Here is a 118,728-nt window from a genome sequence, read left to right as displayed (position 1 = left end):
TCCCCTGTTGTGAAACATGTCAATGACACCCCCACCAACCTAACTACCCAGTTACTAATGAACATGTGAGAAGCCATCAGTGGAAGAAGATAAAGACAAGAAGGAGAGAAGCAACGGGAACTTTCTCGCAGACGGATTGAGGTTCCATGCTCTATGTGTGTGGCCTTTCACACAGGCCTGTCGATGTGTCGACAGATAGTTCATCTGAACCGGCTGTTTTTGACTTCTTCCCATCCCCCCTTACATCACATTCCCATAGTGATTCTACAGCTTGCTTTTACATGACATCTCTGTCAGGTTTGGGGTCAATTCCATTTCAATTCAGTTTATTTAGTTAGGAAGTAAACTGAACATTTCAATTTCAGTTCCGAGCAACGAGGGAAATTGGAATAGGAATTTCAATGTGCTTCCTGAATTGACTGAATTGAAATGGAATTGACACCAACTCTGATCTGTATCCTGTCACAACCATTTCCCCCTAATGTTTAAGAGATGAAGCTGCTCAGCCATGTGTTCTCTGACTAATGATTACATGTGTAGATTAACTGTTTTTTCAGACTCTTTAGCTTCAAATCACTATACCTGGAGTTCTTTAGCCTGTAATAACTTGTGTAAATATTTGAGCAGACTCCTTTTTAAACCATACTTTTTTAATGTCAGACAGACTGGATGAATGTTAGCCTATATCTGCAGTGGTGCAGCAGTGCTCAGTGATTTAAACTTTATCCCTGCACCAGGCTACTCTCTAGTTTTCATTCAGTTAAGTGAATGATGACAGAGGTGAAAGTCATTGATTTACTGTATATTTGGTTGTTAGGACCGAGTGATTATTACAGTATACATTCTTCTTATCTGCTGTAGTAACTGGGGTCCTCTTGTGGACTTAAAACATTGGCATTATATTGAAATGCATGCTCATATTAATATAATGTATTTCCTTTTCTCTGTTTTTTTTATTTATCCTGGTGACAGAAAATGGTGATTGGCCAGGCTGGTCAGATGGTTGCCAGGATAGCCAGAGAGGCTGGAGAGGACCTTAGCACTGTGTTCCTCAGGGAGGTCAAGCTGAGGCTCTCAGTAAAGGTGAAGAATTGAAGAGGATTATGGGAAACAGAGTATTATGATCATCTGGGGCAAACACAGTATTATGGTGGCCTAGTGTGTTGGAAATTAACATGGTTGAACTCTATGGATTCCTTGGTCACTATATTCAGTGAAAGATATGACTGGTTTCTATTGCTTGACTGTGGACAGACCTACAGCTAAACTGTGCTGCTGAGAGCTTGTGAGTGCTCATCGTGAGTCAGCTATTGAGAGTTAATGGGAACACAGTGACAGCTCTCTCCCCTTGAACTTGTTCCCAGCCTTTTCTACAGTCACTTCTCTCAAGGGTCATCATACTGTATTCTTGCATAAGCATTGCTCTTGAGTAAAGGATGACTTGCGTATATTTTTGCATATATTCTTCACTGGTTTGTCTTTCAGAGCTTCTGTAACATATTATCTTGTAATTATAATTTTTACCTCTCCACCTCTGTTATTTAAATGGCTATATTTTGGTGTGTGTGTGGTGAGGCGAACTGTGAAAAGGTTCATGTTTTATTTTAGGCTTCCAGAACCTTCCCCTTGGCAGTAGACCTCTGCCTCACCTGGCCCTGTGATGATTGAACAGGGAGTAGCACAGTCACGTTCTGTCTGTCGAATGTCCCTGTTGTGCTATCCACCCCCTGTCTCTCTCCTCTCACTCTTTCTCTTTCTCTCTCTGTCAGCTGACAATAGCATTGCTGTCCCCTCAAGCCTTGATTTCTATCTTTTTCTCGCTCTCTTTCTATCTATCCTAATAATTCTTTCTCTCTAAGCAAAACCCCTGAGGACTGAATTGTTTCTCTTTAATGGAATTCAAAATTGAGTGCTAACCTGCTGGTAAAATAGAGCGCTAACCTGCTGGTAAAATAGAGTGCTAACCTGCTGGTAAAATGGAGCGCTAACCTGCTGGTAAAATAGAGCGCTAACCTGCTGGTAAAATAGAGCGCTAACCTGTGGGTAAAATAGAGTGCTAACCTGCTGGTAAAATGGAGCGCTAACCTGCTGGTAAAATAGAGCGCTAACCTGCTGGTAAAATAGAGCGCTAACCTGTGGGTAAAATAGAGTGCTAACCTGCTGGTAAAATAGAGCGCTAACCTGCTGGTAAAATAGAGCGCTAACCTGTGGGTAAAATAGAGTGCTAACCTGCTGGTAAAATGGAGCGCTAACCTGCTGGTAAAATAGAGCGCTAACCTGCTGGTAAAATGGAGCGCTAACCTGCTGGTAAAATGGAGCGCTAACCTGCTGGTAAAATAGAGTGCTAACCTGCTGGTAAAATGGAGCGCTAACCTGCTGGTAAAATGGAGCGCTAACCTGCTGGTAAAATAGAGTGCTAGTAAAAATCGGTCAGATAATGGTAATTAGGTTAATTTCTCCCCCTCCCTGTAAGTTTGCTCTATGCGCTGTCACTATCCAGGCTATCTTGATGAAAAACAAGTGTGTGCCCTGTGGCCTAAAGCAAGGCCAAAGAGAGAGAGTGATAAAGAGAGGGAGGGCTGGGGTGTCTCAATGAAGAGAGTGAGACGGTGAGAAGAAGAGGGGGGAGAGAGAGGGCTGTAATGTCTCAGTTCACTCTGTCTACAGAAACAGCTGCTCTCCATTGATTACACTGGCAGTTACACTCCTAACAACCGTATGTTTAGTGCAGAATACTAGAGGTAATCTTCAATTAGACAAACCAACTGCTTTTAAAAAGATGTACACTGCAAGGAGTATATGAAATGATAAATAAAAAACAAATAATAATATGTATGCTTTCATACAATTTCATATGTGTAACCTGTCAATGCATTGAGGTGGTAACCTTGGTACAGTATTTAACATTCAGAGTGAGATGTACACCAAGACATTGATAGTCATTCTTTGGTTTTTAATTTGAAACATTATTTCACAAGTCAACAAACATCTTACAATATCAAAATCAGCTCTTAAACACAACTTTGGCTCTTGGTATCACTAAGGTGTTGTAATCAAATGTGACTTCTTGCAAGGAAGACGAGACCAGTCCACCAGTTTTTAGTTTCCTTTAATGCAACTCCAGTGACATTGAGAAGCAGCATTAGAACCCTTACCATTACTAAAACTCAGTAATGGTAACGGTTTGAGCGCCACCCTCTAGCTTCCAACCGCCAGCAGCATCCGTCCATGTGTGTACTATTGTAGCTATGACATTGAGAGGCGTCAATAGAACCCTTACCATTGCTAAAACTCAGTAATGGTAACGGTTAGATTGCCACCCTCTAGCTTCCAACCGTCAACAGCTTGTGTGTGTGTGCTGATAGTATCCGGAGGGGGAATGAGACCCTGGATAGTACATCATCTATACTGTAGTGTCACCATAACGAACTTACAGTATATGATGATATCCTGTCCAGGGTACAAGACTAACGAACAATATCCCATGATGACATTGCCTAAATGAATAAACCTGTTGGGGATAAAATTATGGATATTACATATTAAATAAATACACAAACAAATATGTACAGAAACAGGGTTGAGTCAATATGTTATCAATGTGTTATAACATATTCTGAGAAGTCAACCACCCAAGGTGTGAATACAATATGCATGCTATATTACAGAATGATATTTTCTCAGACAACAAATTCATGCATGATCCACATCAATTTCTTAATTAAATCTATTGAAGTCCTATTGTAAGACTAACCAAGTTCAGGTCCGACATTGCATTATATACCGATACCATGTACATGAGTTTTCTTAATGTAATTGCTTGTAGTTAACTAAATGAAACCACTTGCAGAGCATCTTAATAGAGGACTTTCTCTAAACCACTAAACATCAGCTCTCTCCCCTAATTATCCCCTTCAAATGAAGCCCAATTGACAGCTTCAGAGGTTTAGCATGACTGAGTTAAGTGATCAAAACGTCTGTAAATTTCACATAGTGGGCCTTTAAATGTTCAGCTCACCTCCATGTCTGGTCTGTCTGCGTTGTCCTCTCTCTTGAAGAAAAAAGTGTTAATTAAGGGCGTTGGTTGTTTTCTATTACCACGCTGCTCTGGTTTACAACAGCCAGCACGTCTCCAACACCACCACATTGTTCACAGACTCATGACAGCTCGCAAAGGTCTCCTTTAAGGCCACCAGTTAATTTGCATATGGTGATGACATCAGAGCTGTGGCCCCCTTATCTATCATGCTCTGGGTCTTGTCCTGTTTGCCTCCGCACCCCTTCTAATCAGACCCCAAACAGTTTTGCAACATCAGGTGTTTGACATCTCGTCTGACACCCCTCCATGCCCCCGTACACACCCATTCCAAAGCAAGTATTTCTTAAGAAATGTTTTTCTCCAGTTTTTTTGGCCTTATTTTGGGAGATTTATTTCCAGCTTGCATTTTAAAAGGTGTTTTGTTTAACAAATTGTCTGTCTCTTTTGTCAACATTCAAAATCACCCAAGCAAACATTACCTATTGTTCAAATGTAACAGTATAACTTTAAGACCGTCCCCTCGCCCTGACCCGGGAGCAAACCAGGGACCCTCTGCACACATCAACAACTGACACCCACGAAGCGTCGTTACCCATCGCTCCACAAAAGCCGCGGCCCTTGCAGAGCAAGGGGAAACACTACTTCTAGGTTTCAGAGCAAGTGACGTAACTGATTGAAACGCTATTAGCGCGTACCCGCTAACTAGCTAGCCATTTCACATCCGTTACACTCACCCCCCTTTCAACCTCCTCCTTTTCCGCAGCAACCAGTGATCCGGGTCAACAGCATCAATGTAACAGTATAACTTTAGACCGTCCCCTCGCCCCGACACGGGCGCGAACCAGGGACCTTCTGCACACATCAACAACGGTCGCCCACGAAGCATCGTTACCCATCGCTCCACGATGCTTCGTGGGCGACCGTTGTTGATGTGTGCAGAAGGTCCCTGGTTCGCGCCCGTGTCGGGGCAAGGGGACGGTCTAAAGTTATACTGTTACACAAACATGACCTCCACTGAGCTGGTTATTGAAGTCACTGAATAATTAAACATTATGACCTTAAGTGTACATCTTAAGAAACAGCCAACTGAAATAATTTCTGTCTTAAAACTTTCAAAAATGTGTTTGGACACACCTACTCATTACAGGGTTTTTCATTATTTTTACTATTTTCTACATTGTAGAATAATAGTGAAGACATCAAAACTATGAAATAACACATATGGAATCATGTAGTAACAAAACAGTGCTAAACAAATCAAAATATATTGTATATTTGAGATTCTTCAAAGTAGCCACCCTTTGCCTTGATGACAGCTTTGCACACTCTCTCAACCATTCTCTCAACCAGCTTTTAATGTTTTATTTTATGTAACCTTTATTTAACTAGGCAAATCAGTTAAGAACAAATTCTTATTTACAATGACAGCTTTATGAGGAATGCTTTTCCAACAGTCTTGAAGGAGTTCACACATATGCTGGGCACTTGTTGGCTGCTTTTTCTTCACTCTGCTGTCCAACTCATCCCAAACCATCTCAATTGGGTTGAGGTCGGATGACTGTGGAGGCCAGGTCATCTGATGCAGTACTCCATCACTCTCCTTGGTCAAATAGCAATTATACAGCCTGGGGGTGTATTTTGGATCATTGTCCTGTTGAAAAACAAATGATAGTTCCACCAAACTCAAACTAGACGGGATGGCGTATCTCTGCAGAATGCTGTGGTAGCCATGCTGGTTAAGTGTGCCTTGAATTCGAAATAAATCACTGACAGTGTCATCAGCAAAGCACCCCCACACCATCACACCTCCTCCTCCATGCTTCACGGTGGGAACCCCACATGCGGAGATCATCCATTCACCTACTTTCCGTCTCACAAAGACACAGCAGTTGGAACCAAAAATTAAAACTTTGGACTCATCAGACCAAAGGACAGATATCCACCGGTCTAATGTCCATGACTCGTGTTTCATGGCCCAAGTAAGTCTCTTCTTCGTATTGGTGTCCTTTAGTAGTGGTTTCTTTGCAGCAATTCGACCATGAAGGCCTGATTCACGCAGCCTTCTCTGAACAGTTGATGTTGAGATGTGTCTGTTACTTGAACTCTGTGAAGCATTTATTTGGGCTGCAATTTCTGAGATGCAGTTAACTCTAATGAACATATCCTCTGCAGCAGAGGTAACTGTGGGTTTTCCTTTCCTGTGGTGGTCCTCATGAGAGCCAGTTTCATTATAGTTGTAATATTCATATGTGTAAACATACTGAATTGTAATTGGATGCATTTTACCGCCATATCATACTGTGCTATGATTGGTTAAGACCACCCAAATGGTTAGGTCATGGTCAGTTTGATCCTGGTTGGCGATACGTGAACATGCCAGTTATAGCTAACTAATAAAGAGCTATGTTAAGAAATATCCTGTAGTACTGCATTTTATTATTTTGTACAAAGTGTGCAAAACAAGACAATAGTGTTTGATGGTGTTTGCGACTGCACTTGAAGAAACTTTCAAAGTTCTTGAAATTTTCCGGATTTACTGACCTTCATGTCTTAAAGTAATGATTGACTGTTGTTTCTCTGTTTAGTTAAGCTGTTCTTGTCATAATATGGACTTGGTCTTTTACCAAATAGGGCTATCTTCTGTATAGCACCCCTACCTTGTCACAATTAAGAAGGAAAGAAATTCCACAAATGAACTTTTAACAAGGCACACCTATTAATTGAAAAGTAATCCAGCTGAAGCTGGTTGAGAAAATGTCAAGAGTGTGCAAACCTGTCATCAAGGCAAAGGGTGGCTACTTTGAAGAATCTCAAATATAACATATATTTTGATTTGTTTAATACTTTTTTGGTTACAACATGATTCCATATGTGTTATTTCATAGTTGTGATGTCTTTACTATTATTATACAATGTAGAAAATTGTAAAAATGGTAAGGTTCTGCTTTTCTTTTCTTAGTCAACCTTGTGTTCTTTTTCTTTGTGTCTCTTGAACGTAGCTCTGTTTCTTTGTGTTCTGGAACGTAGCCCTGTCTTTCATTTTGTTCATTGTTTTCACCTGTGTTCGTTTCTCACCTGGTCTCATCAGCTCCCTAGTTAGTTCAGTTCTTTCTGTTTGTATGGTTGTGAGTTTTTTTTTTTTTTAATGCCTACCTGTGTTTGACCATTGCCTGCTTGTGACCACGATTCCTGCCTTCTGCGAAGGCTTAATAAACATTTGCCGCGCTCTGCGCGTAAATCTACACCTTTTTCTCCCTGAGTATTCATTACAAAAATAAAGAAAAACCCTGTTATGAGTAGGTGTGTCCAAACTTTTGACTGGTACTGTATAATAATTGACAGTTCTTCCCCACTACAAATACTTTATAGTTCACGTCATGGCAAATGCAATCAATTGTGTCTCAGATGTTGACTACAAAGGAAGGGTATCTATCCAACTATCAGCAGCTGATTTCAACTGAATATTATGCAATGACTCTTCTTGATGTAAATGTTAGTGGTTTGAATCATCGACATATCAAACATAACTGCAACCATCTTTCTGGAGCATTCATTGTGGTTGGCATATTTTCTGGCACAATATTTGTATCATATTTCAACAAAATTGAAATAAATATGTATGATGCAAGTGGGAGGTGTCGGGTGACACGGTTTGGGGTGAGGACAGAGGTGGGGGCGACAATTTAGCCCAGTTACTGTGGAAACAATCTCCCCAGTTTGGGCGGGGGACCAAGGGGGTGTGAGTGGTCGGGTTGATTCTACAGATAAAGACGTAAGCAGGCCTATCTGGGCGGCACCAGGGAAATAAATTGAGATTTCTGTGAATTTTACAGCGCATTCAAATAAAAATTTATTTGTGCGGCCAGCCAGACATTGAAAAACAGGAGGACAAAAATGTAATTTATTTATGTACGGAATGAAAAAGAATAATACACATTTGCTTTACTTTGTAAGAATGCAGTTTCACATTTAACATCTAAATCAGACTACATTTGCTCTTAATATTATTAAGTATGTATCAGATGGAAGTATTGGGGGGAAATAAATAAATAAATAAATATCCCTAAAAACGGATCATCTTGGGTAATGAATCTGATGCAGTTCATTTTCTATTGTAGCACATTGAAGGAAAGTAAATTACTATTTATAGACATTCATAGAAATGTTCTGTAATGTTCTGATTTACCTCTACATAACATATGAGCATAAGAGCAGAACATGAGTCTCCAGTCCATACAAGTTCTGTGTAGGTCCTCTTCATATGCTGGGATAAGAGATTTGTAAGTTCTCTCAAATACGTATTTCATATGTAGAATGATTTATCCATTCCTAATGATAATTTAATGATAATTTAAAATATTGTTTAATCATACAACCACATTAATAATTCCACCCTCTTGCCTTGAAGACCAAAGACAAATATATATTTTTGTGACAGCATTTACTACATTAGAGAAGATCAGAAGTGTTCAGATATTTTTGGTATCATGATGATATTTATCATAACCAAGCCACATCTCAAAGAGCCAGGCCATCCCTGTAGAGCTCAAGTCCAGTGGACTGGAGGTCGTTACTTAGGGAGCAAGGTGTCACTCAACACACACCTCTGCATTGACACTCCCCTGCCTTCTGTCCTGTGTCTGTCTGGTCAGCCAGTATAATAAAGGAGCCGGGACCAGCTTCCTGTAGTAATGGCAGGCCAAACTGCCCAGGTGATTAGCACCTGGCCTGGGAGTTGGGAGTTTTGAAGTTGGGAAACCCCAATGCCTCACTGCCTATACTGAACACCAACCTCCCCCTACCTGCACCCCTCTTTTCACACAACAACATTTAGGCTACTCTAAACTGTATAAAGATCAAAGTGGGGTTCTGATTGATGTTCCAACACTTAACACACACACACACACACACATACACACCTCTGTCTTCTTCCATATGGGAGGGAAAGGTATAGGGGATAGCTGCCCTAATCACATCTCAAGTGCATATCACTGAGTTCGAGTTTGGAGTAAATCAGAGAGGAATTAACAACAAGAGCGCTGACTGGAGCTCCAAGGCCATGTATCTGCATGAGGAGAGGCTGCTGTGTGGTGACTACCCACTCAACTCTCAGCCCAGGAACTATGGCTATTGTCCACCAGGTAGGTTTGTGTTTAATGGATAGACAACATGACCAAATGTTATTGAAAACGTTGCATTACAGTGTTTAAAAGTCCTAATTGAGCCTAACAATACCAATGATCTTTCCTATTGAGAGGGGTAGCCTATCCCACTGGGCACAGACGTCAATTCAACATCTAACATAATTTAATTGAAATGACGTGGAAACAACGTTGATTCATTCAACCACTGTGTGCCCAGTGGTTAGCTATTTATGTAGTCTATTGTCATAGGTTTGTGGAATAAAAAACGTAACTCTAATATAGGCTATGAATGACGCAAATAAATACCTTCTACTAGATTGGAAAGATGCGGTTCGACGGGGCCAGTCTTGGAACCGCGGTGGTAAAGTCGGGTGTGAACCCGAGCTTTCAGCTCTTCAAGTTCGGGTGTCGCTCCAGGGTCGCGAGCTATGGGAACAATTTGGCGATATAGGAACTGAGATGCTCATCACCAAAACAGGAAGGTAGGATGTGTGGATGATAAATAGCGGTAGCCATAGTCCTTCATAATAACCGCTTGTCAAGAATATGAAACATGAGTGATAGAAACATTAGAAATGAATTAAATACGATAGCCTAAAATAATGTAATTTCCATTTGGTGACTGTTTTGGGACATAGGCCTAGTCTCAGAGTAATTCTGTTGCAAAGAACCACTATTTTTTATTAAATTGAATAACCGATAGTAGTATGGAGCACAAAGTAACACTTTCAGTCTTTTGCTTATTTATGAAAAGATTATTTGAGTTATTAATAATATTTTATACAAACAACATGCATATCTCAGCTACCATTACCCACTGTAACTACCTTTCTAGGACATACCAGTCCTTTACAAGTCAACAGAAAGTGTCAGAAGTCAAAATGTACACTTAACCATGTAGGCGGCGGTGTAAGAGTAGTCTGAGTACCAGTTTCTTCAGCTGAAGTTCCACTCCTTGTCACTGCCAAAGAGACTTTTATTTATTTATTTATTTTATTTCACCTTTATTTAATCAGGTAGGCTAGTTATTTACAACTGCGACCAAGATAAAACAAAGCAGTGCGACACAAACAACACAGAGTTACACATGGAATAAACAAACGTACAGTCAATAACACAATATAAAAATCAATACAGTGTGTGCAAATGTAGTAAGATTAGGGAGGTAAGGCAATAAATAGTCCATAGCGGCGAAATAATTACAATTTAGCAATTAAATACTGGAGTGATAGATAGTGCAGAAGATGAATGTGCAAATAGAGATACTGGGGTGCAAAGGAGCAAAAAACAATTAACAATATGTGGAAGAGGTAGTTGGGTGGGCTATTTACAGATGTGCTGTGTACAGGTGCAATGATTGATAAGCTGCTCTGACAGCTGATACTTAAAGTTAGTGAGGGAGGTATAAGACTCCAGCTTCAGTGATTTTTGCAATTTGTTCCAGTCATTGGCAGCAGAGAACTGGAAGGAAAGGTGTCCAAATGAGGAGTTGGCTTTGGGGATGGCCAGTGAAATATACCTGCTGGAGCGCGTGCTACGGGTGGGTGCTACTATGGTGACCAGTCAGCTGAGATAAGGCAGGGCTTTACCTAGCAAAGACTTATAGATGATCTGGAGCCAGTGAGTTTGGCGACAAATATGAAGCGAGTGCCAGCCAACGAGAGCATACAGGTCTCAGTGGTGGGTAGTATATTGGGCTTTGGTGACAAAATGGATGGCACTGTGATAGACTACATCCAATTTTCTGAGTAGAGTGTTGGAGGCTATTTTGTAAATGACATCGCCGAAATCAAGGATCGGTAGGATAGTGTAACGGCTGTTGGAAGGAGAGGACCAAGGTGCAGCGTGGTACGTGTCCATATTTATTTAATGAACACTGAAATAACAAAAATAACAAAGAGAACGACCGAAACAGTTCTGGCTGGTGCAGACACACAACAGAAAACAACTACCCACAAAACACAGGTGGGATGAGGCTACCTAAGTATGGTTCTCAATCAAAGACAACGATAGACAGCTGCCTCTGATTGAGAACCACACTCGGCCAAACACATAGAAATATAAAACATAGAACAAAAACATAGAATGCCCACCCCAACTCACGCCCTGACCAAACCAAAATAGAGACATAACAAAGGAACTAAGGTCAGGGCGTAACAGATAGTCAGTTTTATGAGGGTGTTTGGCAGCATTAGTAAAGGATGCTTTGTTGCCGAATAGGAAGCCGATTCTAGATTTAATTTTGGATTGGAGATGCTTAATGTGAGTCTGGAAGGAGAGTTTACAGTCTAACCAGACACCTAGGTATTTGTAGTTGTCCACATATTCTAAGTCAGAACCGTCCAGAGTAGACGGGCGGGAGGGTGCGGGCAGCGATCGGTTGAAGAGTTGGAGGCCACGGAAGGAGTGTTGTATGGCATTGAAGCTCGTCTGGAGGTTTGTTAACACAGTGTACAAAGAAGGGCCAGAAGTATATAGAATGGTGTCGTCTGCGTAGAGGTGGATCAGAGAATCACCAGCAGCAAGAGCAACATCATTGATGTACACAGAGAAAAGAGTCGGCCCGAGAATTTAACCCTGTGGCACCCCCATAGAGACTGCCAGAGGTCTGGACAACAGGCCCTCCAATTTGACACACTGAACTCTATTTGAGAAGTAGTTGGTGAACCAGGCGAGGCAGTCATTTGAGAAACCAAGGCTGTTGAGTCTGCCGATAAGAATGCAGTGATTGACAGAGTCGAAAGCCTTGGCCAGGTCGATGAAGATGGCTGCACAGTATTGTCTTTTATCGATGGCGGTTATGATATCGTTTAGGACCTTGAGCGTGGCTGAGGTGCACCCATGACCCGCTCAGAAACCAGATGGCATAGAGGAGAAGGTACGGTGGGATTCGAAATGGTCGGTGATTTGTTTGTTAACTTGGCTTTCGAAGATTTTAGAAAGGCAGGGTAGGATAGATATAGGACTGTAACAGTTTGGGTCTAGAGTGTCTCCCCCTTTGAAGAGGGTGATGACCGCGGCAGCTTTCCAATTTTTAGGGATCTCAGATGATACGAAAGAAAGGTTGAACAGGTTAGTAATAAGGGTTGCAACAATTGTGGTGGATAATTTTAGAAAGAGAGGGTCCAGATTGTCTAGCCCAGCTGATTTGTAGGGATCTAGATTTTGCAGCTCTTTCAGAACATCAGCTATCTGGATTTGGGTGAAGAAGAAATGGGGGAGGCTTGGGCAAGTTGCTGTGGGGGGTGCAGAGCTGTTGACCGGGGTAGGGGTAGCCAGGTGGAAGGCATGGCCAGCTGTAGAGAAATGCTTATTGAAATTCTCAATTATCGTAGATTTATAGGTGGTGACGGTGTTTCCTAGCCTCAATGCAGTGGGCAGCTGGGAGGAGGTGCTCTTATTCTCCATGGAATTTACAGTGTCGTAGAACTTTTTGGAGTTTGTGCTACAGGATGCAAATTTCTGTTTGAAAAAGCTAGCCTTAGCTTTCCTAACTGCCTGTGTATATTGGTTCCTAACTATTCGATGCTAATGCAGTACGCCACAGGATGCTTTTGTGCTGGTCAAGGGCAGTCAAGTCTGGAGTGAACCAAGGGCTATATCTGTTCTTAGTTCTACATTTTTTAAATGGGGCATGCTTATTTAAATGGTGAGGAAAGCACTTTTAAAGAATAACCAGGCATCCTCTACTGATGGAATGAGGTCAATATCCTTCCAGGATACCCGGGCCAGGTCGATTAGAAAGGCCTGTTCGCTTAAGTATTTTAGGGAACATTTGACAGTGATGAGGGGTGGTCGTTTGACCGCTGACCCATTACAGACTGGCCTTTCTAATGTCTATCTGCAGACTGCGGTTACTACACTTAACAAAAATATAAACGCAACATGTAAAGTGTTGGTCCCATGTTTCATGAGCTGAACTAAAAGATCCCAGAAATGTTCCATACACACAAAAAGCTTATTTCGCTGAAATGTTTTGCACAAATTTGTTTTGTGAGCATTTCTCCTTTGCCAAGATAATCCATCCACCTGACAGGTGTGGCATATCAAGAAGCTGATTAAACAGCATGATTATTACACAAGTACACCTTGTGCTGGGGACAATAAAAGGCCACTCTAAAATGTGCAGTTTTGTCACACAACACGATGCCACAGATGTCTCAAGTTTTGAGGGAGCGTGCAATTGGCATGCTCACTGCAGGAATGTCCACCAGAGCTGTTGCCAAAGAACTGAATGTTCATTTTTCTACCATAAGCCGCTTCCAGAATTTGGCAGTACGACCAACCAGCCTCACAACCGCAGACCACGTGTAACCACACCAGCCCAAGATATCCACATCTGGCTTCTTCACCTGCAGAATCGTTTGAGCCCAGCCACCTGGACAGCTGATGAAACTGAGTTTGCACAACATAAGAATTTCTGCACAAACTGTCAGAAACCATCTCACGAAAGCTCATCTACGTGCTCGTCGTTCTCACCAGAGTCTTGACCTGACTGCAGTTCGGCGTCGGAACCAAGTTCAGTGGACAAATGCTCACCTTTGATGACCACTGGCATGCTGGAGAAGTGTGCTCGTCACAGATGAATATCGGTTTCAACTGTACCGGGCAGATGGCAGACAGCGTGTATGGCGATGTGTGGGTGAGCAGTTTGCTGATGTCAACGTTGTGAACAGAGTGCCCATGGTGGAGGTGGGATTATGCTATGGGCAGGCATAAACTACGGACAATGAACGCAGTTGCATTTTATCGATGGTAATTTGAATGCACAGAGATAACGTGATAAGATCCTTAGTCCCATTGTCGTGCCATTCATCCTCCGCCATCACCTAATGTTTCAGCATGAAAATGCTCAGCCCCATGTCGCAAGGATCTGTACACAATTCCTGGAAGATGGAAATGTCCCAGTTCTTCCATGGCTTGCATACTCAACAGACAGGGTGTTCCAGTTCCCGCCATTATGCAGCAACTTGACAAAGCCATTGAAGAGGAGTTGGATAACATTTCACAGGCCACAATCAACAGCCTGATTAACTCTATGCGAAGGAAATGTGTTGCGCTGCATGAGGTAAATGGTGGTCACAACAGATACTAACTGGTTTTCTGATCCACTCCCCCACCATTTTTTTAAGGTATCTGTGACCAACATATGCAGCAGTGCTTGTCGGAACTAGGAAACTCGGAAATTTCCAACTTGCTAATTGGTTGTAGTTATACACTGGCTACGTTCAACCAGTTTGCAAGTCGGAAATGTCCTAGTGTCGTATGTCCGACTAGCACCTGAACGAGACAATATACCCTACTAATTTATGGCGGAGTTACTATTGGTTTTTGGAAATAACATTAATATTTTCCATGACAACATGTGGAGTGTCGAAAATGTAATTAGAATTTATAAAAACTATATTTAGCTGTTAGCTAGGCAAGTAAAACTCAGACGTTTTGTGGTTGGAATATACTTTGAGAATTTAGAGGTGAGCTAGCAACTTTTTGACCGTTAGTACCTCAGTGCTTTTGTTAGACTGGTTTTTCATCTGGACAAACCAAAAACGGTTGGTTAGCAACGGGATGCCAACATGTTCTGTGGATATAAAAGTTTATGAGTTCCAATATTTGCATAATAGTTGTGATTAGAGGATAGCGGTGATCGAATCAGGAACAAATCCTCTGTTCTCCTCCAGTTCATTAATTATAGAATGTTCATATTTAAAGATGGCAGAAAGGCCAGTCTTTTTGGCACGACGGAGTACAGGGAGTGGATTAGCTAAAGACCGGTACCCAGGCTAGGGTCAGAGGCGTCATGCCCATAGGGGGCACAGGAGCATGTGCCCTCAGATTTGTCCTGTAATAAACACACACACACACACACACACACACACACACACACACACACACACACACACACACACACATATATATACACATATAACGTTTGGGATCACTTAGAAATGTCCTTGTTTTTGAAATCAAAGCACATTTTTTGTCCATTAAAATAACATCAAATTGATCAGAAATACAGTGTAGACAATGTTAATGTTGTAAATTACTATTGTAGCTGGAAATGGCTGATTTTTAATGGAATGTCTACATATGCGTACAGAGGCCCATTATCAGCAACCATCACTCTTGTGTTCCAATGGTTGTGTAAACTAATCCAAGTTTATAATTTTAAAAGGCTAAATGATCATTAGAAAACCATTTTGCACACATGTTAGCACAGCTGAAAACTTGTGTTGATTAAAGAAGCAATAAAACTGCCCTTCTTTAGACTAGTTGAGTATCTGGAGCATCAGCATTTGTGGGTTCGATTACAGGCTCAAAATGGCCAGAAACAAAGACTTTCTTTGTGAAACTCATCAGTCTATTCTTGATCTGAGAAATTAAGGCTATTCCATGCGAGAAATTGACAGGCTATCAATCAAGTTAGAATAGCTAGCTTGTCTAACCATCTTAGCTGGCATACCTGCTGGCAAGGTTAGTAGACTTTAGAAAAGCAAGCAATAACTAAATATACTGAATAAGATGTTCCTTTCAATCTTTTACCCAGATTTGAGCAGAGATGCAGAGAAGCATATTTAGTTTCTTTAAAAAACACACCAGTCAGGAGGATACAGACAGCTCAAGAAGTATGCTTACATATGCAGAAAAATATACATATTTCTTTGACACAGAATTAAGCATGATGATGTCTCTAGATTGCAGAAAAAAATCTGTTTTAGGTGTTTGAATAATGCTAAATTCTCCAACTTACAGACGGGGGCATAGCCCCACTACGGACCACCCCCAGGCATCCTCGTACCTTGTGCGCCCTCAGATTTTTTGGGTGCACGACACCCTTTGGCGGGGATCATTGTAACAGGCTGCAGGGTTAAATGTAATACTGTCTTCAATGATACAAATTAGGGGTAATTGAAACATTTTCTGACTTGAAGCTGATACTTGGATGAAAATTCACTACATTGACTAAAATATATGTATATTTGATCTTTTAGGCATGTCATATTGACCAAAAACCGAGTAACCAAAATGTATATATTATAGATAGGATACTTTTCACATTCAAAAGTATGATTTTTTCTCTTACATTTTTCTAAGGTATTATCTTAGTTGTAATTGCAAACTTGATATATATATATTTTTCATTATGTGAATATTATGTGAATATTTCTAAATACCATATAAAATACCATTGAATTTTAGATAAGGGATTAATTGTGATAAATGTAAAAATTTGCCCCTCTACAAATCTGAGTTTAATAAACAGTAATTATTGTCATCAGCTATACCAATCAACAGACCTCTTCTTACTGATAAGAATTATTATATATTAAAAAAAGAGAGGCGGCAAGAATATTGACAATTCTCCTTGAAAAATGTATGGATTCTAGCAAAAGTTACAAGGCATGTAGATACACTAACCAAGCATTAGCACATTGAATTACATCATTCAGCTTTCTACGTGGTTTCTAGTTTGAGTTTCGTTGTTACTTTGTGCCCTGGTCTCTCCTAACCGGTTGGTTCAATATTGTTCAAACTTCCCACCTGATTGTATTTTATAGGCGTATGTTTCCGAGCTGCAGAGTCACTGTGACAGGGTTGAATCCTCAGGCAAAGTATGTGTTGATGATGGACATGGTCTCATTTGATGACGACAAATACAAGGTACCTCACCCTACCCCTCCCAGCATTAGGCTACTGTTTATTTAAATTTTGTGTTATCTATTGCTACCACAACACACACACACACACACCCACACACACACACACTAACGTTGTAGATTAGTGTTTGTGTTTAGATTGATAAGCTTTAGAAAAATATGTTAGATTCAAAACTGCAGAAGATGCTGGTTATCAATGTGTTTAGACACTAAACTGTACCTCTGTCCTGTGCAGTGGAGCAGGGATCGCTGGGAAGTGAGTGGTATGACCGAGCCACATCTTCCCAACCGCTTCTTCATCCACCCAGACTCTCCCTCCCTGGGGGAGAGGTGGATGCAATACCCCGTCTCCTTCCACAAGCTCAAACTCACCAACAACACCCTCAACTCCAGTGGCCTGGTAAGGCTTGGCATGGAAGGACCATGGCACATTTTATGACATTAAAAGTGTCATGTCACCATGACACTGTTGCAAAAGAGCTGATAGTCACTGAATGTTACTTAAACCTGGAAAATGCAACTTTTTTGGCAACCCAACCAAATTCTCATAGAAATGTGAGTTATAGATCTGTCATTCTTGTTAAAAACAAGTCTAAGAAGCGTTAGATCTGTTCTATGTGCTGTGTTTCTATGCTTCCTGTGGTTAAGTAACATATTTGTGTCTTTAACTTTCAGTTTTGTACACCAGCTTCAAACAGCTGAAAGTACAATATTTTTGATTATGCACAATATATTTCACAGCAGTTTAGATGGTACAATGATTCTCTACACTATACTTGCTTGTTTTGTCACATAAACTGAAATTAGGCGAACTATTAGAATTTTAGCAATCTGTAGATGTGCCCTTAAGCAAGGCACTTAACCCTAATTGATCATGTAAGTCCCTCTGGATAAGAGCATCTACTAAATTACTAAAATGTAAACATAATTACAAATAATTTGTACACTGCAAATTGACTGCAAGAAGCCCAAACAGATATAATGTTTGACTAAAACATAATCATTTCAAACCTTGTGTCATGACTTCCGCCGAAGTCGGTCCCTCTTCTTGTTCCGGCAGCATTCGACGGTCGACGTCACCGGCCTTCTAGCCATCGCCGATTCACTTTTCATTTTCCATTTGTTTTGTCTTTGTTTTACACACCTGGTTTCAATTCCCCAATTACATGTTCATTATTTAACCCTCTGTTTTCCCCATGGTTTTTGTGCGTGATTGTTTTATTGTAAGTTCGGTCCGATGTTTGTGGGCTTGGTATTACTTCATGTATTTGGACATTTTGAGTAAAGTTCCTTGTGATACGCATGTCTGCTGTCCTGCACCTGACTCCTCTGCACCAGCTACACCCAGATCCTTACACCTTGCTTACATTTGTATATAAAAAGCTGTCTGTGCAAAGCTGTCATCAAGGCAAAGGGTGGCTACTTTGAAGAATCTCAAATATAAAATATATTTTGATATGTTTAAGACCTTTTTGGTTACTACATGATTCCATATGTTATTTCATAGTTTTGATGTCTTCACTATTGTTCTTCAATGTAGAAAATAGTAAAAATAAAGAAAAACCCTTGAATTAGTAGGTGTGTCCAAACCTTTGACTGGTATTGTATATTTATTTTTTCGCAGAAATTTTGGGGGCCAAATTAAACCATTTGGAGAGTATGTGTCGACAGGCATAGTAGTAACAGGGATCATCATATGTTCTGCAGGTGGTTCTTCACTCCATGCATAAGTACCAGCCCCGTCTGCACATCGTCCAGTCTCCAGACCCCTATAACCCTCTGTCAGGGGGCTACCTGCGCTTCACCTTCCCCGAGGCAGCTTTCATAGCTGTCACTGCCTACCAGAACTCAGAGGTAAGGCCAGGACACCCTTGGGATTCTCCCAGAAGGAGATATTGGAACAGCTCTAATCCAATTGTGTTGATTAGAGTGCTCTCTGGAGGTTGAATATGGACAATGCATGTAAAGTCTGGAATGTCAAATGCTGCTTCAAGAGAGCATAATAAGAGACGTGTACAGCACAGGAGGCTGCTAAGGGGAGAGTGGCTAATAATAATGGCCGGAATGGAGCACATGGAATGGCATCAAACACCTGGAAAGCCCAAAACATTTTCAAAGACTCCAGTCACCCAAGTCATAGAATGTTCTCTCTGCTATCGCACGGCAAACAGTACTGGAGAGCCAAGTCTAGGTCCAAAAGGCTCCTTAACAGCTTCTACCCATAAATCATAAGACTGCTGAACAATTAATCAAATGGTCACCCGGACTATTTACATTGATACCCCCTCCCCCATTCGCTGTTTATTATCTATGCATAGTCACTTTACCCCTACCTACATGTACAAATTACCTCGACTAACCTGCACCTCCACACATTGACTTGGTAACGGTACCCCCTGTATATAGCCTCGTTATTGTTATTTTATTGTGTTACTTTTTATTTCATTTTTTACTTTATTTTAAAAATGTAACGTTGTCAAAATGTAATGTTGTAACGTTAAAAATGTATCGTTGTCATTTGTAAATGTTTTCTTAACTTTATTTCTTGAACTGCATTGTTGGTTAAGGGCTTGTAAGTAAGCATTTCACGGTAAGGTTGTATTCGGTGCATGTGCTATTTTATTTGTTTGCTGCATTTGATATCATTCCACTGATTCCGCTCCAGGCATTAGAACAAGCCCATTCTCCCCAATTAAGGTGCTACCAACCTCCTGGGGTGTACAGTACTAAACTCAGAAAAAAAAGAAATGTCCCTTTTTCAGGATCCTGTCTTTCAAAGATAATTCGTAAAAATCCAAATAACTTCACAGATCTTCATTGTAAAGGGTTTAAACACTGTTTCCCATGCTTGTTCAAAGAACCATAAACAATTAATGAACATGCACCTGTGGAACGGTTGTTAAGACACTAACAGCTTACAGACGGTAGGCAATTAAGGTCACAGTTATGAAAATTTAGGACACTAAAGAGGCCTTTCTACTGACTCTGAGAAACACCAAAATAAAGATGCCCAGGGTCCCTGCTCATCTGTGTGAACGTGCCTTAGGCATGCTGCAAGGAGGCATGAGGACTGCAGATGTAGCCAGGGAAATAAATTGCAGCTGATCATCCTCGCAGTGGCAGACCACATGTAACAACACCTGCACAGGATCAGTACATCCGAACATCACACCTGCAGCACAGGTACAGGATGGCAACAACAACTGCCCGAGTTACACCAGGAATGCACAATCCCTCCATCAGTGCTCAGACTGTATGCAATAGGCTGAGAGAGGCTGGACTGAGGGCTTGTAGGCCTGTTGTAAGGCAGGTCCTCACCAGACATCACCGGCAACAACGTCGCCTATGGGCACAAACCCACCGTCGCTGGACCAGACAGGACTGGCAAAAAGTGCTCTTCTCTGACGAGTTGCGGTTTTGTCTCACCAGGGGTGATGACAGGATTCATGTTTATTGTTGAAAGAATGAGCATTACACCAAGGCCTGTACTCTTGAGCGGGATCGATTTGGAGGTGGAGGGTTCGTCATGGTCTGGGGTGGTGTGTCACAGCATCATCGGACTGAGCTTGTTGTCATTGCAGGCAATCTCAACGCTGTGCGTTACAGGGAAGACATCCTTCTCCCTCATATGGTACTCTTCCTGCAGGCTCATCCTTACATGACCCTCCAGCATGACAATGCTACCAGCCATACTGCTCATTCTGTGTGTGATTTCCTGCAAGACAGGAATGTCAGTGTTCTGCCATGGCCAGCGAAGAGCCCGGATCTCAATCCCATTGAGCACGTCTGGGACCTGTTAGATCGGAGGGTGAGGGCTAGGGCCATTCCCCCAGAAATGTCCGGGAACTTGCAGGTGCCTTGGTGGAACAGTGGGGTAACATCTCACAGCAAGAACTGGCAATCTGGTGCAGTCCATGAGGAGGAGATGCACTGCAGTACTTAATGCAGCTGGTGGCCACACCAGATACTGACTGTTACTTTTGATTTTGACTCCCCCCTTCTTTTAGAGACACATAATTCAATTTATGTCAGTCACATGTCTGTGGAACTTGTTCAGTTTATGTCTCAGTTGTTGAATCTTGTTATGTTCATACAAACATTTACACATGTTAACTTTGCTGAAAGTAAACACAGTTGACAGTGAGAGGACGTCTATTTTTTTGCTGAGTTCATAATAAATGAGACGTGCTAATTTACCCAACAGATAACAAAGCTCAAGATAGACAACAACCCCTTTGCAAAAGGATTTCGTGACAATGGGCTGAACAGAAAAAGGTGAGAGACAGCCTTCTAGTAGCTTGAAACATGAACAGCAACTCACTTGAAAGTGATACAATACTCCTCCCAGTATGACTCAGAATAACTATCAAATTTGTTAGTCAATTATATAGTCCCCAATATGTTCCTCTTGGTAAACCTTTGAATTGTTTACTCAGTGGAAGATATGATGATTGTGCAGAATTGGAATGGTACTTTGTCGACTCACTGATCAATTAAGTGACATGTTCTTTTCCACTTTACTGGTACACATCACTATCATGTTAATAAGAAACTGTGAATAATGACAATAGTTTCTCTCTGTAGGTTCAGAGAAAAGGAAGGTCAGAGCTCCGAAAAACTAAATGAAAGACAACTCCAGATGGAATTGAAATCTTCAAATGGTATAGTCACATACAGAGTTAATAACAGAGTTTATTCAAACATCTGTAAAGGAAATTGTAAACATTACACCTAATTTCTAAAGAACGTATTTCTATTTCATACTATGACAGTTAAGCCAGCTGTCTATTGATCTTTCCTAACATGGGAAAAGGAAACTGCTCAAGACAATAGCCAGCAGGTGTCATTATTTCATTTTGAGACAATCCAAAAACTGTAGTAGGCTATCTACGTAGTTATTCTATACCTGTCCTCTAAAGTTCATTTTAGGACATTTTAAAGAGTTTGTCAAAGTAGAAGGTTAAGGAATCTCCATGCATCATCTCTCCTTACTGTTCTAGCATCTGAGCCTATATTCATAATGTCTCAGAGCTGGAGTGCTGATCTAGGATCAGTTTGCCATTTAATAATGATGAATACGATTACATGAATCCTAGATCAGCACTCCTTTTCTGAGACACTTTATGAATACGGCCCTGTTATTTTCTGTCCTGTCCTCATTGTTTTAGTAGGATCCAGACCAGTGGAGTCAGATGATGAGGCTGATGTCATCGTCTCAAGCTCTAGCTCAGTGGATTCCTATGGTGCAGCAGGATCCAGGACTGATGACATCACATCTCTCTCTGCTGCACCTAACCCCTTAATCTCTGCCTTCATGAACTGGGGGGCTGCGGCTGCAGCCCTGCCCTGTGGCCAGGAGGGATGGGGGGTCCAGGATCCAATGACCCACAACACCCACACATACAACACACTTACTACCAGGGACTATGGCAGGTCGGATTATCAAGGCCATTTTCAATCTTAAAAGTGTATTTAATCAAATAATCAGCAATGAATTGTGAACGAGAATCATAATGCTTCTTCTTACCAGTCCAGTATTTCTAGACTATGATGATTGGATAAATACAAAAATAAAAACTAGGCTAATATTCTGAAACTGTACTCTATTGTTCTATTTCAGCCCTGGGCAGCATAACGAAGCCAGGCATACTGGTTTATCAAACGTTGCTTCTCCTCTCTTCCTCCCACACCCTCCACTGGGCCAGACTCACCACCTAGGGTCTGTTGGCTTCAGGAGGCCCCAGGCGCAGAGCAGGAAACCAGTGGGGCCTCACCCACCTCACCACCGAGGAGGTCCAAGTGGTCCAGCACCAGAACTCTCCCATAGCCATAGCCACAGCCACACATCAGACCACCAGCCCCAGCAGCCACAGCCCCATCAGGCTGAGTTTGACTACCCTCTCCCCCTGCCCCCAAAGGTCAGCAGGATGTACCTACCTGAGAGTGCCCTGTGTAGCCTGGAGATGAGCCCCTCCCCCTCGGGGTCCGGCAACCCTTGGTCCCTCACCGACATGCTCAACAGGATCCACAGCAGGGAAGGGTCTGGGATCAACTCAGTAAGCCCCCAGGGGAAGCTGCTCCAGGCCCAGGCCCAGTATGAGAGGCCAGGCCTGGAGCTGGGGGTGAACAGGGAGCTCCGGCCACCACAGCCCAATCCACCACTACCTGATCATGAGCCAGAGTACCTGCCTCTCCACAACATGATGTGCTACCACCAGAACAGCTTGATTGGCTTTGCTGGGCTGCTAAGAGACAACCATGTGGACCCTAGAGTACCCTCCTGTAAGTCACCTATGCCCGACTTATAAGTGATCTCTTGTTCAGTAAACACAACAGGTCAGGTAGACATGAACATTTTCCCCACCACTTGTGGACATCTAGCAACATCTCTGGGTAGACTTGAAGCAAATTAATATGCAATATTGAGTCATGTATAGTTATTTTTTCTTTGCTATGTTAGACGTTGCAAAAAAAATCCATAGTTTTCAGTTGTAGAATAGGGAAGTGGTTTGCTAGGATAAGGAACTGGGGACTCTTTTGCCCTGACATTAGATTTTTATAATTTGTAAGGGGAGCTAACACCTATGCAATAGATTTGCATCATGTCTTAACCGTCAACATGTTTCCCCACTTTCTTGGGACATTGTAATTAACAGTAAATAATGAGTGAGATTATATGTGAGATGTGAATGCAGAAGAGCAGTGGTTTATCAAACATACAAAATTATGTTTTTTTGGTTTTGATGTTAAGGCTGATAACATTAGCCATATCCATACTGTATGTATCGTTGTCATGCTAGAAAAGTTGGCTACAGCACATACAGCATAGGAGTTATGGGACGAGGATAATGTAACAGGCCACTGGTAACTGATTCTCTGAAAGAATACTGAGGAAACTGTATGAGGTGGCAGAACATTTATTACAGGGAAGTGAATAATACTTTGCAACAGCAAGACTGGAGGGTCACATGTTCACATGCTGAAATATCCATTTGGGACCAGTTTTCCAGTAGTATGTAATGTAAAAATCTATATAAATCCAAAATAGACAAATTAACATAAACACATTTATTAAGTCTGAATAGATATTGTATATTTCAATAATGTGCAATCTTTTTTTATATATATACACTGTATTCGGAAAGTATTCAGACCCAGTTATACATTTGTGCAAATTTATAACAATAAAAAAACTGAAATATCACATTTACTTAAGCATTCAGACCCTTTACTCAGTACGTTGTTGAAGCACCTTTGGCAGCAATTACAGCCTCGAGTCTTCTTGGGTAGGACGCTACAAGCTTAGCACACCTGTATTTGGGGAGTTCCTCCCATTCTTCTCTGCAGATCCTCTCAAGCTCTGTCAGGTTGAATGGGGAGCGTCGCTGCACATCTATTTTCAGATCTCTCCAGAGATTTTCGATCGCGTTCAAGTCCAAGCCCTGGCTGGGCCACTCAAGGACATTCAGAGACTAGTCCCGAAGCCACTCCTGCGTTGTCTTGGCTGTGTGCTTAGGGTCATTGTCCTGTTGGAAGGTGAATATGAGGTCTGAGGTCCTGAGCACTCTGGAGAAGGTTTTCATCAAGGATCTCTTTGTACTTTGCTCTGTTCATTTTTCCCTCGACCCTAACTAGTCTCCCAGTTTCTGCCGCTGAAAAACATGCTTCACCGTAGGGATGGTGGCAGGTTTCCTCCAGACTTGACGCATGTCATTCAGGACAAAGAGTTCAATCTTGGTTTCATCAGACCAGAGAATCTTGTTTCTCATGGTCTGAGAGTCCTTTAGCTGCCTTTTGGCAAACTCCAAGCGGTATGTCATGTGCCTTTTACTGAGTGGCTTCCGTCTGGACACTACCATAAAGGCCTGATTGGTGGAGTGCTGCAGAGATGGTTGCCCTTCTGGAAGGAAAAGTCAAATGTGGAAAAAGTCAAGGAGTCTGAATACTTTCCGATTGCACTGTATATACTCTTTAGATAAAGATAACAGTTAAAGGCATACAATGTTTGGTCTTCAACTATTTTCTAGCTTCAAAAGGTAGATTTTGCCTGAACTGAAAGCTGCTTCTACTCTGCTGAAATCAAATGACACTATCCATAATACATGATGCCATTTTTTTTAAAGAACATTGGCACAAAAAGAGGGGCCAAAAATAACAGTTTAAAATCCAATGGGTGTTTTTCAGCTGAACAAAAACACATTTTGACCAGGGAAAGACTTCAGTATGTTTAGATAGAACATGACACCACAACATTAGGGGCGTAGAAAGAAATTAGTTGGTGGATGGGCCTGCAGAAATATGGATGGGGCATATTGTATAATTTTTGTTTTGTTTTTGGGCCTGGCTCCCCAGCGGGTGGGCCTGTGTCCACCCATGCCTACGGCCCTGTTCAACATTTCCAACTTTATACAATTCAAACCAGCCATTTCATCAAACAGAATACAGGTTGCATTCTGGTTTCCAGTACTGTATCACACAATTTATCACTTCAAAATGTTACGGTCTGGTCTAAGATGTAAATCTTACAACAGAGACTATAATAAAAGCACGATAAAATAAATACAGTATTTCCAAAGAAACACTTTTGGTGATCAGTAGGGATTAGATTCTCCCCCAGACCAGCGATATACCGCCGTTGGCATTGGCAGCAGGTTAACATTACTGTAAAATAAAATGCATTTGCCTGACTACACAAACTGAATTATTCCGTTGCGCTATGTTCGCTACATACTTGGGTGCATTGGTGAATACATATCTGCATTGGTGAAGTCAATTGTGGTGACGTCAAAATGAAGGGTGGAATTCATTCTTATTTATATGGTTGTACAAAACAAAGTCATCAGTGATTGGATCCTCTCTAACCAATCAGAGTATCAAAGCCAACGACACATTTTCAAAACGCCACTTTACAATTTGTTCTGGCTCTGGCCCAACCCTTCAGTTTCTGGGACCAATCAGATTTGAATGAGTTTGCATTCTAGAAATCATTGGGGAGGTACTTTCTCTAATAGAGCCCCACAGTGGTGGTGTCATAAAACCCATAAAACAAAGTGGTCAAACAGGGAAATGGTTCCAATCGTTTTTCCAACATTAATTTTTTCCCATAGGGAATTTTAGAAACACTTGAAATAAGGGCTGTGTTTCGTGTAGGCGCACCTTAGCATGACGTTTTGATAACCATGTAAATCTCTCTTGGACAAGGTGACTTTTATCAATATATTTACGCTCAGATTTGAAAATGCTAATTAGCATCAAAGTAGTCAATGCAAGACTACACATCCCTGCAAGCTCCTGCACGTCATCTCTAGCTGACACCTTTGCTAACAGGTATTTTGTCAATTTAAAACTTGCACAAGACGACTAAATTGTCAATTTAAAGAAATGTAGCCAATTTATTAATTACTAAATTTAGCTAACATTAGATAGTTTATCCAGAGATTCTTACCTTTGCCTCGATTCGGCAGTCTCGTCCAGATCATCATGGCATTTGTAATTCTTTATGATAGCCACATTAGCAGATAATTAGCATTTCATTTTTGGGGGTAAATACAGGCTACTATATTGATAAAAATCACCTTGTCCTAGAGATAATTATTTATTTTATTGTTATTTCTTTTTTCTTTTTCGGGGGACAAAATCTACTTTGTTTTTGTCCTAGAGAGATTTACACGGTTATCACAACGTCACGCCAAGGTAAGCCTACATGAAACACTGCCCAAAGTGTTTCTAAAATCCCCTACAGGAAAAATGAATTGTGGAAAAACGATTGGAACCATTTCCTTGATTGACCACTAGGTTTTAAGGGTATTATGACTCATTGTGGAGAACGTCCATGGACGTGGCGTAGCGTTTGGCCGGAGCAACATTGGTTCAGCAAGTGTCTAGAAATCCCCTAAACGCTAAAATATATTTTCATAAAATAAAAACGACTTAAAATGAACTCCAGTCCAACTCAAACGTCTAAACAAACGGAAATGTCTTCTTGTGTTTAAAGCACATTGGGTAAGGCATGTGGAGATAGCTGATAAATGATTGGATGGTCAACAGGTCTTGGCAGCATTGCATTCCTAGTCAAAGATATCAAGCAGCACCTTGTAAAATCCTGAAATTAAGGAGTCTAGTAAACTGTAGAGATAAATCCTTTATAAAAATGTATATGTAATTTAAGAATGGAACCACAAGGTGACATAACACAACATTGGCTACCCTAAGAGACTGAAATGCATATTGTCATATGGCATCTCAATAATTGGAAAGAAGTAGAACAAGTATTAAAGCTTAGATTGACTGAGGTAATCCAGATGATCAGGAAAGCTAGCAGGACTCCTGGGTCTCTATATTAAGGCTAATCTTGAAAGTATATGGCTTCATACAGACATGAAGATCGATGCACACGTGTTCATGTGTATGCTTTCTGCTTCTTGCATGTCTTGTCCTAAGAAGGCACACCTCTCCCATACCCAAGATGAAGAATGAAATGAAGATTCTAGTAAAGAAAAAGGCAAATGATATGAGGATGGGGGAGGACATTTCTACATCTCTCATTGAATTTCACTGTAGTATCACTAAACTTTTTGAATTGCCAAACCATTACCTTTCCTGAGGTTTGGCCACTTGGTTGGTAAACAGGCACTGACTGCACATAAGAATGAAACAATAAAAATGGGTGACGAAATACTTAAAAACACTTGCACAAGTAACTGTAAAAAACCATGGGCATATCCAAGGTACTAAGTGTAACACAATAAAAAAAACTATGAAAAACTATGAAGACACCTGGCGAGACCTTTCAGACCAGAATAAGGCCTGCACAGAAAAATCAGGATGAATGCCCCTTTTCTATAATGTAGACGAGAGTAAGTACAACACAATGGGGGTAACTTCTTAAAAACAAATATAAAATGAACGGTTGCTTTTTTTTGTTCTTTAAAAAAAAAATTCAGTGGTCCATGCAGATGATCTGGTCCTATAGAGCTAAGGCATCAGGGGTCTAGAAAATGAAAACGACTACTCTTTCGTAGTACTTTTCGTAGTAAAACAACAACTCTTGTATTCAAGTGTTTCTTGTTGATTTAAAGAGTGCATAAGAGAGATGTATTGGAGTCTGGGTGCATTGGATTGTTTTCATGCTTGAGGGTTGGTCATCTTCTGAAGAAAAGGGATCTGTGGGATGATAAGAGAGAGACTGGGTTAGCTGCAGCCTTCACTGGAACAATGGAGAGCCCTGTGACTTAGTGAGAATCAAAAAGTTGGCCCATTGCCATCAACTGGCTATTTGCACATTACTTATGTATAGGCCTACTGTAGATTCAGCCTTATAAACCTAGCTAGCTGAGGCTGGATAGATGGAATGTGTTCACACACCTGCAGTGATTATGAGTATGGGCGGGGTATCGCTCATATAGCTACATTCTACTGACCCCCCTGGAATGTGAAGGTACCCCCTCCCTCCTCCCCTCCCCCCTCACCTTCATCAGGTCCACCCCTGTGAGGGCGTTGACGGACACGGGGAGCTCAGCCAATAGGCGGTTAACCTCGCCGGTCACACGACTACCGTCCCCGCTTAGGATGACAATCTCATTGGTCTGGGCCAGCGGTGCCGCCACCTTGCCAGCGATCTGTACCAACACAATGACACAAACCTTCTTCACCTGGGTGTTCTTCTGAGAGAACTCACCTAACACAGCCTTTATTTGTCAGGTTTAAAGCAAATAAAAATGGTAACACTGAAAACATAAATATTTTTATTTTTAAATCTTCCATTTTTTCATGTCCAAAAGCTGACACACACCTTGTACCAAATTATTGTGTGCAGCTCTATGTCAACTCCTCCTTACCACAACACTACGTATAAAGTGTTAAATGCCTCTCAGTCCTGACACACTGACCTTAGGCAGGGCCTCTAGGACCAGAGCAGTCTTGGCAGCCTCTCCATAATGCTGGTAGGCCTCAGCCTTCAGCCTCATCTTTTCAGCCTCAGCCTTCCCTATAGCCTCTATGGAACCGGCCTCTGCCTCTCCGATACGACGGATCTTCTCCGCCTCCGCTTGGGCCGTCAGCACCTTCTTCATCCTGTTCAGGAGGGCATGTAAAGGGTTTAACTCGAACAACATCATTAGATTGCAGACTAGATTTCATTGAACTACAGTATGAACATCGGCTACACACCTAAATCATAGCTATAATTTGGTTTAAACCACATCACTAAGGATCGATCATGGTCCAAACACACCAACACAGTCGTGAGGAGGACACAACAACGTCTCGTCTCCCTCAGGAGGCTGAAAAGATTTGGCATGGGACCTCGGATCCTCAAAAAGTTACAGCTGCACCATTGAGAGCATCTTGACTTGTTGCATCGCCGTATGGTATAGCAACTGCTTGGCATCCGACTGCAAGGCGCTAAAGAGGGTAGTGCATACCCTAGCTCCCTGCCATCCAGGACCTCTATACCAGGCGGTGTCAGAGGAAGGACCTAAAAATGGTCAAAGACTCCAGCCACACAAGTCATAGACTTTTTTCTCTGCTACCGCAAGGCAAGCGGTACCAATGCACCAAGTCTGGAACCAACAGGACCCTGAACAGCTTCTACCCCCAAGCCATAAGGGGGTGGCAGGTAGCCTAGTGGTTAGAGCATTGGGCCAGTAACTGAAAGGTTGCTAGATTGAATCCCCGAGCTGACAAGGTAAAAATCTATCGAAATGCCCCTGAACAAGGCAGTTAACCCACTGTTCCTAGGCCGTCATTGTAAATAAGAATTTGTTCTTAACTGACTTGCCTAGTTAAATAAAGGTTCAAAAATATATATAAATAAGACTTAAGTACTTAACCAAATAGCTACCTATCTGCGTTGACCCCTTTTGCACTTTTTTGACTCATCACATACGCTGCTTGCTACTGTTTATTATTTCTCACTTTATTCCTAGTTACAGATTTCCCCAGGAACCTTCCAGGGTCTGCAGAATGACATTCTTTATCTTCATCACAGATTTCCCCAGGAACTGTTCACAGGCATAGCCCAGCAGCTCATTGTCTACCATCACCTTCACCTGGAGTCAGGGTAATAGACACATTGTCAGCTGTTAACTAGATACTTAATACACTAAAACATAGTCTGAGCAACATCAACATCATCTAGTTAGCACTACAGACAGTGATTATAGGTTATTTCTTAAAATGCCATGTATGCAAATCATACTTAGTTATTTTATTCCCAAAAATGTGGACAAATCTAACTCAATTACCTCGTACCCCTGCATATTTACTCAGTACCTATTGTTTACGAAGCATGTGACAATTCAATTTTATTAGCTACTACTGCAAGTGTGAGATGAAGTTGCCCCTACACACTGATCAGTTTTGTATTTTGGTTAGGATTTAGAAAAGGCTAAGCTTATCCTAAACCTATGTCTGAGTGTAACTTACTTGCTACATAGATGCTTGAAAGGCAGACACTCTAGGCTCCCGTGGTGGTTTACTCACTTCCTATTTGTATGACACCCTGCGTTGCATCCAGAATTTGAACGAGCATACACATTGTCCTTATTTTCCATGCATTCTGGGAGTGGCTCAGTGATTGGTCACTCACTTCTGTCCCTCGGCCAGCTGTTGCATCTTGTAGGCCTCAGACTCGGCCGGCCTCTTGACCGTGGCGATCAGCTCCTTCTCAGTGCGGTCAATCTCCTTCTCCTCAATGGTGATCTGCTTCTTCCTCTGAACCACCTCGATCTCTATCTCCTCCAGACGGATCTTCTGCTGCTCCTTGGCAGCCTGCAGCTCGTAGGCCAGCTGGGCCTCTGCTTTCTGGGGGGGGGGGGGAGAGAAGGCAGCGGTGATATTCACCAGGAATAGAATGGAATCCAACGTGCTGAAACGAAAAGTTTCAGGTAGTCCCCTTTTCTTTGAAAAACGTTTAGCTTTGGTGTGCACTAATGAATATGACCAGGGTGAATCTCTTATAAAGGATTAACCATTTTTCACATTAGGCGTAGATTTGATGTCATCGATTGACTACTAGGTGAATCTAATCTAGAGCAATGATGCCCATGTCTGATACCTTTGTGTTTACTTCTTGATTGAAAGCAGCCTTCTGCATCTCCAACCCTCTCTTAGAGTCGGCCATCTTGGTATCTGCTTGGAACTTGATGTCCATCATCTCTTTCTTACATTCTGCTTCCTATTGGGGGCACAGACCACAAGATGAGAAGAGAAGATTCAGTGTAGCAAAGACTAACATGAATACTGAGTGCGATGTATTGCGACGCATTCAGGGAATCTACTTGTTTGCAGTATATTTCTTACCCTGATTCCTGCGTCTCTCTCTGCCTCGGCCACTCCGATGTCTGCGTCTCGCTGTACTGCAGCTGTCTGACTCTTGCCCAAGGAACTCAGGTACTCCACTTTATCATAAACATCCTGACAAGGACAGGGAAAAAACACAGAGGCCCTCAGTCATTGTGGGGCAAGTGGTGTCACTTTAAGTGTATAAAGCTGTAATAGGATGACTGTGCTCCTGTCTCTTACCTTGATGGTGAAGCTGAGGATCTCGATGCCCATGCGGCCCACGTCGGGCGCTGCCACCTCCCTCACCAGAGCAGCAAATCTGTCTCTGTCCTGGTAGATCTGCTCCACCGTCAGAGTACCTGGAACACAGGACTGGGGTCAGTGTCTGGCTGGGTCACTAACCATAGACTGATATGGATTCCTTTATCTGAAGTGGTGATTTATTTAAATGAGTTGTACATTGTAAAATTGTTAGTATCCTATATCAGAGTTAAACCAGAGCCTAAAGGTCCGAGGAGAACATGCATACATTATATGGCATATAGAATTTGATTTCCTGAGAACATGTAAAATGGTTTTAAGTTCTATAGCATGACCTAATAGTAATACTCCTCTGAGACCCAATAGTACTGAGCAGCAGCCCGTGTCTGTCAGAAGGTCCCTACCGAGAATAGAGCGTAAATGACCCTCCAGGGTCTGCAGAATGACACTCTTTATCTCCATCACAGATTTCCCCAGGAACTGTTCACAGGCATAGCCCAGCAGCTCATTGTCTACCATCACCTTCACCTGGAGCCAGGGTAATAGACAACATTGTCAGCTGTTAGCCAGCTAATTAATACACTGACATCATCTGAGCAACATCAACATAATCTGATTAGCACTTCAGACACATAACTACACTGGCTAATCTATGTGATTATAGGTTATTTCTTAAAATCCCATGCATGCACATTATACTTAGTTATTTTATTCCCTAAAATGTGAACATACTCTGTCTGTAGTTATAAACTCAGCAAAAAAAGAAACGTCCTCTCACTGTCAACTGCGTTTATTTTCAGCAAACTTAACACGTGTAAATATTTGTATGAACATAACAAGATTCAACAACTGAGACATAAACTGAACAAGTTCCACAGACATGTGACTAACATAAATTGAATTATGTGTATCTGAAAGAAGGGGGGGGTCAAAATCAAAAGTAACAGTCAGTATCTGGTGTGGCCACCAGCTGCATTAAGTACTGCAGTACATCTCCTCCTCATGGACTGCACCAGATTTGCCAGTTCTTGCTGTGAGATGTTACCCCACTGTTCCACCAAGGCACCTGCAAGTTCCCAGACATTTCTGGGGGAATGGCCCTAGCCCTCACCCTCCGATCCAACAGGTCCCAGACGTGCTCAATGGGATTGAGATCCGGGCTCTTCGCTGGCCATGGCAAAACACTGACATTCCTTTCTTGCAGGAAATCACGCACAGAATGAGCAGTATGGCTGGTGGCATTGTCATGCTGGAGGGTCATGTAAGGATGAGCCTGCAGGAAGAGTACCATATGAGGGAGAAGGATGTCTTCCCTGTAACGCACAGCCTTGAGATTGCCTGCAATGACAACAAGCTCAGTCCGATGATGCTGTGACACACCACCCCAGACCATGACGAACCCTCCACCTCCAAATCAATCCCACTCCAGAGTACAGGCCTCGGTGTAACGCTCATTCCTTAGACGATAAACGCGAATCCGACCATCACCCCTGGTGAGACAAAACCGTGACTAGTCAAAGAGCACTTTTTTGCCAGTCCTGTCTGGTCCAGCGATGGTGGGTTTGTGCCCATAGGCGACGTTGTTGCCGGTGATGTCTGGTGAGGACCTGCCTTACAACAGGCCTACACGCTCTCAGTCCAGCCTCTCTCAGTCTATTGCGTACAGTCTGAGCACTGATGGAGGGATTGTGCGTTCCTGGTGTAACTCGGGCAGTTGTTGTTGCTATCCCGTACCTGTGCTGCAGGTGTGATGTTCGGATGTACCGATCCTGTGCAGGTGTTGTTACACGTGGTCTGCCACTGCGAGGATGATCAGCTGTCCGTCCTGTCTCCCTGTAGCGCTGTCTTAGGCGTCTCACAGTACGGACATTGCAATTTATTGCCCTGGCCACATCTGCAGTCCTCATGCCTCCTTGCAGCAGAACCCGGATCTCAATCCCATTGAGCACGTCTGAGAACTGTTGGATCGGAGGGTGAGGGCTAGGGCCATTCCCCCAGAAATGTCCGGGAACTTGCAGGTGTGTTGGTGGAAGAGTGGGGTAACATCTCACAGCAAGAACTAGCAAATCTGGTGCAGTCCATGAGGAGGAGATGCACTGCAGTACTTAATGCAGCTGGTGGCCATACCAGATACTGACTGTTACTTTTGATTTTGACCCCCCCTTTTTTTCAGGGACACATTATTCAATTTCTGTTAGTCACATGTCTGTGGAACTTGTTCAGTTTATGTCTCAGTTGTTGAATCTTGTTATGTTCATACAAATATTTACACGTGTTATGTTTGCTGAAAATAAACGCAGTTGACAGTGAGAGGACGTTTCTTTTTTTGCTGAGTTTATAACAATTGGGTACATTTCCACCACTATTCACTCTCCTCAAGGCCAAACTCCACTCAGAAACATCTCTTCATACTGAGGACTGCAGTCATTGCTCATGTTGTGGGAATGTTGTGCTACACAAAACACTGATCTCGGGTGAATCTTAAAATAATTTTCCTGGATTCCTCTCTGCTTGCCTCCTTCTCAAAACACAAGAGGACACGAGAACATTGGAGGAGAAGATCAGAGGAGAAGATGTCCTCCAATAGTCTTTGTTTCCATCTGATGTTTTGAAAAGGAGGAATCGAAGGAAAATATTTGAGATTCCACCCTGGTTTTAGTAAGGACTGAGTGAGACAGTTCTGTAATGAAGAGGCTAGGTGTGGGTTTCTGTGTTAATAACAAGCAGTAGAAATCCTGAATATAACTGAGCCATAAGAAACTGTGTAAACTCTGGCCTGGTGCATATCATCCATGTGAGATATAGTCAAGAGTCTTTTCAGGTTACTAATAAAACAACAGAAGTACTAAAGGTGAGGATAAACCAAGTCAGAGGAGATAAGATATCTTCAGATTGGCCCTATTCAATCAATCATTGAATCAATCATTTTAAAGGTAAACAAGTCAATGGCGGTTGTGTTGTCTGCTGCAGCTGAAAGGAAAGAGAGTGAGCTGGTCCTGAGGTGAGAAATGTGACTGGACATTGACTCCAATGAGGCATGCATTCAGAAATGGGCTGAGAGGAATCACAGTGTAATGGGAGGGGAGATGGCAATCATTCCTTGAAAACACTGATTACAAATGACCACAAACAGACAGACAAACAGACAGGCCACCTGACATAGACAGCAGGGGGAGCTATGCCAAGTGAAGGCCAGAACTGAGATGAGGACCCATGCAAATGTGCCCTGGCTCCACCCCCCCCTTCAAACACCAAGGTTCCTCCAGCATGCTCTGAAAGGTGTGCAGTAGTGGAGGCTGCTGAGGGGAGGACAGCTCATAATAATGTCTGGAACGGAGCAAAAGGAATGGCATCAAACACATGGAAACCATGTTTGATGTATTTGATACCATTCCACCAATTCCACTCCAGCCATTACCACGAGCCTGTCCTCCTCAATTAAGGTGCCACCAACCGCCTGTGGTGGGCAGGGTACATTACAAAATAAAAACCATGAAACTGGAAATATGAGACCAATGATCGGAAATAATACAAATCTATTTCCTGCTTATTTAATTATTTAAACAACCATTTCCTACTTTCTCACACTCTAAGGTGATAATGACCTTCGTGAGGAACTGCTTTCATTTATTTATTTTTTTAGATGTTTTATTTCTCTCCCTGACATCTGGTTGAAATGGAAGCATTGTTTACTTTACGGCCGCCCACTTAGGAGGTTGCCAAGAGACAAACGGACTCTTCCAGTTTCACAAACATGTGGAAACTCATTTAGATCTCTTAATATTGTAGTAAAAGGTCATATAATATGAGAAATATGAGACACCATATGGGTGTGTTTAAGGTCAGAGGAAGGTGGGTATATCCACTTTCCATTATCCAAATCTGCACTGTCCCAACTCAAACCATTACATTGAGTTGGGACAGTCTCATTAAAATACAATGTCAAAGACTGTAAACTTCAGTCACCACCGTTACCATAGAAACCAGGACAGGAGGCTTGTATAGGCTCGTCCAATCAGATAGAGAGAGACCTGATGATGGACCTTGTTAGAGAAGTTCATCGTTAAAGCTCCCTCTGCATCAGTGACAGTGGGCTCATTGTAGTCAAGCCCACTGGACAGACTAGGAAACTAAGAAAAGGGAACATCACACAACTTGCACTGGGTTAGAAGTAATGGAATTGGTTGTAATGAATTACAAATTATAGACCAGATTAGTTGTAAATAAGACAGAAATGTCCAGTGAGAATGAATAAATAAAATCTAAAGTAATAAAGTAAATTGCAGGAACACTTGAACTTGTATACTCACATTGAATTAACAGTAGCTAGTTAAATACATAACTCAATTTGATTAGCTCACATTTTCAATCAAACCAATTGTCACGTCTGCTCCCGCTCTTCCCTCCCCTGGCGCTTGAGGGCACCAGGCTGCCTTGCATCATGAGCTCCTGCCATCAATTACGCACACCTGCCTTCCCTCGTCACGCGCTTCAGCGATATTGGACTCTCCTGGACTCACCTATCATCTGTTTATTACCTCCCCTATATTTGTCAGTTTCCCTGCTGATGCATTGATTGTTTTTTGTCTTTGTTTTCTTGTATGCTGACGCTGTTTCTGTCTCGTTCCATGTCCGATCCTTATTAAATGTTTGACTCCCCGTACCTGCTTCGTCTCTCCAGCGTCAATTCCATGTGACCGAATGCATCAGCCATCACACGAAGCATCGGGGAGTACTGGCGTTCCGGTTGGTATGGTGACATCGGCTCTGGGTCGCCACCGATGGAACCCGGGGTGCCTAGCCAGCTTGTCGGGATTCCACGTCCTAGCTGTCTCGAGAGATTTCCTTGCCCCGGTTGGCTCAGATGGCGCCCATCCCACGTCAGGCCTCAGCCGGATCGTCAGTTCTTGTTCGCCCAGCCGGGTCCAGGAGTTTTTTTTGTTTTGTTGGTAACGTCGGGGAGGATTCCGCCGTCGATGGAACCGGGGGTGCCTAAGCCAGCCCGTCGGGCTTTCACGCCCTGGGTGGCTCGAGAGGTTTCCTTGCCTCGATTGGCTCAGCGGCTTCCCATCCCACGTCACTCTCCACCGGATCATCTGGCTCCCTCTCTGCAGCAGGATCGACAGGCGTCTTGCCTCAGTCGGATTGTCTGGCTTCCATGCCTCAGCCGGCTCTCACGCTCCTGCCGGTTCGTTGGGCTCCCACGCCCCAACCGGCTTGCCCAGCGCACATGTCTCGGCAGGTTCGCCCAGGTGGGACGCCGGGTGGCGCCCCTAGGGTGGGGTGGGGGGGTACTGTCACGTCTGCTCCCGCTCTTCCCTCCACTGGCGCTTGAGGGCGCCAGGCTGCCCTGCATCACACACTCCTGCCATCAATTACGCACACCTGCCTTCCCTCGTCACACGCTTCAGCAATATTGGAGTCACCTGGACTCACTTATCATCTGTTTATTACCTCCCTATATGTCAGGTTCCCTGCTGATGCATTGATTGTTTCTTGTATGTTGACGCTGTTCCTGTCTCGTTCCATGTCAAATGTTTGACTCCCTGTACCTGCTTTGTCTCTCCAGCGTCAATCCATGTGACACCAATTTTAATAACTTTCACTGCAGATTGGCACTAGGGGGTTAACACAATTAAATAATGATTTTAACACAAAAGGTTACAAAAAGTTAATGACTGTAAAAATAAGGAATGTAAATGTTTGGATGCCAAAAAAACATGTCAGGCTTTATTCTTCTTCCCTGTACCCCTTTAAGGAAGACACCATTCAAGTCAAATGTCTGTCTGGACTGTTTCTGCCTTGATATGAGGGTCAGTTATTCTCCACAAACAGCTAGCTCAACCTGATATTCATGGACATTAGATTCATCACTTTAATTCCTGCTTGAGCAATATAGGGTCTATTTAGTAATAGACATGGGCAAATAATTTTAGCAAGGAGATACATTTTTTTTGAATCTGTAACAAACTCTGTAAAGTGAGACTACACGCTCTATGGTGTTTACTCCATATTTACACTTGACCACAGACACAAACATTTCACTTTAAACAGGCCTTCTTGTTTAGTGTAAAGCAAACAGGGTCTGAAATAACTAAACCCTTGCAACAGATTCTGACTAAAGAGAGTACAGCTACGACCGGAAGTTACTTTTTTGTAGCAGGCTAGGAGAATTTACACAGCAGATTAGGATAATTAACGTGGCATGTTAGGAGACTTAGGATAAGGTTAGTAAAAGGGTTAAGGTTAGCTAAAATGCTCTCCTAACCTGCTATGAAAAGTCCCTTCCGGTCATAGTTGTACTCGCTCTAGTCACAACCTTTGCAATGAAGAAACATATCTCCATTTTGGAAAGTTGTTCTAGTTTCTAGTTGCAACTCTGGATTATAGTTAATATTATAATATTAAAAATAATTAAATGTAATAATTGATGGAGGCAATTCTTCTGTTGTAACTTCTATCAGGAGAATGATTGACCCTCAGTCATGGATATGGCACCAGTCCCCCTTGGGGAGAAGGGAGGCATAGGAGGGGAGGGAGGGGATGGAGGCTGAACCCTATCCCAATTTGAGCTGAAAGAGGCATTCCAGTCCATTCCCAGAAGGTAGACGTGGTACAGTAGGTAGGTGTTTTACCTGTGCCACCCCAGTGACAGTAATAGCTACACCCTCCGCTGTTTCCACATCCTCACACTTGGGCTGCAGGGTCATAATCTCAAGGGTTATCCTGTGGAGAACGTGGAGAAAATATAAAATAAAAATTGGCATGTTCTGGAGGGAAGGGAGAGCAAATGAAGAGAGGGGGAGTAAAAACACAAAAAGTGAAGGAAAATAAATAACATTCACCCAAGGCCTCCTCCAGGGCAGTGACAACAGGATGTAATTGAAGGCTTTTTTTCTGGAGTGCAAAATATCATTAGGTTCCCAATGTAGATGTGATGTGCATCGAATCCCCACATTGAAATAAATATCAAGTCATGTAAACTTGTGTTTATCAACAGTGTAATAGCTAGCAATGGTGGGACACTTCTTTGCATCCCTTTCTCAGAGCATGCATTATGGGGACCCTGTTGCCAAAGCCCATAGGAGTGAGTTAACAAACACAGACGTTAGCTGAGTAGCAAAGCCCAAAGAACAATGACAGACAGCTGACTCTCTCTCCATTCCACTGCAGAGGGAGAAAACAACGTGACATGAAGATGGAAAAACAAAGATACAGAGTAGTTAGCCAGTTAGTCCAACCGTTTGTTTGCCTCTGGTTTGTTTTGTTCTTGACCAGTGCATCAGTCACTGCCTGACTGTCTGTTGTCTTTCGTGTCTTTGTGGTCTTTTCAAGGCTATCTGAAGCATTACCTGAGCCACCCCTGTCACATCCAGGGGGACACCCTCCAAGGTTTCGATATTCTCACAGCGACAGAGGATGGTCATTATCTCCAGAGACATCCTAGGCGGGCAGGCAGGCGGTAGGATAGTAGGAATAGGAGAGGCAGGGCAGTGAATATAGTACACTTATAACAGCTTTTAGGGATGTCAGTAACGGAGGTTCAGGGGTGAGAGGAGAGGGAAGACACTCTAGAAGACACTTTAGGAGGCCTACGCCATAGCCTACCATAGACTAGATTCTACAGCAGGGATCATCAACTAGATTCAGCCACTGGCCGATTTCTTCTTGTGCGGATGGTCAGGGGGCCGGAACATAATTACAAATAATTTGTACACTGCAAATTGATCGCAAGAAGCCCAAACAGATATAATATTTGACAAAAAACATAAGAATTTCAAACGTCGCTTACATTTGTATACAATCACATATACAGTATCTGTCTATTATGCGTGGGAATACTTTGGAACAGATTTCCAAAATTAAAATGACTTGGAGCTGATTTCCTGGTGTTTTTAGTCTTTTATGTCCAACAATAAAAAATAAAAACGCAATAATGAAAAAAAATATATATATAATAATTTGGGCGGGCCAAATAAAATCACTTGCGAGCCGAATTCGGCCCGTGGGCTGCCAGTTGGGGAACCCTGCTCTACAGCAAAAAGGAACCATTGTGTAGCCTAACCACCAGAGGCTGAGGCAGAGAGCTTCAGATGGAACCGAAATGTCTCCAGTCTATCAATGATCTAATATGCTGGTGTTTACATTACAAGCACAAACACAGCACAGCCAGTCAGTTCTCTTCACAACACAACAGACAGCAACAACTAGGACAAACGGCAGAAATCACGGGGAAGGATTGGATTGGTCAGCATAGCAGTCACACAGCAGCATTCTTAACCCACATCTGAGTTTAAGGCATTAAAGGCACTAGAGATTACTCAAGAATGCCTCTACACACTGCAAGACCCTAATGACAATCTCTACTGCTTAGTTGAGGCTCGGTTAACAAGTATTGTCAACAAAACAATTGACTGAGTCACAATATAAATGTGAACATTCACACCAACATTTTTCCACTGCTCTTTCACACACTTGAGAGAGCTATGCATACTATATGCATATGAGCTGTATACAACATGGCTAATAACACTAACATCAAATCAATTGTAGACACACTGACTGACATAGCTAAAGTGCATTTAGAAGCTGGCCGAGTCCTCAGAAGCTCCCCACCAACATGGACGTGGCTTTCAGCTTCAATGTTCAAGTCTGAGACAGAGTCAGGGGATGGGCTTGCTGCAGCATCACTCCCCGAGGCCTCCCAGGCTCCTTCTCTTTCTGTGTTAAGAGAGAAGTGGATCAATGACTCATTGGGCCAGAGACACTAACAAGATTACTGCATCACTAACGGGAAGTGGCTCGGAGGCTGGGAGCTTTAGTTAACCCATTCAGAGCCCACCCTATTCTCCAGTCTGTAATGGCTACCAGCTAATGCAGGCGGAGCTGGCTCAAACAAACGCTGTACCAGAGAAAAACTATACACAGATACGCTATTTCGTATATTTATTTAGTCATTCAAAATTATAGGAAAGTGTGACTGAAATATTTAGATCGCATGAGGTTTATTGGAAATAGGAGAGGTCCAACTAGAGGCTGGGGATGACTACTATTAGCCTGATCCCAAATCTGTGCTGTAAAGACAACTCCTATGGTCGTTGTTGTTATGCCAAAGAGCACAAACAGATCAAGGACCAGGCCAGACTAGTATATCTTCTTTCTTAAAAGAGCACCATGGGCAACAAACACTTGAGCCATCCCATGCCTCTACTTAACTATATTTAGAGCCCTAATGGCAGGTATCCTAGCAACTACTAGATAAAATAACGTGTCTTTATAGTATGAGCCAGAACCATATACACAGAGTGTACAAAACAGCAGCTTTGCAATTCTAAACACACTCAAACCAGTGTGCCTGGCACCTACTACTATTGCCCGTTCAAAGGCACTTAAATATTTTGTCTTGCCCATTCACCCTCTAAATGGCACACATACACAATCCATGTCTCAATTGTCTTAAAGCTTAAAAATCCTTCTTTAACCTGTCTCCTCCCCTTCATCTACACTGATTGAAGTGGATTTAACAAGTTACATCAATACGGGATCATATCTTTCACCTGGATTCACCTGTCTATGTCATGTTCCTAATGTTTTGTACACTAAATATATATAGGGGCTCCTGAGTAGCGCAGCGGTCTAAGGTACTGCATCTCAGTGCTAGAGGCGTCGTCACTACAGACACCCTGGTTCGAATCCAGGCTGTATCACAACCGGCCGTGATTGGGAGTCCCATTGGCCGGTGCATAATTGGCCCAGCGTTGTCCGGGTTTGGATGGTGTAGGCTATCATTGTAAATAAGAATTTGCTTAGTTAAATAAATGTTAATTATTTTTTTAATATATAGAGAGTTGGGCCAATGTGGTTGAGCGTTCTGGGAGCACCACTTTCCCCTCCATAGCCATTGCTAAGTAATAATTAACGCTTCCGCTGTCACGCCTATTCCCGCTCTCCCACTCTAAAGTTCGAGGGCACCAGGCTGCCCTTCATTACGCACACCTGTCACCATCATTACACGCAGCAGCGCTCACCTGGACTCCTTCCCTTTGTTGATTGCCCTGTCTATAACTGTCTGCTCCCCCGTTTGTTCCCGGTGTCAGTATTTATGTTGTTATGTGTTCATGTCCAGATGCTGTCCTGTTTCATGTAAGCATTTCATTAAATGTTCACTCCCTGTACCTGCTACTCGTCTCTACCAGCGTTGATTCTTACATCCGCGCTGTGCTGTTTATTTCTGATAGTTTTCTAAACCTGTGAAGATGTCCAGTGAAAGCAGATACGCAATTTGTTGACACTAAAACACAGTCAAGACTTGGATACACATGATCCTGAAGGCTAATCAATAAAAATGTCTGTTAAATTCGCTGCTCTGTTTTGCTTGTTTACAGCGGGTAATTTCAAAGGGAACTGTCGGAGGCGCTCTCGTATTGTTACATCAGCAACATTTCAAGAATACACTTCTATATGGGCGCTAACATGGCAGCCATTCTAAAACCTGACCTAACTCTCTCTATATATACATGGCATTCGGACAGTGTTCAGACCCCTCAACTTTTTCCACATTTTGTTAGGTTACAGCCTTATTTTAAAATTGATTAAATTGTTTTATCCCTCATCAATCTACACACAATACCCCATAATGACAAAGCACATTTTTTTAGCAAATGTATATAAAAAAACAACTGAAATATCACATTTACATAAGTATTCAGACCCTTTACTCAGTACTTTGTTGAAGAACCTTTGGCAGCGATTACAACCTCGACTCTTCTTGGGTATGAGGCTAAAAGCTTGGCACACCTGCAGATCCTCTCAAGCTCTGTCAGGTTGAATGGGGAGCATTGCTGCACAGCTATTTTCAGGTCTCTCCAGAGATGTTTGATTGGGTTCATGTCCGGGCTCTGGTTGGCCACTCAAGGACATTCAGAGACTTGTCCCGAAGCCATTCCTGAGTTGTCTTGGCTGTGTGCTTAGGGTCGTTGTCCTGTTGAAAGGTGAACTTTCGCCCCAGTCTGAGGTCCTGAGCGCATTGGAACAGGTTTTTATCAAGGATCTCACTGTACTTTGCTCCGTTCATCTTTGTCTCCCAGTCCCTGCCACTGAAAAACATCCCCACAACATGATGCTGCCACCACCATGCTTCACCGTAGGGATGGTGCCAGGTTTCCTCCAGACATGACGCTTGGCATTCAGGCCAAAGAGTTCAATCTTGGTTTCATTAGACAAGAGAATCTTGTTTCTCATGGTCTGAGAATCTTCAGGTGCCTTTTGGCAAACTCCAAGTGGGCTGCTATGTACCTTTTACTGAAGAGTGGCTTCTGTCTGACCACTATCATAAAGGCCTGATTGGTGTAGTGTTGCAGAGATGGTTGTCCTTCTGGAAGGTTCTCCCATCTCCACAGAGGAACTCCGTCAGAGTGACCATCGGGTTCTTGGTCACCTCCCTTCTCCCCCGCCTGCTCAGTTTGGCCGTGTGGCCAGCTCTAGGAAGACACTTGGTGGTTACAAACGTATTCCATTTAAGAATGATGGAGGCCCCTGTGTTCTTGGAGACCAATGCTGCAGACATTTTTTGGTAGATCTGTGGCTTGACACAATCCTGTCTCGGAGCTCTACGGACAATTCCTTCAACCTCATGGCTTGGTTTTTGCTCTGCCATGCACTGCCAACTGTGGGACCTTATATAGACAGGTGTGTCCCTTTCCAAATCGTGTCCAATCAATTTAATTTACCACATGTGGACTCCAATCAAGTTGTAGAAACATCTCAAGGATGATCAATGGAAACAGGATGCACCTGAGCTCAATTTTGAGTCTCATAGCAAAGGGTCTAAATATTTATGGAAATAAGGTATTTCTGTTTTGTATTTTTAATACATTTGCTAAAATAAAAAATAAAACTGTTTTTGTTTTGTCATTATGGGTTATTGTGTGCAGATTGCTGAGGATTTTTATGTATTTAATCCATTGTAGAATAAGGCTGAAACGTAACAAAATGTGGAAAAAGTCAAGGGGTCTGAATACTTTCCGAAGGCACTGTATATATATGGCTCTGGCATGAGCTATATAGCTAGTTAGGAACATAGAATGAGGAATTAGAATACTAGAATGGACATGAACCTTGCAAAGGTCAGCCATGTTGGTCAGGGAGTTGGTCAACCCTGGTTTTCCAGTGCTGTCATAAGATATTGTGTAAAACGATGAATGTGAAGAATTTATCTGCACTGTATGTGTGTTAGCTAGCCAACCAGGTTTAGAGGAATGATTTCATAAATGTGTGAAATTAACTGCCAATACACCGACATTCCATTCAAACAATGCACTCAATCCACAGCCATACACTGGCTCAAATCAGTCGATGATAGGACTTAGACAAGTTGTAAATGCAACGGTACTGATACTGTATCATATAATAGCACTCACAGCTTTCCAAGATCACAAAATCTGAGACATTTATGGTCAGTTTAAATATATTTTAGAGGCTAAAACCTGTATTTATAATTATTTGACAATATTTTAGGTTGACTATAATTCCATTACACAATTTATGATACATCACATGCCTTACTTTTATTTTCCTGCATAAGTAAAATAAGGATTATGCCTCTACTGCAATTCATTCCAATTAGACTGGATTTGGATTTCTCCCTGACGGATATGGTTGCCACTTTCACCCCATTCTGAAACTGAGGATTTATGACATAGCCCCTCTAGTAATTTAATAGAATCGCTATGGTTAAGACATCATCCCCAAGACACAGCAGGGCTGAGAGAGACATGGTGAGTTGAACACCAGGCAAGGCAAGGCAGATTAGCATGGCAGAAACAAAGAGACAAGAAGTAACAAACAAACACAATACTTAATAGTTAAGGGAAAATGCATGAAATAAATTGTAACGGGATCTGTTGTGTTCAGAGATCTAAAAACTATTATCTTTTAAATTTGATTTCACAACTATCATATGTGCTGTGTAAGCTAACGTTGATTTGTTTTATTTTAAACATAGGCCAACTGTATTTTATCTGTCTCTAACAGGATAATATAATTCAGTGAGATTGAACTTCACCTGACCCTAACCTCTCTCAGTGTGTTTGTTTTTCCACTTTAATTCTGTGCTGTAGTGTTTACAGGGGTTGCTGACAGCAAGGTTGTATTTGAGAGCAGCTGACTTGCTAACTGTGACACATTGTGTTTTACACACACAGTAAACACTCCACTGCACTCTCACTGCAAAGCACATAACAATAACAAACTGCTTATTTCCTTTGTGTGGGTAAAGAGACTAGGTATAATATTTAATGTAGATTGTAAATATGTTTAAATGTGTGGTGTAAATGTGAGGATGAGTGGGTAAAGTTTTAAATATGGTGTTAAAACTGATTTTGATTTTTAAAAATATAAACAGACAAATCTGTCTGCCATCCAACAGTAGGCCTAAATGGTTTGTTTTGGAGGTAAATTCTGGATGTTAGGGCAGTGATTGTATAATTCCCCAAACTGTACTTAAACCCTCTGAATGGGTTACACCCCGTTCTTACCTCTGGATGTCTGAAATGAGCCACCAGGCCCAGGACCAGCCTCCCACCACGTAGGTCTTCTCATCGGAGCCACAGCAACCACCTGAGAGCCAGCACAGGCAACATGAGCATCACATTGTAACCACTGTATCACTGATAACACCACAGAAATAGTACTGTATTCTATTTCTATGGAATGACAATCAGTGTCATTGCACCACTGACAGTATCATCAACATTAGAGTATTACACTATTAGACCACAGTAAACCAGACCAGTACAATGGTATCAGACCACAGTTTGAAGAGCTGAGGTCCCAGAGAGCAGTAGGTGGTGTACTGGTTAGGAAAATGGGTCAGTGACTCCATCTCCAGTACCTGTCAATGTAAGTGCATTCGGAAAGTATTCAGACCCCTTGACTTTTTCCAAATTCTGTTACATTACAGCTTAATTCTAAAATTGATTAAATTGTTTCCCCCCCCTCATCAATCTACACACAATACCCCATAATGAATATGCAAAAACAGGTTTATTGAAATGTTTGCAAATTCATTACAAGTAGAAAACGTAAATATCACATTACACAAGTATTCAGACCTTTTACTCAGTACTTTGTTGAAGCACCTTTGGCAGCGATTACAGCCTCGAGTCTTCTTGGGATTGACGCTAAAAGCTTTCTAACACATTTTCTAATTTTCAGTTTGAATACTGTCACTAAAAAGCCACAGTAATCCTTACAAAAAGTAGCTGTTTGATATTTCACCGTAACATTTTGGAATGTTCATTCAAATCGTTCAACTGAAATTGTTTCTCTGGCAACATGTTCGTTGCAAACAGAAGCCGTGTTGAACTCGCCTCAGGCTTAGAGCCTCTAACCCTGGCAATTTGACTGGTAAACTCAGGGTACACTCACAATGGCTGCCTGGTATTGGGATGCAATAATTTCCATGGTAATGTAAAGTTCATTCAAATGATGTTACATATTTTTTTAAATTCTATATATTTTTTGGGTACTTTTTACCCCTTTTTCTCCCCAATTGGTAGTTACAGTCTTGTCCCATCACTGCAACTTCAGTACGTACTCAGGAGAGGCGAAGGTCGAGGGCCATGCGCCCCATGAAACACGACCCTGCCAAGCCGCACTGCTCGCTTAACTCGGAAGCCAGCCACACCAATGTGTCGGAGGAAACTCTGTACAACTGCCGACCGTGTCAGCGGGCATGCATCTGGCCCGCCACAGGAGTCGCTAGAGTGCGATGGGACAAGGACATCCCGGCCGGCCAAATACTCCCCTAACCCGGACGACCCTGGGCCAATTGTGTGCCTCCTCATGGGTCTCCCGGTCGCGGGCGGCTTGCGATACAGCCCGGGATTGAATCCAGATCTGCAGTGACGCCTCAAGCACTGCCACTCGGGAGGCCCACATTCAAATTATGTTAACTAATGTGGCTCATGCAATGGAATGTATTTTTTGTAATGTCAGTTGAGTTGAGTCAACAAATCACACCACATATTGATGGGTACACTTTCTGCTTTTACTTCCTCCTTCTTCTTCGGTATCATGGAGTTTGCACATTTTGTTTGTGCATGTCAACAACCTACTGTGCGGGAGCGTGTGGTTGATCACATTACATTTTGTGACACAAAAATAAAAAGGAGGATAAAAAATAAATAGATGGCAATTTTCCATGAAGAAAACTGATGGGACTTGCTTTAACTCTTTAAAAGTATTTTTGTAATAGTGGTAAAAGTTTTAAAGTTTTAATTTACTATTTAAAGCAGTGGTCACCGACTGGTCTATCTTTAAGAAATTCCTAGTCGATCACTAAACATTTCTGTTAAAAAAACAAACGATAAAGCCTGTTGGCGGTAGGTGCACTTGATTTAGTAGCCATTTTGTGTGTCTGAAGGTATAACTCCGCCTACCCGGCAGGCCAAGAGAGCAAATCAAGTGCACCTGGCCAATCAGCTAGCTAAGATCACCGTGTTTGCACAGTCTCCTCAAGCCATAGACTGTAAAAGGAAGCCTTGAATGCACAGCAAAGTTGATACTATGAGATTATGACTAGAGAGAGACTAAACGAATACAGCAAAGAGCTGCTGTTTTTATGAGTAAGTTCATGTTTAAGTTGTTATTCAGCACTGTGAACACTTTTATAAGCCATCAGCACTGCCAACACTTTTATTAGCCACTGCAGCTGTAATGAATGCGTATTGCAAAATGTTCCGATAAGCTTGCGTTGTTATTATTAGTGGCTTGTGTCTTTTTTTAAATCAAGGAAAATGTCACTTTCTCTGGTCATAAGAGTAACAACATGAATTGGTGCATGAGGCAGAAACATTTTCTCAGCAGAGGGAGGGAGAGTGGAGGGATGGTGAGTCGGGTGAGATGCAGCCTCACCGCTGCTCCCTGCCCTCAGACTGACCATCAGATGCAGGCAGGGCCTAAAATGTACTTTTTTGTATATAAGCCACTTTTTTTTTTTTTTTATCAACCAGCTACCCAGATTTTTCCCCAGCTGAAATATTTTCTCGCCATAAATACACTTAAAAACACAGAAAAAATGGACGAGCATGCTTATTAATGTTTCTAAAATAATAAATGTATTATTAATAATAAGCAATGTGGTATATATTGGTCGATTTAATTTAATACTCTGTGACCCGAGTCTTTTAACCAAACATTTTCAGCTGCCCCTTTTAAGGTTACCTTAGTAACAGGGCCACTCCAGTAGTTTTGTGTGCCCGTTAGAATCTCACTAATTGAGGCCAATGATGTCTCTTTTTGCTAGCAGTGGAAGCAAACTCAAACATTGAAAAGCAACCTAGGTTGTGAACAAAACAATGTAAATAGCCAAGAAACACAAGGACAAAGTCTCACTTAAGTAGACTTCTAGTAAACCTTTATGCCTGTGCGCATTGCTTCTAAAAATGAATCTTTCAGCACTTCACTCACAGTGCTCACAGCCCCTCAGACAGGCAGTATTTCTGTGTGAGGTGGGATAGCTATAACATTAGAATTCAAATTTCTTTGTGCATTATCAGATATGAAACAACGTTGCAGAAATACTTTGAAAATAGCTACTGCAGCATTTATTTAGCTATAAATCACAACTTGCATTTGTGCCCATACTTGACTATTTATGAAATACTCGCAAAAACACACTCTAGAGCCCTGAGTGTGGCCACCCGCCAATGTGGCTGGTGAATTAGACATTCTTACCCACATTTGGCGAGTGTTAATTATAGGCCCTGGATGCAGGCCATCAGTCCAGTAAAAAAATTGCAAATTATTAAGCTCACTCAGCTGTGCCTCACAAGTAAAACAATAAATGATCTATTACCAGTGTGATCATATACCTAAAATGTTATAATATCATTTCAAAATGGTTTGAGAAGAACAACATTGGCAGAGCAATTCAAGCATAGCCCTACACCCGCAATAACATCTGCTAAAAATGTGTATGTGACCAAAAATATTTGATTTGATATGAAGACCACCTTTACTCCACACACAGAGATGCATACAAAGCTTTCCCCTGCCCTCCAGTTGGCAAATCTGACCATAATTCTATCCTCCTGATTCCTGCTTACAAGCAAAAACGAAAGCAGGAAGAACCAGTGACTTGCTTAATACGGAAGTGGTCAGATGACGCCGATACTACGCTACAGGACGTTTTTGCTAGCACAGACTGGAATATGTTCTGGGATTCATCCAATGGCATTGAGGAGTATACCACCTCAGTCATTGGCTTCATCAATAAGTGCATCGACGACGTCATCCCCTAGGTGACCGTACGTACATATCCCAACCAGAAGCCATTGATTACAGGCAACATCCACATCGAGCTAAAGGCTAGAGCTGCCAATTTCAAGGAGTGGGACACTAATCCAGACACTTACAAGAAATCCAGCTATCCCCTCAGACGAACCATCAAACAAGCAAAGTGTCAAAACAGGATTAAGATTGAATCCTACTACACTGGCTCTGATGCTCGTCGGATGTGGCAGGGCTTGAAAACTATTACGGACTACAAAGGGAAACCCAAATGTGAGCTGCCCAATGACGTGAGCCTACCAGATCAGCTAAATGCCTTTTATGCTCGCTTCGAGGCAAACAAAACTGAAGCATGCACGAGAGCACCAGCTGTTCTGGATGACTGTGTGATAACGCTCTCGGTAGCCGATGTGAGCAAGACCTTTAACTTCTTGCCGCACGGATCCCTTTAGCGGGATCATTTTCGTAAACAACCGCTGAATTGCAGAGCGCCAAATTCAAAAAAAATACTAAAAATATTTATAATCATGAAATTACAAGTGAAATATACCAAAACACAGCTTAGCTTGTTGTTAATCCACCTATCGTGTCAGATTTTGAAAATATGCTTTACAGCGAAAGCAATCCAAGCGTTTGTGAGTTTATCAATCACTAGACAAAACAGTAAGAACAGCTAGCCTCAAATTAGCTTGGTCACGAAAGTCAGAAAAGCGATAAAATTAATCGCTTACCTTTGATAATCTTCGGATGTTTGCACTCACGAGACTCCCAGTTACACAATAAATGTTATTTTTGTTCGATAAAGATTAGTTTTATAGCCAAAAACCGCCATTTGGTTTGCGCGTTATGTTCAGAAAACCACAGGCTCGTTCCGGTCCTGAATGGCAGACGAAAATTCCAAAAAGTATCCGTAATGTTCGTAGAAACATGTCAAACGTTTTTTATAATCGATCCTCAGGTTGTTTTTAACACACATAATCGATAATATTTCAACCGGACGGTAACCTATTCAATACTACAGAGAAAGAAAATGTCGAGCTACATCTCTCGCGCGCAGGAACTAATCAAAGGACACCTGACGCGTTTTGAAAAATCTTGCTAATTTTTCAAAATAAAAGCTTGAAACTATGTCTAAAGCCTGGTCACAGCCTGAGGAAGCCATTGGAAAATGAATCTGGTTGATACCCCTTTAAATGGAGGAGGGGCAGGCAACGGAACAGGGATTTTTCCAAATAAAAGGCACTTCCGGGTTGGATTTCCTCAGGTTTTCGCCTACAAAATCAGTTCTGTTATACTCACAGACAATATTTTGACAGTTTTGGAAACTTTAGAGTGTTTTCTATCCTAACCTGTCAATTATATGCATATTCTAGCATCTGGACCTGAGAAATAGTCCGTTTACCTTGGGAACGTTATTTTTCCAAACATAAAAATTCTGCCCCCTAGCTGAAAGAAGATAAACAGGTCAACATTCACAAAGCCGTGGGGCCAGACGGATTACCTGGACATGTACTCAAAGCATGCGGGAACCAACTGGCAAGTGTCTTCACTGACATTTTCAATCTCTCCCTGACCGAGTCTGTAATACCTACTGTACATGTTTCAAGCAGACCAGCATAGTCCCTGTGCCAAATAAAGCGAAGGTAACCTGCCTAAATGATTACCGCCCCGCAGCACTCACGTCGGTAGCCATGAAGTGCTATGAAAGGCTGGCCATGGCTCACATCAACAGCAACTGGAATATGACTAGACCCACTCCAACAGCAACTGATACCCTAGACCCACCCCAATTTGCATACCGCCCCAACAGATCCACAGATAACGCAATCTCAATCAGACGCCACACTGCCCTTTCCCACCAAGACAAAAGGAAAACCTATGTGACAATGTTGTTCATTGACTTCAGCTCAGCGTTCAACACCATAGTACCCACGAAGCTCATCACTAAGCTAAAGACCCTGGGACTAAACACCTCCCTCTGCAACTGGATCCTGGACTTCCTGACGGGCCGCCCCAAGGTGGTAAGGGTAGGCAACAATACGTCTGCCACGCTGATCCTCAACACTGGGGCCCCTCAGGGGTGTGTACTTAGTCCCCTCCTGTACTCCTTGTTCAACCACGACTGCGTGGCCAAACACGACTCCAACACCATCATTAATTTTGCTGACGACACAACAGTGGTAGGCCTGATCACCGACAACGAGGAGACAGCCTACAGAGAGGAGGTCAGAGAACTGGCAGTGTTGTGCGAGGACAACACAACCTCTTCCTCAATGTGAGCAAGACAAAGGAGCTGATCGTGGACTACAGGAGAAGGCGGGCCGAACAGGCCCCCATTAACATCGACGCGGCTGTAGTGGAGCGGGTCGAGAGTTTCAAGTTCCTTGGTGTTCACATCACCAACAAACTATCATGGTCCAAACACACCAAGGCAGTCGTGAAGAGGGCACGACAAAACCTTTTCCCCCTCAGGAGACCTAAAAGATTTGGCATAGGTCCACAGATCCTCCAAAATTCTACAGCTGCACCATCGGGAGCATCCTGATCGGTTGCATCACCGCCTGGTATGGCAACTGCACGGCATCTGACCGTAAGACGCTATAGAGGGTAGTGCGAACAGCCCAGTACATCACTGGGGCCAAGCTTCCTGCCATCCAGGACCTATATAATAGGCGTGTCAGAGGAAAGCCCATAAAATTGTCAGAGACTCCAGTCACCCAAGTCGTAGACTGTTTTCTCTGCTACCGCACTGCAAGCAGTACCAGAGCGCCATGTCTAGGACCAAAAGGCTCCTTAACAGCTTCTACCCCCAAGCCATAAGACTGCTGAACAATTAATCAAATGGCCACCAGACTATTTACATTTGCCCCCCCCACCATTGGCTTTGTACACTGCTGCTACTCGCTGTTTATTATCTATGCATAGTCATTTCACCCCTACCTATATGTACAAATTACCTCAACTAACCTGTACCCCCGCACACTGACTTGGTACCGGTACCCCCTGTATATAGCCTCGTTATTGTTATTTTATTGTGTTACTTTTGACTTTAGTTTATTTGGTAATTATTTTCTTAACTCTTCTTGAACTGCACTGTTGGTTAAGGGCTTGTAAGTAAGCATTTCACGGTAAGGTCTACACTTCTTGTATTCGGCGCATGTGACAAATAAAATTTGATTTGATAATGTATTGGGCCTTTAGCCTAAACCTCATTGCTACAGAACTGTATTGAACTGGTTAATGTTGCAAAGGCTTACGTTTTTCAAGTCATGTTTAAAAAAAATCTTAGCTTGCATTTTGACTCAGAAAGTGATCTTGGACACTGATTTAAAGCAAAGCAGTTTTAAAGTACAGTTGAAGTCGGAAGTTTACATACACCTTAGCCAAAGACAATTAACCTCAGTTTTTCACAATTCCTGACATTTAATCCTAGTAAAAAGTCCCTGTCTTAGGTCAGTTAGGATCACCACTTTATTTAAAGAATGTGAAATGTCAGAATAATAGTAGAGAGAATGATTTATTTTAGCAAAAGGGCTTGCAAGCCTCCCCCTTTTTCCTCCAAACATAACAATGGTCATTATGGCCTAACAGTTCTATCAGACCAGAGGACATTTCTCCAAAAAGTACGATTTTTGTCCCCATGTGCAGTTGCAAACCGTAGTCTGGCTTTTTTATAGCGGTTTTGGAGCAGTTGCTTCTTCCTTGCTGCGCGGCCTTTAAGGTTATGTCGATATAGGACTCGTTTTACTGTGGATATAGATACTTTTGTACCCGTTTCCTCCAGCATTTTCACAAGGTCCTTTGCTGTTGTTCTGGGATTGATTTGCACTTTTCGCACCAAAGTACGTTCATCTCTAGGAGACAGAATGCATCTCCTTCCTGAGCGGTATGACGGCTGCATGGTCCCATGGTGTTTATACTTGCGTACTATTGTTTGTACAGATGAACGTGGTACCTTCAGGCATTTGGAAATTGCTCCCACGGATGAACCAGACTTGTGGAGGTCTACAATTTGTTTTCTGAGGTCTTGGCTGATTTCTTTTGATTTTGCCATGATGTCAAGCAAAGAGGCACTGAGTTTGAAGGTAGGCCTCGAAATACATCCACAGGTACCCCTCCAATTGACTCAAATGATGTCAATTAGCCTATCAGAAGCTTCTAAAGCCATGACATAATTTTCAGGAATTTTCCAAGCTGTTTAAAGGCATAGTCAACTTAGTATATGTAAACTTCAGACCCACTGGAATTGTGATACAGTGAATTATAAGTTAAATAATCTGTCTGTAAACAATTGTTGGAAAAATTACTTGTGTCATGCACAAAGTAGATGTCCTAACCGACTTGCCAAAACTATAGTTTGTTGACAAGAAATTTGTGGAATGGTTGAAAAATTCGTTTTAATGATCCAACCTAAGTGTATGTAAACTTCTGACTTCAACTGTATGTATGGTTTTGAAAAACGTTATAGTAGTGGTAGTGTCTGCAGTTGTAATGTGATGACTGGTTATAGTTGAAAAAGTAGGTAGATGAAAAGTTAGGATAGCCTGAACATATGAAAATTGGTTTGCTGTATCTCGCTTGAACGGTTCAAGAATTACTGTTGGTTATTTTATGCAAATGCTCTCAAATGTATTTAGTTATAGTTTATAAAAGTGTTAAAGAATTTGATAGCCTGAATGTTTTAAAGTTGGTCTTGTAGCTTAATGGACCAAGGAGCAGGACCATTTTCAATTGCTACCTCTGTATTCCTATGGTTCTCATTCAAACCCATGTTCATTTATGAACATTTTAAATGGTTACAGTAAAAAAATGACAATATATAGTTAAAAAAAAAATTGGGCTTGTAATGCTTGCATTGCTTATTATGAAGAAAAAATACATCTGTTTAACTTTGTAAACTAAAGGTGTGTTTAGAATTATTTTTGTTGTATTAATGCTATTTAATCTCGCCTCAGACTAATATTATTCTGTTTGTCCTGTGGGTACCTTTGCCACTGTTCCACCCCTTGTGTATTGCGCTGTCATGGTGTATTTGTACACCATGTAGCGGGAAAGGGTGCCATAGACGTGCCACCACGTTATTGTTTTTGTGTGCGAGCTCAGAAACGTGTAGCAGCATAAGGGGGAATGCAGTACCGTACATATTGATGTTGTGCTCTTCTGTCGCGCATTATGTCCGAGGGGAAAAAAGTGTTTGTCAATAACTTCGTTGTTGTAATATCGCAACAGACAGAAAACAGCCCTGGGTGAGCAACACATGGCATGAGCGTGTTACACAGGAAAACACAGCAATGCGTTTTATACAGGGGAATTACTACAGTGGAAATTGTGGCAATGGTTATTTTGGCCAAAAGTTGTTAACCCCTGAGCTGCAATAGTTCCATTGACATCCTTTCATTAAAGAGGTAAGGGGTAAGAGGAAGCTGATTGCACATTTTCTTTTAAGTTGACAGCTGGAAAATGTTGGATTCATTTAGTATTGTTAGCACTAAATCAACAAGCACATCTGTAAAATACATGTTTACATGTGTAATGCTTGCGAAAGTATTCAACCCCGTTGGCATTTTTCCTATTTTGTTGCCTTACAACCTGGAATTAAAATAGATTTTTGGGGGGGGTTTGTGCAATTTGATTTACACAACATGCCTATCACTTTGAAGATGCAACATATTTTTGTGTGTGTAACAAAACTTGATCATGCATAACTATTCACCACCCCAAAGTCAATACTTTGAAGAGCCACCTTTTACAGCAATTACAGGTGTACGTCTCTTGGGATATGTCTCTATAAGCTTGGCACATCTAGCCACTGGGATTTTTGCCCATTCTTCAAGGCAAAACTGCTCCAGCTCCTTCAAGTTGGATGGGTTCCGCTGATGTACAGCAATCTTTAAGTCATACCACAGATTTTCAATTGGATTGAGGTCTGGGCTTTGACTAGGCCATTCCAAGACATTTAAATGTTTCCCCTTAAACCACTCAAGTGTTGCTTTAGCAGTATGCTTAGGGTCATTGTCCTGCTGGAAGGTGAACCTCCGTCCCAGTCTCAAATCTCTGGAGTCTGACTTATTGGGAGACTGGTCAGAACGGCAGGGAAATGTATTAATGCAGTTACTAAAAGAACTGTATCCTTAGATCCGTAGTGGATATTTTTGTTTCGTTGCCAGATTGAAATATCAGAGAAGTTGACAAAAATGTCATACTCTCCAATCTTTTGTCTAACTTGTTCGGAAAGTGGTCAAAAGTTGATGCTGTTACTTAAACAGCTGTAATGTTTGATTGGTACCAGATGATTCTGTTATAATTTCAGATTTGAATAGCAGAGAAGTAGAAGAAGATTTCGGTTGGAGACCCCTGGTTTACACGTTATAAAGTTTGAATGTCGTTTCTAGCTTAAACGGTATAAGAGGTGTTGTGTGAAGAAGAATAATAAGAAGTATGACGAAGATTTAAAGTTGGGAAGTCCTACCTAAATACAATTGCACGATTAACTAACCCTACACCTATATTCTACTATTTTTATTAAACACCCCATTCCACTACTTTGACCCTAACTGACAGCCTGGGAGGACAGGACTCTTTCGTTCAACACACCTTGTAAATCTTCTGCAGTAAAACCTTGTACACCCAAGTACTTCTCTGCAGCTGCCACCACAATGTCTATTTTCTGTGACTTGCATACCCTTTCTGTACAGTTGATAACCATGGCACTGAATGCTAAGAAGCCAACCTTACTGAAGCACAAATGTGTCACTCTGTATTGGCCTAGGCCTACCCTTGACTCATCATCCTCTACTCTCTTCACTGCCTCAGCAAATGACACCTTCTGTTCTACTCTGACAATGGCAACCTCAACCTGTCTCTCGCACCGGGCACTTCTGATCCCCAGCAATATTGGCACCCCCACAATTGACACACAGTTTTTCCCACCGATAGTACAAATTCCTTTGTGCCATGCCCTCCTGCACACTTCTCACATCTCAGAATCTCCCTCCTTCACAACATGACCATAAGCTTGGCATCTGAAACGCCTTAGTGGGTTTGGCACAAAAGCTCTCACGGGATAACTGACATATCCTAACATGAGTTTCAAAACTCAAAAGGACAGACAGTGTCTTCTCAGTTTCACCACACTTGCAACCGGCTGGCCAATAACCGCCATCCAAAATTCCATGACTGTCACAGCCTTGGTTTTAGGCCTTATGTGTAAACACTTTGTCTGTCACGACAAGCCTCCTGTAGACCACAAACTAAAACATTGTCTCTAAAAACTTCCCCTGACACTTTCACTTCAACAGTTGCTCCACATACAGAACACTACACCACCAACAAACCACACTTGATGGTGTTGGTGACATTTCTAGTACAGGAAAGTTAGCTCACACTCAAATCAGAAATAAAGTTTTGGAAAACACAATTGTGGTAACATTTGGCAGTTATCAATGGGTCTTACTGGTACTAGTTGTCGGCAGGGTGGGAAATGTACTTTTTTGGTCCGCCAGCCATTGTGGCAGGTACAGTAGATAAAAAAAATCTACCAGCCACTGACATATTTTATCAGCCAAAACATTCTTTTTTCTCCATAATTACTCAAACTCACAACAAAAGAACAAATAAACATGCTTTCTGTTTAAAAAACAATAAATGTATTACTAGTAAGAAGTAATGGGGTATATTGTGTAATTTCATTTAGATCCAATAATAAAAACACATAAACAGTTCTACAACTGAACATCAAGAATCAACAAAGTTCCTGCCCTGTCACAAAATGCTGAGTGATAGATCTGGGCTCTACGCTGACATTTTTTACAAGGAGTACATAATGTTTTAAGTATAAATGTAGAAACACACAAATAAATCTAGGAGAACAATGGCTAAAAGTTCATTAATAAACATTTTTGGGAGTGATCCATGTTCAATCAAGCACAATGATTAGGTGAGACAAAAATGTTCAGCTGGCCTTTTAAGGGATGGGCCATTACCGTGGTAACTCCGGAACTCTATTGTCTGTGATGAGAAAAATCTCTGACTGCAACCTCTTCCTAGCAGCAGACAGTTGCAGCAAACTCAAATTAACATTGAAAAACATAGCATGTGAACAAAACGATGTAACTGGCCAAGAAACACAAGTACAAAGTCATACTTAGTAGCCTTTCTTGTCAATTCGACCAACTTCTACACGTGGGCTTAGGATAAAAACAAAACTGTTCCCAAATACTCTGTGTGACCACCCGCCACGTGGCTGGTGAAATATACATTCTTACCCGCCAATGACAAAACCGAATTTCCAACCCTGGTTGTCGGCTTCAAAGGCTATGATATGAGGTATTTTTAAGAGTGAATAAACTAATAGGACAGTGCTCATATCAATGCGATTATTTGGCCATTTCCTTCATTGTTCAGAATCTATAGCTTCCTTTCAGATGGCGCAAATGCATAATTTATTGCTATTTCATTACTTTAACAGAACGTTTCCTTAAAGTTCAAACATGATTACATTTAATTAAATTTTTGCGAGATGTGCCAAGCTTATAGACATATCCCAAGAGACTTGCAGCTGTAACTGCTGCAAAAGGTGTCTCTACAAAGTATTGACTTTGGGGGGGTGAATAGTTATGCACGCTAAAGTCTTCTGTTTTTTTGTCTTATTTCTTGTTTGTTTCACGAAAAATATTTTGCATCTTCAAAGTGGTAGGCATGTTGTGTAACTGAAATGATTACAACCCCCCCAAAAATTCAATTTTAATTCCAGGTTGTAAGGCAACAAAATAGGAAAAATGCCAAGGGGGTAAATACTTTCGCAAGCCACTGTATTTTAAGTCATGTTCTTAGAACATTAAGAAAAAATTTAAGAAAAAACCAGACAACATTAGTAAAGTTCAAATAGTGTTCTGAGAATGTTTTTGAAAAACATTTACATTTACATTCTGTTCTCAGAGTCAACAAAATGTTCTATCCTCTATCTTGTGTGTTAAGGTGTGATGGCCGCGCACACTAGTTGGCCTCACCAGATCTTAATGAGAGTTTGTTTCCTTTGAAATGGGGTATTTTTGAATACACTCAAATCAACAGCTTTGTATGAGTTAAAAATAACATTGCATGCTAGCTCCATCCTGGTGGTGCAATGGACTAATGGATGGAGAACAGAATATCATCAGTTAAACATGCACTATGCAGAAATCTCTTCGCCAATCCCTGGTTGCTAAAATTCTAGTAGTTCACCTAATTTCAGTTTGTGACAAAAAAAGCAAGTTTAGTGTAGAGAACAGTGGAGGCTCCTCAGAGGAGAACCATCCTCAGTGAATTTCATGAAAATAAAAGTAGTGAAACATTAAAAGTTATCCTTTTTAGATAAAACTATACTAAATACATTCACGTCACCAAATAATTGATTAAAACAAACTGTTTTGCAATGAAGGTTTACAGTAGCCTCCACAGCGCTTTGTAGGGTAGCACCATGGTGTAGCCGGAGGACAGCTAGTTTCCGTCCTCCACTGGGAGGACAATGCAAAACCTAGGAGGCTCATGGTTCTCTCCCCCTTCCATAGACATACACAGTAATTATGACAACTTCCGGAGGACGTCCTCCAACCTATCAGAGCTCTTGCAGCATGAACTGACAAGTTGTCCACCCAATCAAGCTAGCGAATGTAGCTAGCTAGTTTAGCCTACTCAAACACCTGGCTCAAACAGAGAGGGATGCTATGTTAGCTAGCTGGCTGTGGGTATCCAAAACTGGGACTTTTCCAAGTCAAGGTAAGCTTTTGGTTTTATTAATTTATTGGCACCAGGCCCGCAGGTGTAACTGCTTGCTGACTACACTGTACTGCCTGATTGTAACAGGTTTACTAATGTGTTAGTTCTAGTAGCTATGTTGAATATGACCTTAGCTAATAATGGTGATAACGATGTAGGCTGTGTGTAGCGGTTATGAGTAGAGGTCGACCGATTATGATTTTTCAATGCCGATACCGATACCGATTATTGGAGGACAAAAAAAGCTGATACCGATTAATCGGCCGATTTATTTAAAAAATTTTTTTTTTAATATATATATATATATATATCATACACACACACACATTTTTGTAATAATGACAATTGCAATACTGAATGAACAATGAACACTTTTATTTTAACTTAATATAATACATAAATACACACACGCACACAGCTCTCAAGTGACAATGATACTGAAGAGTCTGCTTAGGAGACAAATACTCTCAACTGTTTGAATAAAAATAGAGTTTAAGTTACCTGTGATGAATGTTGAAAACAAAAACTTTAATTTCTATATGCAGGAAATCCTATTTTAATAATGGGCATGGTAAGAATTGACAACCAAAGTGCGAGTCATAATTCCCATGACACCTAGCAAAATCTGAAAAGCGGTTCCTTCATTTATTCCATAGGTTATTTTTAGATTCACTTAAAATAAGGTCTGTGTTTCGTGTAGGCTTACATCACCGTGCCAATTTTATAACTGTGTAGATATCCATAGGACAAGGTAACTCTGATCAATATTGGCTAAATATAAGCGAAGATTAAAAAAAAAATTGTAGACTGGATTTATGAAAATATGTTGACAAACGTTACCTTATCCTAGTGAGATTTACACGTGAAAACGTCGAGGCGGTTTAAGCCTGCACGAAACACAGACCTTATTTGAAGTAGATCAAGACATTCTCTATGGAAGACATGAACGGTAAAATAACGAAGGAACCCCTTTCAAATTCAGCCGCAAGTTATTACAGGAATTATAACGCGTCGACTATTTCTCTCTAAACCATATACCTTTGACTAATCCGGAAACTATCACCTCAAAAACAAAACGTTTATTCCGTTCCGTATTTTATCTAACGGGTGGCATCCATGAGTCTAAATATTCCTGTTACATTGCACAACCTTCAATGTTGTCATAATTACGTAAAGTTCTGGCAAATTAGTTCGCAAAGAGCCAGGCGGCCCAAACTGTTGCATATACCCTGACTGCGTGCAATAAACGCAAGAGAAATGACATAATTTCACCTGGTTAATATTGCCTGCTAACCTGGATTTCTTTTAGCTAAATATGCAGGTTTAAAAATATATACTTGTGTATTGATTTTAAGAAAGGCATTGATGTTTATGGTTAAGTACACATTGGAGCAATGACAGTCATTGATTGATTGTTTTTTATAAGATAAGTTTAATTCTAGCTAGCAACTTACCTTAGCTTACTGCATTCGCTAACAGGCAGGCTCCTCGTGGAGTGCAATGTAATCAATGCAAGATTGGATCCCCCGAGCTGACAAGGTTAAAAATCTGGCGTTCTGCCCGTGTTCCTAGGCCGTCATTGAAAATAAGAATGTGTTCTTAACTGACTTTGATTTGCCTAGTTAAAAAAAGATTAAATAAAGATGTAAAAAAATAAATAATAATAATAATATCGGCAAATCGGCGCCCAAAAATACCGATTTCCGATTGTTATGAAAACTTGAAATCGGCCCCGATTAATCGGCCATTCCGATTAATCGGTCGACCTCTAATATCCACAGTACAACAAGTCCAATATTGACATAACCTGAAAGGCCGCTCAGCAAGGAAGAAGCCACTGCTCCAAAACCGCCATAAAAAAAGCCAGACTATGGTTTGCAAATGCACATGGGGACAAAGGTCGTACTTTTTGGAGAAATGTCCTCTGGTCTGATGAAACAAAAATAGAACTGTTTGGCCATAATGACCATCATTATGTTTGGAGGAAAAAGGGGGAGGCTTGCAAGCCGAAGAACATGCATCATGTTGTGGGGGTGCTTTGCTACAGGAGGGACTGATGCACTTCACAAAATAGCATCATGAGGAAGGACAATTATGTGGATATATTGAGGCAACATCTCAAGACATCAGTCAGGAAGTTAAAGCTTGGCCGCAAATGGGTCTTCCAAATGGACAATGACCCCAATCATACTTGCAAAATGGCTACCAAATACTAATTGAGTGTATGTAAACTTCTGACCCACTGGGAATGTGATGAAAGAAATAAAAGCTGAAATAAATAATTATTTCTACTATTATTCTGCCATTTCACATTCTTCAAATAAAGTGGTGATCCTAGCTGACCTAAGACAGGGAATTTTTACTAGGATTTTAATGTCAGGAATTGTGAAAAACGGAGTTTAAATGTATTTGACTAAGGTGTATGTAAACTTCCGACTTCAACTGTATACAGTGGGGCAGAAAAGTATTTAGTCAGCCACCAATTGTGCAAGTTCTCCCACTTAAAAAGAAATAGAAATAGAAATAGCGCACAAAGAAAATAATCTACCAATTCTTAGACTTGCTTTCAATGAGAATGACAGATCTATAAGTCACATTTCTATGTGAATTTGGTCAGGTATCCCAAAAAGTTACATATTGTAGCTTTAACCAAAACTAAGCTAGCAGTGTTATTAAAAGTCTTATTGAAACATTCAGTGTTTTCAATAAGGAAAACATGAATAAAACTTCCTGGGAAAACTTTCAGGGAACCACAGTAAAACTGTCACGTTCCTGACCTGTTTTCTGTTGTTTTTGTATGTGTTTATGTAACGGATGTGAAATGGCTAGCTAGTTAGCGGGTACGCGCTAGTAGCGTTTCAATCAGTTACGTCACTTGCTCTGAAACCTAGAAGTAGTGTTGCCCCTTGCTCTGCAAGGGCCGTGGCTTTTGTGGAGCGATGGGTAACGACGCTTCGTGGGTGACTGTTGTTGATGTGTGCAGAAGGTCCCTGGTTCGTGCCCGTGTCGGGGCGAGGGGACGTACTAAAGTTATACTGTTACATTGGTGCCGTGACCCGGATCACTGGTTGCTGCGGAAAAGGAGGAGGTTGAAAGGGGGGTGAGTGTAACGGATGTGAAATGGCTAGCTAGTTAGCGGGTACGCGCTAGTAGCGTTTCAATCAGTTACGTCACTTGCTCTGAAACCTAGAAGTAGGGTTGCACCTTGCTCTGCAAGGGCCGCGGCTTTTGTGGAGCGATGGGTAACGACGCTTCGTGGGTGACTGTTGTTGATGTGTGCAGAAGGTCCCTGGTTCGCGCCCGTGTCGGGGCGAGGGGACGTACTAAAGTTATACTGTTACATTTAGTTGGTCAGGGCGTGAGTTGGGGTGGGTGAGTGTTCCTGTGTCTGTGTATACCACACGGGACTGTTTCGTTTGTTCGTTCGTTTTAGGTAGTCTGTTCCTGTTTCGTGCGTTCTTCGTGTTCTTATGTAAGTTCGTTTGTTCAGGTCTGTCTACTTCGTTTATTGTTTTGTAGTTTGTTCAAGTGTTTTCGTGTTTCCTGTCTTTGTGTTTTGTCTGCACCAGCTAGGACTGTGACGGTTAGTTCGTTTGTTATTTTGTATAGTGTCTATGTCTAACATTAGTAGCTTGTGTATTGCACTTTTGTTTGTAGCTTCACGGTCGTTTGTTGTTTTGTATTAGTTTGTCAGTATCTTGTCTTTGTGTTTATTAAATTCATGGAAAATTACCACGCTGCACATTGGTCCTCCGATCCTTCTCTCCTCTCCTCGTCCGAGGAGGAGGAAGAGCTAGACTGCCGTTACAAAAACGTTCAAATAACCTCCCTGCAACCTAAAGATTAACGTTCCCAGAACAGGTGAAATTTTCACTTCAGTTCTCAGTTTTACCTGTCAGGAAACGTATGGCTTGTTCCCAAAACCAATGGAAAACCAAAAACATACGTTCCCACAACTTCCAAGGAACCAAATGTGCTAGCTGGGATGTGATTGTGCAATATCCCTTCCAAATCTAAGGAAATGCTGTTTGCCTAAAGTATTTTAGGCCTGAGAGGGAATTAAAGAATCATTGCTTTCATGAACCACCACCACAGTAAATAACCTAACATTTTCTTGAATCAACAAGAATTTCAAATAAAATAACATCAACATATTTAGCATATGTTACTGCGGGTGTAGTGAAATGCTTGTGTTCCTTGGTCCAACAGCGCAGTAGTATCTAATAATTCACAACAATAAACACATCTAAAAGTAAAAGTATTAGGAAATATATAAATATTAGGATGAGCAATGTCAGAGTATATACACATGAAATTAGTAAATCCGTATGTAAACATTATTAAAGTGACCAGTGATTCCATGTCTATGTACATAAGGCAGCAGTCTCTAAGGTGCAGGGTTGAGAAACCGGGTGGTAGCCGGCTAGTGACAGTGACTACGTTCGGGGCAGGGTACTGGGTGGAGGCCGGCTATTGATGGCTATTTAACAGTCTGATGGCCTTGAGATAGAAGCTGTTTTTCAGTCTCTCGGTCCCAGCTTTGATGCACCTGTACTGACCTCGCCTTCTGGATGATAGCGGGGTGAACAGGCAGTGGCTCGGGTGGTTGTTGTCCTGGAGGGCAGGTAGTTTGCCCCCGGTGATGCGTTGTGCAGACCTCACTACCCTCTGGAGAGCCTTACGGTTGTGGGCGGAGCAGTTGCCGTACCAGGTGGTGATACAGCCCGACAGGACGCTCTCGATTGTGTATCTGTAAAAGTTTGAGTGTTTTCGGTGACAAGCCAAATTTCTTCAGCCTCCTGAGATGGAAGAGGCGCTGTTACGCCTTCTTCACCACGCTGTCTGTGTGGGTGGACCATTTCAGTTTGTCCGTGATGTGTACACTGAGGAACTTAAAACTTTACACCTTCTCCACTACTGTCCCGTCGATGTGGATAGGGGGGTGCTCCCTCTGCTGTTTCCTGAAGTCCACGATCATCTCCTTTGTTTTGTTGACGTTGAGTATGAGGTTATTTTCCTGACACCACACTCCGAGGGCCCTCACCGGCGTGCATGGCCATGCAGTCATGGGTGAACAGGGAGTACAGGAGAGGGCTGAGAACGCACCCTTGTGGGGCCCCAGTGTTGAGGATCAGCGGGGTGGAGATGTTGTTTCCTACCCTCACCACCTGGGGGCGGCCCGTCAGAAAGTCCAGGACCCAGTTGCACAGGGCGGGGTCGAGACCCAGGGTCTTGAGCTTAATGACGAGTTTGGAGGGTACTATGGTGTTAAATGCTGAGCTGTAATCGATGAACAGCATTCTTACATAGTTATTCCTCTTGTCCAGATGGTTTAGGGCAGTGTGATTGTGTCGTCTGTGGGTCTATTGGAGTGGGTCTAGGGTGTCAGGTAGGGTGGAAGTGATATGATCCTTGACTAGTCTCTCAAAGCCCTTCTTGATGACGGAAGTGAGTGCTACGGGGTGATAGTCGTTTAGCTCCGTTACCTTTGTTTTCTTGGGAACAGGAAGAATGGTGGCCCTCTTGAAGCATGTGGGACCAGCCGACTGGGATAGGGATTAAACACACCAGCCAGCTGATCTGCGCATGCTCTGAGGATGCGGCTAGGGATGCCGCCTGGGCCGGAAGCCTTGCGAGGGTTAACATGTTTAAATGTTTTACTCACATTGGCTGCAGTGAAGGAGAGCCCGCATGTTCCGGTAGCGGGCCGTGTCAGTGGCACTGTATTGTCCTCAAAGCGAGCAAAGAAGTTGTCTGGGAGCAAGACGTCGGGGTCCGCGACGGGGCTGGTTTTCTTTTTGTAATCCGTGATTGACTGTAGACCCTGCCACATACGTCTCGTGTCTGAGCCGTTGAATTGCGACTCTACTTTGTCTCTATACTGACGCTTAGCTTGTTTGATTGCCTTGCGGAGGGAATAGCTACACTGTTTGTATTTGGTCATGTTTCTGGTTGCCTTGACATGATTAAAAGCTGTGGTTCGCGCTTTCAGTTTTGAGCGAATGCTGCCATCAATCCACGGTTTCTGCTTGGGGAAGGTTTTAATAATCACCGTGGGTACAACATCACCGATGCACTTGCTAAAAAACTCGCTGACCGAATCAGCATATACATCAATGTTGTTGTCTGAGGCTATTTGGAACATATCCCAGTCCACGTGACCTAAGCAATCTTGAAGCGTGGAATCAGATTGGTCGGACCAGCGTTGAACAGACCTGAGCACGGGCATTTCCTGTTTTAGTTTCTGTCTATAGGCTGGGAGCAACAACATGGAGTCGTGGTCAGATTTGCCGAAAGGAGGGCGAGGGAGGGCTTTGTATGCGTCGCGGAAGTTAGAGTAGCAATGATCCAGAATGCTTTCAGCCCGTGTCGCGCATTCGATATGCTGATAAAATTTAGGGAGCCTTGTTTTCAGATTTGTTACAGCTACAATAAATGCAGCCTCAGGATATGTGGTTTCCAGTTTACATAGAGTCCAATGAAGTTCTTTCAGGGCCGTCGAGGTGTCTGCTTGGGGGGGGATATACACGGCTGATTATAATCTAAAAGAATTCTCTTGGTAGATAATGCGGTCGGCATTTGATCATAAGGAATTCTAGGTCAGGTGAACAAAAGGACTTGAGTTCCTGTATGTTGTTATGATCACACCACGACTCGTTAATCATAAGGCATACACCCCCGCCCTTCTTCTTACCAGAGAGATGTTTGTTTCTGTCGGCGCAATGCGTGAAGAAACCGGGCCCACACGTATCCCGAGTGAGCCATGTTTCCGTGAAACAGAGAATGTTACAATCTCTGACGTCTCTCTGAAAGGCAACCCTTGCTCGAATTTCATCTACCTTGTTGTCAAGAGACTGGACATTGGCGAGTAGTATACTCGTGAGCGATGTGCCCGCCTACAGAGCCTGACCAGAAGGCCGCTCCGTTTGCCCCTTCTGCGGCGCCGTTGTTTTGGGTCGCCTACTGGGATCCGATCCATTGTCCTGGGTGGTTGTCCAAACAGAGGATCCGCTTCGGGAAAGTCGTATTCCTGGTCGTAATGTTGGTAAGTTGACATTGCTCTTATATCCAATAGTTCTTCCCGGCTGTATGTAATAAGACTTACGATTTCCTGGGTTACACCAAACACAGCCTAGTTACTCTTGAATAGCAAATTGAGGCCTATCCTTGAAATAGCCTAATTGAAATGGCATTGTAATCTTTCTAGGCATACACACAACAAAACGTAGCAACATGGCTTCCATTTAATTGCCGTTATCCAGTCATGCTGCTACAGATCAGGGTCTGCAAAGACTGAAAGGGGGGGTCGATAAGGTTACATAATCAGGATATCATTTTTGAATTTATAATTTCTTATCGTTTTGATAATTTCTCAATATAATGTTTGCGGTAGTTGCCTGTATCTGCACCAAAACCCCAGTATTTTTCCTTCATTGCTTGTTCTCCATTTTCTTTTTAAACAGGGAGCCAATTTGTTTTCAGCACTTTTATTTCCATGACTGATCAAAATCAAAAGTTGTTTTCTCATGGCTCTTTCTTGTCCCTCTGCAGCAGACATATGGTGAGTAATATGTTTAGAACATCGAATCGCAATAAAATCACAGTATCGAATAGCAATACATATAGAATGTGAGAATCGTGATACAAGTATCAGCACCTAAGTATCGTGATAATATCCTATTGTGAGATCCCTGGCAATACCCAGCTCTAGTTCCCAGACCTTAAAATACCTAACGCTACATCTGTAATGTTTCTAACTCAACTCATACAGATGAGATAGCCTAGAGCACATTAGGCCTACTTCCACAAATTCCATTGGCTTGTTCAGGTTTCACATGTCACTGCAACCTCTCTCCCATACTGCCACTCAGCAAATAGAAGGCTACAGTTTAAGATAGACTAGCTATATCTGTCCAACAGTTATTACAACCTATTAATAACTGATTAATATGTCCTTGTTTTTTATATCCTATGTTAGTTATATTACGTTTAGAGTTGTATTTATAGGTATTTCATGGGTAATACTCCATTAGTTGCAATCACTGAGGCTATAACATATCAGGCCAAATTTCATATAATTTCATCTGTATTATGCAATCTGGCCTGACATTTGTGGTATGAATATATGGGCCTGACATACGGTAATATGCATCCCCCCACTATCATACTCCCTTCCCTCACGACTCGGATACCGTCATTCATAATCACAACGTTCCTATTTCCCAAACTAGAAAATCGCATCAATGACTTGGTTGAACACGATCCCTTATTCATATCAGCATAAATGCGATGTAACGTTGTGTTGTTTACAATCATATGGTGGTTAGGAGAAGTGTGGCATATTGAAATCAACACAAAAAACGTTAGCTGGAAGCCAAAATAAAATATAGCCACCGATCGAAAGCCAGAGCAGCATCTGAATTCGTAGCTAATGACAAAATGAGGTTATCCATTGTGAATAACGCTGCAATGTGCGTGGCACTGTGTAAATAAGAGGTGAAAGTAGTTAACTAACGTTAAATTACAATTCCCAAAGTTGAAGATGAATGTAATTTAACGTTACGTACCTGAAACCACAAGGGCCTCATTTGGTCCAACTGTGTGGCAATTACCCATGTTATTTAAAAACACGGATCCCAAACCAAGTGCCTAGGTCGCCTACAAATCTGTTGCAACACAACCGACAATAAAAACCCAACGTAACAGACCGATTTCTCTCGTCTTCGAAGCCGTTACCTGCCCCGCCCCTATCATTATGAGAGAAGAGGTCCCCCGGGATTTCACCTCGGCCGACCTCAAAACAAGAGGGGTCCAGCTGCGACGTCATCTCTCAGAGCAGTCATCCCTCAGGGTCTCTATGCTGCCATCTACTGATATGACATCTCTCAGTGCGTTGCAGAATGACAATCCAAAGAGTTGTATAATTAAACCAAGATAGACCACAGCCTGTCGTTTCAAACGGAATCAAATGCGTCATAGTGGGCAGAACAAGCAAGGAGGTGGGCAGAACCAAGCACAAGCTAGCGAGATCCTATTGGCGTGTTCTAGAACACATTTGCTAATTTCCGTTACGGAACGCCTACTCTGTGAAGTGCGCGTGTGCAATAACTAAATTCGCCTTTGCACTCCTAAACAACGCATTTTTTTTTTACTTTAGCAAAGGGTAAAGTCTATACAACTTAGTCCACTCTGTTAATAACAGATTATAGTTTTGGGAACCGGAAACTATATTGAGATCAAATGTTTCATTGATTATAAATCGCTCCCGAGTGGCACGGTGGTCTAAGGCACTGCATTTCAATGCAAGAGGCATCACTACAGTCTCTGGTTTGAATCCAGGCTGTACCACATCCAGCTGTTATTGGGAGTCCCATAGGGCGGTGCACAATTGACCCAGCGTCGTCCGGGTTTGGCCGGGGTAGGACGTCATTGTAAATAAGAATTTGTTCTGAACTGACTTGCCTAGTTAAATAAAGGTTAAATACAACAACAAAAAATTAGCAGAATGTTGACCAAAATCCATCTTGTTCAATCTTCTCCCATTGTCGACCACTGGGCTTCCTCTCGCTACCATATTTGGTAGTGAGTGGAAACGCCAAGCTGATGCATCACATTTATACATCCGTTGAAATATCTGTCTCATTGTTCTATCTGTTTTAAATATTAAATGACAAACATTGCGCTAGTTGACGTACCTTCCCGCTTGTTTTGTCTCATTGTTCTATCTGTGGCGCATCTTTCAGGAAAAATTGGGGTGTCAAAAGGGGTGGGTGTTTCGAAAGGAACTATATAAAGAGAAGTGGGGGTTTCGAAAGGAGTCTTTTAATAATATGGCTGGGGGGCAGTATTGAGTAGCTTGGATGAATAAGGTGCCCAGAGTAAACTGCCTGCTACTCAGGCCCAGAAGCTAAGATATGCATATTATTAGTAGATGTGGATAGAAAACACTCTGAAGTTTCTAAAACTATTTGAATGATGTCTGTGAGTATAACATAACTCATATGGTAGGCAAAAACCTGAGAAAAAATCCAACCAGGAAGTGGGAAATCTGAGGTTTGTAGTTTTTCAACTCTTTGCCTATCCAAGATACAGTGTGCATTTGGTCCGATTGCACTTCCTAAGGCTTCCACTAGATGTCAACAGTCTTTAGAACCTTGTTTGAGGCTTCTACTGTGAAGGGGGAGAGAATGAGAGTTTTTTCAACCAGAGGTCTGGCATACTGCCATGAGCTCAGTCTCTAGCGCGCCCGTGAGAGTTAGCTGCGTTCTATTGCATTTCTAAAGACAAAGGAATTCTCCGGTTGAAACATTATTGAAGATTTATGTTAAAAACATCCTAAAGATTGATTCTATACAACAGAACTTTTTGACTTTTCGTCGCGCGAACCAAACGCGCAAACAAAAAGGAGGTATTTGGACATAAATGATGAACTTTATCGAACAAAACAAACATTTATTGTGGAACTGGGATTCCTGGGAGTGCATTCTGATGAAGATCATCAAAGGTAAGTGAATATTTATAATGCTATTTCTGACTTCTGTTGACTCCACAACATGGCGGGTACCTCTATGGCTTGTTTTTGTGTCTGAGCGCCGTACTCAGATTATTGCATGGTGTGCTTTTTCCGTAAAGTTTTTTTGAAATCTGACACAGCGGTTGCATTAAGGAGAAGTGGATCTATAATTCCATGTATAACACTTGTATTTTCATCAACATTTATGATGAGTATTTCTGTAAATTGATGTGGCTCTCTGCAAAATCACCAGATGTTTTGGAAGCAAAACATTACTGAACATAACGCGCCAATGTAAACTGAGATTTTTGGATATAAATATGAACTTTATCGAACAAAACATACATGCATTGTGTAACATGAAGTCCTATGAGTGTCATCTGATGAAAATCATCAAAGGTTAGTGATTCATTTTATCTCTATTTCTGCTTTTTGTGACTCCTCTCTTTGGCTGGAAAAATGGCTGTGTTTTTTTGTGACTAGGTGCTGACCTAACATAATCACATGGTATGCTTTCGTTGTAATGCCTTTTTGAAATCGGACACTGTGGTGGGATTAACAACAAGTTTATCTTTAAAATGGTGTATAATACTTTTATGTTTGAGGAATTTTAATTATGAGATTTCTGTTGTTTGAATTTGGCGCCATGCACTTTCACTGGCTGTTGTCAAATCGATCCCGTTAACATCCATCATTCCTTCAATTCTGACCAGTTTCCCTGTCCCTGGACGGTGTTCTCAGGGTGATGAGAGGTGTTGGGTTTGCGCCAGACATAACGTTTTCCTTGATGGCCAAAAAGCAACATTTTAGTCTCATCTGACCAGAGTACCTTCTTCCATATTTTTGTGGAGTCTCCCACATGCCTTTTGGCGAACACAAAACATGTTTGCTTATTTTTTTCTTTAAGCAATGGCTTTTTCTGGCCACTCTTCCGTAAAGCCCAGCTCTGTGGAGTGTACGGCTTAAAGTGATCCTATGGACTTCAATCTCAGCTGTGGAGCTTTGCATCTCCTTCAGGGTTATCTTTTGTCTCTTTGTTGCCTCTCTGATTAATGCCCTCCTTGCCTGGTCTGTGAGTTTTGGTGGGCGGTCCTCTCTTGGCAGGTTTGTTGTGGTGCCATATTCTTTCCATTTTTGAAAAATGGATTTAATGGTGTTCAGTGGGATGTTCAAAGTTTCTGATATTTTTTAATAACCCAACCCTGATCTGTACTTCTCCACAACTTTGTCCCTGACCTGTTTGGAGAGCTCCTTGGTCTTCACGGTGTTGCTTTATTGGTGGTGCCCCTTGCTTAATGGCGTTGCAGACTCTGGGACCTTTCAGAACATGTGTGTATGTATATATACTGAGATCATGTGACAGATTATGCGACACTTGAATTGCACACAGGTGGACTTTATTTAACTAATTATGTAACTTCTGAAGGAAATTGGTTGCACCAGATCTTATTTAGGGGCTTCATAGCAAAGGGGGTGAATACTTTTCTTATTTTTAAATATTTTTTTTTTGGAACAAGTTATTTTTTTCAATTTAAATGACTGGTTGTAATGCAACAAAATAGAAAAAACGCCAAGGGGGATGAATAGTTTTGCATGGCACTGTACACTACCGCATTCCGGTTGGGAACATGGAGAACAGTCCATGGCCTTTTCTCAATTAGATTCCGTCAACTCCTGTGTCCTCTCTCCTCTGTCCTCTCTGGCCTCCTTTTGAAAGGTTACGGAGGAGAGGACGCGAGGAGAGGGATATTCAGACCCTTTGCTATGAGACTCAAAATTGAGCTCAGGTGCATCTTGTTTCCATTGATCATCCTCAATGTTTCTACAACTTGATTGGAGTCTACCTGTGGTAAATTCAAATAATTGGAAGTGATTTGTAAAGGCACACCCCTATATACAGTGCATTCGGAAAGTATTCAGACCGCTTAACTTTTTACCCATTTTGTTACGTTACAGCGTTATTCTAAAATTGATTATATTGTTTTTTCCCCCATCAATCTACACACAATACCCCATAATGGGGGAGTCTCCCATTCTTCTCTGCAGATCCTCTCAAGCTCTGTCAGGTTGGATGGGGAACGTCGCTGCACAGCTATTTTCAGGTCTCTCCAGAGATGTTAGACTGGGTTCAAGTCCGACCTCTGGCTGGGCCACTCAAGGACATTCAGAGACTTGTCCCGAAGCCACTCCTGTGTTGTCTTGGCTGTGTGCTTAGCGTCGTTGTCCTGTTTGAAGGTGAACCTTCGCCCAGGTCTGATGTCCTGAGTGCTCTGGAGCAGGTTTTCATCAAGGATCTCTCTGTACTTTGCTCCGTTCAACTTTCTCTTGATCCTGACTAGTCTCCCAGTCCCTGCCACTGAAAAAACCTCCCCACAGGATTATGCTGCCACCTCCATGCGTCACCGTAGGGATGGTGCCAGGTTTCCTCCAAACATGACGCTTGGCATTCAGGCCAAAGAGTTCAATCATAGTTTCATCAGACCAGATAATGTTGTTTCTCATTGTCTGGGAGTTCTTTAGGTGGCTTTTGGCAAATTCCAAGCTGGCTATCATATGCCTTTTGCTGAGGAGTGGCTTCCGTCTGGCCACTCTACCATAAAGGCCTGATTGGTGGAGTGCTGCAGAGATGGTTGTCCTTCTGGAAGGTTCTCCCTTGTCCACAGTGGAACTCTGGAGCTCTGTCAGAGTGACCATCGGGTTCGTGGTCACCTCCCTGACCAAAGCCCTTCTCCCCCGATTGCTCAGTTTGGCCAAGCGGCCAGCTCTAGGAAGAGTCTTGGTGGTTCCAAACTTTTTCCATTTAAGAATGATGGAGGCCACTGTGTTCTTGGGGAGCTTCAATGATGGCAAAAAAAAATGTGCACCCTTCTCCAGATCTGTGCCTCGACACAATCCTGTCTTGAAACTCTACGTACAATTCTTTCAACCTCATGGCTTGTTTTTTTTCTCGGACATGCACTTGTAGTCAGGAATGGGAGAGTGATTGTTTCCTACAGAGCACAAAATGTGTACATTTCTTGACATCTTTGAAAAGCAAGTCTGGTAAAGATCTTTTTTTGTCTTAAAGAGGCAGTTTTTGTATTTTGAGACAGTTTTGAATAAGCTAAGTAGGCAATAGACAGAGGGGAGCATCATTTGTCTGATTCTCTGTGATAATAGTAAGGGAATAATGCATTTTATTTTGTAAAGTGGTATCTTGCATCAAACAACACAAAAAGTGGATAAACAGGTTAATATCAAGCCCTGTATTCTTTTCTCTCCAAAAGTCTCATGAAATGTAGGCCTACATTCAACACCACACACTGGCCATTGTTTTTAATGGTAGGCCACTCTGGTAGGCCTACATTAGGATCAAATAGCCATCGTATCCTACTTGACCACTGAAACTGTAACTGAAAGCAGGTACAGCCTCAGTGTTCACAGTAAATACGCGCTTGAAGTTCCACAGAATTTTCACAATGTTGAAATTTACGCTCTGCACCAGAAAAAAATTGAGGGAACATTGGGTATTAATACTTTCTGGAGGCACTGTACATCTTTATGTGTGTAACAGTATAACTTTAAACCGTCCCCTCGCCCCGACACGGGCGCGAACCAGGGACCCTCTGCACACATCAACAACAGTCACCCACGAAGCGTCGTTACCCATCGCTCCACAAAAGCCGCGGCCCTTGCAGGGCAAGGTGCAACACTACTTCTAGGTTTCAGAGCAAGTGACGTAACTGATTGAAACGCTAGTAGCGCATACCCGCTAACTAGCTAGCCATTTCACATCCGTTACACTCACCCCCCTTTCAACCTCCTCCTTTTCCGCAGCAACCAGTGATCCGGGTCAACAGCATCAATGTAACAGTATAACGTCCCCTCGCCCCGACACGGGCGCGAACCAGGGACCCTCTGCACACATCAACAACGGTCGCCCACGAAGCATCGTTACCCATCGCTCCACAAAGGCCACGGCCCTTGCAGAGCAAGGTGCAACACTACTTCTAGGTTTCAGAGCAAGTGACGTAACTGATTGAAACGCTAGTAGCGCGTACCCGCTAACTAGCTAGCCATTTCACATCCGTTACATGTGCACTAACTAATATCATAGGATTATTCATTTGGTGTTCAACACATGAGGAAGTGGAAAATCAAAACTAATTAACTAACTAGATTGCTAACTCTAAGTAAAATGTATATAGGTTCAGAACTTTTGTGAAATAGCACAGTTACAAATATATGGCAAATAGAAATCAAACTGGATGGACATCAGAAATAGAGGAAGGCCAGGACTAAAAACAAACAAAATATAACTATTGTAAAATAGATTGTGTCTGTAAAATGTGTATAGTATGTATAAGCTGGAAGTAGAAGCCCAAATGTGTTGTTGTTTATTAGTTTACTCCAATTGGGGATAGGGGTGGTAGGGTTTGTGGGGAATAATAAAGGAAAGGATATTCCAAAAAAAAGTGTATGTGTATTAACACTACCGTTCAAAAGTTTGGGGTCACTTAAATTTCCTTGTTTTTGAAAGAAAAGCACAGTTTTTGACCATTTAAAATAACATCAAATTGATCAGAAATGCAGTGTAGACATTGTTAATGTTGTAAATTACTTGTAGCTGGAATCAGCAATTTTTTTTAGGGAATATCTACATGGGCGTACAGAGGCCCATTATCAGCAACCATCACTCCTGTGTTCCAATGATATGTGGTGTTAGCTGATCTAAGTTTATAATTTTAAAAGGCTAATTGATCATTAGAAAACCCTTATGCAAATATGTTAGCACAGCTGAAAACTGTTGTTCTAGTTAAAGAAGCAATAAAACTGGCCTTCCTTCACGTCAACAGTGAAGAGGTGACTCCGGGATGCTGGCCTTCTAGGCAGAGTTCCTCTGTCCAGTGTCTGTTCTTTTGCACATCTTAATCTTTTATTTTTATTGGCCAGTCTGAGATATGGCTTTTTCTTTGCAACTCTGCCTAGAGGGCCAGCATCCCGGAGTCGCCTCTTCACTGTTGACGTTGAGACTGGTGTTTTGCGGGTACTATTTAATGAAGCTGCCAGTTGAGGACTTGTGAGGTGTCTGTTTCTCAAACTAGACACTATGATGTACTTGTCCTCTTGCTCAGTCAGTTGTGCACCGGGGCCTCCCACTCCTCTTTCTATTCTGGTTAGAGCCAGTTTGTGCTGTTCTGTGAAGGGAGTAGAACACAGCGTTGTATGAGATCTTCAGTTTCTTAGCAATTTCCTGCATGGAATAGCCTTCATTTCTGAGAACAAGAATAGACTGAGAAGTTTCAGAAGGAAGTTCCATGACATGGGCACATCCAGGTTTGAGAGTAGGAATACTTTGAATGCAATTGATAAATGTATTTCATCATCCCTCTCTCTCCTCTTGTGCAACAGGGGATCCTGGTGTTCACAATCATCCAGTTTAAACCAGCCTGCTATGAGGACTACGTGTATCCCCCGTGGGCTCAGGGGATTGGCTGGGTCATCGCCATGGCATCCATCATCTGGATCCCCCTCAGAGCTCTTCTTATACTGTGGGTTCTGCCTGGCTTATTCCATGAGATACTGAATTACTATATACTCATCTGTCAGTCTCTCTCTCTCTCAATCTCTCTCTCTCTCTATTCATCTACCTACCTATAGCATTATTGCAACTTTAGTACAACACCTGCAACCTCCTCAAGAGGTTCTGGTGTAATGGCTATGCTAAGGTGTTGGACAAAATTCAATTTTTGTGTCCTTTTTGCTATGTTTCATAAAAGTTTTGTCTTCCTCCCCCGAGAGATTAGTAAAGTTAATCGCCCCCTATTCACCGGAGAATGAGAAGTCAAAAGTACCATACTACCTGGGGATGGGAGGACAGACATACCCAAACATAGCAGTCATCAGCTGCTTTGCTCCTCTACCAGAGAAGCTTCACATTCAGACAAACCTCTGATACTGACTCTCCCTACTGATGGCCTCTGTGCCTGTGAGGTAGGGACTATGATAGGCTTGGAGAGCCAGGTGAGGGTTCACTCTGTATGTCGAGCTTGATTCACATTGGGGCTGGAAACCAAACTGTGGACTGTCTGTGGCCTCAAGAACTGACCACTATTGGTGTCACTTGAGACTTATACAGTATTACAGATTCATCAATGGGGATGTGGCTTGTTCTCCAAGTGAATGTCAAGACCTTTTTTGAACACTATTATAGTCAATAATGTGAAAACAAATACACAAAATTGATATTTTACATCCAAGAAGCTTACCTACCTCTGTTTTGAGTCATCAGAATGGAATATGATGAGGAGTGGGTAGTGGTAAACATGACGAATAGACCTTAACTAACATGTCCATATGTTGCACTGTCTGAGCTTTGGTATTATGTCACGTAAAAAAAAATATATATAATATGCCACATGTTGCAATGGATAATCTAAGTCAATGATCTTAGAACTGGTTGTTTGGCTACATATTATATATTATGTAAAATATTCATTGCAATCTGACAAAGGGTTACGTTCCGTGACTCATAAATGATAAGTTACCATTGTAAAATGATTGTAAATTATACAGTATATCAACATTTATTTGATATACTGTATATTAAAAGAATACTAAAATAAAATGTTTGAAAGGAAATTTAATCAGGCATAATTATGTCAAGTATTATAAAACCTCAAAATAATCAGGATATTGTCATTGGAGTAGGATAAATACTGTACAACTCCTGTCATGTTGTGTAAAGTAAAAATAAAAAAGCCAACTGACTCAAAGTCCAAAGGGTGTGCCAGGTTTTTACAATCACCAGTAGGTGGTGTCACAAACACCACTACAGACAGAGGTTCCTTAGAAAAACATATTCAGAGGTGTTTCGTTTATAAACCTGTCCAAGATTATGCCATCTAGTTGATATTTGTTCAATGAACTTAATAGCTCTACGAGTTTAGGTCTATTTGGATAGAATTTGACAGTAAAGTGTCATCAATAAGAAGAAAACACATGACGAAAACAAATAATGGCACACAAAACAGAGGCCACCTTTGACAATTCTTATTTCATTTTATTGAGAAATATCTACTGTATCATACAAGTACACACTTGGGGGAAAGTATACATGTGCACTCATGAGTTAGTAACTTCCTCGAGACAAGATGCCAGTGTTTTCTTTATGCTCCTCCAAATGGATCCAAAGTCAAAACATAGAGAATGACAAAGGCCTCTAGTGGCCAAAAGGTCATATTAGCATGGGCAGCGCCATTGAGGCCTTCCACCATTTTAATGTCGTCAAATGTGTGGGACTTCCAACTTCATTGGCTGATTCCTCCTGGTGACCCTGTTGGAGTCATGTCCAACCGGGTCATCAGGAGGGATCAGCCAATCATGAAGAAGAGAATTTACTAAGCCTCAGTGGCGTGGCCCATGCTATCACAGATACAAAGATGAGTCCTCTATCTATCTCTATGGTGCAAAACAATTTAAGGGCCTTATTCAATCAAATCCGCTTTAGCTGACATCTGTAAAACTTATGTTTTGAAAGTGTCGGAGGTGGACCTGTGTTAGAGCTGTCAAATCCACAAGCATCTCCCGGCAGGTGTGGCTTCGTGACAATAATAAAGAGCAGCTGCTCACCGATTTTGACAACTCCAACGCAGTTACACCTCCAACACCCCCAAAACATCACCTATGCACATGTCGGCTATTGCCGCTTAACAATTGATCTGATTGAATCTAGGCCTATCTCATATGGTTGATTTATGGAGTGGGGAAATACACTTGGTCCAAAGTGATGGTTGCGTAATCATGCTTGACTGTCCCTTATACACATTTGTTGATTGGTGATGGTTGGCATAGGTTTTGAAAAACGTACAAGTGGGACTTACTTGATACATAACAGGCTAACCAAATCTGCTTGTTATTAAAAACATGTCAAAATAGTAAAAATGGATCGAGCGTCTATGGTTAGAGGGTACAGCATATTATCCAAATCTACCAATAATCAAAGTTAAAATATTTATATAAAAAATAATACAAATAGCAGTGTTTTGTTCCATCATTTTAAACATATATGTAATATGACCTACATTTTTTTTTTATGTGCAATTGATGGCATACTCGTCCGTCCGTCCGGTCGGTCGGTCTGTCTGTCTGTCTGGTCATGTAGAATAGATGACTCACATAAGCACAGGAGCAACAACCCTCTTTTCTTCTCCTAAGTTTGATGTGGCTTCATTTTGAAACAAGGCTGCCAGAGCAATACACCAAAACCCATGTTGTAGCAGCACTCACAGTAATTCAGTAGTGGTTAAGAGTACCTGCCCATCCTCTCATCTCCAGACCAGATATTACTCCACCACACACAGCCTCCTCCTCACCTCCTCAAACCGATTCCTTCAGTCCAAATCCAGTTGAACACTAGTTTGTTTGTTTTTGTCGTTGCCCAGCAGAGGTCGCTAAGAAGTCGTCACAATGGCGCTTGCTGCCTGGCTCTATCGGCTCCTCCAGTTGCTTAACTTCCTGCTCTGTTGCTATGACATTTGTTCCACCGGCCTCATCTGCACATCTCCGATCTAGAGGCCAACAAGCAGGGTTACATACACAAAAAAATAGAGGCATCCAACAAACTGCATGAATGTCCTCTATAAAAGCGCACTGTTTCAGACTCTGCAGGTCAGGAACATTGACAACATAGAGTACCATTAGTCTATCTAAGAGTTAGCCTTGAGAGAGGCAGGATATAAGTAAGCCAAATGTTGACAGAAGCAACAGATAGACAGAGCACTACTTTACCTGGACATGAGGTGGGGCTCCCAGAACGTATGTGACTGCACTGGCTATGTCTTGTGCTTTCAAACACTGCAGAGGAAAAAAGGCCAATTAGTAATACAGTTTGTTAAAGTATTTGTATTGAGAGAAGCCGTAGGCCCATCCACCACAGGAGGCTGCTGAGGGGAGGATGGCTCATTATAATGGCTGTAATGGACCAAATGCAATGGCATCAAAACCATGTATTTGATACCATTCCCCTGATTCCACTCAGGCCATTACCACAAGCCCGTCCTCCCCAATTGAAGGTGCCACCAACACACGGACTCACACACGGACTCGCACAAAATCTAGCTGCCTTACTTTTATACTCTCATACACAGCAGCTGCTTTCTCTGGATCGCTGTTGTGGTGCCGGAAGGCAAACTCAGTCTCCACTATTCCAGGGGATATACACTATGGAAGAGAAAGGCTCAAACCATGCTCGTTGTTGATGTTTATATACACACACACACACACACACACACACACACACACACACACACACACACACACACACACACACACACACACACACACACACACACACACACACACACACACAACAATCATCTTTCTATCTAATAATTGTATAAGACATTTGTCAGATTCATATGAAAAACTGTGACAAGGTAATGTTGCTCTGCTCACCGTGGCTCTGATGTGGGTCTTTGCTTCCCATAGCTCTTGCCGCAGCCCCTCGGTTAGAGCAGTCACAGCATATTTTGTGGCACAGTAGAAATGTTCATCTGCACTAGGTACCATTCTATGTCCCCCCATACTATAGCAGGGAAGAAGGGAGTGCGGGAGGTAGTAAAAGAGAGTGAAATAATGGCATGTATACGATTGTGCTACATCCCCATCCTGTATCCCTCTGAATCTTCTGTCTAAAACCAAGAGTGAAATTGTAGGCCTTCTTCACTGTATCTCCTGAGAGAGTATTTCATCATTTAAATGTCAATTATAACATGCCTTTAATGGGCTGTAAAGAAGCTGTAGTCTACCTGTTAATATTGATGATGTGGCCATCGTCCACATTCCGCTCTTTCATTGACTGGTAGGCCTCACGTGTACAAATAGACAAGGCCAGGACATTCACCTATAAGGGACAGCTTCTGTCAAAAACAAGCACCTGCATCTGCCTTCACACACAAAAATACTTGTTTAAGACAGTCTGTCTAGGTGAATGAGAATACAGTTATAGTTCTCAACAGTGTCAAAGCTAAGGCCCCTTGTGAAATTACATCGCAAAAAATTACAACAGACCAAAAATGACCTCAGACAACATACTGGTTGGTTACTGGCTGGTCACACAGGTAGAGAGTGTCATTGTGTGTCACTGTGTCAGATTGTGGCACCTGACCTGTCTCATCCATCATATGACCGTGTCACAGTGACTTTGAGAGTGATGCCAGGCAGGGCAGGTTAAAGTCACAGTGGCGTAGCTAAGGTAGCATTGGGGGGTTGCCACAGCGGAACAAGGTCAGAATACAGATTACACCATCTAAAAATATACACGCCATACACATTCATCTTGGCTGCCATGGCAACAGATGGACAGGCGTTAGAAATGCTCAGCTCCTCTGGAGGGATGGGACTACCTTTAGAGCAGGGGGGCTCAGCCTGGGGGTCTTGAATGGAATGGTCAAGAGCTCCATGAATCACAGTGTAAAGAAAAGTTCCAGCATAATAGATAGAGGGAAATAACGCCTCTCTTCTTCCACAAGTGGACCTTTTTGTAGTACCACTGCCAGGTCTACTCTCATAACCAATGGAACGACTTCTTGTGAGGGGGAGTGTGTGTGGTTATGTGGGTTCACTGAACCCCCTGAACTATGCTTCACACCACCTACTCTACAACAACAAGTATTTCCCTTGCTTAGCTAGTTATTCTCTTCATTTTTATATTTCTGCTCGTTAAAGCGTGTATGTGTGTAAACCCATGTGTACAGTGTGTGTGTTGTCCACTCACGTCGATCATGTTCCTCCAGCTGTCTGTCTTGCCACTGAGCAGGGGTTCATTGTGGGCCAGGCCTGCATTGTTGATACACACGTCCACCCCCTGGTGCAGCGTCTTGATGGCAGAGAACATGGACAGGATGTCCTCCTCACAGGACAGGTCACACTTATAGGGGATCAGCGTACCGCTGTAGCCCGCACTCTGGCACTCTGCTGCCAGCTTCTACAAACACAACACAGATAGGAACAAGGAGAGGTGAAGGTCGAGTCATGCATACACCCGAAACATGACCCGCCAAACCGCGCTTCTTAACTTCTTATGGATAGGGGGCAGCATTTTCACATTTAGATGAAAAGCGTGCCCAGAGTAAACTGCCTCCTACTCAGTCCCAGATGCTAATATATGCATATTATTAGTAGTATTGGATAGAAAACACTCTGAAGTTTCTAAAACTGTTTGAATGATGTCTGTGAGTATGACAGAACTCATATGGCAACCAGGAAGTGGGAAATCTGAGGTTTGTAGTTTTTCAACTCAGCCACTATTGAATATACAGTGGGATATGGGTCATCTTGCACTTCCTAAGGCTTCCACTAGATGTCAACAGTTTTTAGAACGTTGTTTCAGGCTTCTACTGTGAAGGGGGGCTGAATGAGAGGGGAATGAGTCAGAGGTCTGCCAGCAGCCACGTGCTCGTGATGCGCGGTCATGAGAAAGTTACCTCTCGTTCCATTGCTTTTCTACAGACAAATGAATTCTCCGGTTGGGACATTATTGAACATTTTTGATAAAAACATCCTAAAGATTGATTCTATACATCGTTTGATATGTTTCTACGACCAGTAATATAACTTTTTGGAATTTTCGTCCGACATTTCCACTGGAGTTGCCCACGCCTCGTGAGTTTTGATTTGTTTACTAAACGCCCTAACAAAAGGAGGAATTAGGACATAAATTATGGACTTTATGGAACAAATCAAACATTTATTGTGGAACTGGGATTCCTGGGAGTGCATTCTGACGAAGATCATCAAAGGTAAGTGAATATTTATAATGCTATTTCTGACTTATGTTGACTCCAACATGGCGGATACCTTCTTGGGTTCTGTATGTCTCTGAGCGCCGTACTCAGATTATTGCATGGTTTGCTTTTTCCGTAAAGTTTTTTTGAAATCGGACACAGCGGTTGCATTAAGGAGAAGTATATCTTTAAATCTGTGAATAACACTTGTATCTTTTATTAATGTTTATTATGAGTATTTCTGTGATTTGATATGGCTCTGTGCAAATTCATGGGATGTTTTGGTGGCAAAGCCAAATGTAAACTGAGGTTTTTGGATATAAATATGAACTTGATCGAACAAAACATACATGTATTGTGTAACATGTTGTCCCGGGACTGTCATCTGATGAAGAATATCAAAGGTTAGTGATTCATTTTATAAATATTTCTGCTTTTTGTGACACCTCTCTTTGCTTGGAAAATCGCTGTATGCTTTCTGTGACTAGTTGCTGACCTAACATAATGATATGTTCTGCTTTTGGCGAAAAGCTTTTTTGAAATCGGACACTGGTTGGATTAACGAGAATTTTATCTTTAAAATGATGCCTAATACTTGTATGTTTGAGAAAATTTAATTATGAGATTTCTGTTGATTGAATTTGGCGCCCTGCAATTTCATTGGCTGTTCGCGAACCAGTCCTAGACAGGTTAACACCCGCCCCGCTTAACCCGGAAGCCAGCTGCACCAATGTGTCAGAGGAAACACCATTCAACTGCCGACTGAAGTCAGCCTACCGGCGCCCAGCCCACCAGAAGGAGTTGCTAGAGCGCGATGAGCCAAGTAAAGCCCCCCTGGCCAAAGTCTCCCATGACCCGGACGACACTGGGCCAATTGTGTGCCGCCCTATGGGACTCCCGGTTGTGTTGTGACACAGCCTGGGATCAAACCCGGGTCTGTACTGACGCCTCTTACACTGCTGCGTCACTCGGGAGGCCCGTGACATGAGAATTAAAAAAACTCCAGATTAAAACTTTGCGTGTTGTGCTTTCAGCAATCAAAATTATTAGCAATGAAATATGCCTATTGAATTTGGTCAGTCACATTGATTTCAGCTGTAAAGAAACATTGCCCTACCCATTCACCCATACATTATCTGAAAGGAGCCACAACCATAAAATCAATCCCTGTATTGCATAAAAGGAAGATGATCAGGGCAAACTCAGGCTAGTCAGCTGCAGCACACCATAACAAACATTTAATCTAGTCTTGTCTGAAGAGTGTAGGAACACCTTAATACCAAACATCTGCAATCGCAAAAGTGTTGTTGACAAAATGCAGGTATTATACAAGTTTCCTTTTGGGCCATATGTTTGTCTAGACACAGTGTCTGGTTTAAGGAAATAAGCAATACGTTTATGACCCTTACTAACCATGATGACTACAGTGACCCTTGACCCTTATGAACCTTACTCCTCCACTAAAGATGCAGCTATGGAGAGCCACAGTCCCTGCCTCCCTGACTTGCTCCAGGCCCAACCAGCACAAACAGGTCAGCCTCCCGACCCTGCAGGCCTCCAGGAGGGTGGTTCTGTCTGTCTGATACAACTGGACACAGATCCCTTTACTGGGCACAACTGCACCCATCACATGATGTCCCTGTCTGGACTGCTCTCAGTACAGACAGAGAGGGGAGGGATGGGGGAGGAGTGTGTGTGTGGAGGGAGAAGGGGGGGTTGGTGGCAGCAGCAGCACTGGCAGGCAGAGATGATGCCAAGGACTGTATGGCACTCTGAGCCTCTCCCTCTCTCTTTTCAAGCCAAAGTGCTGTGACATTTGGGACGAGAGCACTCAGTCTCATGAGGACAGGGCAGGGATGGAGCGACATGGGGACACGCGCACACACACACACACACCATACATTATCCCCTTACACTTGTGGAAATTGGCCTATATGGATAGGGCCAAATGTTTCTAACAGAAGAACTATAGAAAGCATATACATGGCCATGGTAGAAATTTATAGAGAACAATTTGCAGATTATGGGGAAATTATCAGAACGAAGGTGAGGACACGCAGTTCACCTGACACTTGTCATTTGTCATTTGTGCATTTTACTTTTACTGTACTTTTCTCAGCATTAGTCAATAACAAAATCTAAAAATACTCTGGATACATTCAGTGACATAATAATCATTGTCATGTTGGTGTAGGTGCAAGATAAGAAACTGATTACAAGGGTTTGTGTGAGAGGTCTAACTGGTGTCTCCAAGTGGCCAAACACCTCTCCAAACGGCACAGTTCTTTAGTAATTTCAATGCACTTTATGACTCAAGAAAAGAGCCTTCAACTATAAGGTGGTTTTTGAGCCCTCCTAGCTTTGCAATTGAGGAACTGAAGCAAGTACACTTGTAGTTTTTTTGGAATACAGCCCTACGTCCTTACCATCACACAATTACTGTTGTTGTTTACTTAATCCAAAAACGTTCCGTTATATATAGTGTTCTGGGTCAGGTGAGCATCATTTGAAAGCTTATTCCCAGCATGGCTAACTAAGTTATAAAATACAATCTTACAGTGTTAGGCTTTCAAAAGACACTTCAAACAGATTGTAATTTTGGTGCGCATAGAATGGAGTTAATTCGTGTTCCTCGGCAACATTTTCTTCACAATATGACAAACATAGGCTCATTCTGTTCAGGACAACCCAGGGTATTATGCATGTCCTCCTTGTAACTGTGGATCAAACATAGCGATCATAAACGGTGATACTGTAAATTACATGAGTTTTCAAATATGGAAGGAAATGTGCACATTTGGACTCATGGGTGTGTGGTTTGCTTGTATGACATCAAAGCAGTATTTATTCTAATCCTCAACGTCTCATCTTTCAGAACACATTGACTCCTCTTGATTTACAGCATCTCCCTCATTCAGACAATAACAAATGTGCAAAAGTAGCCCAATTAGCGGGAGGGGTGGGGGCAACTTCATGTCGCACGTGGTGCTCAAGTTTATAACGCCTGTCAGTCAAAACCCACACAGAGCTGTTTTACTATACAGCCACTGCATTCCAATTAATGCGCTTCTCAATGACAAAATCTGCCATTTTTAACCCATATACGGGATGACAGGGGCTGTGAGTGGAAAGGGCTACCTAATATTCTAAACTGCCTAGAGAGCCTCCAAAGACTGGGATGTAGTGATTTAACTGGGATTATCTACAGAGAAGGCATTACCTGAACACAAAACCCCAGGATTAGAAATATTTTTGTAAGCTCTCTCTAGTTTTACAAACACATGATTCAACAGAGTTAATAAATAGGGTCATATGAGGGTGAACATAATTTCAATTCAATAGCACAAATACAAGCAAGAGGATTTCAATTGGTAATCACAGCCTCAGCATTCTAACAGGGGCTTCCCTCTTTACCCTGCCCTGCCCCCCCCACGCCTGAGTGTGTGTGTGTCTGTCTGTCTGTGTGTGTCTGTGTGGGCTGGAACAGACAGTGACTCTCAGGAAGGGAGAGGAAGGCAGGTGAGGGTAGTGTGTGTGAGGAAGAGGATGAGGAATGATCGCCAAACAGAGCAGTGAACTGAAGTGCAGCCTTGGCCAGAAGAAGAGATGGGGTGATGTGAGTGAGCAGAGCAGGGGTAGACGGGACGGGATCAGGGATAGGGTTGTAAAGGGTGGGGATATTTTTTAAGTTTACCAGTAAACTACCAAAATGTTGGTATCTTTCAAGGATTTTATGTAATGTATCACAAGACATCTAGTGGCTCTTTTGACATCTAGTGGCGCGTAGTCTAGCCCTGCTGGGTCGGTTTGTTATGTAAGGTCAGGAATGCAGAGAGACATCATTAACTGACTGTCTCAGGCAGTGTCCGAGTCCCACACACCGATCCAGCATCAGATAGTTCCAATCATTCATCCATACATATTATACAAGACTGGGTACGCGTTTAGCCCTGCTTATCCACAATTGTTCACACTTCTAATAGGATTTAGATGTATTTCTATTCTAAATGAAATAAATAATATTATTAATATCGGCTACAATGCTTTCAGATGGGATGGGAGCCTATGTTGAGACAGCAGTAATCGATTAAGCTAGTAAGCTACAGTGCAGCCATGAGCAGCCAGGAAGTGCTCTGAAATTAGATTTGTCTCAGGTTAACTCACTCTGCATGGCACTGAGTGAGACAACAGAAGGATTGTATTTTAGGCTAATGTGTCTATTCTCCTTTTGATCGGAAAGTGGGCATCATTGCTAAGACGGACAGTTTAGTTCATCCTTCCTACCCTTCTCTTTCTCTTCCCGTCTCTTTTAAGCACCTGTAACACAAAATGCAACTGGGCCTGTCACATTGCATTGTTGTCCTCATTATCAAGACTGCTGTGCCGCCCTCACAAAAAGTGAGTGAGCAAGACAGAGAAGGAAAGAGAGGGTGGTTGGGTGGGTGTGGGGGGGGGGTAAATGGTCTGGATAGAAAGCATACTACAAAATGAGCAAATCACAAGATTACACAGAATGGAAATAAAATAAAATATTTTTTCAATGAATGTAGGCCTATGCGTGTGGACGAGAGAAAATGAGAGAGAGAGAGAGAGAGAGAGAGAGAGAGAGAGAGGAGGGAAAGGGATGACAAAGAGGAGAGAAACTGAAGACCACAGTAGTTGTCTTGCGATGTCAAGTCAGAGCTTTAAGTCTCTAATTACAGTTATTAAATGCAGTCCCTCACCATGGCAGCCAGCTACCCTCCCAAGACAAATCTGCAGCTATGACAATCACATAACAATGCATGATCAGCCCAGACCGTATAAAGAACAAGAAGGCCTGCACACTGTTTAGGCTCCCAATTCACCGCTTTATTGACTACGTTTCCATCCGAAACGGATCTTCGTCAGGTCAAACAGACTGAGTGTTCACATCCCAAAATATACACATTTCACCTCACATGACCATTACGCACATGACGCATGGTGGGTGTGGAAACAATTCAATTCACTTTTGCGCATAGTCAATCATAATTAATCACAGATGTATATATGGTCATAAAGGATTATAACATACAAATGGGTCCAAGTAAAAATTTAGGCAACAGTAAAAAAAAAAAAATCAAAAAAGAGATTATGTTGGAATAGCTGCCCATATGTCCATTACGCGCGGTGGCCATATATATAATTACAGTGACCTATTTAAAAAACAACTTGTGTACCTCTAATAATTTTATATCAATGAGATGGGCACACGTAGCAGTTACAAAGAAATCTAATATATATGTACAAAATGACCAAGTGAATGGCAGGACAAATCAAAGTGACATATTCATGTAAGAAACGGTCTGATATCAAACTCTTGGTTCAGACATTCAAACAGAAAAACTCCATAACAGTGAAGTGAGACAACCCGTTGTAATGAATTCAATGAGTAAGGGGTGTCTGATCTTTCAAAATGAAAGATAGGCTATCTTTTTCATCCTGTCACCTGAGACCTGACAAACTGACCAAAAACATTGCTTGTCTTTCCTGAAATCATTGCCTTTAGAGTAGTAGACATCGACTACAAGCAGGTCCTTCATGAGTTGGGGAGGAATGATGACGAGATATAAAAGGATTATGGCAGAGGAGGAGGTGGTGGAGCCGTCACTGAGAGGGTGTGTGCTGCATGATCACATCCATTGAACAGAATGAAAGAGCAGCCGCAGAAAGGTCCAAAAGTTGGAGAGGGAAAAGGCTTTTATTACCCCTCTCCCTGAGGATAATCAAGATAGGGCTATAAAACAACATCACTAGCTTGTCGCTAGTTAGTCACTATATGCTCAATCAGATTAAGCCCATTAAACACACCTATTACACTGTCAATGTCAAAGCATTGCTATAGAAGCTTCGCAAAAAAATAAATACCCTTGAAATTAGGCTAACTATATAAGGGTAGGCCTACATGCAGTGGTAAGGTAAATTAAACATATGGCAAATAATAAGTATAAAAAGTAGTCTCTGATTGGAAAGTATAACCCAGTGATGTGAATGGCTGTGACACACTGATAACATGTTGGGGGTGGAGTAGGCTAATGACAGAGGCAGAACGGCCCACCGCCAGGTGTTGTGTAACTCGCTCACTGGGTCAGGCTAGCCAGTATGCCGGGATTTCATCCTACCTGCTGACTGACTGACACAGAGCATAGGAAGCTATAGATAGGAGCAGAGGTTTACTATAAATAAGGGTGGGCCTGGGAAGGAACTCAACTGAGCCAGTCTGGCTGGTATGTTGTATGTTCACTGCAGTCAATAAGCTTATGCTACATCAGTCAAGTCAAATCAAATCAAATTGTATTTGTCACATGCTCCGAATACAACAGGTGTAGACCTTACCGTAAAATGCTTACTTAACCAACAATGCAGTTCAAGAAATAGTGTTAAGAATATATTTACTAAATAAACTAAAGTAAAATATAACAAATAACAATAACGAGGCTATATACAGGGGGTACCGGTAACGAGTCAATGTGCGGAGGTACAGGTTAGTCGAGGTAATTTGTACATGTAGGCAGGGGTAAAGTGACTATGCATACTGTAGATAGTAAACAGCGAGTAGGAGCAGAGTAAAAACAAAGGGGAGGGGGGTCAATGTAAATAGTCCAGGTGGCCATTTGATTAACTGTTCAGCAGTCTCATGGCTTGGAGGTAGAAGATATGTTAACTTCTTTGGGATAGGGGGCGGTATTTTGACGTCCGGATGAAAAGCGTGCCCAAAGTAAACTGCCTGCTACTCAGGCCCAGAAGGATATGCATATAATTGGTAGATTTGGATAGAAAACACTCTAAAGTTTCTAAAACTGTTAAAATAATGTCTGTGAGTATAACAGAACTGAAATGGTAGGCGAAACCCCGAGGACAAACCATTAAAAAAAAAAACTATTCAGCATACCACTGATTTCAATGCCTGGCACTTTTATAATAGGGTGAAATCGTCCCCAATTGCAGTTCCTAGGGCTTCCACTAGATGTCAACAGTCTTTAGAAAGAGTTTCAGGCTGGTAATTTGGAAAAATTAGGGAGAAGTTGTAGTTTTTCTAAGTGGCTCCCATTTTGGCTGTAGTGTTTCCAAGCGCATGGCCGAGAGAGCCCGTTCTTTTTGTTTATCTCCGGTAAAGACAATAACGATTCTCCATCTTAATTTTATTTGTTTATTTGCGTATTAGGGTACCTAAAGATTGATTATAAACGTTGATTGACTTGTTTGGATAAGTTTATTGGTAATGTTTGGGATTCATTTTGTATGCATTTTGACGGAGGGAAACCGAGTGGATTATTGACTGAAGCGCGCCAGCTAAACTGAGTTTTTATGGATATAAAGAAGGAATTTATCGAACAAAAGGACCATTTGTAATGTAACTGAGACCTTTTGGAGTGCCAACAGAAGAAGATCTTCAAAGGTAGGGCATATATTATATCGCTATTTCTGACTTTCGTGTCGCAACTCCCTGGTTGAAAATGATTTGTTATGCATTTGTGTGCTGGACGCTGTCCTCAGATAATCGCATGGTTTGCTTTCGCCGTAAAGCATTTTTGAAAACTGACACCTTGGCTGGATTAACAACAAGTTAAGCTTTATTTTGATGTATTGCACTTGTGATTTCATGAAAGTTTAATATTTATAGTAATTTAATTTGAATTTGGCGCTCTGCCATTTCACCGGATGTTTACCAGGTGGGACGCTGCCGTCACACCTATCCCAAAGAAGTTAAGGAACCGTTTGGTCCTAGACTTAGTGCTCCGGTACCGCTTGACGTGTGGTAGCAGAGAGAACAGTCTATGGCTTGGGTGACTGGAGTCTTTGACAATATTTTGGGCCTTCCTCTGACACCACCTAGTATTTAGGTCCTGGATGGCAGGAGCTTGGCCCCAGTGATATACTGGACCGTACGCACTACCCTCTGTAGCGCCTTACGGTCAGATGCCGAGCAGTTGCCATACCAGGTGGTGATGCAACCGGTCAGGATGCTCTCGATGGTGCAGCTGTAAAACTTTTTGAGTATCTGGGGACCCATGCCAAATCTTTTCAGTCTCCTGAGGGAGAAAAGGTGTTGTCGTGCCCTCTTCATGACTGTCTTGGTGTGTTTGATAGTTCATTGGTGTTGTGGACACCAAGGAACTTGAAACTCTCGACCCATTCCACTACAGCCCCGTCGATATGAATGGGGGCGTGTTCGGCCCTCCTTTTCCTGTAGTCCATGATCAGCTCCTTTGTCTTGCTCACATTGAGGGAGAGGTTGTTGTCCTGGCACCACACTGCCAGGTCTCTGACCTCCTCCCTATTGGCTGTCCCATCATTGTCGGTGATCAGGCCTACCACTGTTGTGTCGTCAGCAAACCTAACGATGGTGTTGGAGTCGTGCTTGGCCATGCAGTCATTGCTGAACAGGGAGTACAGGAGGGGACAAAGCATGCACCCCTGAGGGGCCCTATCTTACCAAATCATGTCAAGTCTTATGTCATGTTCTTAAGGTTCTGCAATATGACTGCTGGTTAGGGCTGTCCTTTAAAAGACTGGGTACTATATGTAGCCTACGACAGCGATTCTCAAAGTGGGGTATTGAGGTATTGCAGGGGGTCCGTGGCCAGTTCAAAACAATGTATAATATATATATATATATATATATATATATATATACACAGTTGAAGTCGGAAGTTTACATACACCTTAGCCAAATACAAGTATGTAAACTTCTGACCCACTGGAATTGTGATACAGTGAATTATAAGTGAAATCATCTGTCTGTAAACAATTGTTGGAAAAATTACTTGTGTCATGCACAAAGTAGATGTCCTAACCGACTTGCCAAAACTATAGTTTGTTGACAAGAAATTTGTGGAGTGGTTAAAAAACGAGTTTTAATGACTCCAACCTAAGTGTATGTAGACTTCTGACTTCAACTGTGTATATATATATATATACACAAAGTGTTGGTCCCATGTTTCATGAGCTGAAATAAAAGATCCCAGAAATGTTACATATTAAATAAAAAGCTTATTTCTCTCAAATTTGTTCACATCCCTGTTAGTGAGCATTTCTCCTTTGCCAAGATAATCCATCCACCTGACAGGTATGACATATCAAGAAGCTGATTTAACAGCATGATCATTACACAGGTCCACCTTTTGCTGGGGACATAAAAGGCCACTCTAAAATGCCACAAATGTCTCAAGTTTTGAGGGACCGTGCAATTGTCATGCTGACTGCAGGAATGTTCACTAGAGCTGTTTCCAGAGAATTTAATGTTAATTTCTCTACCATAAGCCATCTCCAATGTAGTTTTAGAGAATTTGGCAGTACATCCAACAGGCCTCAACACAGCACACGCCAGCCCAGGTCCTCCATATCAAGCTTCTTCACTTGGGGGATCGTCTGAGACCAGACACCTGGACAGCTGATGAAACTGAGGAGTACTTCTGTCTGTACTAAAACTCATTCTGATTGGCTGGGCCTGGCTTCTCGTGGGTGGGCCTACGCCCACCCAGGCCCACCCATGGCTGCACCCCTGCCCAGTCATGTGAAAGCCATAGATTAGGGCCTACTTTATTTATTTCAATTAACTGATTTCTTTATATGAACTGTAACTCAGTAAAATCTTTGAAATTGCTGCCGGGGCGGCAGGTAGCCTAGTGGTTAGAGCGTTGGGCCAGTAACTGAAAGTTTGCTAGATCAAATCCCCAAGCTGACAAGGTAAAAATCTGTCGTTCTCCTCTGAACAAGGCATTTAACTCACTTTTCCTAGGCCGTCATTGTAAATAAGAATTTGTTATAAACTGACTTGCCTAGTTAAATGAAGGTAAAAAATGTTTTGCATTTATATTTTTGTTCAGTATACATATATATATATACACTGCTCAAAAAAATAAAGGGAACACTTAAACAACACAATGTAACTCCAAGTCAATCACACTTCTGTGAAATCAAACTGTCCACTTAGGAAGCAACACTGATTGACAATAAATTTCACATGCTGTTGTGCAAATGGAATAGACAACAGGTGGAAATTATAGGCAATTAGCAAGACACCCCCAATAAAGGAGTGGTTCTGCAGGTGGTGACCACAGACCACTTCTCAGTTCCTATGCTTCCTGGCTGATGTTTTGGTCACTTTTGAATGCTGACGGTGCTTTCACTCTAGTGGTAGCATGAGACGGAGTCTACAACCCACACAAGTGGCTCAGGTAGTGCAGCTCATCCAGGATGGCACATCAATGCGAGCTGTGGCAAGAAGGTTTGCTGTGTCTGTAAGCGTAGTGTCCAGAGCATGGAGGCGCTACCAGGAGACAGGCCAGTACATCAGGAGACGTGGAGGAGGCCGTAGGAGGGCAACAACCCAGCAGCAGGACCGCTACCTCCGCCTTTGTGCAAGGAGGAGCAGGAGGAGCACTGCCAGAGCCCTGCAAAATGACCTCCAGCAGGCCACAAATGTGCATGTGTCTGCTCAAACGGTCAGAAACAGACTCCATGAGGGTGGTATGAGGGCCCGACGTCCACAGGTGGGGGTTGTGCTTACAGCCCAACACCGTGCAGGACGTTTGGCATTTGCTAGAGAACACCAAGATCGGCAAATTCGCCACTGGCGCCCTGTGCTCGTCACAGATGAAAGCAGGTTCACACTGAGCACATGTGACAGACGTGACAGAGTCTGGAGGCGCCGTGGAGAACGTTCTGCTGCCTGCAACATCCTCCAGCATGACCGGTTTGGCGGTGGGTCAGTCATGGTGTGGGGTGGCATTTCTTTGGGGGGCCGCACAGCCCTCCATGTGCTCGCCAGAGGTAGCCTGACTGCCATTAGATACCGAGATGAGATCCCCAGACCCCTTGTGAGACCATATGCTGGTGCGGTTGGCCCTGGGTTCCTCCTAATGCAAGACAATGCTAGACCTCATGTGGCTGGAGTGTGTCAGCAGTTCCTGCAAGAGGAAGGCATTGATGCTATGGACTAGCCCGCCCGTTCCCCAGTCCTGAATCCAATTGAGCACATCTGGGACATCATGTCTCGCTCCATCCACCAACGCCACGTTGCACCACAGACTGTCCAGGAGTTGGCGGATGCTTTAGTCCAGGTCTGGGAGGAGATCCCTCAGGAGACCATCCGCCACCTCATCAGGAGCATGCCCAGGCGTTGTAGGGAGGTCATACAGGCACGTGGAGGCCACACACACTACTGAGCCTCATTTTGACTTGTTTTAAGGACATTACATCAAAGTTGGATCAGCCTGTAGTGTGGTTTTCCACTTTAATTTTGAGTGTGACTCCAAATCCAGACGTCCATGGGTTGATAAATTTGATTTCCATTGATAATTTGTGTGATTTTGTTGTCAGCACATTCAACTATGTAAAGAAAAAAGTATTTAATAAGAATATTTCATTCATTCAGATCTAGGATGTGTTATTTTAGTGTTCCCTTTATTTTTTTGAGCAGTGTATATAGTAGTACTACTACTACTATATATATATATATATATACTACATAACCAAAAGTATTGGACACCTGCTCGATTTACATCTCATTCCAAAATCATAGGCATTAATATGGAGTTGGTCCCCCCTTTGTTGCTATAACAGCCTCCACTCTTCTGGGAAGCCTTTCCACTATTGGAACATTGTTGCGGGGACTTCCTTCCATTCAGCCACAAGAGCATTAGTGAGGTTGGGCACTGATGTTGGGAGATTACTCCTGGCTCGCAGTCACCGTTCCAATTCATCCCAAAGGTGTTCGGTTGGGTTGAGGTCAGGGCTCTGTACAGGCCAGTCGAGTTCTTCCACAACGATCTCGTCAAACCATTTCTGTATGGACCTTGCTTTGTGCAAGGGGTCATTGTCATGCTGAAACAGGAAAGTGCCTTTCTCAGATTCTTGCCACAAAGTTGGAAGCAGATTTGTCTAGAATGCAAGTCCCGCCTTTCCCACCTCCTCATTGGTTTTTAGGCGCATATACCTACGTGTGTGATTGAAAGATGAACTGAGGTCCAGACTCCAGTCCCGTTGGTGGTGGTAATGCACCTTAAACAGGTTGCTAACCGACATATAAAGCCCACAGAAGCAGAAGACTACTACTACTACTACTACTACTACTACTACTACAACAGTCGGATAGATTACTAGAAACTATTAGTTTCCCCTTTTATCTGTGGATTAAATGTCGGAGTAGAGAGCACACGCTTTTGTGTGACTCAAAATGGTTCAAAATTCTACAAAGATCCCTAAAAAAAGGACCTTGTGCATTTTAGGTAAAATAACAACCCAATGTTAATATCCCAGTACAAATTAGCTAGCAACAGAGAGATAGCTAGCTAAACGTCCATGAATGTTTCATGTGTTTCGACCTTGTCACGTTCCTGACCTGTTTTCTGTTGTTTTGTATGTGTTTAGTTGGTCAGGGCGTGAGTTGGGGTGGGTATTCTATGTTGTGTGTCTAGTTCGTCTGTTTCTGTGTTCAGCCTAATATGGTTCTCAATCAGAGACAGCTGTCAATCGTTGTCCCTGATTGAGAATCATATATAGGTGGCTTGTTTTTTGTTGGGGATTGTGGGTGGTTGTTTCCTGTCTCTGTGTTTGTGTTCTGCACCAGATAGGACTGTCTCGGCTTTTCACGTTTGTTATTTTGTTAGTTGTTAATGTTCATCGTTTATTGTTAAATTAAACATGTTGAACACTAACTGCGCTGCATTTTGGTCCTCTCCTTCATCCCAGGAAGAAAGCCGTTACAGAACCACCCACCTAACCCGGACCAAGCAGCGTGGCAACGGGCAGCAACGACAGCAGCAGTGGTACAAGGAGGAATGGACATGGGAGGAGATTCTGGACGGAGAAGGACCCTGGGCAGAGCCAGAGGAGTGTCGCCGCCCCAAAGCGGAGCTGGAGGCATCTAAAGCGGAGAGGCGGCATTATGAGGCGCTAGCAAGGCAGAGCGGCTGGAAGCCCGAGAGGCTCACCCAAAAATGTCTTGGGGGGGGGGGCTAAAGGGTAGTGTGGCGAAGGCAGGTAGGAAACCTGCGCCCACTTCCCATGCTTACCGTGGAGAGCGGGAGTACGGGCAGACACCGTGTTATGCGGAAGAGCATACGGTGTCTTCTGTACGTGTGCATAGCCCGGTGCGGGTTATTCCACCTCCCCGCACTGGGCGGGCTAGATTGAGCATTGAGCCAAGTGCCATGAAGCCGGCTCAACATATCTGGCCTCCAGTACGTCTCCTCGGGCCGGTGTACATGGCACCAGCCTTACGAATGGTGTCCCCGGTTCGCCTACACAGCCCAGTGCGGGTTATTCCACCTCCCCGCATTGGACGGGCTACGGGGAGCATTCAACCAGGTAAGGTTGGGCAGGCTCAGTGCTCAAGGGAGCCAGTACGCCTGCACGGTCCGGTATATCCGGCACCACTTTCCCGCCCCAGCCCAGTACCACCAGTGCCTACACCACGCACCAGGCTTCCAGTGCGTCTCCAGAGCCCTGTTCCTCCTCCACGCACTCTCCCTGTGGTGCGTGTCTCCAGTCCGGTACCATCAGTTCCGGCACCACGCACCAGGCCTACTGTGCGCCTCAGCAGGTCAGAGTCGGCCGTCTGCCCAACGCCGCCTGCACTGCTCGTCTGTCCAGCGCCGCCTGAGCTGCCTGCCTGCCCAGCGCCGTCTGAACTGCCTGCACTGCTCGTCTGCTCAACGCCGCCTGCACTGCTCGTCTGCCCAGCGCCGTCTGAGCCATCCGTCTGCCCAGCGCCGTCTGAGCCATCCGTCTGCCCAGCGCCGTCTGAGCCATCCGTCTGCCCAGCGCCGTCTGAGCCATCCGTCTGCCCAGCGCCGTCTGAGCCATCCGTCTGCCTAGCGCCATCTGAGCCATCTGTCTGTCCCGAGCCATTAGAGCCGCCCGTCTGTCCCGAGCCATTAGAGCCGTCCGTCAGTCAGGAGCCGCTAGAGCCGTCCGTCAGTCAGGAGCTGCCAGAGCCGCCAGCCAGTCAGGAGCTGCCAGAGCCGCCAGCCAGTCAGGAGCTGCCAGAGCCGCCAGCCAGTCAGGAGCTGCCAGAGCCGCCAGCCAGTCAGGAGCTGCCAGAGCTGCCCTCCAGTCATGAGCTGCCAGAGCTGCCCTCCAGTCATGAGCTGCCCTCCAGTCATGAGCTGCCCTCCAGTCATGAGCTGCCACTCAGTCCGGAGCTGCCACTCAGTCCGGAGCTACCTCTCTGTCCTGAGCTACCTCTCTGTCCTGAGCTACCTCTCTGTCCTGAGCTACCTCTCTGTCCTGAGCTACCTCTCTGTCCTGAGCTACCTCTCTGTCCTGAGCTACCTCTCTGTCCTGAGCTACCTCTCTGTCCTGAGCTACCTCTCGGTCCTGAGTTGTCTCCTCTATTTAGGAGGGGCCTTGGTGAAGGTTCCTGGACCATGGTCGGGGGCGAGGGTCGCCACTCAAAGGACGCTAAGGAGGGGGACAAAGACAGTGGTGGAGTGGTGTCCTCGTCCACCGCCGGAGCCGCCACCGCGGACAGATGCCCACCCAGACCCTCCCCTTGAGTTTTAGGGGTGCGCCCGGAGTTCGCACCTTGAGGGGGGGGTTCTGTCACGTTCCTGACCTGTTTTCTGTTGTTTTGTATGTGTTTAGTTGGTCAGGGCGTGAGTTGGGGTGGGTATTCTATGTTGTGTGTCTAGTTCGTCTGTTTCTGTGTTCAGCCTAATATGGTTCTCAATCAGAGACAGCTGTCAATCGTTGTCCCTGATTGAGAATCATATATAGGTGGCTTGTTTTTTGTTGGTGATTGTGGGTGGTTGTTTCCTGTCTCTGTGTTTGTGTTCTGCACCAGATAGGACTGTCTCGGCTTTTCACGTTTGTTATTTTGTTAGTTGTTAATGTTCATCGTTTATTGTTAAATTAAACATGTTGAACACTAACTGCGCTGCATTTTGGTCCTCTCCTTCATCCCAGGAAGAAAGCCGTTACAGACCTGCACCCAAATTCATGTATTTGGTTCAGAGTTCATTTTAATATTTCAACCTGTGTGTCTGGATTGCGTCTGGTGTGGATGTACAAAATCAACATGCGTGAGATAGTGCACGCGCATGCTCTGTCTGGACAGAATGTAAGGGGCCTAGGCCGAACCATGAAAAACAGCCCCAGACCATTACTCCTCCACCAAACTTTACAGTTGGTACTATGCATTCGGGTAGGTAGCATTCTCCTGGTATCCGCCAAATCCAGATTTGTCCGTCGGACTGCCAGATGGTGGAGCGTGATTCATCACTCTAGAGAACGTGTTTCCCCTGCTCCAGAGTCCAACGGCGGCATGCTTTACAACACTGCAGCCAACACTTGGCATTGCGCATGGTGATCTTAGGCTTGTGTGTGTGCGGCTGCTCAGTCATGGAAACTCATTTCATGAAGCTCCTGAAAAACAGTTATTGTGCTGACGTTGCTTCCAGAGGCAGGTTGGTAAGGGATTATAATGATGACAGAACTACTTGAGTTTCTATTTAGAATTTCGTGGTCGCACATTCAGATTCATAGTTGCAAGGACGATTCGCAAATGTGTAATTTAATAAACTTTCGCAAGCGTGTATCATGATGTGTGAAAGATTTAACAACGGTCGCAAACTTGTAACTTCACATTTGAATAGTGAGACCATAGACCTTGTGAGACCATATGCTGACACATGCACATTTGTGGCCTGCTGGAGGTCATTTTGCAGGGCTCTGGCAGTGGTCCTCCTTGCACAAAGGCGGAGGTAGCGGTCCTGCTGCTGGGTTGTTGCCCTCCTATGGCCTCCTCCACATCTCCTGATGTACTGGCCTGTCTCCTGGTAGCGCCTCCATGCTCTGGACACTACGCTGACAGACACAGCAAACCTTCTTGCCACAGCTCGCATTGATGTGCCATCCTGGATGAGCTGCACTACCTGAGCCACTTGTGTGGGTTGTAGACTCCGTCTCATGCTACCACTAGAGTGAAAGCACCGCCAGCAGTCAAAAGTGACCAAAACATCAGCCAGGAAGCATAGGAACTGAGAAGTGGTCTGTGGTCACCACCTGCAGAACCACTCCTTTATTGGGGGTGTCTTGCTAATTGCCTATAATTTCCACCTGTTGTCTATTCCATTTGCACAACAGCATGTGAAATTTATTGTCAATCAGTGTTGCTTCCTAAGTGGACAGTTTGATTTCACAGAAGTGTGATTGACTTGGAGTTACATTGTGTTGTTTAAGTGTTCCCTTTATTTTTTTGAGCAGTGTATGTATAGCTAATTCTCCACTCATATGAGGAGTGGAGAAGCCCTATGCACCATAAACCTGTCTACTCCTGGAGTAACTCCCTGTCAGAGATACTGTGATTAGAGGGTTTTGCAGGAGGCCCTGGGCCAATGGGAGATCAGGGGCGAAAGCTTAGGGGTCAGAGGGAGTGAGAGTAAAGTTACAGACATGAAGATATAAGTTGAACTACAGAGTAAGGCTACCTTCAAACCAAAATGCATGAAACGCATGTCCAAGGAGGCTGTTTTGTGGGGAAAAGCGCTCTTGTTTTTAATTGGTTGATGGATAGTCTTTCCAACTTTTCTGATGGACAGCACAACACAAGTCTAGCCATAGCATATTATTAGCCCTGAATGCTGATTGGCTGACATCCGTGGTATATCAGACCGTATACCACAGGTATTACAAAACATTTTTGTTTTACGTTGGTAACCAGTTTATAATAGCAATAAGGAACCTCGGGTTTGTGGTATACAGTATGGCCAATATACCACGGCTAATGGCTTTATCCAGGCACTCCTCGTTGCGTCACGCAAAGAACAGCAATTAGCCATGGTATATTGGCGATATACCACACCCCCTAAGGCCTTATTGCTTAATTATCCAGGGCCACTCTGCTGAGCCATGGAACTCTAGAGCAGCACATAAAAAAACCTGTGGTAAATTGATTGGATATGATTTGGAAAGGCACACACCTGTCTATATAAGGTCCCACAGTTGACAGTGCATGTCAGAGGAAAAACCAAGCCATGAGGTCGAAGGAATTGTCCATAGAGCTCCGAGCTCAGGACCTGACTGGGGTGAAGGTTCACCTTCCAACAGGACAACGACCCTAAGCACACAGCCAAGACAAAGCAGGAGTGGCTTCGGGACAAGTCTTTAAATGGCCTTGAGTGGCCCAGCCAGAACCCAGACTTGAACCTGATCGAACATCTCTGGAGAGACCTGAAAATAGCTGTGCAGCAACGCTCCCCATCCAACCTGATAGAGCTTGAGAGGATTGTGGTGGAAATGTAATATTCATTACATACTATACTGTTTAATTAGACATACATGCTATTTTTACTTTGAGAATTGTCCATTGTTATATGTTAGTGTTTTTGCTGATACAGGCTTGTCTTGTGTAACTTAGTCATAAATCTGAGCATACAGATTTATGAGCTGCTTGGGTGCGACCACAGTATGTGACCTCCTGTGTTTACAATCGGCAGGAATTTAGCTATGTGGGAAGTGCAGGAACAGAGTGTTGGCGATATCATCTATCTTGATCTACACAGACGAGCTAAATTACTTTTTACATCTCTGTACCCAGGGCCTGTTTCTGCACGTCTGCTAACTGTCAAAAAGGATGTACTTTCTATAAAAGAAGAGAGACAGCTCTGTTCGTTGAGCTTTCAACTCTGACTATTCTTAGTGATGGGTGATTGCTTAATTTTTGCAAATCTAATATGTTTCCTATAGAGTTTCTCTGACAGGATCTGCAGAGAAGAATGGGAGAAACTCCCCAAATACAGGTGTGCCAAGCTTGTAGCGTCATACCCAAAAAGACTCGAGGCTGTAATCGCTGCCAAAGTTGCTTCAACAAATTACTGAGTAAAGGGTCTGAATTCTTAGGTAAATGTGTTTTTTTTCTTCTAAAAACCTGTATTTGCTTTGTCATTATTGGGTATTGTGTGTAGATTGATGAGGTAAAAATAAGGCTGTATCGTAACAAAATGTGGAAAAAGTCAATGGGTCTGAATATTGGGTCCGAATGCAGTGTGTGTGTATGTGTATATATATATATATATATCTCAGCAGTTTAAAATAATTTTGCCAAAGGGATCCGTGGAATAAGTTTAGAGGTTGAAATATTATTAATCTACAATTTATGTTGTAAACCCTGGGCCACATGGGCCTGGTAGGCTATTGGTATCCACAGGGCTTCACCAATTTTTCAACTTAATAATTATTGTATTATGTTCTTGTAATTTGCTTTAAAATATATATATATTACAACATTGCATTATAATCTAAAGGTAGAATCTGTATAGCCTCAAAACATTGGTAAAAACACTATACTTTTAATATCTTGGATGGTCAGTGTTTGCATCCTTAGCTCTGTCTATGAATTGGAGAGCGGTTCAATTTTCTCTAGGCCCATCCCTCAGCTTTATACCAAAACAGAGGCGGGGTGTACGCTTTGTTATTGTTTCAATTAAGGACTCTAGCTTTAAGCTTTAGAATTGCAAGAGATTAGCTTAAAAGCTGTAACAACAAAAATCTCTCTGCCTCGTGACACAATGAACGTGCAGAACTGTAGGAAATTAGCTTGAAAACTGCTAAAAGTTCTCTCGGATGCCAAGAGGTGGGCCTTTAAAGTGTTCCTTCCCAGGGCCCGAGACTTGGTTCGTCCTGCCATGCACTGCCAAAGTCATAGTAAAACTTATTGTATGCTATTCATATTCATATTATTATTTTTTTTATCTTACTCGAGTTATGAGGGGATACCTGATTAATTTGATATCACAAAAGGGGTCCTGTCCCCAAAAAGTTTGAGAACCCCTGGCCTACTGTACATCACTGTGGCTGAGGAGAGGTGAAGACCCAACTCTAGTAGACCAGCATTTTTCTGCATAGAAAAGTCTTGGGCGGGCCACCTAAGTTTTTTTTCTCTCGGGACGCCTATGTCCAAACAGTAAAAAGAAAACTGTAAACCTAAACTACTAATACCAGATAGAAAGTATGTAGAAAAGATAATGGACCTATATATATTATTTATAAGATCACCTTTGAGAACTAACAATCACCAAATGAAACGCTACACAGTCAGGGAGAATCAATTTTTTATATTTTTTATTATGCATTCAAGAGTATTTTTGTCCTAGCATGGGCCCCCATTGATTTTGATATTATGTTTAAGTCACTCAGATAGCATAAGTGTCACGTCTACTCCCGCTCCCCCTCTCTGGTGCTCGTTGTCGCCAGTTTAGTAATTATTACACACACCTGCCACCATCGTTACGTGCACCTGCGCCTCATGAGACTCACCTGGACTCCATCACCTTCCTGATTACCTCTCCTATATCTGTGATTCCTTTGGTTCTTTCCTCAGACGTTGACTCTGTTTCTGTGTTCGTGTCTGTATGCTGCTCGTGTTTCTTGTTTTGTGCCATGTTCGTTTATTTATTAAATTCACTCCCTGTACTCGCTTCCTGATTATTAGCGTAGACATTACAATAAGCCTTGGCCAAATGTGTAGAATTGCAGGAAACCTGCTTTAAAACAGCTACATTTTGTCACTGCGGTCAACAAGAGGGCTGACGCTCGGTCAACGCTCGGTCAGCACCGCTCCATTGGTCACGCCCATGGCCATGCCCCACCACGCCCACCACCTAAGCCCCATTTTGATCCAGAAAAAGGCTGGCACTGGCCTGAGGAACAGCAGATCTGGGTTCAAATACTAGTTGAAATCTATCAAAAACATTGAGCATTTGCTTTAAACAAGGCACACCTGTTAATTGAAATGCATTCCAGGTGACTACCTCATGAAGCTGGTTGAGAGAATGCCAAGAGTGTGCAACGCTGTCATCAAGGCAAAGGGTGGCTACATTGAAGAATCTCAAATTAAAATATATTTTGATTTGTTAACTTCTCTGCGCTACGGATCCCTTTAGCGGGATCATTTTCCTAAACAACTGCTGAATTGCAGGGCGCAAAATATTACAAAAAATATTTATAATCATGCAATCACAAGTGAAATATACCAAAACACAGTTTAGCTTGTTGTTAATCCACCTATCGTGTCAGATTTTGAAAATATGCTTTGCAGCGAAGGCAGCGAAGCTTTTGTGAGTGTATCAATCAATGCTACAACAGCTAGCCCCAAATTAGCATGGTCACGAAAGTCAGAAAAGCAATAAAATGAATCGCTTACCTTTGATAATCTTCGGATGTTTGCACTCACGAGACTCCCAATTACACAATAAATGTTATTTTTGTTCGATAAATATTACTTTTATAACAAAAAAATGCCATTTGGGTTGCGCGTTATGTTCAGAAAACTACAGCCTCGTTCCGGTCCTGAAAGGCAGAAGAAAATTCCCAAACGTATCAGATTCAAAAATATTACAAAAAATATTTATAATCATGCAATCACAAGTGAAATATACCAAAACACAGCTTAGCTTGTTGTTAATCCACCTATCGTGTCAGATTTTGAAAATATGCTTTGCAGCGAAAGCAATCCAAGCTTTTGTGAGTGTATCAATCAATGCTACAACAGCTAGCCCCAAATTAGCATGGTCACGAAAGTCAGAAAAGCAATACAATTAATCGCTTACCTTTGATAATCTTCGGATGTTTGCACTCACGAGACTCCCAGTTACACAATAAATGTTCTTTTTGTTCGATAAATATTACTTTTATAACAAAATCTTGCGCGTTATGTTCAGAAAACCAAAACCTGGTTCCGTTCGACGAAAACTCCAAAAAGTATCCGTAATGTTCGTAGAAACATGTCAAATATTTTTTATAATCAATCCTCAGGTTGTTTTTAACAAACATAATCGATAATATTTCAACCGGACCGTAACCTATTCAATAAAAGAGAGAAAGAAAATGGAGAGCTACCCCTCTCGCGCGCAGGAACTAATCAAAGGACACCTGACTACTTTTGAAAAATCTCGCTCATTTTTCAAAATAAAAGCCTGAAACTATGTCTAAAGCCTGGTCACAGCCTGAGGAAGCCATTGGAAAAGGAATCTGGTTGATACCCCTTTAAATGGAAGAAAGACTGGCAAGGAAACACAGATAAAAAATATAAAAAATCACTTCCGGGTTAGATTTCCTCAGGTTTTCACCTGCAGAATCAGTTCTGTTATACTCACAGACAATATTTTGACAGTTTTGGAAACTTTGGAGTGTTTTCTATCCTAATCTGTAAATTATATGCATATTCTACGATCTGGACCTGAGAAATAGTCCGTTCACCTTGGGAACGTTATTTAAAAGAAATAAAAAATCTGACCCCTAGCGTCAAGAGGTTAAACACTTTTGTGGTTACTACATGATTCCATATGTGTTATTTCATAGTTTTGATGTCTTCACTATCCCCGTTATTCTACAATGTAGAAAATAGTAAAATAAAGAAAACCCCTGAAATGAGTAGGCGTGTCCAAACTTTTGACTGGTACTGTATATTATTCATATTATTTTTGGACAATATTATATCGATATTTGACTCCATCTTCTTTTTAAATAGTGAGCCAACATGTTTTGAGCACTTTTACTTCCCCTCATGCTCTCTCGTCTCTTTGCAGCAGACATATAGTTAGCAACATCAAATTGCAATACATATAGAATCGTGAGAATCGCAAAACACATATCGTATTGGCACCTAAGCATGGTGATAATATCGGATTGTGAGGTCCCTGGCAAATCCCAGCCTTGGTGCACACTGTGCCGCCGTGACAGTCTCATCACTTCTGCATTCCCTCTGGATTTGTACTGTAGCTATATTCCTTTTCCTCAGCAGTATTTGTCCCCTCCTCCACTGGAAAATATGAACTCAATGAACCTAGCTCTTGTCTCAGTGTTTTGTGATGCAGCCTAGTTCCATCAGTGTATTGCATAATTCTCTCTCTCTCTCTCTCTCTCTCCTCTCTCTCACATCCTTCTGGTCAGAGCCTCTAGCTCCAACACCTCAGTGGCACTTAGGTGGTTCTTCCTTACTGTTTTTTCCCCCACTTTCCCCCCTCAACCTTCCCCACAGAGAGCACTTCAGAGCAGACATGGGTTGAAATAGTATTTTAAAAGTTTCAAATTAGTTGAGTGTTTGCTTGAGTGGTTTTGGGACTATTTCGTTGGTTCCATTGCACCAGGCAGGCTCAATCAAGCACAGCTAAAGCACTTGAAAGAAAAAAATACTATTTGAACCCAGGTCTGAGCAACTTCAGAGAGAGATAGAGAGCACATGCAGAGTTGCAGACATAGTAATCCCGTCTGCTGAAGCCACAGCCGCGTGAAAGGATGTGTCTGCCTTAGGGCCAACAGACACACAGGGCCAGGCTAGGTACTCCACAGGGTGAACACAGAGAACAGGGTCATGTTCATTAGGCACCAAACCCAAAGAAAACGGTCTGAAACGGGGAAATCACCACATCATCAGATAGGCTAGATGCAGTGGTTTATCCACTTAGATCCCAATGGAAAATCAAAAGTCAGTGGAAAAGTCCTGTGGGTCAGACAAACTGCTCCCAATGAATTAGTGATAAGCAGATGAGCTGCGGGGTGAACTGACTCATCAAATACCCTACCTGCACTGCAGGTACTTCAACATGCAGACACAGGGATTTTTTTTCAGGGACTGAATACGCATTTTGTTTAGGTCATGAGTATGCAGATTTTCCCAAACAGCTAAAACTAACATTGATTGTCACCTGTGAGAGATGTTGCCAAGAATAAGATCATGTCTTATGCAGTTTTGGCATACAGTAAAAGGTATGACAAAAGTGTCAAAACTACAACACCTACAGTATATATCGCATTTGTTGGACCTTTGCTTCTCAACTAAAACCCTAGCTTTTTATTGAAATCAAAACCAAATAGGCTTTTCAAAATCAAAACAAACTTGATGTTAAGAAGCTGGATGATGGAAAGAGAGAGACAGAGAAAGTGAGAGAAAAAGAAAGACAGACTGAGTGAGTAAAATAACGTGAAGTCACCCCTTACTGGTCTGACCCACTTCAAAGCCTTGCTTTGCTGTGTGAAAACTACTCACTATGAACAAACTGAACATCAGACTGGCTAACCGCCTAGAACCCACAGTTACAAGAGGGGGGAGTTGGGGGGGCATGTCACTCCAGTGGCACCACAGTGACAGTCTCACAGATACTATGGGTGGCGGGCTGAGGCCAGGCAGAGAGACAAAACTATTCACAATCCACTGACTGACAGCCCATAGCCTGGTCCCAGATCTGTTTGTGTTGTCTTGCCAACTACTATGGTCGATTGGTCTTTTGGCATGAAAATGACCATAGGAATTGGCAAGACAGCACAAAAAGATCTGGGACCAGGCCACTGAGCCTCATCTAAAACCACAGGAATGCAGAGCCAGAGCAGGGAAAAGACTCACAAACTCTCTACAGTGTCAGCTCCAGTCCTTTGAAACATGATTGAGCATGTTGTGCCAAGAATAAGATCATGTCTTATGCAGTTTTGGCATACAGTGAAAGGTATGACAAAAGGGTCCGAATTACTACACCTACAGTATATTGCATTTGTTGAACCTTTGCTTCTCAACTAAAACCATAGCTTTTTATTGAAATCAAAACCAAATAAGCTTTTCAATATCAAAGCAAACATGATGTTGAGAAGCTCAAGTGATAAATTGATGGAAAGAGAGAAAAAGAGAAAGGGACTTTCACAATCCATCCACATTGCCGCTGGGTCTATTCCTGAGCATTGACACTGACATAACAGACAGCTGAAAAGACACTGATTTGTTTGTCAAGACAATCCACGGGTGATTCAGGTGAAATTTCTTTATGGAAGGGTGACATCCCTTTTCTGATAGCTCGAAGAGATACAGAGCATTCAGAAAGTATTCAGATCCCTTGACTTTTTCCACATTTTGTTATGTTACAGTCTTATTTTAAAATGTGACTCGTTTCAGGAAACTAGGCATATGTCGCGGGTCACTACCTCACAGGAGAGCCATTTGAACGTAAATGTATATATTCTTTTATCTAAACGATTTTTGGCAGAAATACCTTCTGGAACATGTGAACTTTCATGTGCCTTAATAACAGACTTGTATGCCATCTGTAAATATGAATAACTTCTTAAACTACGAGCCTAGTTGGTTTAGCCACAGAAAAATGCAGCACCCTTCCCTCATGATTGGCTGAGATAATGAGTGGGCTGGACATGCCGAGAGATGAGTTCGAATTGGTCTACCATATAGCACACTTCTGTCTATTTGAGCTGGTCAGTATGTGTAGGTAATCCTGTCTAACGCGGCTTTTTTAAAATAAATGTATCTCGTAGTAGAATTGTAGAAGTGTTGCTCTCCACTTTCTGGAGGACCGAGTTTTGAAATCAGTGGAATTAGAGCATGATAGGTAAGGAGATGGAGAAAACACCTGTCTCCGGATTACATCTTTAAACTAAGGGCAACCATGGCATTCGTGACAGGGAGAGGTGTCCATCCATGATGTATACAGGTAAGATAGTCTAGCTAGGTACATTTTCAGATATTACACATTTCTAATTTTGACAGTTTTCATTTCAAGTTAAAGTGTACTGTTAGCTAGCTAGCTAATGTTAGCTGGCTGGCTCGTTACCTGTATGATCTTATTATTAATATCTCAGAGCCATTTGCTAGTTTTAACCTAATATTAGCTAGCTAACATTGAACCTGATTGGGTGCCTCCCGGGTGGCGCAGTGCATCGCAGCGTTAGCTGTGCCACCAGAGACTCTGGGTTCGTTCCCAGGCTCTGTCGCAGCCGGCCGCGACCGGGAGGTCCGTGGGGCGACGCACAATTGGCCTAGCGTCGTCCGGGTTAGGGAGGGTTTGGCCGGTAGGGATATCCTTGTCTCATCGCGCACTAGCGACTCCTGTGGCGGGCCAGGCGCAGTGCACGCTAACCAAGGTCGCCAGGTGCATGGTGTTTCCTCCGTCACATTGGTGCGGCTGGCTTCCGGGTTGGATGCGCGCTGTGTTAAGAAGCAGTGCGGCTTGGTTGGGTTGTGTTTCGGAGGACGCATGGCTTTCGACCTTCGTCTCTCCCGTCGCGATGAGACAAGATAGTAACAATTGGATACCACGAAATTGGGGAGATAAGGGGGTAAAATTAAAAATAAATAAATAAATAAAAACATTGAACCTGATTGGCTTTCTACCTGCAGATTCATGCAGGGTAGTAAAGTTATGAGTTGGGATTATGGTTAATTGTTTACCTAGCTAGATAGCTACATGTCTTAACAAAAGACTCCACTATGCAAGTAACCATTTCATTAGAATGTCACTGTGACAACTGCTAACAAATAAAAATGGTAAAACATTAAAAAAGTTATCCTTTTTAGATAAAACTGTACTAAATATAATCGCATCACCAAATAATTGATTAAAACATTCTATTCTGCAATGAATGTCTACAGCAGCCTCAACGGCACTCTGGAGAGTAGCACTATGGTGTAGCCGAAGGACAGCTAGCTTCCGTTGTCCTATGTGTACATTGACTTCAATACAAAACCCAGGAGACTCATGGTTCTCACCCCCTTCCTTAGACTTACACTGCAATTATGACAACTTCCAGAGGACGTCCTCTAACGTATCAGAGCTCTTAACTGACATGTTGTCCACCCAATCAAAGGATCAGAGAATAAATCTAGTACTGAAAGCATAAGATACAGCTAGCTAGCACTGCAGTACATAAAATGTGCTGAGTAGTTGACTCAAAGAGAGAAAGACAATAGTTGAACAGTTTTGAACAAATTAATTTCTTCCAAAATGAACGCGAAGCAAGAGAGCGAGAGAGACATTGCCATTCTTTTCACTTTCAGTTTCACTTACTTAGCTAGCAAATACAGCTAGCTAGTTTAGCCTACTCAAACACCCTGCTCAAACAGAGGGATGCTATGTTAGCTAGCTGGCTATGACTATCCAACACAACACTGGAACTCTTCTAAGTCAAGGTAAGCTTTTGGTTTTACTAATTTATTGCCACAGGGGCCCGCCGACTTAACCTCTCTGGGATCGCCAGTGAAATTGCAGGGTGCCAAATTCAAAACAACAGAAATCTCATAATTAACATTTCTCAAACATACAAGTATTTTACACCATTTTAAAGATACACTTCTCGTTAATCCAACCAAAGTGTCCGATTTCAAAAAGGCTTTTCGGTGAAAGCAGAACATATCATTATGTTAGGTCAGCAACTAGTCACAGAAAGCATTCAGCCATTTTCCAACCAAAGAGAGGTGTCACAAAAAGCAGAAATATAGATAAAATGAATCACTAACCTTTGACGATCTTCATCAGATGACACTCCCAGGACACAATACATGTATGTTTTGTTCGATAAAGTTCATATTTATATCCAAAAACCTCTTCACATTCGCACCATGTTCAGAAATGCCTCCAAAACAAATTGCAGAGAGCCACATCAAATAACAGAAATACTCATCATAAACTTTGATGAAAGATACATGTTTTACATAGAATTAAAGATAAACTTGTTCTTAATGCAACCGCTGTGTCAGATTTCAAAAAAGCTTTACGGCAAAAGCACAATAATCTGAGTACAGCGTTCAGCCACCAAAGCAAGCCATACAGTTACCCGCCAAATTGTGGAGTCAACAAAAGTCAGAAATAGCATTATAAATCTTCACTTACATTTCCTGATCTTCGTCGGAATGCACTCCCAGGACTCCCACTTCCACAAGAAATGTTCGTTTTGTTCGATTACGTCCATATTTATGTCCAAATAGCTCCGTTTTGTTTGCGCGTTTAGTTCACTATTCCAAAGGCACAATGCGCGAGCTCAAAATCCAGACGAAAAGTCAAAAGAGTTCCATTACAGTTTGTAGAAACATGTCAAACGATGGTTACAATCAATCCTTAGGGTCTTTTTATAATTAATCTTCAATAATATTCCAACCGGACAATAGCGTATTCATTACAGAGGAAAAGGAAGGAACGGCGCGCCCGCGCAGTAAACAACTCATTGGCCTCAGCCTAGTCCACTTGTTGAAACAGCTCTTATTCAATCCCCTTCCACAATAGAAGCCTCAAACAACTTTCTAAAGACTGTTGGCATCTTTAGAAAGACTGTTGGCATCTTTAGACACAGCATATTGGATAGGCAATCACTTAAATGAAACTACAAACCTCAGATTTCCCACTTCCTGGTTGGATTTGTCTCAGGTTTTCGCCTGCCATATGAGTTCTGTTATACTCACAGACATTATTTTAACAGTTTTGGAAACTTTAGAGTGTTTTCTATCCAAATATACTACTTATATGCATATCATAGCTTCTGGGCCTGGGTAACAAGCAGTTTACTCTGGGCACCTTATTCATCCAAGCTACTCAATACTGCCCCCCTTTCCCAAAGAAGTTAAAGTGCTAAACTGCTTACTGACTGTACACTGTAATGTTACTGCATGATTGTATTAGGTTTACTAACGCATTAGTTCTATTAGCTATGTTGGCTATGACATTACTTTAGCTAATATGGTGACAGCGATGTAGGCTGTGTGTAGCAGTTATGTTATGGTTTGACTTGGAAAGGTGTTTTCGCCTGGTCACATACAGCTGATGTGTTGTGCACTGATGTCCACAAGCGACAAAGGGAACAGATGAGAGGAGGAGAGCACATAGATGCGAGAAGGAATAAAACGTGGCTGTTATGAAAGTGAACTGTTTACGCGTGATATGGGGTGTATTCATTCCGCCGATTCTATTTAAAAACGTTTCTTAAACGGAACAAAACGGGGATAAACATACCTGAATTTATTCAATAGAAACTCTCGTTTGCAACTGTTAGACTAACGATTACACCCTATATCAGCTAGATGCAGGCAAGAGTGTGCAAGGCGGTATTGAATGTGTCACTGTCTGTCCATGTGTCAGTGACTGTCACTTAAAATGTTTCTCTCGACCTGTGTGCACCTAGTTGTAAACTTTCATTCATAGGCTAGGTTGTGGCAACCTCATGATGGGTATTGGGAAAATTTGAGTAGTAGCCTAAACCTATCGCTGTTACATTGAACAGGGTGAATGGAATTTGAATAACAGTCATTCAATATGCTGTAATAGAAATAAGGCCATGCTCACTAAAAAAATGACCGTCCTCCCTCATCTTAAACAGCTCTGACTGCCACTGTCTGCTACAGTGAAACCAGTGGTCCGGACTGACCAGGGCCATTGTACCACTAAAGCTCTGCTGACATGCTGTCAATAACACACAGCTAATCAAAGGATTCAACCACATATTGATGGAGCCTTACGGTGCTGTACAAGGCTAAATAAAGTTGGCTGTCATGTCAAATGCATTCTGCCTGTGTGATTTATAGACCTACAGTATGTTCTTTCAAAGCAAGTTGGGCAACCCGACTAGATTTCTACCCATTAACATCTCACAGAGAACTTTAGCTTTAAGATGCAGGCCAGACACAGCAGCACAGCACACTACTCCTATCACTGAAGGCCAGGGCCAGACCGATCCTCATCAGCTCCCTATCGAATCCTATCCTTCACAAGCAGAGCAACGCCAAATATACCCTTACATACTGTACACTGGCCCATCTTTGGCAAACATGACAAACTGGGCTGGACTGGGGGGGTTGTGTAGGAAAATCTGATAATAAGTCCATTATTGTCACTGGCTTTACAACTGACCTGCTTGCCGTTGGCAATAACAATTAGAATGTAGGATTACTCTGTAATTTATCAAATGTGTAACATCATTATGTTTATAGAAGGTTGTCTATTGCAGCTCAGGGCACATTGAACAAAGGTACTTGAAAGTAGGCTAGGGTGACCCTTTATTTCCCACAATTATGCAGCATTAAGCATCACTGAAGGTCTCTGTTCAAATAATGACACAGAAATGTTAAGATATGTAAATGATGAAGATGGTTGGATATCAAAAAAAGGATGACCTAGAAACTCCGGACCAATCAAAAGGACACCAACTGAGACAGGGGTCTGGGGCCCCTCCCTCTTTGTTAGCTCCTCGTCTCCCCCTTCAAGCCAAGGTCAGTGGAATATTCTAGCTGAATTATTTCACACTAGATCCAAAGATGACACCATGATCGTCCTGCTGGAACTGCATCATGCCACGCACCACCACTCATACATCTTCTAGGAATTGACTGAGCCCAAAGTGCAGCCACTCATAGATTAAATGACAGACACCCTCATCGCCCCCCCTCCAGCTTGTCCTAAACTCCCGCCTGTGCCACACATCACAGTCACACTGAAACCAGTCTTGTCTAAAGTCTCAGTGCACAGTCCTGTGTGGTCCTATTTGGTAAATTTAGCACTATACTCTCACTGTACAGTAAAGGTCCATTTATATTGGAACAGCATGGGACGATTAAGTACTGCCGTCATTTTTATGTGAATTACAGTTCAGAGTCTGACCACAAGTGGGATGCCTTTTTACCTGCTTGTTGGCCCGTGATAGGAAATGTACAAAGCATCGTTCCAACACTGATGTATTAAAATGTTGCTTTAGTCGCATTGGATAAATGTATCTGCTAAGTGAATTATAGCCTACTGTAGCTATTATATTAGTTTGAGTGCACTGTATGACATCTGTGGGTGCAACCACAAACTAGGCCTAAAACATGGCCAACTGCTGTAACATGGCAGGGCAAAGCAGGAAAAACTAAGGCATCAATCTTTATTTAAATCTATTATCATTCTTAACATTCAACCAATCAAACTTACTGACAGTCTAAGTTATAAATCAATTAAGTTCTATGCAAAACACCCAAAGGGGACTGGAGAACAACAAAACACACCCATCAACACGCCTGTGGCACGACTAGGCTATTGCTCTAACCTAAATATAGCCCAAGGCACTTTGCTTTTATGTGACAGTCAAAGAGCTCCTGAATGTGAACGACCACAGAGCAGGGCTGGCACAGGCATACAATTGATGACCATGAATGCATAGCGAATCTTCTTAATGAAGTCACTGAAACATAAGGTCTCAACCTACTATCATAGGATTCATTATATTGAAACACCTTGGTAATTACTATAGCATTATGCAAGGTAAGAGGTCACCACAGTCCTACTGTAGCTAGATCAGCTGAATATCAGTTTCAATGAGAGAATGGATTGTTTAATGTCAGTAATGGCCTGGCACCTGCTTCTTGAAGCCAAGTTGCTCCTATTCCATCTCCCCATTCCTGCATGCAGCCCTTGGCGACCACACATCTCCATCCATCTCATTATCGTTTCCTTTTCTGTTTTCTACTATTTTTCTACCCTCTCAGTGACACTGGCCTCTACTGCTGTCACATTCCCCCTAAGTTTCAACTCTACTCATTCAGGCTTTTGTTACACAGGAACTGGCCAACCAGATAATATAGAAACATTAGCCATGGGATTAGATAGGGATTAATCTATGTTAATAGACGGGTATGTTGTTTAGCAATGAAACCGATGCGTGCAGATCTTCAGGACAAAACATATTGGGTTGGTTTAGAATTATAGAATTACTGACAACATGTAAACTATATGTTGTCTTCAAATACATTTTATAAGCACTTGTCATTTCTCAAAGACATAGTTGCGAATCTTTGCCATATTAACATTAGACGTGGTATAAGTCAAAACACCTCAAAACAAGACATGGTATCAAAAACGAATTCAACTAGCTAAAACGGCAGGTAGCCTGGTGGTTAGAGCATTGGGCCAGTAACTGAAAGGTTGCTAGATCGAATCCCCAATCTGACAAGGTAAAAATCTGCTGTTCTGAACATGGCAGTTAACCCACTGTTCCTAGGCTGTCATTGTAAATAAGAATTTGTTCTTAACTGACTTTCCTGGTTAAATAAAAACAAGCCACCTATGACTCCCCACATGGCAGCTTCTTGTCATTGTTGCTAGCTATCTGACAGTTCAGAATCCCTTCTACCCATGCAATGTGTGCGCATCCTTTTGACGTTGTTAGGATACCTGTCTATAACTACCTGTGTCTTGTCTGCTATCAAAGAACATAGCTATCTTGGGATATGTAGCCTACATTGTACTCATCACCTCATTTTCCCCATGTAGAAAAAGAGCACAAAATGGTGATGGACACTTAGTTACAAGCCCCCGTTTCAGTGAGCGCATACCCTGCTTGGCACTGTTACAGCCAGTCCCCAGTGTGGGCATGGCAGAGGGGGTACAATGCCAGCTTTGTGCCCCCCTTTCCCCTTAAGCTCAAACACAGACAATGCTCAGAGGCCTCATACAAGTGATGCAGTCTGTCCGAGAGAGGGGGCGTTGAAAGCTTGTTGCTCCTTCTTCACCTTCCAGCTTCCAAACAATCTGACATCTTTCCCTCAGTTCTTGGCCAAACATTGGAGATGGCCTGTGGTTGCAAAAGTGTCAGTGGAATCTTGTGTAAAGCCAAGCATATTCTAATAAAGAACAAATAGCCTATTGCTTAATGTCTTTTTATCACCCGTGATTTCCAATATCAGAAACCTGAAATTCAAAAGGTTGCTGAATGGGTGGCAGGTAGCCTAGCAGTTAAGAGCATTGGGCCAGTAACTGAAAGGTCACTAGTTCAAATCCCTCACATCTGGTGATGTGCCCTTGAGCAAGGCACTTAGCCCTAGTTGCTCTGGGTAAGAGTGTCTGCTAAAATATGAAAATTAATAGTAAAGCAATTTTCTCTGTGGTCAAGAAAGGTGTCAGAGTTTGTCAACCTTCCAAACAATGGTGACCCTGTAGAATAATAAGATGTCTTAACATTGGAGTAACTTTTTGTAGTCTAAATAATGGAACAAATTCAAACTTTTAATAGTGGACAAACTCTTCCTTATCAATGGAAAAGAGTAAGTCTGGTCTATAGGTTGCAATGGCACGCCGTCACTGCTCTAATCTCTGATTGATCTAGAGAAACTAAGTGGCTGTGGTGTTTTGCAGAAGTCAAGGACAGGGGCCCATAGAGCCCCACAGTGGAGGTGTCATAATACCTATAAAACCTAGCGGTCAAACAGGGAAATGGTTCCAATCGTTTATACGTTTTTACACCATTCATTTTTCCCATTGGAGATTTTAGAAACACTATAATAAAATAAGAGCTGCGTTTCGTGTAGGCTTATCCTGGCGTGATATTTTGATAACCATGTAAATCTCTCTTGGACAAGGTGACTCGTTTTTAAAAAATATATATTTTTGGGGACTTTTACACCTTTTTCTCGATACAGTTTTGTCCCAGCACTGAAACTCCTCTACGGACACAGGAGAGGCAAAGGTCGAGAGCCATGCGTCCTCCGAAACACAACCCTGCCAAGACTGTCACGAACGTCGTCTTGGAAATGACAGGCCCAAGGTGCAGCGTGGTACGTGTACATTTCTTTTAATGTTATAAATGTCGCCAACAAAACAAGAAATACAAAAAACGAACGTGAAGCTTACTAGGGCTATACAGGCCACTAACAAAGTCAACTACCCACAACTAAGGTGGAAAAACAGGCTGCCTAAGTATGATTCCAAATCAGAGACAACGATAGACAGCTGTCCCTGATTGAGAACCATACCCGGCCAAAACATAGAAACAGAAAACATAGAAATAAAGAAACTAGAATGCCCACCCTAGTCATACCTGGCCTAACCAAAATAGAGAATAAAAGCCTCTCTATGGCCAGGGCGTGACAAAGCCGCACTGCTTCTTGACACACTACTCGCTTAACTAAGTAGCCAGCCACACCAATGTGCATGGACAAGGTGACTTTTATTAATATATTCGTCTCTATTTAATCTCATATTTGAAAATGCTAATTAGCTTCAAAGTAGACATCTTGGAAGACCACAAATCCCTGCAAGCTCCTGCACGTCATCTCTATCTGAAACCTTTGCTAAACAGGTATTGTGCCAATTTAAAACTTGCACAAGACAATTCACAGAACTGTCAAATGAAAGACATTTTGGCAATTTATTCATTACTACATTTAGCTAACATTAGACAGTTAATCCAGAGATTCTTACCTTTGCCTCGATTTGGCATTCTCGTCCAGATAGCAGCTAATTAGCATTTATTGTTTTGCAGGTAAATACAGGCAAATATATTGATAAAAGTCACCTTGTCCTACTGAGATTTACATGGTTATCAAAACAATTGGAACCATTTCCCTATTTGACAGCTAGGTTTTATATTTATTACGAGTCATACGGTGGTACACAATTCTGGCCAAAGCTGGAGCAGTTAACGATTGACAGGACAGGAAGCCAGGTGATCAGCAAATGGGTGGAGGGCTAAAGAAGCCAGTTGCCCAATCTGTGTGTGTGTGTGTGTGTGTGTGTGTGTGTGTGTGTGTGTGTGTGTGTGTGTGTGTGTGTGTGTGTGTGTGTGTGTGTGTGTGTGTGTTTGTGCTCCAGAGGCACTGTACTACTATGGCTGGCCCTGTAAAACAACACATTTCACTGCACATATCTGGTGTATGTGACAATAAAATATTTATATTCACTTGTTTTAGAAGACAACTTTTGTCAGTAATGCAATGTTGACAAGACATGCCACATCTATTTCTCAATCTTAGGAAAGAGAGAATGAGAATGTGTATTTAAGTGATAATTCCCGAGAAGCCGCTGTTTGGAGGATATATTGTCACGGGTGTTGTTAGGCCCGAGATGAAGTTGAGTAATGAATAAATTAGCAACAAAAGAAGGTTTAAACAAATCTCTGCTGTTGAAAACTAAATGTTAGTCTAAAAGAAATGTGAGATAATGTCTAGATGCTTTTTATAGTGGAGATCAAGTTTATAATTTGCCTGGCTGGGCTGACGAGACAGTGAATTACGCAGTTAGACTGAAGAGAGTAAATAAGCATTTTAACTTCATAGATTTAGGCGGTGGTAACTTGTGGAACAGACACCGTCTGGAAGGCAGTTTTAACCAATTAGCATTCAGGATTAGACCCATCCGTTGTATAAAACGGAATAATAGTGATTAGATATGTAGCTAGCTAATAACTGGGAAATTAATTTAACATTTTCTTAAAATGGTACATGAAGGTTTCTAAAAATAAATTGTAAATTGTGTTTAAAAGGTTACATTTATTTCAATTGGTTAGGCCAAAGTAAATCAGAAATGTATTATTTTATTCTGAATTCTAAAGCAGGCAAACCTATTGCAGACTAGAATCGGCTGGCTAAAGCTAGCTACTGTGTATCTCTAATACAGTGAGAAACAATGACTGTAGGTGAGAAAAAATGGCTATAGCTAGCCACTGCCAGTTAGCTGCACACTGGTCTTTTGGCGCATTTCAGCCATCAGAGGAACTGTCAGCTCGCTACTTTGAGTGATTGCGACAGTTCTCACTTTTACATTGTTTAATGTTTACTCACCTCTATCTTGTCAACATTCCTGGCACATCCCACAACCTTCATGCCGTGTTGGACAAGTGCCCGTGCAACAGCCGCTCCAATCCCGACCGAGGCTCCAGTCACGAGAGCTACTCTGCCTTTCCACCGCTCCATTTCAATTGATTATTTGGCTATTACAAAGACTAGCTAGCTAGTTTTCAAAACGGTCGTAGTAGAACGACAGATTTCGTTTACCTATGTCTGTTGAACAGTCACAATAGACATAACAGTTACTTGTTTATATGAGGCGGTCTGTTACACGGTTCAACCCTCCCTTATATTGTTTTCGTAGCATCCAGGAAAAGGCATAGTGCGGAAACCCCAATCCCTGCGCTCGGGATTAAATATTAAATGACAAACATTGCGCTATGTGTTTGGTTGACGTCCCCTTCCGCTTGTTTATTTTAGCGCTTTTACTTTCGCAGACCTGAAACCGCTGCATTGCTGGGCCCTCATTGCAGAATTTATGAGCAATAAAGAAAGACATTTATGTTCAATGAGTTTATTGGTTATTATATGTACTCTAGGAGACAATGTCATACATTTCCTTCAAAATGTATTGACTTTGGTCAATAATTGATTTAGGCTAAATGCAAAACGTATCTACCCAGTCAAAATGTAATGTACCCGTCCGGTAAACCATTTGTAAGCAATAATCAAATATTATCTCAATGATAATAACAAACACAAGGACAATGTAGATTTAAAATATATTTGTTTTCCTATTTAAATTAGTATAATTTAATAATGCTGTAATAAATGCACCATATGGGCCATGATTGGTTAGTTGGAACCACAATACAATTATTGCAACGTAAATACAACAAAAGAAATGCAACAATGTGCACAAGTTTAGTTCAGATTGGTCAATTTAAATTGAGACAAGTCACTGTCCTCACTGGACCCTCTGTCTCTTCGGACTCTATATGGACTCTGAGTTTTCCGGGACACTGGCTAATTCCCAGGTCCTCTTCCGGGAGACTGAAGGTACATTTGGGACTAGCACACTGAGAATGCCACTGTCCTCCTCATACTTCCTCTTTTTATTCAGAGGGTTTCCCTCTAGCTGTCAGCAGCCTGGGCTTTTTGAAGGACTGTGCTCCTTTTACAGGTAACCCTAGAGGTGAGGAGACTGTCAGAGTCCTCTGATAATCTTTTCGTCTTTGAGGGTGTGTCCTCTGGCTGAAAGCTTCCTGGGCAGCTAGTAGTCGTCGATTCTGTGGCTGTCCTATGGCAGCCCTTTGGTACTACAGAGACATACAATGCATTCGGAAAATATTCAGATCCCTTGACTTTTTCCACATTTTGATTACATTTATTAAATCATTTTTTTCTCCTCATCAATCTACAGTCGTGGGCAAAAGTTTTGAGAATGACACAAATATTAATTTTCACAAAGTCTGCTGCCTCAGTTTGTATGATGGCAATTTGCATATACTCCAGAATGTTATGAAGCGTGATCAGATGAATTGCAATTAATTGCAAAGTCCCTCTTTGCCATGCAAATGAACTGAATCCCCCAAAAACATTTCCACTGCATTTCAGCCCTGTGACAAAAGGACCAGCTGACATCATGTCAGTGATTCTCTCGTTAACACAGGTGTGAGTGTTGACGAAGACAAGGCTGGAGATCACTCTGTCATGGTGATTGAGTTCAAATACCAGACTGGAAGCTTCAAAAGGAGGGTGGTGCTTGGAATCATTGTTCTTCCTCTGTCAACCATGGTTACCTGCAAGGAAACACGTGCCGTCATCATTGCGTTGCACAAAAAGGGCTTCACAGGCAAGGATATTGCTGCCAGTAAGATTGCACCTAAATCAACCATTTATTGGATCATCAAGAACTTCAAGGAGAGAGTGGTTCAATTGTTGTGAAGAAGGCTTCAGGGCGCCCAAGAAAGTCCAGCAAGCACCAGGACCGTCTCCTAAAGTTGATTCAGCTGCGGGATTGCGGCACCACCAATCAGAGCTTGCTCAGGAATGGCAGCAGGCAGGTATGAGTGCATCTGCACGCACAGTGAGGTGAAGACTTTTGGAGAATGGCCTGGTGTCAAGAAGGGCAGCAAAGAAGCCACTTCTCTCCAGGAAAAACATCAGGGACAGACTGATATTCTGCAAAAGGTACAGGGATTGGACTGCTGAGGACTGGGGTAAAGTCATTTTCTCTGATGAATCCCCTTTCTGATTGTTGGGGGCATCCAGAAAAAAGCTTGTCCGGAGAAGACAAGGTGAGTGCTACCATCAGTCCTGTGTCATGCTAACAGTAAAGCATCAGGGAGGGGACAGGGGACCATGGTGCTCGCCCATAATGATCTCCTGGCCTACAGGGGCCATAATGAGCATGCCTAGCCTGGACCACTGCCTGTTCCATCAATCACATGTATTTTATAAAGCTCTTTTTACATTAGCAGTTGCTTGTACAGATACTCAGCCTAAAACCCCAAAGAGCAAGCAATGCAGATGTAGAAGCACAGTGGCTAGGAAAAACTCCTTAGAAAGGCAGGAACCTAGGAAAAAACCTAGCAATGAACCAGGCTCCAAGGGGTGGCCAGTCCTCTTCTGGCTGTGCCAGGAGGAGATTATTAGAGTACATAACCATTAAAGCCAGATCGTTCTTCAAGATGTTCAAACGTTTAAAGATGATCAGCAGGGTCAAATAATAATCACAGTGGATTTCAAATCAAATAAAAGTTTACTGGTCGCATACACAGTTAAGCAGATGTTATAGCGGGTGCAGCGAAATGCTTGTGTTACCAGCTCCTAACAATGCAGTGCACAAATAATAATCAAAAACAGAAAAACAAGAAACCACGAATGCCAAGACAAATCCCGTTAACAACCCAAATAACACTGTATCTGTAATCCAAATGCAATCTATGCGTATATACAGCAAAAATATATACTAAGAATGATATGTACAGCAGTAGATACTGTATTTAACAGTAAGCGATGGCATGAATCCAGTATATAAATACAGGCAGTGTATATAAAAAGTGTAACAAAAATGCACACACACAATCCATGTCTCAATTATCTCAAGGCTTCAAAATCATTCCTTAACCTGTCTCGTCCCCTTCATCTACACTGACTGAAGTGGATTTAACAGATGACATCAATAAGGGATCATAGCTTTCACCTGGATTCACCTGGTCAGCCTATGTCATGGAAAGAGCAGGTGTTCCTAATGTTTTGAATACTCAGTGTATCACAGGAGGTTGGTGTCACCTTAACTGGGGAGGAAAGGCTTCTGGTAATGGCTGGAGCGGAATCGGTAGAATGGTATCAAACACAAGGTTTCTATGTGTTTGATACCATTCCATTTACGCCGTTCCAGTCATTATTATGAGCCGTCCTCCCCTCAGCAGCCTCCACTGCAGTGTGTTTTTGACTTTATGCATGTTTGCATTTGTCTGTCTGTGAAAGGCACAGTCACCCATACCTTATTTTTGCCAACTTATCAACACAACTTGAGTATCTTCAAAGGTCAAATGTACATTTTGTCATGCTTTTCTCTTGTATGTTTTATTGTCTATTAGCAATGCAATATCCATGTGTTTCAGTGTCTATGACTGCCATGTGGAGATTATTAAAAACTTGAACTTGTCTGTCTTTGTCTGTTTTACTAACTCATTTCCCCTCCATATTCCTTTTTTCCTGGATGAAATATTAGCCATGGCTAGC

At 42.4% G+C, this 118,728-nt stretch overlaps 3 protein-coding genes across 6 annotated transcripts; 1 reads left to right on the top strand and 2 right to left on the bottom strand.

The window, feature by feature from the left end:
* The first annotated feature begins 8,803 nt into the window (after positions 1–8,803).
* LOC120057048 (T-box transcription factor TBX6L-like) lies at positions 8,804–24,125 on the top strand. 3 transcript variants are annotated; one of them, XM_039005428.1, is made up of 9 exons: positions 8,804–9,180; positions 9,500–9,665; positions 16,743–16,845; positions 17,077–17,241; positions 18,549–18,695; positions 21,046–21,116; positions 21,426–21,502; positions 22,010–22,274; positions 22,462–24,125. In XM_039005428.1, the coding sequence occupies exons 1-9, from the start codon at positions 9,099–9,101 to the stop codon at positions 23,147–23,149; spliced, it is 1,764 nt and encodes a 587-aa protein (XP_038861356.1). In that variant the 5' UTR covers positions 8,804–9,098; the 3' UTR covers positions 23,150–24,125. The 3 variants fall into 3 exon arrangements, with proteins under 3 accessions (XP_038861356.1, XP_038861358.1, XP_038861359.1); XM_039005430.1 differs by having other exon boundaries at positions 8,805–9,180; positions 22,013–22,274; XM_039005431.1 differs by lacking the exons at positions 8,804–9,180; positions 9,500–9,665 and adding an exon at positions 15,930–16,088.
* A 2,844-nt stretch (positions 24,126–26,969) lies between these two features.
* Positions 26,970–67,242, bottom strand: LOC120057047 (flotillin-2a-like). 2 transcript variants are annotated; one of them, XM_039005426.1, is made up of 11 exons: positions 67,001–67,242; positions 44,921–45,002; positions 38,021–38,111; positions 31,790–31,913; positions 31,365–31,483; positions 31,143–31,256; positions 30,898–31,017; positions 30,430–30,644; positions 28,730–28,913; positions 28,310–28,459; positions 26,970–28,004 (listed from the first exon to the last, which is right to left on the bottom strand). In XM_039005426.1, exons 1-11 carry the CDS (start codon positions 67,047–67,049, stop codon positions 27,966–27,968), a joined length of 1,287 nt encoding a protein of 428 aa, XP_038861354.1. In that variant the 5' UTR covers positions 67,050–67,242; the 3' UTR covers positions 26,970–27,965. The 2 variants fall into 2 exon arrangements, with proteins under 2 accessions (XP_038861354.1, XP_038861355.1); XM_039005427.1 differs by lacking the exons at positions 44,921–45,002; positions 67,001–67,242 and adding an exon at positions 38,738–39,071.
* Positions 67,243–75,963: 8,721 nt separating this feature from the next.
* LOC120057046 (dehydrogenase/reductase SDR family member 11-like) lies at positions 75,964–115,363 on the bottom strand. Its single transcript, XM_039005425.1, has 7 exons — positions 115,030–115,363; positions 79,703–79,912; positions 78,735–78,829; positions 78,382–78,511; positions 78,055–78,147; positions 77,716–77,781; positions 75,964–77,495 (listed from the first exon to the last, which is right to left on the bottom strand). The coding sequence occupies exons 1-7, from the start codon at positions 115,159–115,161 to the stop codon at positions 77,454–77,456; spliced, it is 768 nt and encodes a 255-aa protein (XP_038861353.1). The 5' UTR covers positions 115,162–115,363; the 3' UTR covers positions 75,964–77,453.
* Between the last annotated feature and the right edge of the window lie 3,365 nt (positions 115,364–118,728).

This window comes from Salvelinus namaycush, chromosome 12 (assembly GCF_016432855.1).
Source record: "Salvelinus namaycush isolate Seneca chromosome 12, SaNama_1.0, whole genome shotgun sequence".
NCBI classification, from domain to species: domain Eukaryota; kingdom Metazoa; phylum Chordata; class Actinopteri; order Salmoniformes; family Salmonidae; genus Salvelinus; species Salvelinus namaycush.
This window is presented reverse-complemented; position numbering and strand designations above follow the sequence as displayed.

Coding starts and splice junctions, on each gene's coding strand:
- LOC120057048 (XM_039005428.1), top strand. CDS start 9,099: ATGTATCTGCATGAGGAGAGGCTGCTGTGTGGTGACTACCCACTCAAC. Junction 9,666..16,742: donor CTCATCACCAAAACAGGAAG/GTAGGATGTGTG, acceptor TGTATTTTATAG/GCGTATGTTTCCGAGCTGCA. Junction 16,846..17,076: donor TTGATGACGACAAATACAAG/GTACCTCACCCT, acceptor TGTCCTGTGCAG/TGGAGCAGGGATCGCTGGGA.
- LOC120057046 (XM_039005425.1), bottom strand. CDS start 115,161: ATGGAGCGGTGGAAAGGCAGAGTAGCTCTCGTGACTGGAGCCTCGGTC. Junction 79,913..115,029: donor GGAATGTTGACAAGATAGAG/GTGAGTAAACAT, acceptor TTGTGTTTGTAG/AAGCTGGCAGCAGAGTGCCA. Junction 78,148..78,381: donor AGACCCACATCAGAGCCACG/GTGAGCAGAGCA, acceptor TCTCTTCCATAG/TGTATATCCCCTGGAATAGT.
- LOC120057047 (XM_039005426.1), bottom strand. CDS start 67,049: ATGGGTAATTGCCACACAGTTGGACCAAATGAGGCCCTTGTGGTTTCA. Junction 38,112..44,920: donor CTCATTTCAGACATCCAGAG/GTAAGAACGGGG, acceptor CGTTCTCCACAG/GATAACCCTTGAGATTATGA. Junction 31,484..31,789: donor TCATTTACGCTCTATTCTCG/GTAGGGACCTTC, acceptor CCTGTGTTCCAG/GTACTCTGACGGTGGAGCAG.